General features: G+C 42.4%; 2 protein-coding genes across 5 annotated transcripts; one reads left to right on the forward strand and one right to left on the reverse strand.

Moving 5' to 3' along the window:
- Window positions 1-4,022: 4,022 nt before the first annotated feature.
- On the forward strand, window positions 4,023-18,447 carry PRKAB1 (protein kinase AMP-activated non-catalytic subunit beta 1). 4 transcript variants are annotated; one of them, XR_014229600.1, is made up of 10 exons: window positions 4,023-4,054; window positions 5,400-5,574; window positions 6,475-6,641; window positions 8,383-8,476; window positions 9,489-9,603; window positions 10,690-10,823; window positions 11,332-11,400; window positions 17,662-17,788; window positions 17,955-18,061; window positions 18,368-18,447. XR_014229600.1 is itself a non-coding variant. In XM_082325152.1 (8 exons), the coding sequence occupies exons 2-8, from the start codon at window positions 5,410-5,412 to the stop codon at window positions 11,558-11,560; spliced, it is 822 nt and encodes a 273-aa protein (XP_082181278.1). In that variant the 5' UTR covers window positions 4,023-4,054; window positions 5,400-5,409; the 3' UTR covers window positions 11,561-13,197. The 4 variants fall into 4 exon arrangements, 2 of the variants coding, with proteins under 2 accessions (XP_082181278.1, XP_082181279.1); XR_014229601.1 differs by having other exon boundaries at window positions 18,015-18,061; window positions 18,368-18,435; XM_082325152.1 differs by lacking the exons at window positions 17,662-17,788; window positions 17,955-18,061; window positions 18,368-18,447 and adding an exon at window positions 11,483-13,197.
- A 145-nt stretch (window positions 18,448-18,592) lies between these two features.
- Window positions 18,593-88,739, reverse strand: CIT (citron rho-interacting serine/threonine kinase). Its single transcript, XM_082325156.1, has 47 exons — window positions 88,621-88,739; window positions 88,000-88,125; window positions 87,097-87,238; window positions 85,666-85,841; window positions 84,221-84,322; window positions 83,864-84,006; window positions 82,824-82,917; window positions 81,555-81,758; window positions 80,195-80,348; window positions 72,575-72,755; window positions 65,279-65,384; window positions 64,264-64,407; window positions 62,800-62,919; window positions 59,081-59,251; window positions 58,742-58,801; window positions 58,137-58,190; window positions 56,823-56,963; window positions 56,367-56,492; window positions 53,401-53,496; window positions 51,527-51,643; window positions 50,993-51,102; window positions 47,899-48,073; window positions 46,282-46,479; window positions 44,057-44,110; window positions 36,000-36,197; window positions 35,319-35,512; window positions 34,676-34,811; window positions 34,151-34,255; window positions 32,697-32,837; window positions 32,424-32,531; window positions 31,568-31,730; window positions 31,157-31,321; window positions 29,767-29,904; window positions 29,310-29,490; window positions 29,010-29,101; window positions 28,612-28,716; window positions 27,565-27,734; window positions 26,525-26,605; window positions 26,185-26,320; window positions 24,792-24,931; window positions 23,821-23,913; window positions 22,094-22,202; window positions 21,819-21,947; window positions 21,020-21,100; window positions 20,353-20,431; window positions 20,055-20,237; window positions 18,593-19,172 (listed from the first exon to the last, which is right to left on the reverse strand). Exons 2-47 carry the CDS (start codon window positions 88,093-88,095, stop codon window positions 18,812-18,814), a joined length of 6,252 nt encoding a protein of 2,083 aa, XP_082181282.1. The 5' UTR covers window positions 88,096-88,125; window positions 88,621-88,739; the 3' UTR covers window positions 18,593-18,811.
- Between the last annotated feature and the right edge of the window lie 15,249 nt (window positions 88,740-103,988).

Raw genomic sequence — 103,988 nt, forward strand, 5'->3', positions numbered from 1 at the left:
ATGTGATTTATGGCATGTCTGAATTTGATCTACCAGCTCATGACTGAGGATGGCTCTTCTGTTTTTGTCGTATCTAGCTGTAGGGCTGAGTCAGCTTCCACTTCGCTTGCAATGACTTCTCTTTGGCTAAATAAGCTTGCATCATGTCAAGGAAAAAGAACTTTGCCAGATATCAGCGGATTCATCAGGACTTTAAACTGCACGGTCTGAGGCTTTAGGCCACTGCATTTCTGTTTCAACACATACTCTGGGGTAAGAGAAGGGGAAACTCCACTGAAATGAAGGGATGCAGACCAGAGCAGCTGTGTGGTAACGGTGAGCCACGGCAGCCTGCCGTGCGCGTATCTCAGCCAGTGTTCAGCGGGCGCTTAATTGCCTTTTGTTTTTAATGAACTCCAGGAGATAATCCAAAGAGTGACAATGAGATTCTGGCCTAGAGCACAAGTGGTTGGTGAGTGCCATCCCTTCCTTGGGGCTAGCACAAGAGTTTAGCTTCGACATTTTGTGCCTGAAAGGTTTGTAAGGCCATTCCTCACCCCAGTTAATCAGAGACATACATTTCCCTGACGCAGGTCTCTCCTGCCCTCAGATCTATCCTGTTTGGTCCTTACTTTCTTTAAAAATGAGTCAGCTGCTGAAGACAGGCGGTAAGTGATATCTCCAAGGGGGTAGAATGACTCAGTTGTAAGATGTCACTTCACTTGACCCCTCAGCCTGTGCAGCGCCAAAAGTGCTCTGTCATGCTTGTTAGAACTTCGACAGACTCTGCTGAGTCTCATGATCTGATGAGCCGAGAACCAAAATGCCTTAAAATTAACTTCTGAGTAAGGTGCTCTGTGTGAGTTTTAATAGTCAGGCCACGTCTAGTTCATGTTTATTAAAGAAGGTAGATGTAAGGGAAAAAGGAGCTGACCTTTGCTTGTGGCTGGAGACATGGTGAATAACACGGAGACTGTGGCTCTTCGTATCCTGCAGGTGTTTTACAAGCATCTCCTCCTAAAACCTCACATTGCCCCATGAGGTGGTGTAGCACAGTCGTGATACCTGATACAGCATTTAATCAAGTACTTTTATCTTGTCTTATGGGTTGTGGACAGCCTGAAAGTGGACTGTGCTTTTTTTTTTCCAAGGGAATTTCTATTTCAAAATTATTCAGTTACACTTTCCCCTGATCCTTTAACCCTCCAGCCTGCCATTTCTAATTCCAACTGTTGTTGTGATTCACCGTACAATTTCCATGATACCACTTCTTTTTCCTGAGCAGACAACCATAAATCCTAGGGCATTCACGTTGTTGGTGTGATGGCTAATACCAAAATTCTGTATTTGTATTTGTGATGTCTAAATTTAGCGTTTACTTAAGGTGAGTATTTGTTCCGTGGAAATATGGGTAGTGAACACAAGCAGGGTCCTGAATACACCAGAACAAAATAATCTGCAGTTCTGAATTTGTATTTAACTAAAAGATTTTGCAATATTCACCCAACCTAGCATCACCTTCCTTTGGCTGATGGAAAGCTAATAGCTAAAGGCAAAAGTGATTAAGAGTCTTCTTGCAGGTTATGCTGGCAGTTAGTGTCAGAGGCAAGAAGGAGATTTTTATCTAGTTCTTTTTCTCCTTCTCGCTGAAAATGCTTACGGTCACTATTCTTGGGCATCCTCCGAAATTGTAAGGCAACGTACACAGCTAAACAACGAAGGAACAAATTATTCTGGTACCAATGTCAGGAGTGCTTAGCGAGGGCTCGGCCTAAGCGGCCTGTTGCTGCGTGCCCCGCCTGAGAGAGACAGCAGTTCAGAAAACTAGAGAGAGTTGTCGTGACCAGTTATTTCAATGGCAAGTGACACCTCTGGCATTCTCACTAGGGAAGTTAACCGGCAACCTCATTTGTGACACATGGAAGTCTTGATGGAAGACTGTGAACCAGCTCCCCATCTGTTACATCCTCATCTGGCAGTAAGCAAAGGAAGGTTAAGACAGGTATGTAAAGGGGCAGGAGTAGAAAAGGTATTTTGTAGTCTTCCTTTGGAACGTGGAGGCTGGTCCTGGATGCAGCGGAAGAGGTGGAGGCTTTATGCCCTTATGTTGCAGAGCGTGGAAGGAGGCAAAAAGTCACAGATGCTGTTAAAGGGAGGAGCAAAGCTCCAGGGTTCCAGAAAATCGGGGGGTGGATGAGCTTGGCCAGGCCCTCGTGGCATGTCTTCGGCTGATCTCTCGCTTCCCACATCTGCGTCGGCAGGTGTTTCCATACAGCTGCATTAACAGCTGTAAGGGAACCGGGCTCCCACTCCAGCTGACAGGAGAAAACAGCACTCCAGCGCGCGAGGCCCCTGCGTACAGGCGTGCCCGTGAGGAGGCAGGGTGACGATTCGGCGGGCGGCAGCGGTAAGCCCCCCCCCGTAAGACTCGTTGTTCCTGGTGTAATGTCATCCAGCCCTCCCGATTCACGGGGACCAGGCACCTCACAAAAAGGGTTACAGGCTGATTGCTCTAGGGCTGTGCTACACAGTGAGGGAAGACAAGAATCGGGGTCGAAGAGGAAGCAGTCACGGGGAAAAGAGGGAGGAGAAGGCAGCAACAGCGAAGCCCAGCCACCAAGAGGCTGAGATGCCTGTGTCCATTGCCTCTGTCCTGTCCACAGGCCAGTAACTCCCAAAGGTTTTGGCATGTAGCACGTCATGGATGGGTGGTTCATCACTGTGGAGGGAGGAACCATCACATTTGAATACCAGAACTTTAAATTGAATGCTTGGACCTACCATAGATTAGTTACCGCAGCCTCGTGAGCTATTAGCAGTCCTTATCCTGCAGTTTATTACCTGTGGTTTTTAGAAGTAACAAAAACCATTGCAAAGAAGCGAGGATGGGCCCCATATGGAAGGTACCATTGCTCGCAGCGGGTCTGGCTGGCTGTTGTGCAGATGGTCACAGTGGTCCTGCTGGGCAAGTGCTGGACAAGACGTGGTAGCGTGCATCTCCAGCCTACGCTGCAGACAGTTCCGCAGGCAGAACCAGCACACGCAGAGGTACGTGCATTGGTGCTGGCCAAAAAAGAACTGGGGAGGACAAAACAATCGGGTTTGGAGACAATTTAGGAGTGCTAAGCTGTGTGAAATATCAAAATAACAACAGCTGCATTTTATAGCGGGGTGAGCGCTCTGCAGGGGCTGGGGAAGAGCTGCCCACAGGCATTCCCCTCGCTGGCCCGGGGTATCCTACCCGTGAGAGCAACTGGGAGCAGCTGTTCCTCAAAACATAGCGCGGGAGCCAGCCGTGCGCTGGCGGGTAGGCACGGTGAATCCGTCTATCCCGGCAGAATTCTTCCCACAACATAGCAGCATGCCACAAGGATACGCTTCCATGTGGTAGGAATCCTTCTGTCTGTTTGCAGGTTGCTTCGATTGGTTAAGGAAGAACCCAACAATCTCCTCGTAAAGAGAACTGCCGACCCAGGAGCCTGCGGCCCTCGCGACTTTCTGCCTGTTAGAAAAGTAGAAGAAAGACAGCGACAGCTGATGAAGAGCAAAGGGTAAAATGAGATAGCGTGATTGGAAATGCTTAGAGAAATATGTTAGAGAAATAGATGAGCGTAACTTAATTTGGGAAACGTTTATCAGTTAAGGACTTAAATTTCCATCTGTGCTTCCTCAGAGGACGGACAGCCGTGTGCTGGTGCTTTCAGAGCCTGCTTTGCCCGCCTAGGGTCAGCAGCCATGCAGCTGCCTCGCCTCCCCTCTCACGAAGAGGGGACACGCGTGTGCTGCCCGGTTGCAGCGTCCCAGCGCTCGCTCCTCTGCGGTTCTGAGCTCACCCAGCACCTCCCTGTGGTGGTGGTTTGGCGAAGGGCAGAGAGGCACCGTGCCTCGCTACTGGCCTCGTACCCGGGGCACCGGTTTGGCAGTCGCGTTCAGTCGGCGCAGGGCCTGGCGGGGGGGGGGGGGGGCGGGGGCGGGGGCGGCCTCGGAACCTACGCGCCGGGCTCGGGTTCCCCCGGGTTCCGGAACCGGGCGCTGCCGGGCGGAAGCGGAAGCGGCGGGGCAGCGGCGGCGGGAGGTGGGTACGGGAGCGGGGCAGAGGCGGGGGCCTGGCGGGTGCTGTGGTGCCCCTGGGCTTTGCCTCCGAGCCAGGAGCGAGTGGTCCGCCCGGTGCGCGGGGGTGCCGGGCGGCTGCAGCCCCGGCGGCCTCTGGAAGGCGCTGCCGGGGAGCCGTGCCGTCCGCCGGTGGGCCCGGCGGGGCTGCGGCTGCCCGCCTCGGGGCGCGGATCGGCTCGGCGGGCGCGGTGCGCGGCTGCGTTTGCTGCCGGGGCTTCGGCCGCTGCTCGGTTTCATTCCGGCCTTCCCAGAAGTCCGTCTCGCAGAGCCAGCGAGTCGCCCTTTAACGGGGAGACAGAACGCTCCAAGCTGTTGCAGTTTCACGTAGCCAGTTAACTTTTGCACGTACGCCTATTTTTTATCACGTCAGTTAAATTATTTATTTGTTTAGTTGTTTGTTTAGTGAAGTCACGCGTGCTGAGGCTGGTTTCAGGTTGTGACTGAGCCGCGATCTCTACAGTTGAAAGCTGGGCAATGTCCGTAACTTGAGTTTACAGGAAACAGGGCAACATCCCACAACTGTACTTGGACCCTGCTGGGCGCTCGGCACGGCCCTGTTTGTACGGCTCCTCGCGGCCCCCTCGGCCACCTCTAAGTCATCGCTCCTCACCTATAAGCAGTCTTTCAGATAAGATGCGACATGCGCGTCCAGTCTCATCCCTTCTGCCCGTGGATGTGGCCTCAAGGGCCGTGGAGCGGGAGGCAGCGTTGTGTTTCTTGCACAGCAGGCCCCTGCCTCTCCCAGAGGAAAGCGGAAGCTGGAGGAAGCCTCCAGTGGAGCATCAGCGGGGCTGGGCTGTTGCTGCCTTAGAGCCGCAGCTGCAAGGATCCCCGGCAGGTTGCCACCTGAGATAACCTTATATTCTAGCAAAGTTGTGTTTCTAGTAGGCTGGTTTTTGAAGCATTCTGATAGAAAGTTCTGCTGGTGTTTCAGCTGTTGCGGTAGAGTGTTATACGCACAGGTATTCAGAAGACAGAAGAACAAGCACTTAGCTTGGGAAGACAGAATACCAGTATGCTGCAGTGACGGGCACCTGCTTGGTTAACTTTTTGAGTAGCTGGCTCTTGTAGAGATGCTAGGATGTGGAACTGTAGCACGTTATTAAGAGTAGCTAAAAATTGTCATTTAGTATCGTTGTTCTGAGCACGATACAATTTTAGGATGCCAGCATTTTGGGGTAATCAACTGTCTTAGGCTCTTCAACTCAGAAACAGAGCCCAGGTCTACTGATGGGCGGGCTTTCCTGTCCGCTGGTGTTCTGCCTTCAAAAGTACACGTGCTAATCTGGCTTTTCCTGCTCTTTTAGGCCCTTAAAAATGGGGAACACAAGCAGTGAGCGAGCAGGACTGGAGCGTCATGGGCATAAGGCATCCCGAGGTGACAACTCAGGAGGAGCCATCAGTACGAAAGAGGGTGATAGACCAAAAATTTTAATGGACAGTCCTGAAGATGCAGACTTGTTCCATTCAGAGGAAATGAAGGTATTGCTGGGTTGCTTTTGTCTTCTAGCATTACTCGCTTGGGAATGCTGTCCAGTTGGGGTGCTGTTAGCAACCTGCAGTAATTCTGTCATTGAGTTTACACACAAAACTGACTGTCTCCCTTGCTTCTCACGCTAAGGAGAGATACCATATTGACATTCAAGCAGATATAATGAGTATAATGTTAGTGTTTACAGCAAGAATTAATTGTAAAAAAACTAAAATGTAACTGGTTCAAAGCTCTTCCCCAGTTCTAGGTACAGTGCTCCAGCTTCCTTCGGATCCTTAATGCTCTTGCTGTCACCAGTGATGTTTTACCTGTCTATTATTTTCCATATTAAAAGATCTGTTAACTGGATTTTTGCTCAGTATTAGATGGATTGTTAGAAACGTCTTGCTGCGTATCGTGTTTCAAAAGAATATCTAACAGAAAATTACGCTTAGATTTTGACTGTTGGACAGAGCTGTTTCCTACAGGCGACTCATAATCTTTCTGCCAACTACAGATTTTGTGCCTACAGTATTTGTATAATCTAAACGCTTCTTGAGTGCATTTCTTCTTAATTATTTTTCTTCCTCTTCTTACATCTGTGTATCTTGAAAACACTTGTGAGCTCAAGTCATTTCTTTTTAACCTAGTTTAGGCCAGGGGGAGGGGGATTGTTTTCCCTTCCAATCTTTCTGCAAATTTAGGAGGCTTCAACATCTCTGCAGAATTTGTGCAACTGAATTTGTGACAAGCATCTAGAAATGCAGTTTCTAATCTCCATCCGGCAAAAACTACTCGTAGACTTGTACCTTAGAGAATTGTGCCTGAGTGTAAAAATGCCTTCAGTAAAATACAGGTTTTCTAAGTCTGCTAGGAAAGAATTTGTTTTGATTAAGACGTTGTACTTGTAGGCTCCGTTGGAGAAAGAAGAATTCCTAGCTTGGCAACAAGATCTGGAAGTGAACGATAAAACTCCCACTCAAGCTCGACCAACAGTCTTTCGCTGGACTGGAGGAGGGAAAGAAGTTTATTTATCTGGGTCCTTCAACAACTGGAGTAAAATTCCTCTGACAAGGAGGTAATAAACTGCCGCTGCATCGGTGATGTTCCCCACGGACTGGGAATGCTAAGTGCAGTGAGAAAGGTGATCAGTTGATAGATTGGTACTGTGCTCGGATTTCCCGCTTTCCCGCTTCTCTTCTCAAACCCTTGATGAGAATCTGACTTTTTGATTCCTGGATCGCACAGGATGAAAGTTGATCTGTGTGTCAGTTTTGAAGGAGTGATTTGTTCACTAGGCATCATGCGTGAACAACCCAAAACGATCCTTGTTGCACAGTCTGCTATCTGGGATAAAGTTGGGGTGTATAAGGTGAAGCTGGTTTTAAGCACAGCGTCTCTGATGGCAGATGTACTTTCTTACCACATCATTGGTAAGCCGAAAGGGTCCAAATTCTGCTTAGGAAATTCTGAGCCTGGGTTACCTGCTGGGAAACTACACGAACGAGAGAGTAAATCTGTGTTCAGGTACCAAGTGCTTTTTCCTGCCACAGAGCTCTGAAGCTCTGCTTAATTCTGTACCTGAGTAAGTATTTAATTTAAACCAATGTTTTTTTCAAAAATTTAAAACTTAATGGGTGGTAGAGAGTCTGAATTTAACTGTTGATCTGAGCCCTGTTGTCTGTCAACGATGACACATCCATGCACGATTGGTCTCCTGCCAGTTTCTGGTGTTTCTCATCTCAGCGAGTGGCTACCTGCATTGTCGTTGTCGCAGAAGTGTCTGAATTGCTTAGGAAACTCGAGAGAGGAGCCTAGTGGCCTGATGAAATGGTGTGGGAGGATTGTTCTGTGTATGAACAATGTGAAATAAGCGATCAAGACAGGAGCTGGAAAAAAGGCCGGTGGAACATCAGTAGTATTGTTATTCTAAGTAGAAAGCCTGGGAGATGGGAAATGGTGAAATGAATCTGGAAGAAGGATGAAAATGTCTCTTTACAAAAAAAAAAAGGACAGGTTTATCTGTTGTCAGATTAGGTATTCTGGGAAAGGAGATATTTGCACCTCCTTAGAGGCTGGATAAAATCCTATTACTGAATCAAATATGCTCAAGTAGAAGAGTTCGTTATTCCAAACTGGAATTTCAAATCCAGCTCCGTGGGGGTATGCTTGCGGTCCTTACCTGAGAAGAAGTAAAGAGGGATACTGGCATTGTGTGGCCTGTTTGAACTGTTCACATAGCATCAGCTGTTTCTCAGCTTCTTTGAGATGCTGGTAAAGACTTCTGAAGAATCAGGAAGTTCATGGCCCGGGAGTATCAAAATTACCAAGCAGCAGCTCTTCAGACCCACAGTAACTCAGAAGTGTTGAGTTGCTGCTTTCATCTTCGAGTCATTGTTCATTTATTTCATAGGCATTTGTGAAATGCAATTTACGATGGCAAGTTCTGAAAGGCCAGGAAATATGAGTAAGCTGATTTTGTTCCATCAACAGGAGTCTCGCAGATAAAATGAGGTCTCGCATACTAACAAGTAACGTGAAGATGTGACTTTACAAAAGCTCAGTGCCAGTTCCTTGATGCCAGGAATGTGATACTAGATGTGTTGGGCTTGCTGTCACAGAAGGAATGATCGTTAACATTAACCTTAGTTTGATTCTTTACCTTTAGATTGTACGAGATTCTCTTAAATGTGGCACTGCCGTTTTAAGTTTTTGCATGTTAAGAAGGCTTGTATTCTGTGTTACGGTGTTTGTCACAGTTTATAGATTGATGTACTTTTCAGAATATTTCAGGGCTGATTGTTTGTCTTAAATTCCAGTCACAATAACTTTGTGGCAATCCTGGACCTGCCAGAAGGAGAGCACCAATACAAGTTCTTTGTGGATGGGCAGTGGACGCACGATCCTTCAGAGGTAATGTTTTCTTCGACTCGCTGTATGTATTCGTTGAGGTGTCCGAAGCTGAGAAACTGGCTGGTTTCTCTAGCCATAGCTGGCCTTTTCAGAGAGAACGTTAACAGCAGAAACTGACTTTGTAAGCTGGTGAGAGAGAGATTTCTGATCCCAGCTGGCCTAGGTGGTGGCATCGGACTGGCAGCCTGAAAGGACAGGAGGCTACAAAGGGGTGACAAGATCTCTTGGGTATTGGTTTATAAGAGGTCGTGAGCTTTTCTTGTCTGGTGCCAAACTGTCTCTTAAAGGACTGTAGCATTGCTGACAGCCCAAGTCCCTCTGTGCTGTACTTGCTGTCTGTGCCAGAACATTGCTATTGCTGCTCTAGATATTCTCATAGTCCAGTAATTGTGCCAAAATCTACCAGGCCTTTTCCTCCTCCTCGGCTATAAAACGACCTTTAACCCTAGCCGCCCAGCCGTCCCTACCTGCTTCAGAGCTAATCGTTCACAGTTGCTGGTTCCAGTCGTCTTGCCATCTCTGCAAACCTCGCAGAACCTCGCAGAATTTACCTTGCAGTAAATGTAGCTGTTAGAACTCTCTGCCCTAGATTTTCGTCTTAGCTTTAGTAGTAAAGCAGCAATACCAACCATGCTCGGTCCTACATGAGGCCGTGCAGATCTTAGCCTGGCTCTGAAAGGCCTGTAGAAGCTAAAAGTAAAGCTTGCCTCCTTGTGTCCTCACTGTTCACTTTAGCCCAAACCTGATCTTAGCCTTATCTATAGCCCAAGAATTTATCAAGTGCTGTGGACCTAGCAGGTCGAAGTGACATGCATCCCTCCCAGTCCTAAATCCTGCGCTTGCCCTTAACCTAACACTGGCTTGAGCAACGCTGAGCTCTTTTCATACCTGGTACTAGCATATTTTAAAAGCAATGTATCTCATTCTTGGTAATGCTGATTGTGTGGTTTTGAGAATCTGACAGGCCTGCAAGCTTTTTTTTTTATTCTGTTTCTTTATTGTCTCTTCCTAGCCAGTAGTAACCAGCCAGCTAGGTACCGTCAACAACATCATACAGGTGAAGAAAACTGACTTTGAAGTATTCGATGCTTTGATGGTGGACTCCCAAAAATGTTCAGACATGTCTGGTATGAGCATACTGATAATCTTATATCACGCTTTTTAGAGCTGTTAAAAATTCCATCTTCCTTTTTATCTGGAGTTAAAGCTCCAGTATAGATTAATCTCCACTTTTGTCAGGCCCTGTGGACGTGTGCAGGAATCACAAATGCACAAAGGAAGAATGTGGAACGCATAAAGCAGGAATCCTTTGACAGAGTGCAGGTGGAAATTAGGTGCATCTTAATAGTGCTGACACAGGCTCAGGAATATGTTATATCTTTGCAGTTTAGTGTAAATGATCTATATCTTAGAATAATATAGAAATGTGATTTTTGCCTTACGTTTCATGTTCCAGTGTAACGGGAGAGAGGTAAGATTTAGCTTGAGTCATCTCTGAGATTTGCCCCCTGTTCTTTATAGACCTTTGTAGGGATGGAGGCCACGATTGAAACAGTACCTTAAACCCTCCTTCAGAAGACCTGTCCTTTGAATCTGAGGCAGGAGGTGCATTTGGTTGAGTTTTGCTATATGCCGCTTTCCCCTCGAGAAAGCTTTTTTGGAGAAAGAGTGTGATTTGTGAGACTTGGACAGTGCAAGAAGCCAAGAGGAGATTCTAGTAGACGCCTTCCCCTCACGTGCTGTAACAGCCTTTCCTTATGTTGCTTTAGACTCTGAAGAGCTCTTTCTATTGCCCTGTCCCTGCACGGGAATAATACTGCCTTTTACGTGTGCGTCCCATGCTTTTAGCGCTCCCCTCGGGGGTAACGTTGTGGAGCAATGTTTACTGTTACGTGTCTGCTGGAGAAAGCTGGGCAGAGATGACAGTGAAGTTCTGGAGCGCAGTAGGGCCCTCAGAACGCCACCTCCCACGTCTTCACAGCGAGTCTCAAGTCAGACAGACTTTGGACACCTTAAATCACTTCTTGGGCGGTGACCGATCCTCTGGCACTGCATCAGCTGCTGCAATTCTTGTACTTACATCCCATTGATTTCTTTTGGCCGCATGTTCCTGGATGTGAAAATCAACTTGGAATACTGGTAAAAAGGTACCTATAAAGAGCATCTGTTCTTACAGACTAGTTAAGAATAAATACCTCACATCTCTCTGGCAGAGCTGTCAAGTTCACCCCCAGGACCGTACCACCAGGAGCCCTATGTTTGTAAGGCAGAGGAGCGCTTTAAATCACCGCCTATTCTTCCCCCCCATCTGCTGCAGGTCATCCTGAATAAGGACACTGGCATTTCTGTGAGTACCTGCGTTTGTTTTGCTGAATAAGGGCCTTGAGGGTGGGAACAGATGGGGAAAAATCTGGAGACAGCCAGGGGGCAGGCAAGGAAAAACCTTAGAATAGTTGTCATGTTGGTAAATTCCTTATTACGTACGTCCAGATAGATCTATCTGAAGTAAATTTATTTTTTCTACTTCACTCTCTTCAAAATTGAAAAGTAGATTGCTGTTTTACTCCCAGAAACCCTACTCTTCCCACTGCAACACTATTAAAATGTCAGAAGCACGTAAGAAATAATTGGGGGCTGTTTTACGATCGCAGTGAGGATGCAGAGGGTTTCACCCTGGACGGATCTTGGGTTGTTCTGAAACTTCGTCTACATTTGTTGATGGACTCAGCGTAAGAAGTAGTGTGATGTGTTTAAGGGTTTGGCTAATTACAGGCGGTGTTTATCACCCATCAGCTGTGATGAGTAAACTGTGAGTTCTGTTATTTTCACACTCTCTCACTTTCTCTTTTTCCCAGTGCGATCCCGCTCTACTCCCTGAACCCAACCATGTCATGCTGAACCACCTCTACGCGCTTTCTATCAAGGTGAGAGGCCAGGGCATGTTCTTCACGCTTGCAGCTTTTCGATAACCACGTAATACGCTCACTTGTTTTCCATCTCCTGTAGGATGGAGTGATGGTGCTTAGTGCTACGCATCGTTACAAGAAGAAATACGTGACTACTTTGCTGTACAAGCCAATATGAACATCGTAGTCGTTTGGACCAATTGTTCTGGGCCAGTGCAGTCTCAGAAACAAATTCTTCTCTTAACCAAATGTACTCCTGCTCTGTGCTGTAGCAAATGAACTCTGATTTCGTGTTGTTTCTGAGACTTCCAAGTTCTCCTATATTTGCCTTATTTTCCCAGTCCCACCTTGGAAGTTCTTGGAGATGGCAGCTTCGTGGCAACTAGATAGATGGCAAAGGTGTCAGTGCCCCTTATCAGCTCAGTTAAAAAACCACCAGTTTAATTAGGCTGAAAAACGTGAGGGCGGCAACAGATTCAAGACCGTGAGCAGTGAGGCAGACTGTAAGAAGTAAAAAAGCCAGCCCGAACTCTAGGAAGTTCAGGATTCTTGTGGAATCTTATTTGACCTCAACACTCAGCAAAAGCCCGTTACTGCTTTCGTAACTCATCAAACACGCAATTATTTCAGTAGCAAGTTCCAAACTCGCATGGCTGAAATAAGCGTGAACGTTGATGATCTTTTTGTAGCAGCCTTTCTGGGCAAAAATCCGTGACACAACCACCGACGAGCTCATTTTTATTTTATGGTAGACTGGAGTGCGCCGTTTCTGCCGTGAAGAGCTCTCTAGGTTTTCTCTTCATGAGAACTGAAATACAACTTTTCCCCTGTGGAATTTCTGGTAAAGACAATTGTTTTAATGGCTGGATTTTTCTGTAAATCGTCAATCTGTCTTGCAGTAATCTGCTTTTTGAAACCAGTTTCTCTTGCTGTCACTGATCAGGACTTCCTTAAGCTGGGATGGGTAGCTGTAAGGAAATCGACGTATTCAGTTTAGGGATTCGTTCTTCAGCAGCAGCCTGAAGGTGGCTGCAAGTCACCTGTGTCGCAGCGGCCCAACTTGCCCCGTGGCGTAAGCAGTCGCAGCATGCCGGGTGCAGCGGCGCTGCGCCCAGGGCTAGAGGTGGGCCTGCGCTCCAGGTTGCAGCCTTGACCCTGGCTATAAAATCCCTGCTGCTTCCGCAGCCGGGGCTGTGGGGATCTCTGCAACTTTTTATCCTATTTTCTAAGTGATTATAGTAACGCCAGGTTGCCTGTACGTGGTACTCGCAGCCTGTTTTATCCCAAAACAAATGCAACGTTAATGCAAAACTGCCCGCCAGCGTGCCTCGGGCCTGCCCTGGAGGAACCAGCTCCGGAGGTGACCCGCTGGGTCCTTCCCGCTGTTCGGTTTTTGGTGCCTGAGCGCGCCGGTGCCTGTGCCAACAATAACCAGCCCCCGCCCGGCCGCCGGGGAGAGCCCGCTGCGCAAATCGGTAAGGAGCTCGAGGGGGGATAAGAGCGGCAGCGTTGAGCGGAACCAGCCGCAGCGGGAGGGCGGCTTGCCCTCCTCGGATCTGTTCGCTAGCCTTGCTGCGTGTCCTGGGCGGCTCAGTAGATCTGGGTATAGTGCAATGGTTTTCTCTGAAAACGCTTTCTTCATTCTCTGCTATGGATAGTGTTTGGTATCCTGAAATATGGAATTGCTTTTGTTTTCAGCCTCTTTAGAAACAAATAAAACATTTTCAAGAAAAGTGGGTGACTTGCTTTGTTATTTTCCTTCCCACCTTTGGCAACCTCAGCTTCCTCGAGTTGTTATTTTTTCATAACCTGTGATTGCCGGATTGATTGCAGTTTTATGCCTTGGTGGGTTGTGCGATCTTTCTGTTCAGAGATGCAGTTTGAAACGCTTTGTCCGCTTGCAGTCGATCAGTGAAGAAGAGGAGGGAGGTGTTAGTTTGTATTGGTGATGTGATGCTTGCAGGAGGACAAGAGTCCCGTTACTTGGAAACTCCATCAGTCAGTTCCTGAGGGCTGAACACCTTGGGACTGGCCTCGAGCTTCCTGGCGGCTTCTCTGCTGCAGCCAGCCAGGCCTAAGCCTCTTCGCCCAAGCCTTTCTCCTCGACAGCGCGTGACTGCAGGTTGGGTAGGGTTTGTGCTGGCACGGGCAGGTGGCCGGCGCGGGATCGGGCTGTGCAGCGCGACGGCCTGCGTCCTCGGTCATTTGTATCAGCAGCAGAAAAGGCTGAGTTGTGAGGCGGTCGGGGAAGAGGCGGCGGGGTGCGGGGTCGGTGCGCGTACCTGCAGGGCAGCAGGGAGGCTCCTTTGGGCTCGAGCTGTGGTTGCGTCGGGGCAATAAAAAGAGATGCGTCAAAAGCAGAAAAAGGAGAGCAGGTTGGAACGTTTCCAGTTCAGTAATTTAACAGGATTGCCTTTTGTTGAAACGTAAGCTCAGTCAAAAACAGTTTGAATGCAGAAGCAGATGCTGGTAGATAAATGTGTGGCCGCAGCCGTTCTTTGTCAGTTCCCTGCCCCAGAGACGCCCGGTGACCGAGCAACGTTAAATAGCGGCGCGTGGCGCGCTGCAGGATGCCGGGGAAGCGGAGCGGGTCCGTGTGGCAGGGTGCGCGCCAGCAGCGGAGACGCGAGTGGTGGTGGAAGGAATTTTTCAGCTGTGTGTGACGAAAAGTAAAGGCGAGAATGTCTTGGCAGACAGAAGTCATGCCGTGAGGCCTCCTAAGGGCTTTTAGTGCCAGCAGGGAAATGATACCACAGGTTTCTTATTGGAATGACCTAGAATTCATTTTTTGCTAGAAGAAAAGAGGAACTTAGAGGTAGCTTAATAAGTTTGGTTTGTTATTTTTTTTTTTTTCCAGTTGCGAAACAAATTTTTCACAAGTCGAAGACTAAAGAAGCAGCAACTTCTTTGAGAAATGGAGAACGGAAAGGAAGGTGAAAGTACGCAAGGCTGACGGGCTTGGTCGCATTAGTTCTTGCTAAGCTTTGTGGTTTTTTTTTTCCAGTTACACATATGCATGACTCGCGCTGGGCTTTTCATCGGTGTCGGTGTGGTGGAACCACAGGACAGAACCAGTTTACAGAAAGGTTTTTGGGGTTTTTGTTTGTTAGTTTGTCTTCAATGTGACATAGCCCTGTTTTCAAGACATAGCCCTGTCTCAGATGGCGAAGAGCCCTTTGCACCCGGTGTGCAGCCAGCGCTGCGCCAGTGGCTTTTGCAGCCCAAGCAACGCTTGGTTGCTTTGCCTCAGAAACCAGGGTGCGGGGCCCCGGCGGGGAGCAGCAAGCGGCCCAGCAAAGCCCCCGGGGCTTGCCCCAGCCCGCAGTCGGTCACCGCTCCGCCCTTCCCCGCTTGTTGGGGTGAGCGAGGCCGGGGGGGGCCTCTCCCGGCGAGGGGCAGGGGACGGCGGTGCGGTGTTCCCCGGCACCCGGGGCCTTGCGGACGTCTCCCCGCCGCCCCAGCCTTCCCCAGGTGGGGGGCGGCTGCCCCTCAGCCCCCGCGTCCCTTCCGTCAGCGGGAGCCCCCCTGGGCGGGCGGGGGGCTGAGGGGGGCTGGTTGGGGGGGGGGGTGGGGTTGGTTTGGTTTGGTTTGGGTTTTTTGCTAGGTTGTTTTCTGCTTGACAGGTGACTGAAGTAGGTTACTCTGCGTTCCCTCACTGCAACGGGATGAATCAAATCCCTCCGAAGGCAAAAGCTGGATCAAGTGTTGGATTTATTAGCTCGCTTACGTTCCACACCCACATCCCACAGTCTGTGCTGTTAGGTTTATTCTCGGCTGTTGCTAGGAGAGCACATTTGGGTAAGGTAGCTGCAGAGCCTTTTGTCACAGTCGTCTGGGGACTCTGGAGTGAGCCCTGACGGCCCGTGTCGAGGAGCAACCCCCAGCGCTCCTGCCCTCCCCGCCCGCGGGTGTCAGCACGGCGCGCGGCGGGCGAGCCGACGGTGCCTTTGTGCAGGGTTCTTGGTAAGCAAAAGGCTCGATAAATAATTCTTTTTTTTTTTTTTTTTACTCCACCAGTTTCTGGATTATTTTAGTTTTGTTACAATTCTGATCATGCATCATAGGACTGCAACAATGAGCTTTGAGTAAGTATTCGTTGTGCACAGTAAAATAGAAAGGAACATTTAACAAGTTAGCATTTCATCATATACATCGGATGGTAGGCACAAGAGAGAAGTCAAGCAGCTCGGGTCGATGTAGAGCATTTTCATGAAGAATGTCACGTAGACCGCAATGTAAGAGGAGCTGTTAGTAACCCGCCCGCCCCCCCCTCCGCCAGGGCCGGTGCTGGGAGGAAGGGGGGTATGTGCACAAAACCCCAAACACTCAACAGTAGGAGGACAAATTAAGTTACTGTAGGCAGCAGTGTGAATATTAAAAACCTCTTCCTGTGAAAGAATACTTCAGACCCTGTAAAAACTGGTTCAGTTAAAAATAGATGTATTTACATTTAAGTCTGATCTAGCAAGTTTTCCCAGCAGGTGTAAGTTAAGATGTACAGTAACTCTGCAGGTTGTACTCCATCTGCCTTGGGTTGTGAATGTGTGGCGGTTTGTTTTTTTTTTTAAAGTTGCAGCTATTAGGCCTTAAAGCACCAGCATGTTACAGCGGTGGGATGAGTAACTTCTCTCCGTCCGCTTTGCTACCAGTACACTGCTGGGATAAATCCCAAACCTGTCCTTAGATCACACTGTTGTTAATTGAGATGGTTTACCAGGGCGAGATTGCTTTCCCAGACACGCGTGCGTGTCCCGCCTCTGCCCGCAGCACTGGTTAAGTACGCGAGGGCAGAGTTTAGCTGTAGGTGTTGGCAGCCGACTGCTGCTATAGTAAAATATTTGGCGAAATCCACCTGTTTTAGTTCATATGAACATGCTTTGTTTTTGTGAAGCCACTTATGGTACTGGTTCGGGGAATAACGACTATTAAAATGCTAAATCTTGTCAAGGTTAGCTCTTTGGTAAGCTCTGACGCCTATGGATTGCACAGCCTCTAATGCCGGGTGCAGCGGGAGGATGGCTCAGTGTCGCTCTGCGTAGAAGGAAGCGTTCAGGTCACCATGCCAGTCAAGATAGTTATTTGTTTTATTTGGTTATTGTTCAACAACAAAGTTCAATACTTTCCCGGTGGAGCGTTGAACTGTCCCGCTGGTTCCCTCCCTTGTCAATAAGAAAAAGGTAATGAAGAAAAATCCTGTACTTTTAGAGACCTAAAACCTCATTTATGCTAACAAGCTTCGATTGCAATTTAATGTTACAATATTTCTTCATGGGAGCGAGGAGGACTAAGGTGAGGCCCCTCCGGTGTCGGAAGATGGCTGTCCACAACCACCATTAAAACAAAAAGCTAGTGTTGAAAAACGCACAGTTTACAATAAAAAAGTAGAAACCAATTCAATTCCCTTTTGTTACGAATATAAAGTTTCTTGTAAATATGTACAGTCCTTTGAGCTATTTCTATAGCAGGAAGCATTTCACGAACAAGACACAAGATATACACTTCCAGGACTCAACAAGCCCCTTTCTGAGGCCTTGAAGATCTTCCATGAGATGCAAAGATTTAAAGACTGATCTCGGTGACCCTTCCAAATACTCAGACCAGGAGACACAAACTTTCAGCAAGTTTCCTGCCAAATCATCTGCTCTCAAATAACCCAACAGACAAGAGAACGGACTACAATATTCATGGAACTCGCCAAAGGACACGGACAAGGCATTTGAATTTTGATGGGTTTCTAGAACAGGTTAGCACAGGCTTGCAAGGGACTAGCAGAAGTTTAAGAGGGTGGCCAAGGGAAGATTGGATGCGGTTTTGCTCTTTCCAGTTGTAAAGAACATGGTGGTTCACTTTTAGAACCTTGCTATTGCAGATTGCGTGGTCAAAACCTGCTTTGAAAATCATTTGCTCTCTGCTTCGTGTTCACAGCAAAAGAGAATAGAAAGCAATAAATGGCTCGAGGTTAGATACGCGGAAGCAAAGGCGAAGGCGCGTTCAGTAACCGCTAAAGCTGTTCATTGTGAGTATCCTCTTGTGCCGTGACATTTGGGTCTTACTGTACGACAAGGTACGGATGACGGGACGAGCCAGCCCCGGGGGACGCGGGGCTGGCAGGACCGCGGGGCCATTTCTGAGGGGACCGTGGTCAATGCTGAGAGGAGGACACAAGCGTGACTGTAATTCTTGTCATAGAATAAGGCTTGTTAACTCTTCGTTGCCAAATTTCCAGAGTAATTACCGGTTATTTTGCAGCGTAATCTAAAGGTTTCGGTTAATTTACAGGTGAGGTACACTACACTACTCAGCAAAGCAACCTAAAAGGAGAGAGCAGCCAGTGATGGTGCAGCAGCATGCAGTGAACTGTCATGCAGAAGACCTGGATAAAGTCTTACACCCCAGTAGCTTACAGGTAATGCACTTTGTCTCGGGGCCGGGCACATGGGATCCTTTAAAGCAGGGTTCTTTCTTCCCTCCCCCTCAGAGCTGCTCCAGAGCAATTTTAGTGAGAACAAAATAACTTTCAGAAGTGGCAGGTGAACAGACTACTCAGAAGTAATTTGTCTTGCGTTCTGTAGAGAATATCCAATCACACCTTCTACCGAAAGGCTCACTCACCTCGGCCCTTCTGGTTCCAGGCCATCAGGAATTCCCAGCACGTCTCAGAACTACGATCAATTCTCTGGTAAGGGGTGCTAACCACATTAAAGACCTGGGGTGGGACTCTAGTCCCCTTTAATTTCCTTGATGAACTACTAGGGACTCAAGTGAATACAAAAAGTTCATTAACTGCTTGAAAGAGTAACAGTAGTACAAAGTGCAAAAACAGGAGTGCAGGAAAGTGCAGAGAAATTAACTGAGATGCGAACAATCTTCAGAAGCGTCACGTCTCCCGAGGCGGAGCTAGCTTGGGCCCAGGAATGGTTTTGGTAACTGGGCAGCAGACATATGGAGTGCATATGCTCAGTGTATTTCCTTTTTTTTCCTGCAGGTCACGATGAGTACCTTTGGCTGAGACTTACACTGAAGACTGGTCCCAGACCTGGCGGGGAAACAAAACGACAGTTACAGGTTGCCCGTACCTTTCTCGCATGCGCACATGGCCAGCAGCACCCAGCTACTGCTGCTGCCGCCGAGCGAGTGCTGTGTGCCTGCTCGCTTCTAGGCGGCAGAGTTGTGACTGACAGCGTCGCTCTGAACACCGCGGGCTCCCACGTTCCTTTCTCCAGACGTTGTTCCCCTTCAAGTCCTCAGTGACTTGATTTCTGCTGGTAAAGGCACCTCTGCTTTCAGAGCTGGAGGACTTTCGCCTGTTCCAGAGCCAAGCTGCTTCTGCAGTTACAGAAGTAGCGCAAGGGCCAGTGAGGTACCCCAGGTGTGCTCTGTTTCAATAGACGCTGAGGCGGGGGGGCGAGATTTGATTTGCTCTTGTACTTTACAGTACCACCAGCTCTTCTGCAGTACGGGCCTCTTCCCGAGGCTCCTGACTTACCTTATTGACTTGAGCAAGAGGAGTTCTGGCACCGCTCACAGGCATTCGGCCTCGGCTGCTCTCTTCGAACAGTCTCCCAGGGGACCTCTCTCTGCGGGTGCTCAGAAGCCGGCCTGGAGACTTCTCCCTCTCCAGCGGTCGCCCAGGTGACTTGTCCCTCCGCAGCTCCGTCCTTCCCTCGCGGTACCGGTGCGGTGTGCTTGGCTCTCGAGGGTGGCTTGGACCTTCTGGTGGTCCCGGGCTGGACGCTACCCGCTTGGTTATGTGCTCGTTGTATGTGGGCGGACCTCTCTTGTTAGGGCTACTGTCATTCAAAAATAATGGACGCGAACAGCTGAGCGACAAAAACCTCACGTTACATTTTCTTTTAGCCAAAATGTAACTTTCCCCAAACACCCAGCAGTGTTCAGGTGAGAAAGCATCAGACCTCCCCGAGCCAGGATGAAAAGCGCAACGATACTTTGATAGCCGAGCGTTCATCACATTAGCAGCGCCAGCGAAGGGCCTTAATGAATTGCCAATGTAAGTCACGGCTGTGTAACAGGCCAGAAAATGAGGCTTTTTCATTACTTCAGCAGTCTCCTTTTCCCTATAAAAGTACGCTGAAGTTTGATAGGTGCCTTTTCACACACAAAATTTTCAGTAGCCCCAGGATGTTCAGGCCAGGTCAGGATGAGCTACGCGCCTTGGCTTCCCAGCGCCCAGCGGCACTATCAACCCAGGATTTGTTCACCTGTCCGAAGTATCGCTGTTCGGAACAGAACAAGATCATATCACAGCTTCCCCACGCTGCCTCCCTACGGCACACCCATTGTTTAAGGGGCAGGGGCTCTTGCTTTAGAGATTGTTACGGTCAGGCGATGTTTTGTGTCGATGTAGCAATAGCATCTAAGCTCACCAAGCTTTGAAGTCACAGCTATACCATGACATCAAAGTAAACCAGCTGGAGATCACAAACCGTTTGTGGAGGAGATCACCCACGTATTTCTACAGAGTTAATGCTTCTTTGCCTTCTGGATTTTAAACCACCACTGACTCTGATCCTTGTTCCATTCCAGCGGGACAATAATGGGGTAACACCAGCCTCTCTCTCAGGGCACCCAACATTTTTGGGGAAAAAAAGCCACCCGGAGTGAAGTTTGCTTACGAGGCGCACAAGGACCATAACACACGGACTTCATCGTACCTGCGCGTAGCAGACGATCCTCTGTGGTGCTGCTCATTGTTGGTCTCCTTCACTAGGTTGCCCTTACAGCAAATCACCCTTAATTTGTCTTGGTAGGAGGAGGCCAAGTAGATAGCTCCAGATGAAATTGCAGGCCCTAGATACCGCGGGTTTGGTATCTCCAAGTGGGCTCGTGCAGGAGTTCTGGGTAAAATTGCAGGAAAAAGCCTTTACAATGACAACACCGTACCTGTTCCGGGGAAGCACCCAGAGCCTCGCAGCGCACGCTCTTCAACGTAACGGAAAGAGAACAGCTTACCCTAGAGAAGCTCGTGCCTGAATCTCGATCACTTCGAGGGAATTGAAGTGGGTGACAAACAGATAGGGCTCCCTGTAGGCTGAAGGAACATCACAGAGGGAGGAAAAACACAAAATAAAATTCTCTATTAAAAACTTCTAAAAAGCATCAGCGAGCACAACAGAGCCTCACAGCCCCCTGGGAAAACCAAGGGAACGCATTTCCTGCAATAAGACACAGACGCTATTACTAAAGAGGGAGGTGCAAGCTTAAAGAGCTGCTGCTTTGAAACCATCTGTAGCTCAAGCATTTTACTAACCAAAGCATCATGAAAAAGGCATTAACGACAGGCTGGGAACGGAACAAACTCCCATTAGGTAGCGCGAAAGGCCTGAGGGAACCACACTGGCATTTTATATTCTTGGCTATTTCAGAAACTTGCAAGCATCATTAAAAATTCCACCAGCCCGTTCAATCACTGCTTTAGTTTTCCTCAAATTGTTTATACTTCAGGAGGCTTGCTATTTGGATTTATAATGCTCTTAAATCAGGAAAATCTCCTTAGTTTCTCGGAGAATTGGGAGAGGGAAGAGGAAGCGGAAGCGCCGAGTGAAGAATACCTCTCCCACAAGGATGCTTCCCGGTTTCAATAATTTCCATAATCCCAGCGAACACCCTCAACACCTACCAAAAGCTAAGGGCAAGCGATTCCATTTCAGGTCATCTGTCCTACTGCGTCTTCCGTAGGAATCCACAAAGACCCCAAACTCTGCCAAGAAAAGTAGTGTCACATCACGAGCACGTGCCTGGATTTTATTCAGTTATTTTTGAAGGGACAAAGGCAACCGACCCCGGGCTTTCTAACACGAGCAGGGGGCTCGCTACCTTGCAAATCCTAGAGTGCCGGGAATTACGCTAATTGACATCGAACTGGCTCGATGTAGGAGTACTTTCAGTACCAAAAGGTACTGCGATTCTAGGTCTCTCTATACCAATAAGGTAAGGTGGTTATTTAATCTGCAATTGGGAAGGCTACGAGACCCAACATTACTGCTAGTGGGCTTTTGAAGAACTCCCGTGCATTGCCACGACATTATCCTAGAGCCAACAAAAGCAGCTACGCAAGAAAAACCAACACCCTCTTTTATTTCATCATAACAAGTCTCAGCTGTCTGTATGGAAACCAGACAAGAACGCCCAAGTTGGAAAACCCCTTAACACGTTATCGGGATAATCAAACGCCTGTTTGCACTTAGCATTGACTACAGGCAGAAGCAAGCTGACCAAAAGCGCCTCGGCAGGTGCTGCTTTAGCGCCGGTGCCCTGTGCACCTTTCCGTTTAAACCCCAAAGGCTCCCAGGCTGTTCGAGTCACAGTTGCCAACAAACGCTCATTACCAGGTACTAGAAAGTCACCTCTGCCCAGCTTTCCTTTGCAGCAGGACTTGGGTGCCTCCTGCCAGCGCGCGTACCACGCAGCACGCTTACCATGGAAACACAGCAGGTACTCCTCCCTCTGCCCCGCTGGGTTCACCTGGATGATACTGACGGGAAAGCTGTTGGTGGAAGCGGCGAACACAGCAGAGGCCAACGTGTGGTCGTTTTTATCCAGAAACTCTGCAAAAGGAACGGAGAAAAGCAGCCTGATCAGCACCAACCTTTTTTTTTTTTTTTTTTTTCTTTTCTTCCCTAAACCGCTTTAGAAAAGCTGCCCCACAGGAATGTGGAGCCACGTGGGGCGTTCCTCGGGAAGCGTCTCCTACCCTCCAGGGTGTACTGCTTCATCTCGATTTCATAGAACTTGTTGGTTCCTATGATGATGCTGTAAGTGGTCAAATGGATGCAGCTGCAAGGCTCAGAGGTTTCAATCTCCTGGAAAAGAGGAGGACAGTACGGACCAGTATTAGTTCCCTGTAACAGTTTACAGATTTTTCTTATTCTAGAAGATTATATATTGCCATATTTAATCATCTCTTTAAAAGGGAGAGACAGCAACCTCAAAGTCACTAACTGTCTCTCAAAAGCAAAGTATCTCTGCTGTTAACACTTACAAAATTCGCTTGATGGCTCCTTAAGCAAAAGGAAGACAAACACCCACAATCTGCCTCCCTTCCTTGCACCAGGTAACGCAGATCTGTTGCCCACCAAGATCTGCGTTGTGACTGAACGGCTGGGATAGCGCTGCAGGTCGGCCTGACACAACACACAGAGCCCCAGATCTTCTGAGGACAGGATTCCTTGCATAATTCCTAGTTTATCTGGAAATTTAGTCGGCAGAACAGAAGCGCATATTCTGGGCGTGCTGCCATCTAGTTAGGATCTAAATTCAGTTGTCTGGATTAGCGAAGATAAGGAAAACCTGCCTTCCGAAACACGCCTTTACGTTTTGCATGTAAGCCCTTGTCAAGGCACGTGGCACGGGGGAGGTGGACGGCGGCGCTAGCAGAGGACGGCGACTCTTCGTCTTCGGTGTTTCCTGCCGGCTGCTGCTCCGTTGTGAGCGAGAGTTGGTATCGGCTCCAATGCCTGTAGATGTTCCAGGCTTCCTGGCATCCACATTGTTTGTGCCGAGATCTTCTCCATCAGACTTGTCTTTACTTCCAAGGAGGCCAGCATCTGAGTAACCGTGCCGACTCTGCTTCCTTACAGCAGGGCCAGTGTCGCACTCAGTGGGGGTAAAACCCTCCGTCAAGCTGTAAATTGAGCCAGTGCCTTCAAAGTGACCTGCAGAAACTCAGGGATATGTCGTTTGACCTGAACATCCCTTAATTTGTAAACTGGAAAGGAGAGGAGTTTCTACTTTTCCCCTTTTAAGGCGGGCAGTGTTTAAACTCTCTGTTCTGAGGAGACATCCCTATTATTTTGGTTTTTTTCTGGATGTGTATGAGCATATAAAATTTATTCATTCATTGGACGTCGAGAGGAGTAGCAGGTAGATGCTCGGAGTATTCTCTGCCTGCAGCTGGCTGTCTGAAGCGTCGCCTTAGTTCTGCTTTTCCTGCCCGTGCACGGCAGAATGAAGCAGCAGCCGTGTATCAGGGCGAGCATGGGAAGCAGCTGCCTGTCCTGGGACGGAACCACACCAAATACAGTAAACAAATTCAGACACCCATTGCTTCCTTAACTGCAAAGAAGAGAGGTGTCATTTGTTATGGATTTCTCCAAAGACAACAGAGATGAGGGAAAACTGCTGGATAATTAAGAAGAAAGCCTTCTTTGGGTAAATAAGCGAGGGTATGATTACGGCCGAGTCCAGTATCTCAAAAAAAACCACAGTTCTGTTCTGCATCTCTCCAAAGATGCCAACTCTTATTAAAGGAAATTGCTGCCTACTCCAATTTTAGTCAGTGCCCGTTGCAATTTGCTACCGCTTTAGCTGACAAACAAATGTTCTTATGCGTGCAAAAAGGTTTAAGATGTTTGCTCCAAAGCAGAGTCTCAGCGCAATATGTGAATTCCCTTAGCTGCTGAAGGGAATTAGCGAGCTTACCTTTCTGATACAGAACTTGCTCAAGCTCTCGTTGTATCGCAGAACCACCACTTTACTGGGCATGGCTGCGCAGATACAAAGACCATTCTCGACCTGTAAGGGAGATGACGAGCGTGGTTCAGGATGGTAATCCAGAGCCCCACCTCAGGCTGAGCGCGTGGAACGGACCCGAGTACCTCTTGCCACAAAGAGACCTTTGCAGAGATAAGCAAGTACCTTTTTAAGAGGGTAGTTATTGTGAGTTAGTGAAATAATGAAAAGCCTCTTCACATTCGCAAAAGAGAACGTGAATTTGAACTGCTTCTATGGCTTCTTTTATACTTGAAAGCATTTAATTAAAAAATTCAAAGGCTTTCCACAGAAAAACGTTTTGTAAAAAGGGATAAGAAATTCACACAGGTTAGGTCTGAGTTTTAACCCCTGAAACTGTGATCTTAAACATCGCTTTGAAACGAATGATGTTCAGTTTGTTATCAAAGTAGGCTGTGGAAGTAATCGTTAATGAGGGGTTTTGCTGTGGCTAAATGTTCCGTACTACAACTGGGAATTAATGTAAATATCAAGCGTTAGCAAGTGACGCAAACACCTAAGTAAATTTGCTCGCCTGGAAACTGTTCCGTGCCACTCCAGAACAAACAGTGGATGGAATTCGCTAATTATAAAGGTCAAAATTGAAATCAGCTGTGAGAAGGGCAGTTACACGATGCTGCGCTGTATTTCTTATTACGTAGCCGTTTAGGCTATACCATCGCCTCCTCCTGACTGAACTTAGTCATATTAGGAGTAGGTCCTCCATACTGCCTCCAGCTCAGCCTCCCTTCGGCCCCTATACGCTGCTGCTTTGAAGAAAAAGATTTAGAAGAATATAGATCTTGGATTTGTTGCCAGTGAAATAAAGCTGCTGATTTCCTTCACACCAGAGTGGGTGCAGCCTAAGGGTGGTCTGGGGGCATGAGGGAGCCGCATCCTACCTTGCCGGCAGCAAAGAGGTGACATCCTTTGACAGCCTCAAAGACGTTCGGGGAGATATCGGGCTGGGCTGGGAGGTGAGACTGGGCGAGAGACTGCTTCACTTTCTTTACATCAACAAGACACAGAGCCCTTTCTTCTCCTGGAAACAAAAATGGTTACATTCTGTCAAGGGAAAACTCCCTATTCTCTACAAAAGTCTCCTCCGTTACCTAAGCAGCAGCTTATCCTTACAGGCTGTTACTGTGGTAACAGTCACAACGCACCACCTAGAATTCATTCCCTATGATTCCTATAAACGTGAAACAGAAAACTTACAAAAACCCAACACGCAACAGGCAGTAAATCCGCTGGGAGAACAACCATTCTCGGCGTGGATTATTAGTGTTGCGAAGGTCTAGTAAATCACAGTAACAGCGGCCTCGTTAGGACGCTACTCAAAATTAGCCAGGAAGTTTTATTTTACCCTTCAGAACTTCTTAACAGTAGAAGGTGCGTTAGCCTCCCTGTGCCGACAGAACTGGCAATGGATTTCCAAGCAGCGCCCCAACAAACTGCGTTACAGACCAAGCCCCGTCCTCTCAGAAGTCCAGCGACACAGTAACGTAGCCCTCTCCTAATTTTCTGCAAGATTTTCTTGTTTCCAATTGCTTTTTTCTCTACCACCCTGAAACAACTAAAGCATGGACGGCTGACATCTTTACAAGTGGAAAAATGCAGAACAAACAGAACAAGAGAGAGAATTTGGTTTTTGTTCCCTACAAATGTCTCATAAACACTTGATAGTTTGGGCTTTCAGAGGAAGACAACGCCCTCACGTTCAGCATGGCTACGTCAGCGTAGGAAGGATTAGCTCCGGAAAACCACAGGTGGAGAGATTAAAGCTGGTGTTCCTTTCGTAAGGGAATCTTAAACAAACCATGAAGGAAGTCCCAGTTTTGTTACATGGATAAGCGTTTAGAGCAAGAGAGGTTAAGTTGTTGGCCCTAGGCCACAGGGATCACATTGTGCTCCTCAAAGGTTATGTAGTGATTAGGAAGAGTTATCCTCACTGATCAGCTCAACGCTTTTAAAACTGAACTTAAAACGACAACTAACCCCTAAGCTGGAAATATTTTGTCTCTGGTTCCTCCCTCCCTCAGCTTCGGAAGCTGAGAAATCACTTTCTGGTGAAGGTTTAACTGAGCCTTCATTCACATTTGCATTTACAAGAAAGCCTCAGACAACGCTGCGTTAACCACAGTAATTGATTCCTGACAATATACTGATGAAAAAAGAAAAAAGCCTGGAAGGCAGCTGAAGGAAAGCCCGGCCCTTTGGCACGGCACTACTCCCACAGCACAAAGCGATTACCAGGCCTTTACTGCAGGCGCAATGGTAACACCTAGCCCCTACCTGCTATCATGAGTAGCTTCTCCAGATCCTTGATGAGGTGAATTTGGAAGACGGCACCCATTCCTGGGATGTGCGTTAAGGAATTCTTCAGGACATTCAGGGCATAGAGACCTTCTTCTGCACCCACCAGTACTACCTACAGTGACAACAGGAAAAAAAATAAAAGCAGCGCTACATGAGGAGAACAAGGAACGCGCCAAGAGCAAGCTTGGACGATACTGTTTACTGGTGAAGAGAAAATACAAACCAACGAGCAAGTATGTAATTACACATACTGCTCGTAAGGTACCATTTCCGTGGATGAAATACCCAGAAAGGCCCAACTGAACATTATCAGTACCTGGTCACTGAAGGGCATTGTGCAATTTATATCCAGACGGTCTTCACCCTCTAGCTTCAGCAGGGAGTTTCCGAGCAATTTCTGCAAATGACAACAAGATTTTTTTGTTCTGTTGAGTTAATCTTTATCGCTTTCTCTATTGGTATTTTAACAATGTAAGGTCATCATTTCAGACAGGCAAAAAGCTTGGCACAGATTTCTTTATCTCAGAAAGCCAAAAATTGCAGGGATACCGCCTACAGTAAACTTTGATCTACCTGAAACAGAGTCAGGCAAACCGACCAGAATTAACCTAAACTGCCCCTATCCTTTCCATTTCCCCCCGCCTCCTGCAATGGAGCAGTGAAATTTTCCTAGGGGAAGGAATAAAAAGAAGTCCAAATGTGGGTGGGAGCATGTATTTTCCTCAAGAGACAAAAGGAACGCTAGCATGAGAAGAGAGATGATTTCCTGCTAGTCAGATATTCCCTGCCTCCAGAGCAACGTTCTGATACGCAATGCCAAAGAATCAAATCTCCCTTTATCAGAAAATACAGGGTTATCAGTGCAACGGTGATGAAAAAGGCTATCGAAAACCAAAACAAATCCATTTAACCTCTTATTCTTATACGGAATAAAACTTAAACTAAAAACCACACTCCTCCCTCCCCCCAAGAAAGACAAAACCCTGACTCGGTAAGAACGGGAGAGGAGGGAGCTCTCTGCTTGTTCCTTTCTTTCAAGGTTTGCTCATTCGATGTGGTACATGATGAGACCGGTTCAAACCCCGTCCTAACTGCTCTTTCTTCCTTTGCTGGAATTACAGAGGTATAATTTTGGGATCCTCTTACTACACCCCCCAAGTCTAACGAAGGGTCTTGCGATACGAAGCACCAGTCTCACGACGAAGTGGTTCCCTGGTACTCGTGTGGTACCTCGTAAGGCAGAAGTAATAACTTACCTTCAGTTAAACCTCAGTATGTCAAACACCGAAAAATTATTTTTCAAAACTCTGCTCCCTCCCAGAATATTTTATTATTAAATGAAACTTTTATACTCACAGCATCAGCCTCAGCTTTTTCTCTGGAAACTCTCCCACCTGCCACTATTGATTCCAGTGCTGTGACCCAGCGCTGTTTGTCAGGGAAGCTGGGTGCTAACAGGTAGAGTGTTCTACCAGGCCAGCAAGTGGTGTGTGGATGAGACTCCAATTTTAGGATGTATGGCACATCTGAGATGTTATATAGATAGAATAAGACTTAGATTAGTTTTTGGAATATTGTCAGTGGACTCAAAATCAACACCTTTCAGCCTCATTGGAGAGAAGTTGTATTTATCACGACATGTTACCATGGCAATTTCTACATAGGCTTCTCCTTTACAGGTCCTGCACAGGCTAGCTACTTAAAGCTAATATTAGCTGGATGTATGCAATCCATACATACAATGCTGGCTCTACTAAATAGAAATAATTTCTTGCCTTTTATTCGAAAGGGAAAGAAATACCATTGTGAAAAAAAGTGCAAAACCAGCCACTTGACTAAAGTTTTCCCTGTACTGTTCAAGAAAAATCTGTAAAAATCGGTTATGGAAACCTTTGTTTTTAACAATCTGTATCCTTTAATGTTAAAGTCAAGACATACATAATCTTTTCATCAGTTCTATTCAATACATACAAATCGAAACATCGACATTTTTTCAGAATGAGAGACTGTATACACCCCACAGTGTTTCTAAGTTAATGACTTTCTGCTCAGAGCACAATGGTGGCATGAATTATCACACTTCACACTTGATAGAGAGCATTGAGAGAAGAAATTTAAATAGACCGAATGCTTTTAAGTATGTTACAAAACTCTTAAAATTTACTTCCATTTGGCTTGATGATTATATTATGCACAGTTCAACTACCATGACAGAAGCAGCCGCCCAGGTGTAACTAAATCTAGATGACTGACCTATTCACCTAATTCAGACAGAGGTCGCCTCAAAATTACACAGTTACAGAGTGACAGTTAAAGGGAGAAAATTCTGTTCAGCCAACCAGAATGCCAACTGATGGCAAGCCAGATGAAATCCATTTGACCTCATCTACATAAGATTCTCACCTGTCTTTGCTGTATTGGTAAGTTCAGTAGCTCCTACAGCTCCGTGAACGGTCACATCACCGTCAGGAAGGCAGAGCTCAAATTCCTCCAGAGGCCTCTGTCCGGCTGCAGGGAGAACGGGGAGAAAGAAGTAAGAACACCACACAAGTAAATAGCAAGAAAATAACTGTGACAGCAACATGAAGTGGATAGACACTGGATGTTCCACAGCTGGATTATTACGACATACCAGCTCGTAGGACTGTTAAGGGTCTAGAAAAACAACAAGGCTGCCTTATTACAGAAGATTTAGCTAAATTAGGTGTGGCCACAGCAAACAGTAACAATCTTTAAGCCTCTCAACTCACCAAACAATATCTGAAGTACAAAAAATGTTCTTCCTAGAAACGCTAAGTTACCTTCTCTTGCTTCTGCATCATAAATGAGCACTTTCGTTCCCTCCAGGACAATATACTTCCTGTCCCAGCCCTGCTGCCCACGTTTATTATTCCTGAGGAAAACAAGCACAAAGCCATGTTGGATTTTCTGCTTGGATTCTGAATAAAACAAGCATGCAACTCCTAGAAAGACAAATTTTGGGGCTAATCAGTAACTGAAACGGGCATGTACCAATTATCACATTGTAAGAGCCAGGATAATATAAGGAACCGTTCCAAATGTTTCAGCACCTGATATGGCACCAAGATCCATGTTTATACCTTGGCACTTTCATCCACCCTTCAAGACGCAGACTGCTGCTTGGCTCCTTCAGCTGCAGACCGGGAGAATTCATTTTATCCCGGCAGAACGCTTCAGAGAAGTGCGTGGCATATTCTGCTGGCAGTCCACAAGTCGCTGGCAAGCAAGTTGAGCATTTTGGGTGACACATCACCTGGCATTCTGACAAAAGGACAGAGAAAAACTTCTGTTCAATGACAAAAAAATCATGACACAGCTGCCTCAACTTCTAGTGCACAAACCCCAGCTTTTCCAAGAATCTCCTTCTACTCTAAACCATCCAACGTTTTCTAATGGAGAACGTTTGCACCAGCTAGCTTCGAAGTCTTCATCCTCGGTCCTTTCTTCAGCTTTCACTGCAAATCTGTTCTGGACGGCTGATGCTTTTTCATCCTACCGTCCAGTTACACTTTGTTTACGCACACGCTCTGCTCTTACCGAGACATTTAGATGCTTGCCGTCCAAAGTGCACAGTATCCAGACACACCGCACATTTTGTTGCTCTCATATTTAGCCCCACGTTAAACCGATGTGGGATATTATGATGCATTCGCTCTTTCAGGCGTCGGCTGTACTCTGGAAGGGACCACATTTATTATGAGGATGAAAACTGTGATAGGGATGAAAATTATAGCAGGTTTTGGCATTTTAAGGCCAAGGTAATATAAAGTGGCTACGTATCTCTATCAAAGCCCTGCTGAACTGTTTTCCTTTGCAATCTGCAAATCTTAAGCTACGTTACCACCTCAGTAATTACCTTATACAGATGCACAGAATGTGCCGCTTGAGAACAGACTGCAGAACTGAAATGGCTAATGTTTGGTGTAGCAAGATTATGTCAATCAAACCATCTGAATTTCAAGTCTGCACTCAGCTCCAATTCTTACCATGTGCTAAACTAATCTCTCCATTTTGCTTACAGCTAACAAACCCTTCAACACCTAGACTGTTGGAATCAATACACAGCAGGCCTTCTCCATACAGCCTTCACGCTAACCATCAGTGCCAGCGTATCTTAAAACTTACCTAAAATCCCTGTTAGCAGCTCTATACTGAGCAAGGTTTATCCTTCGAGGCATGGTCTTTGACTGATGAGCGTGATTCCCTTCCCTGCCCGTGCCCTGCCTCTGAGGACACCTGCCCGTGCCGCTGCCACCCATCACAGCACCCTGGGCCCCCCAGCCACCTCTGACGGTGCATCACTTGCTGGGTTTTTCCAGCTAAGGGCTGGAGGTTTTAGTGCAGAGTCTCTGGGTTCAACACTCACTCTGGAATTCTGATTAACTATAAGAATAAATGAGCAGAGCCCTCAATCCTTTTATTTTTTCTTAATTAATCCTCTCCCCTCCATTCCCGAGGATATGGAAGGGTATCCCCCTTTTCTAGTTAACAGGATATTAACATCGTCTTTGACCTGGTATCTTCCTTTTATGCCTAACCGAAGGCTTTTCCCTTTACCAAAAGTCTTGATAGAATCTTTCTGCTCAGCAGAACAAATCTGCAGTTTAGACAAGTAAAAGTGTTAACTGCTAAGGAAACGGCCATAAATCCTTTTCACCAATGCAGAGAGTAGTACAGAAACATACTCCTTTGACAAAAACATGCTCCTAGAACAATTCATGCTAATAATTACTTTATTGCTGACGTTTTCAGAAATAAATTATATAATCCACACAGAGAATTTTAAACAAAAAAACGAAAGCAAAACTTATCATCTAATATTCCTATCATGAAAAAAATCTGGTTTTGCAATTAAAAAAAAAAAAAGGAGATAGCATTGAAATGGTAGACAGAAAAACAGTAACAGAGAAGTTCAGCAAGAACCTACCCTCTGGCGTGGAAGATTCCTTCCTGCGACTGGAGGGCGGAGCGAGCAAACTGATCGGCGTAGGCTGATGCTCTGGTGAGCGGACTATGGCAGACATGATGATTTGCTGCCTGGCTGTGGCTGGAGTAGATGGATGAGGGTGGTCTGATATTTTCCGATGAGCAGCTATAGACGAGATAAATGCCGCTCATTAACATAACCAATACGAAACACTAGTTCATAGCAGTGGTTCTGCGTAACCATTCAGTGGTTACGACCCGCAGAAAAAAGCGTAGCCTTATGGCACCTTCACAGCAGCAGATAAGAATTAAACAACCTATGTTACTGCTATAGTGGCACACAATTAAAGGCACGTTTTCAGACCAAAACCGTGCGTCTCCTTCCAGATTCACCTTTTCTGTTAAACCCTACCTTCTTCACGAGCAGATCTGAGTTCAATGCGTGTTTTCTGTAGAGCCTCCTCCAGCTCAGCAGAACGAGCCTTCTCCTTCTCCAGTGCCACTTTCAGCTCATTGTATTGCAGGGGAACCTGTGTGGGTAAAGAAGGGTCCTCTTTCCGCCGACTAAACAGGCCCTAGCAACAGAAACACACAGACAACTCCTAACTCCTAGTAAGAGATGGCTTGAACTAGGCAAAGTGAAACTAGCTAGTGGCAGTCCGGCCAGAGGGCCTAATGGTAATTCTGATATGCGTAAGGATGGATTTTTAGTTCATATTGGCACTGGAGAGAAAAATGTTGAGATATGGATTAATTTAAAGAGGGACGTACATTACCTGTTAGCACTCACACCTTGAGTTTCCGAAAGCATCTAAACAGAGGATCTCAAAATATGTGGTTAAAATTAAATTACTTAATTCAAAATGACAGAACGGCTTATGACAAAGATGCGACACAGGTCACATCGCCTGACTAAGCAGTCCTATGCTGTAAGTGCAAGACAAGCACTCTAGATACACAATGTGTTCATACACACATATATACTTACCATTAAAAAAAAAAAAGCATGGTTAAAATTCTGTATTCCTACAGCCTCACTCAGGTGTAGCTACTGGGTTGTAACCTAGGTATTGCAGGAATAACAAAATACTGGAAAAGCCACAAAGAACACATTCTGCCTAGCAAAGTTTGCAAGTCAGAATGCTTTTAAATGAGGACACATTTGCATTACACAAAGAAAGATAAACCCGAATATTATAAATACACAGCACGTAACTAATCACAAAACCATCATTTAATTCCGTGCCTCTCAAACCTTTTTCACCCACCTTTTTCTTTTTCGCTGGTTGGTCCATCTTTGCCTGCAGGAAATCAATGAGTTTGGTTTGCTGAGAAATAGTGCCCTCCATTTTCACTTTTTCGTGGGAATAGAGAACCTGTGAACCACACACACGATAAGAAATTTCATCTTAGTAGAAGAAACAGATAATAACAGAACAGAGCTAAAAAATAGTACAAGGAAAGTGTCGCACAGAGACAGTGGATCACATCCTAAACCCCCCAGGGAGTGGGGAGTCCTGCCCACTGCTTCCCACCCTCACCTGAATGTTTTCCAGCTGATATTCCAGGTCACTTCTTTCAGTCTTCAGAAGATCTGCCCGATCTAGAGCCTCCTGCAGGCCTTGAGTGAGGCGGAAGATGTGATTCTTCTGTAGATCCATTTGCTGCTGCAGCTTTGCCTGCTGTTAACAGGAAAACAAAGGCCAGTGTTTTGGTTTTCTTGTTTGCTTGTGTTTAAATAAAAGCTATTAAATGTTATCATTCCTTGTAAAATACGCATCATTGCAGAACTTAAAAGTAAACAGACAATTCTTTAAAAGCTGGAAAATTACAATATTCTAGAAGTTTTCATTCTTTTCAGAATGCATTATGACTAAACAAGCATTTCTGTGCAGTGTATTTACGTTAATTTGTTATTTGCTTTTTTAAGCTTTTAAAATCTTGTAATGGTTAATAAGACTGCACATACATGAAGAATTTCTCGATGCCATTTTCCCAAGCTCTCTATACAATCACCAGAAGCCATCTCAGTACTTTGTAATAAAAAAAATAAAAAAGAAAAGAAAAGAAAAAATCTTTCCTATAAACCAGGATAAACTCCTTCCTCTATAGTCATACGAGATAAGGAAAATTTTGTCCAGTTGTTTACATCTTTGTCTCCAACTAACAACAGAAAAGGGCACATGATAAACTACTCCTAATTCTTTCAGGTTTTATACTTTCATCATGAGAAAGTCCCCGAGTATGAAAACCGTTAACGCTCATATGTTATGAAGCAAGCGCCAGAAATCTTTCCCTGCGATGCACGATGGAGTTCTGAACTCTAGGGTAACTTGTCAGCACCCCGAGCGCACCGAAAGCCTCTGACTGCCCTCTCGAATTGCCTGGAAGCACCCTTCCCCTGTAATCCTCCCCTGCAACCTCTTCCCAGCTCTGGCTGCCCGCATTCAGCATCTCAGTGATGTGCAGGTGTGTAACCTTGGATCAGACCTCCGTGAACCAAGCTAAATTATGAAAGAAGAGCCCGTGGCTCCACCCACGCACCCTCAGCAGACTGGCTCCAGAGCTGGTTTCAAGCTGTGGTCCTTGCACTTGGCCTGGGCAGAGCCGTGCTCTAAGAACGCTGTGCCCGGCACGGGCCTTGCCTTGCAGGCCTGACCTAGGACGTGCCTCATCACTACAGGCTTCTGTAATCATCGCTGGGCTGCTGGGAGAACCTGGTGACCTTCACCAAACCTGCGCTGCTGTTCAGGGACTGTGCCCACGGGCTGCAAGGTCCTGTCCTGGCCCGACTGGCTCCCCGCTCACCTTCCCTTGAGCAGCAGTTCACTTTTACTGCTCCCCGACACGGCCACACACTTTGCAAAGTTTTAAGTAAAAACAAACCCCCAACTCCATTAATCTCCCCAGTTATACAGAAGAAGGATGGGTGTATAACGCTGCTATTCACACAACTTCTCCCCCCTCAAGTTGTAACATGAATTTCCAAGGTTACCTCCTCCAGAAGTCTCTGCTTGAGCTCCCTTTCTGTCTCAAGCTTCTGTTGTAAACTGCGTGCATTCATCTCCAACATAGCATGCTTCTTCTCCAGGTCATTGAGCTAGGCAGGTGGGATAGATGGTCAGGATAAGATCGAACACTAATAAATACAGCGTTCCACAATTTTAAAATCCACCTTCACCAAGCACACACTAAAGAAAAATGATACAATTATCCTTTACTTACTATAAGGGGGAAAACCAACCAAACAACGTTTTGGTATGCCATTGCTGAAACGCAGAGATCAAGCTACTGAAAGACTTAGCTGTACACTCCAGGCATCGCAGGCTGCTTTCTGCTTTAGTCTTTCTCAAAAGGAAATCCGAGGTCTTTGGCTTGAAGATAGAATTCTATTCTACGACCTCCAGTCTTTTTAATTTGCTCTAACATCTTGAAAAAGCTGCTCAAGTATTTCTACAAGTAGTATCTCTAGAAAAGTATCTCATCTAATTATGGAAGTCTCGGGTTGAAAGTTACTTACCTTATCAGAAAGGCTCTCGGCTTTGAGCTTTTGTTCCTTTAGTGCTTGCTGGAGGGCTAGAATCTCTGCCTTGTGTTCTTTGACAGCTAGCTCTACCACCTGGCGAGATTCAGTAATACGCTGATCTGCTCTCACTCTGCATTAAAATGGAAAATAACGTTACCTAACTCCCTTCTGGGCTTGACCTCTTCCTAGCATGCAGTGGCATCAATAACTTTCAGGGGGTTGCCTCAAATTCAAGATGTTACTTTATAAAGCCAGCCTGTTTGCCGCAACGCTTTCACATTATATAACCCTGTTCCTGCCCTGCTAAACTACAGCCTGAAAATTTCAAGACCCCCCAGGAACAGTGAGGAGCAAAGACCATTATTCCATACAATAAAGCGGAAGATAATAAATCAAGACATTTTATAAATTACAATGATAAATACCACTCCCCATGAATCGCTCACTTGCAAAGAAACAAAAGGAACAATATCACTGGTGAATGACTATTAACTAATAAACCATTTTTAGCACTACCTCACAAGAATTTATATTTAGTTCCAACTCCCATATCCTATTCTAAATATAATTTCTGTACTAGCTTCTATAGAGCATTTTCATAAAAATTAATAAAAGGGGGAGGAGGGGGGGGAGAGACCTGCTCTGTTTCTCAGTATCCAGCATCCTCTGCAACTCTCTAACTCGACATTCAAACTGGGACTTCTCATCCCCTAGAACACTTCTCCATGCTTCCCACTGACGCTCTTTCTCCAAGAGTTCATCATTCAGGGCCTCCAAGTCCATTACTTGCTCTTCCAGCATTGTACATGTTGTCTTCAAGGCCTCCATAGTCTAAAAATAAATCCTCCTATCAATTCTCACATCCCACATCAAGCGTGCACTTTAAGCTTCAGCCTTACCATTTAAATTACAGTACATGCAAATTGGCAGCAAACATAAGCTGGTAAATCACAACCCATTTATTTCAAGGCTTCCATACATTCACTTGTGATTGCCGTTAATGTCAGTTCTACCTCATTATGAAAATTTTGAAATTTCCAGGGTCACTAAATTAAAACGAATAATTCTAAATTACAATATCTTCAGAGTGCAAAAATTTCTAAATAAAATTGCATAAAAATACAATGGGAAATACCAAAAATGTCCATTCACTCAACTGCTCTGGGAAGGAAGGCTTAAGCGATAAATGGTTTAAGCCATTGCCCCTGGAAGCGTATTCATTCCTTATAGGTTTCCAGATTTAGAAGAATTATTTTGCCTTTCAGATCATTAGCTAGCTATCACAAAGAGATTGTGATCCAGACTTATAAAGCCTTACTTGTTTCTGACTGGTAAGCTGCATCTCCCTCTCAGTGATCTCCCGACGGAGATGGTCAACTTCACTTCGCAACTGGACAACCTCATCATTGGCCCCTGAGGCCTCATCAAGTTGTTTGGAGAGGAAGAAATTCTGATTGTTCAGTTCTGCATTGTCTTCACTGAGCTGGTTCAGCTGCTCTTCCAAATCCGTAATCACCTGCAAAGAAAAAGAAATTAAATTACATGTCAGCGAGAACAGATTTTTGAAAAAGTATTCTCCTCTCACAGAACCATTTATTGCCAAGCAAGGAGACAACCCGACTTTCCCATTTTTTTCAAATTTAAACAAAAGCAATATTATCTGGTAGATTTTATGCACAGGAGTGTACTTCGATTAGGAATAGAGTTTTGCTTCTTAGAGAAAATAGCTTTTTTCTTTTTTTTTTTTTAGAGTATAAATATGCTGCAATGCAATTTATTATCGGAGAGAGAACTGTCACATCTAAAGCACTGGGTTGGGAGCCAGGAGTTCGGCTCGTATTCTCAGATCTGCTGCTGACTTACAGCGTGCCTTTGCCAAAGCACTTTACCTTCTTTTGCCTCAATTTCCCCTTAAGTGAAATGAGGGTAATACCCCTCAGAGAGGCTCTCGAAGCCTGATATTTAAGAAAACTGAACAAGGGGTGCAACGGAGGCAGCACAATCTGATGAATCTGCCTAGCAATCGTTTATATTACTATATGTAACACTCTATGTAACCAGGAAAAGCAGAAAAGTTTTAAGACATATATTCTATCAAAGTAACAGCGTTATGGATGGCAGCACGGGACATACGAAGAAAGAAAAAAGTGTGGCAGCACAACAGACTAACAGAAAATCAATGAAAAGCAAAAATTCAACAAGGACAATAGCCTTGCCTTTAATGAAGTGGAAGCATCCATTTCTTTAATCAGAATAGCGTTACACTACACGCCTTAAACCACATTCCCCTTCAATTTAAGGAAAAATATGAACACGGTGGGCCATTTTCACAGTCCCATTTGATTTTTATGAATGAAAGGCCATGAACACTGGACGGATGAATACCTGTACCTCCTCCTAACTCAAAAACAACGTCATCACAACAGAAGAGAAAGGAACCTCATCATAATCTTGAGATCAGCTTAATAAAAAGAATTTCAGAAACTGGAAAGCTCCATACAATTCACATTCAACTCTTACAAGTATGTTCTAGAGGCATTTTTGCCTAGATGTCAAAGAAAAGTGAATAAGATACTTCATTAAATGGGAAAAATTAAAATCCCAGAGCACAGTTGGCCACATATTCAAATTTAAATGTTCCAATTTCCTACACAAGCCAAGGACTTAAATATCTAAAGCAGCAGAGCACAGAGCATACAGCTCTTCTCAGCTATCTGGAAAGATGACAACCATTTCTTTTTGAAGAATCCGTAACGCATATATTGGCAGCCTTTTACCATGCCTCTCCTAGATCTAAATTAACAGTATTTGATTTCTAAACTGTCAACAGAAAAAGTCCAGCTGCCATTACTCCCTGCTGGGTGAAGGGGAGTTCCTGCTACCCATATGTTCAGGGTCAAATCAAAATGATTCATACTTTAAAACACAACATTTCGAATGAAAATCTGATGGGGTGGTTGTTTCTTGAGCCCTCGTACTGCCCTAGTCAAAGTATACATTTTATTCTGTATTGTATGCGTCGAGTTTTCAAAAGACACGGACCGTATCATAAGGATGTGTCAGTGTCTATATTGCTGTAGGGATAAGACCTTAGAAATGTATTTATACAAACAAAAAGGAACACAAGAACATTTGGTTTTACAGTGTTTTACCTACCATTCTTACAAATAACATCTGAGGTTTCTACTAACTGCCAGATAAGATAATCTCTCTTTTCTTCTACTTGTTTTTCTTTTTCTGTTTGACCACACCACATGTCTAGGCAGTTTTAAGATATATTTTATACATCCATGGTTTCTTCCACATATATTTTATATATTAATACAAATACTTTCTATAAAAATTATCAAACTAGTTTTGAAATACAAGAAAGCAGAGATGGGGGAAACACAAAATGGACAGATAAGGTGACGTGCAGAGTTAACGTGTCAAACTACTTAATTTTTTAAAACTGCCTGTATTTCAAGTTGATTTTATCCCTTAAGGGCTGGAAGTTAAGCTCCAATTCACCTTTATTCTATGTTCTGAGACTTTTACTTCTTTCCCTGAATATCACTAAAGTTAAACCAGACCATTTTATATTCCACTATTCTATTTTATCTAGGAGGATATTTCTGGAAAACTTAAGACAAATAACAAAGCAGATAGGAAAGAAGGGTTCCAGAACAAGTGACGTTATCGCCTTTCTTGAATAGTTTCCTAACGGTATATTTATTGACAATTCCAAAATGGCTTGGCTTAAATTCCAAACATGGTATAACCCATATAATGTAATCCATGTAGATTGAGAGATCTTAATTTTTTATTTTTTTTTTTTAAGAGAAAAAATTCGTTCTTCTCAGTACAATTTTTCTTTTTTTTCATGGGGAAAGAGGAAATTTGTTAACAAATCCAATTTTTGAAAGCTATCTGCAGCTATGTATAACTCAACAGGGTTACAGAGTTTATAAATACTATAAAGCCTAAATAGTACTGGGTAATACTGACACAGGAAAATGGGACATAGTGTGCTATAAAAGCCTGTCCTGGGAACCAAGAGGAAAGAACACACAGATCAGACCACCACATTTGATAGGAGATGTTGTCTTGGGCATACATACATACATACAGCCTACGCCAGAATCCTGCACCTGAAAAGAGTTAATAGCTTTAGGTATTTTTCTTTTCAGTTAAGGAAATCCCCAGGCAAAAAAACCCCCAAACAACCAAAAAACAACAAAACAAATCAACCACCCAACCAACACTGAGCTATTCTGGAGTTAAATTTGAAGTATAGTAAAGGAAAGTCTGTGAGAAACACTACTTTATCCTTTAGAAACCCGTAACATAATTACAAAAATCTTCAAATTTAAAGTTTATAAATCAACCCAACACTTGAAAGCTTGGAAAAGCAATTCCAGACAGCCTGGGCAGCCACTGTATCATCACTCACAGAGCAACTGAAATTTTCTCTTCAATCTATGCACATCTTCATCACAACTACTCCACAAAATAGAGATATAATCTAACTACACCACGCTAACCTTGGCAGATTGTTCACTACAGGCCACATCTAAGCGCACAGCTTGTCTTTATACTGATCCAGACGACTGTATCTCAGTTTTAGATATTAGAGAGCAACCCAAGCACAACAGCTCTTTGGCCAAAGTGACCACGTTCAGCACAGTTCCTCCCCGTTGCATAGTTTCAGAAAAGCAAAGTGTTTCTCTATTGTGAGGTTGCGCAGATTCGCAGCTATTATACCTGGCCCTACAAACTTCCCAGGCACGGACCGCAAATCAAACATCACAGCAACAAGCCGTTCGGGGCCATGATGATTAGGTTTGCATATCAGACACAATGTACAAAATTTAATCCATATGCTCTACCTATCAAAACCACAGGCAAAATAATGAGGGAAAGGAGAAAAGGAAGCCGCTTTAGAATACTGCTAACTGCAGCTTGCAAGCTTCTCCATAACCTTATTCCCTCACAAAGACTCCTCAGTTCTCAGATGCCACCAACAAAGACACAGGGAAATGCTAGGACACAGCAAGGTAAACTGTTTCAGGATGCTATCGGCAGTACGTTGTTTGGAGTTTAATGCAATTTTTCGTACAACCTTAATTCGGAACTTCCAGACTAATCCACAGTTTTACTCTCTCCATTTGCACTCCTCCCCATCCCCACTAATCTTTACTAGGAAGCTAGCTGTCAGAAGTGAATAGGAAAACAGAAAAAGCTATCTCAGCCCCAAATGATTGTGAGGACTCGCTTCGTCTTAACCTACTCACATTTGGGCCCGAGAAACAAAGCTTTTCTAGCAGAGAAATACCAAGCATCCTAACGGAGCAGAATACGAAGCCTCTTAACGAGCACCGCTGCAGCTAGCTACCAGTCTTGTGTCTCTACCTGTTTGATCGATACATACCAATGAACTCCTCGCTTTCTTCCCCTTTCCATAGTCAGACAACATCTGCGACTTGAAACATGCCTTACACGGAGATCTCGGTCTCCAAAAACTCATCATGGCTTCGCTTGAGGGACACTGCTCTGGTTAGGAGGTGCCGAGGAGCAGGACATTGCGCAGCCTGCACTCCTCTCCTTCCCACGCCAACCCATCACTAAAACATACAGTCTCCCGCACTCCTCCATCCTAGTTCCCACAGGATGAGCTGCCTCTGCCAACCACGAGCCTCAGCCCCAAACGACGACGATGGCATTGTCCACGGTGAAGGCCCCATTAGCCTCTCTCACAGTAACACCTCTTCAACGCCCTAGAAGTGTCTGACTTTTTGCCAGGCTACAAAAACTACAAAGCTCCATTTTTGCCTATAGCTGGCACCTGCCATCACGTTTTCTGTGAAATAAGAATCAGGGATAACCCCTCCCACCCCACAGCCTTTTTTTTTTTTTTCTTTTTTTACAAATTTAACAAAGCCATATAAAAGTTTTTGCCTGGGTATTAGCCTTGTTACAGTGGGCAAGATCCCTTTACTCTGAAACATAATTTAGCATCAAAGTATGTAACATCTTTAGACATAATTTTGGAAGTTCTCAAGAACACAGCTTATTCTTGTATGCCAAGTCATTGAGCCAATATGGAATGAGGATCTTAGACCGAAGTCAGCAGGACTTTATGCGTGACTAAAACGATACGTGTGCCTAAGGGGCTTGCAGATTTAATGCCTCAATATCCAATCTCATAGGCAAGTGCAGAATCAAGCCTGTTAATGCTTCAGATAGGAACACAAGATGATGACAAAAGAACCTCAAGGAGCGAAGATAAACCTTGTTTTATTGGAGAAATCTTGAATAAATGGAAATGCAATACCCAATTAGTATTACGAAACGCCACTCTCCTTGCTAGAGTAAAAGCAACAGCCCGTACCTGAAAAAACCGAGAAGATTCAGATGGTGGTTCGCTGGAATAGCAATAGTATTTCACTAAGCTGAGTGTAAATACTTTATAGGATTCTTTTCTTCTAAATATTTATAGACTTTACCCCCTGCTTACTGAATGGTTTCTTTTTCAAACAATTCTACTATTATTTAGATAACTTAGTTGTATCTTTAACTTCAAATGTGTTGATGATCCAACAACAAGCCATAATTAAGAGGCAGTTGGAAACAACTGACGAATACATACATTTTCCTATTTAAGAAAATGCCTGATTTCTAGATCTTTTTCTGATTGCCTGGAAAATACTTTTAACACTCAAATGGATCATATTTTTGATAGAATAATTCTTTAAATGTCGGGAACTAGTCCTTCTCCCTCAACAGATTTGCGGGATGAGCTATCATTGTGAGAAGATTATGATAAAATATTGCGCTTCGTGTTTGCCCACATGCATCTGTGTGTGTGTACAGCAGGTACTACAATTTACAATTTTTATTGTAATTATGTATCCTCTTCTTTCTTGCACAACCAAGAGACAGAGAAAGCAAATGCTAACATTTTCTTTTTGACCCCCAATAGTCAAAGAGAGACGTCACAAGATGAAACAACGCAGAGCTATCAGAGCAACAGAATATAAATTCACAAACAAGGCAGAAATTACGACCGACAACATAGCAATGGTCTCTGTATGCATCCCAAACCACAGCAAATTTAAAATGAACAAATAGGAGAACCTAAAAAATGTCTACGTGGTCAGAGACCTCAGCAAAAGGAAGAACAAGAGTGCAATGAGGGTACAAGGAAAGCAGACACACATTTGAGGTGTAAGCCTTCTCTACAATCAGAAGCTGTGACCTTTGTGAAGCCAGAGAAACAGAAGAAACACCAAAGAAAGCACATTAAGTATTTTTATTTATCTCTTGAACACTATGAAAGTACTGAAGTAATTCAACCTTTCAATTTTTTTCCCCTGTCTCATCTTATTTTCATAATTCTTACGCTGTTTTGGGCTTCTCAATAAGATTAAATGAAAAATAATTCCATACCAAAGTTTGCCAGACTAGTTCAAGGAGTTTGTTTCAGCTTAAAAAGGATATCTTTTGAAAACTTGCTAAAAGAATAAACCCACTCATTATCATGCTGCATAAGTAGCAGCGTATTACCATTATTCCCTTGAAGTGTTATCTTATTTTAAAAGGCGTATAAATTCCAATCACCTTCAAGTAGCATCACATGGTCAGCCAAAAGCAAAGCCTGCACCATACTGGTCACAATCAGATAAAAATGAGGTTGAAACATGTGGTGAAGGCACCATAATAAACGTTCCCCGATCCCTCACTGTCAACAGAAGATGGTCCTAGATTTTCTCTCGGTGCTCCTCAGCAGCCAGGATGGACAGCTAGAACTACTCATTACACAGAACAGGAAAGTTTCTATCCATGGTCAATTAAATTATACATGCATTCTCCTGGGCTGGAAAGAGAATGTATGATGAGCATGTATTATTCATTTAGGAACTATTTAATTAATTTCTTATTGATGAGGATGTCTGATCCCACTTATCCCACTGAAGGGCCTTACAATGCACAACACTGTTAGAGATCCTTTTATGCAGAACCTTTGAAGCTCTCGACATTCTTGAAATGTTACGGGTCCCTCTTCACTGCTGGAGATTGCTCACCACACTTACAGAGCCAAAGTGTTGCTAGATAACGAGTTACAACCTCCGAAAGGCAGCCTACCACGCAGTGAAAAGAAGCTACAGATTCTCCACAGCTGGTTTTTGCCTGCACAGGGATCACATAAGCATTTTCATAGAAAGCTGTCGCTCTGCATGAAGGGCAAGACAGAACAAAAGAAGATAGCTGTGGAAGTAAGATACATGATAGCACATATGGAGCTAGAGGATCAACCTACATAAACAAAGAAGGGAACAAAAAGTAAAGTTTCTTGTGCAGGATTTCTTTTAGATAGAGATTACCACACCTTGGTAAGCTCTACTTCCTCACTTCTTTACATCAGTGTTCTCTATGAACAGAATAGAAGAATCCCCTTGCTTAGTGCTAAAGAGCAACTGAGGAAAACAGAGTAACTCTCCTACTGAAAAGATATTTTTCAAAGATGAAAACTTGTACATTAGATACTTAGTCCTACAGCATGAAAAATTAAGTTTGGGGAAATCACTGGAAGCAGGGAAACAATCAAGATTAAAAAACCAGCAGTTAAGCCCTGCTTCCAGGGTGGGGTAAGCAGAAAAAGCCTAGAAAGATCGGCAATCGACGCTGATCCAGAGGACTGTGGTCCTTATTCACCACTTTTGTAATTCATGTCATTGGAGGACAGATGCTCTCCATCGACCATCATAAACAAGCTTGAAGACAGTGCTAATCTGCAAGAATCCCTATTGATAGACAAACCCTCGGACACCTCCTAGACTGATGAAACGAATCTAAACACCACGTCAAAAGATCTCAAATTAAGATCCTAGAGTCCCCTCTGCTCTTTGAGCAGATGACTACGTGTCAATGTATTATTCGGCACCATAACACTTCTTGCCTCTTCGAACAGTGTTAAAGTCCTCCTTAAAACCCAGAGTAGCATTAAGGCTCTTCCACTCTGGCCTAGATCTACAATGCAGCTCAGGATTTGGACAGGCAGATCTTTTCTTCTTGTGAGCAGAAAAGATCTTCGCCTACAATCATTTTTTGCAGCTGCTACACCATTCTTATTAGCTGCACTGCAATGAGATATTTTAATTTACTTTCTTCTCCAAAAAGAAGAATAGCATCAATTTCATGATCAGACAAAAACCTCAAAACTGAGGTTTACCTGAAACCTAAAGGAAATCAAATCCAATCCGCCTAGCTCCTGCGAACACCTTGAAGCCAGAAGTCCACATGAGGAACTAGTGTCATCAAGGATTAAATCAGTAAATTGTTTCTTTCTTTATCCTTAATTTCAAAATAATTCAATGATCTGTATTTAATACTCACTGTGCAGCTATTACGAAGGGCTTCAAATTTACGCTGGATTTCATCTCTATGTGCCTAAAGGAGGTAAGAAGTTAATCATCAATTTTTCATACATTAGAATTCGAATCCAACAGCTGTTGCTAAACAAACTGTAGAACAATCTACCAGCAAGCAAAGTTTGGAAGGCAGATGCTGCAGGCTATGAAAGCACTCTGTAGTGGCAAAGAACTGATTAGCAAAAGTCACATCCTACTTAATCAAAATGCACTTATGCTCCCAATTCTGAACTACTTTAGAAAAAATGTACAAACTTGAGAACTGACTTACGTAAAAGGTTCCATCTGAAATGGTCACCAGAAGACATGTCGATTCCGTGTTAAGTTTGTACATTCTTGACATTTAGATTTGAGTTGGTTTTACTTCCATATCCAGATTGGTATTTCATATAAAATAAATACTGCATACAATTTAACGCTTGCAAAGAAAAACTATAAGGAAGTAGTATGCAAGCTATCCCAAACAGCTCTGCCAATCTACCCGAGTCCTACCACAAAGTACCATTTAATCCTGAGCCTCTCTAAAAAGCAGTGATGAAACATAATAATCAATTCTTTGGAAGACAGCATCCAAAGTATGGAAAAGTGCAAACACGTATTTTAAAGAATGCAGTATTGCATGCACCATTTTACCTCCTAATTTACAAGCAAAGCATGACAAAGCAAAAGTTCTTGTTTCAGCCTCATGGCCTCTCTCAAAATTCAAACTGATTTAACAAGTGTCTAATGTCACATGCTATCTGAAAACTTAACAAATGAAAGGTTAGTGCACTCGCACATCCAGCCACCTTTCTTCGTTCAGAACATTTTCCTTGGAGCCAAGAGACTAAACAGGAAAAAAAACTGTTCAGCAGAAGTCAAATATGAGAGCTGAAAAGCTATCTTACCGCACCAGGCAATGTGAAAAATAAAAAAAGTATATTAAAAAATCCGTAACAGAAATACTCCCAAGCCCGCCGAACTGGACTATCTTACAACGGCTGGTCCAAAAGCACTACCATTTTGCCAAATTAACTGAAGCAATAACTGAGTGAACACAGGTCATAAATATTCATCTGGGGGTGTAGGGTAAAGATATCGAGCACATCGCCACGCCCTTGGCAGCGATATCCGTGGTTAAGCAAAGCTTTCAGCTGGGAGGGGACCGCCTCAGTTTTGAGCAAAAGTGATGCCATGTGCTATTCAGTTATGCTTAAGCCTCGATGTTGCTGCTGCACTTTCCCAGCGTGTACCCACATTAGAACAACTCTGAGTGAACGGTTCTGCCATTCATCTTCCCAAAGCATCACCAAAATACAAGCGCCTATCTCAGCTGAGCTCACCGTCCCTTCCGAAAAATAGCAATGGCAGAAATATTCGGAACGGTTCTTTGATCAAATGCCACTGGAGCAAGAGAATGCACATTTTCAACACTTCAAAATAACTGGATCTGAAGGTCATTTAAAACTGCTGCTCCATGGGGGTTAGCTGGTAGCAGGTCACTGCTACTTCTCCACTCGCTCCCCCCACAGCCCTGGGAATCTTTTATGAAGGAAATATTTCTTAGAATCAAGCAGTTTGAAAGCATCTTTTTGTACTCAAGAGACAGCAACCAGCAGCATATGATTTAGAATTCCATTTACTGGGGGGGGGTGGGGGAGGAACTGAACGCCTCACCAGAGACTGCAAGACACACATGACAATTTTTAATTAAATAAGCATTGGAATAAAATTCTGTGCTAACCACACTATTTTCCTAAGAATTTGGGTTCCCCCCCCCAAATACGTATCCTCAAAGCAGGGTAACTGACAGAAAAAAAAATCATCAAAAAACATTTATGATCATCAAGTATTTTCAAACTCATGAGATATTATTTAAATAAGTAAATCACAGAGTAAAACTCCCAAAAATAACAATTTTGTGTGCAACTTTCACTTCATCACAAAAGTAATAATGCTTTTACAAACAATCAATCAGTTTTGGCAGCAATGAACCACTACTTGGAAGCATTCATATGGTTAAAGATAGTGAGACAGACAAAATTTGACATTTTAGCCATTCCTGCCTCTATCAACACAAGGCACAAGTCATATCCTGTTCTGAAAATTAAAAATTAAATAGTATAAATTCATTTTAACTTCTTTATGAAACATGCACTTACATAATTCTAATTTGTATCTATAGTTCATAGTATGAATTTTAGGGCTCACCGTGAGAGCCTGAATCTCTTCCTCTGCCTCAGCTGTGGTCTCCTCTAGTTCAGTTTTGGCTTCGCGGAGCTGATTCTCCAGGGCTGTCCGTGCAGCCTGCAGCCCAGTAATTTGAGATTCCCGCTCCTGGAGCGTCAGCTGCAATTCTGTCAACTGCCTTTTGAGTTCCAGCTTTTGTTCTTCATGCTCTAGGCTAACCTGAAGAAAAAGTAGCATCCAAATCTAAGTTACTAACAAAGAAAACATAGCTAGTGTAATCTCATTTCAGACTTCACTTTAAGATGCCACTGCCACGTCTATCCCAAAAATCACATCTTGACAGATTGCTCAGGTCACTGACAAGTCCAGGACGCAACTTTGTCTACTACCGAAAAACTGCTGGTTTGCTTTGAAAAAGGTTAAAAGCAACCCGGCGTTTTGAAACAACAACAAGTGCCCAAGAGTAGTTCCAGCTGTGACTCCACTATCACATATCAAACGTTGATATAAAAAGCATAAAAGTTGAAGAAGTTTGTGATGAACTTTCTTCGCTGAAATTGAGAATCTTTAAGAATCTTTATATGAGAACTTAGGCATAAACATCAATACTAATCTTTACGTGTACGTAAACATACATTTTGCAATTGACTTTCATATTTCATTTTCCCTTCAGATTCTTTTTAAGGAAACCAACCAGATCATCTGGCTCCGGATTTATTCGAATGGCTTCTGCTGAAGGTTTTCTTGAGGCATACTCAGGGATAAACATGTCATTGCCAGACACGGATAAGATATGAACAAGCAGCAGAACAGATCTCAGTGCTCAAAATCAATTCCAAACCTTAGCACCTTCTTCAGGCTGCCTGCTATCCCAAGCGAATCTGTCTGTTGGCCGTAGATGCGCGACAAGCCTGCCAGCAATCTTACCCTGCTCCCAACCAACTTCTGGTCAAACAAGGACACGTGTTGGTCGTCCAGCCCTCGTAGCCTAAGGCAAGATTTCAGTCTTAGCTGAAAATTAGTGGAGTGAGACTGGAGAAGGTAAAAGAAGATCTGAAGTGGATCCAAACTAGTCGATAGAAAATTAAAAATGAAGCACAGCCCACAAATCTTTAAAAATGCAGATTTTCATATTACTGTAACGTTTGCTTTCCAGAAAACTTGCAAAAAATGTGCACAAAGCAACAGGTCTCCTGTTTCCGTACAGCAATTCTGTGGTGTCCTTTGCTTTCTATTCTGTAGACTCTGAGGCTATGGTTAAGCTGGTCACTGTACATCGCTACTCTAGCTGGAAAACGTCATAAGGATACAGTGTACAAAACCCATGATTCTGAGAAAGCAAGATGATACAAAAGCTCACATTCAGTGAGGCCTAAGAATGACAAATCCTTAATACTTACTTTTATCTCCTGCTAATGAGCAATTTTGATTTTTTTTTTTTTAGGGTTTGGGGTTTGTTTTTTTTTTCCTCCTAGGGGAAAAAAAGTACTGCTAGACCAAACTACATTAATACACCTTAAAATACTATTTTTTATGACACACAGAACTAAAACAACTTAGTTCTTATTCTCACTATAATACTCAAAATGGGGTATGTTCAAGTAAGTTTGTTTGGAGGGATTAAAGCCAAGTTTTCACCTCTCGCAGCCTCGTCTCTAGCTCCAGCAGGCGGTTCTTGTCAGTGTGATCTTGGTGACTCATCTTTTCCAATTGTTCTTCTAATTTTCGATTCTGGGCCTCTAACTTTCCAGCTTGTGTTTCCAAGTAGAACTTCTGTTGTCTGAGCTCTGAAATCATCTCCTCTTGGGCTTTCCTGAGAGGAGAAAGGCACAAGTGACAAACCCAAAACGTCCTTAACATATGTCCTTTCACCGGGGTGAAGTAAGGCATAATGTACTACAAGTTTCCTGTTAAGTACAATAGTTAAGTTCATAGCCTAAATTCTACATCCCAACCAAAAAAAAAAAAAGTCAACTCTTTATTCCTGTCTGCAGAAGATCCGCCTACTAGTGCATTCATCAACATATGCCCAGAGCACTAAAATTCCATGTTTGCAGGTTGCACAGAAAAATTAATCTTGTACATGGTAATCCACAACAATATTTAAGCTACAATTCATTCTTCCCATTTCACCAACTCCTTGTTACATCTTTTTCTATATGAGAAAAATAAATGCTAAGAATAGTCACTTCCACACAATGTATTTCCATGAGATAAGAGAAGCCCTATGGTTTAGGGTTTGGGGGGCCAGTCTGTTGTGGGTTTTTTTTTGTAAGTCGTAATGGACCTAGAACTTGACCTACATTGACACGAAGCTTTGTTGTCTCTGATCAAAGTCAATCTACAAAGTGAACAAAAATAATTACTTATGCTCATAAGAATTTTGAGAGCTGGCAACGATTAATTATTACCCTAAGAATTTGAAATGGATACCTCATAAAAAAAAAAAAAAAAAGAGGAAAAAAAGGTCTTTCTACATTATTTACAATTCCTGGAATCATTTTAGCATGCATTGGAAAATTCTGCGTCATAGTGCGCTTTCTACTTAGAAGTCTCACAAAGCTCTACATATATTAATGAATTAATATTTTAAGCAGTTCACTGTGAGATAAGCTGTTATTAATCCTATCCCAGAGAAATGATGTGGGTTGCCCAAGATCAAATAGGAAGACTTAACAAAACTAAAAATAGAACTTAAGTCTTCTGACTCACATTTCTGTGCATTGCACACAAACCCACCCTTTCACCCTTTCTCTTTTTTTTTTTTTTTTAATTTACCTCTACAGATTATTGCCAGCCAGAACTGTCAAACAGTGTTATTTGGCTTCCTCCTGTTTACTGGGCTATCTTCTCAGGAACCTGATAATCATTAGTTTCCTCAGACACTGATGGAACAAAAGCTAGTAGAGTTCCCCTCTCCTCTGAAGGGTTTAATCACTAGTTCTCCTCTTCAAACACGCTCAGATTAGCTGCAGCTTTTGTGGATTCGAAATACAGCCCAACAACAGATTTATACGTTTTCACAAAATAAGCACAAATTCATTAGCTACCTGCATGCATAATAAAGCAATCTTCTCTTAAAACGTTGTTAATTCTGTACTATCTTCTACGAATCCTGCAAAATTATGTTTCTTGCCAATATGTCTCTCAATAATCTACTCTAAGTCGTATGTTAAAACATTATTTTTTTTTTTTTTCTTATTTTCTATGGATCTCCAGTCAAGTGTCCTGCTCTCAGAGGATGCATCTAGCTCAGCTAAGCTCTTACACTCAGTCCAGCACCAATGACTGCCACATCAGACCTTACATATACTTCCCAGGTACACGGTGAGAAAATACTTCTGTTTTATTCAGACTGACGATAAGTCATGGCTTTTGCTGCCTCAACAAAGTTCCTGGGTGATTAACTGGAGGTCATCTGGAGCACAAGGCAGCACAATTAAATTTCTCAGTTATTTCTGTGAATAGTTTTGGTTGCTCAGGCTAACATAACTTGCCAGATATTTGAAATACAACAAAAATTGGAGCCATTACATATCTGGATGCATAATCGCCACTGAAAAGGAAAAAAACCAAAGCAATTCTTTGCCAAAATTCATCCTTGCTTGATTCTATTCAGTATTATAGGTGAATCTATCCAAGCGCTTCCCACAGAGACACTACCTGACATTGCATCCAGCACTTGACGGACACTGAAAACCTTTCTGCAGACAGCCAAAGCTGGTGAATCTCTTAACTCAGTAAGAGCACATACTACTTTAGGCCTACCTTGCAGGACATAACAAACAATCCGTGCTTTCTCCTACACATGAAGTAGAATGCCTTTGTCACTTACAAAGGAAAAACATCATTATAAGGACAAGGAATCTCAGCTAAAATCCAAAATAAAATAAAGTTCAGGCAGACAAAAAGATCTGACGCAGATTTCCTCTGTGATTAATAAATAAGAATTCACCACAAAAACAACTGCTGATTACACAGCGATTCAAGATGACATTAGACCTTGACCAGTAGGACACCCCAAAAACGCTGAACTATTTCACTGCTCATTGATGAGAACTAAAGAGAGGCTGAAGCCCAGAAGGCAACAGAGATATATGCAAGTGCTATCTGGGTTAGGAAGAAAACAAAATTAATTGAAGCAGCATTCTGAAGCTGGGCTATCTCCTACTTCACATTACTTCTGCCCATGTCAGTAACAAAATATCTCACTCTCGCAATCAGCAATTCAAAAACACGCAGGAAAAACTCTTGGCTTAAAAAAATCTAGTTTTCTTGTCTTCTCACCCATCAGGGCACGATGGAACGTTTGTGAAAGAAAAGTGTTTAATGTTTTCAATTTCAACATCATGTAACTGTCACAGGAATCAAGGAAAATATAAATGTTAGCAATATGTACGATCAAAAAAGGAATATATGCTTCTCCAGAGGTATTTCAGACATTAAAATTATTAGCATTCATTGGTTTGGTAAACCTGCACAAAGCACCAGCCTTAGGAAAGGCTCCAAAGTAAACATTGTAATACAAACCAATTTTCCTAGTCATGTTTGAGGAAACACAAAACAGGCAGTGAACCACAACTATTTGAAGAACAAGCGTATTTTGGCATCACTGAAAAACAAGCAGGGAGCACAGCAGGCCGGCGAAAAAGAACCACTTTTACATGAAGAGAACGGATCTCGCGGAGAACTGTTCAGTAGCGACCAGTACGATAGCAGTTGCTGTACTTACATGTTCCTCTGGGTAAAGAGGCTGCTATTTGCTGCCAGTTTATTGGCCTCAGACAATTCCACTATTCTCTGCTCCAGCGACCTAATCTTTGAATCCATTGCATTGATCATCTGAAAGAGAGCAATGTGCCTTTGAGACTGCACAATAGAAGTGATTATAAAAACAACGTTTAAAAAAAAAAAAGTCTGAACTTTTTCCAGAAACAAAAAAAAGTAAAAGAAAACTGATCAAATGGCCAAAAGAGCATCACAAATGCAACTACTGGAGCTCTTTACAACTGCTTTCTACTTCTTTAATATTAGGAGAAAGCAACCATTACATTATCAATGCACAAAACGATGGGTACGCAGCAAGCTACGTGGCTACTTTTAAGGAAATATTCTTGAAGATTAATTTAATTAGTATTAATTGGTGGATTTCCTCCAGAACAGCTCAGCAGCACTACAAAACCTCAGACATGATTATCTTGCTTGAGATCAGAGTCTCAGAAAGCTGCTCTTAAAATGCTTTGATTTCCAATTCAACTATACATACCGCCTTCTGTTCAGCCAGGACTTTACATTTCTCACGTGCTTCTTCTTCATGTCTTCTGAGCATAGTCTCAAGTGCTTCCTTATCTGCAAGATCTTTCTTCATCTGATTTTCCAACACCTAAATGAAGACATTTCTTTTGTCTAAATTATATCTGTTTCACTGGGTAAAGGGCAAGCAGAAAGAAAATCATCAAGAAAGGTAGAATTTTTTTGAAGCAACTGATCATATCTCAAGCAAAATTAAACCCAAGATGCAATGGCATGAAATCCATGGAGGAGCAAACTCCAAAAAAGAGCACTCCCTCCATTATCTCTGAAGACTGAATTTAATGATGAAATTTTATGAAGACATGGAAATACTGTAGATTTTTTTTAATTATTAAGTCATATAAACTGTGTTCAGGAAATATTCCAGACTAATGCAACAGAAACCAGAAAAACTCTATACCCCGCTATGTACGGTAGGGGAAGCAAGGAAGCGCACATCCTTTGGCTGCCCTACCAATATGGCTCACAGAAGTCATCTCTAAGTTCCCTAAGTACGCATGAGAAGGCAACTGAGACCCCGTGAATTCTTCAAGTCGGAGACACCAAATGAAACAGCTAAGGAAAAGATTTCTTTTTGTGGCACCAATACCTGTCATTAGGAACAGGACTAAAATAACTAATTGTTACGTTTTTTTTAAAATGCATGTTATGTATGTATGTCCGGAGCTTTAAATCAGTTGTTAAACTGAAGGTCATTTCCTTCAAAGACAAGTTTTCAAAGGCACAAAGTCTGGACATCACAGGGTATTTTTTATGGCTCCAGTTACGAACGTCCCATGTCCTCTTTCATCCCTTTGAACCTTTTTCACCTGGCTTCCTGATTCCTCCTACTAAACCCTGTATCATATGTCCCCGTAATACACTGGCTCTCTTTTTCGTTTAATTCTTTTTCCAATTCCTATCCTCTTTTCCAGTTTTTATGTCACCACTTCTCCTCTCCCAACATCTGCCTCTGATCTCCCTGCTTTCTATCGCTCTCCTCTCGTTACTGATTACCACATGCTCTGGGCTTCCAGGAAACCTTCTCACTTCTCTTCTTTTCCTTCCTATTTCTCCCATAGAAATTCCTTCTCTCCTCTTAAATACTACATCCTCTCACATTTAAGCTGAAATGTAGAATTAAAGCCCTAGGTAAACGTGCTAGATAAACATTGCTGAAAACAGATTATGCTTAGTAGAAACAAAGATGCTTACAAAATGCATTTACTGGCTGACGTACCGCAGGTTCTTTAGAAAAATCCTTAGCCAGTACACATACTCCTGTTTCCCAATTTGTTTTTCCTAATTTTAGATGGTGTCTATGATTCTATTTCTAACTGTTTGTTAAAGTCTTATGCTACCCTGGAAAAGACAAAAACAAAGTGGGTGGTTTCTGTGGCTTCTTGGCAGATGTTACAGCTCCAAGAAGATGGAATTTCGGAAATGCTCTAGTATTTGCCGAATTTAAAATTTGCAGGTAGGCTGTGTGAATACTCTTAGAAAATCACCAGTAGGAACTGAAAGCTTTTTCAGGATGTGAGATCCAATAGCATTAAGTAAGTATTATTTAGTCAGTAATAGTCAAACTACAATCAACAACTGCCTGCCTATAGTTCTGACTTCAAATGCCACCTCTTTTAGTGCAGTGCTAAGGACAGATAAGGTCCAATGGCACGGACGAGAAGAAAAACGTATTCAGATTCCACCAAGCTCTCTGAACATTTCAGTAGGGGTAAGCAAGAAGGCAACTCATAAGACAAAGCAATCAGAGCCTAAAGGCAACTGTTTTTCCCTGAACTCATTCTACCCACAAAAGCTTGTAGGAAGGTGATAAGAAGATATTTTTACTTTGAGTTTTTCCTCGTAGAATTGTTCCTTCTGTTTCAGCTGCAACTCCAGATGTTGTGCTGCGATCTGAGCCTCACGATGCTTTTCTTCCAGCTCCTAAAAGCAGAGATTCATATTCAGACACAAAAAATAGTAGGTGCTGTGTGTGTGTGTTACACAGGTATCAAACACTCATTCATTCTCTTTTGTAAGGCTTCACACTATAAAAATCCCAAGACCACGGCTGTCATAGTAAAAAAAAAAACATTATGAGAGCCGCGCAGTTTTAAGCTTTGCATATTGCTGCTGACCCAGCTACTGTAGAGCAGATACACTGCTAAAGACAAAGATTTCTACTTCCGTGGTAAGAATTTCCATTTCCCAGTAAATATTCCCAAAGATGGGCCAAGGATGGCTTGTGAAAACAAGCAGTTACAAACACTTCATAGCTGCAGTGGCATCACAGGAAGTGCAGATCTATTTTTAACAAGGTCTCTCACTTGTTTTCTCACAGAAGACCTCAATAACGGGGCACTGCTGTCTGTGCTTTTCATTCTACATTCATAGAGTGGGAATAGAATTTACTTTGCTATATTCCTCAGATGAATGTTGTCAGAATAACTATAAATTGCTTGGAAAATGTAAAGTGCAGGATGCAATATATATGGTAGAACATGCCAGAATATTTTTAACCTCCTTACTTCACATCAGATAGTTTGAGCCCTGCACAGTAAGGACTTAAATAATTTTGTAGCTCAGAAGTTAGCTATTTCTGCTGTCTGACTATATTCTCCAGGATATATCTATAATCGCCTTTCAACAGGACACCTCACAAGAGTTGAGCTTAGAACTTCATGCTCGTTCATTGTCCTATTTGCCATTCCAACAGTTTCCTTCGAACAAGAGGCAGATCCAGGTCTGTCGTTCACTACCACTGGACCGACTCTCGCACAGCCAGTTCAGGCTTTGGGATGCACGCAGGCCCACTCTCTGCCTTCGTTACTGCATAGCACAGGAGAATTTCCTGATATTTCTACTTTAGCTCTTTTCACATTCTCTTTTCAGATCTTCCTCATCTTGAAAACATATGAAGACTTTTTTGCTCCAGTAATTGCAGTAGACCTATTTTTCCAGAAGTGAGAATCAAAGAGGAGGTTCACCAAAAGTAGGTCATCTACAGTGCCTCGTACCCAACACTTCTGCAAGGAATGGAGATTGCTGCTTTTTGCAATTGAAATATGTCTCCCAGCAACAAGAGGGACAACTCACCTCCCCCAGAAGCCCACACGTTTCAGGTCCTGGCAGAGAATCAGACAATCAGATCAGCAGCAGCTTCAAAGCTACCAGCATCAGACTGCTCATATTGTAGCAGAAGCTTCACCAGTTTCTGCAGTGGCACTTAACAGCCAGTGTGGGCTTAAAAAGGTAATCTCTTACCATTCCAGTTCGCACTTACTGTTCTCTATGTAGCGCTAACTTTGTTATTAGCATCGTAGCAATGAGCTACACTTTCAAACAGTAATAAGCATCTTCTCTAATTTGTTTCTTACTTCTTATCCAGTTCTCTACAGGCAGATCAGGAGGTACTTCTCAGGTACTGCTGGATGAGTGTACATGAAACCAGCGCCTTTATTCAACAATTTCCACCTTATTCTATGCAATTCTGTATCTTCAGCTCCCTTCCTTCCTACCTTTCTATACCAGGAAAAGTCAAAAGTGTTTGAAGAGATCAACTTGAGGGAACAAACGGGGTAGAAATGGAGAAAAAAAGACAACGGTTACCCTGTGCTCCCAGATCAGAGCTGCAAGGGACTAGGAAAGGCTCTGTAGGATTATTTCTTCAATGCCTGCTTGACTTTTTTATAAAATACTTCTGTGCCTCTCCAACATTCTGTCAGAACTCCATGGAAACTATCTATAAGAAGAGCTAAACATATCCCATGGTGTAAAACAATTAGTCGATATTTCTGCATTCCCTTCCAGTTTTTCCTCCACAGAGAACGTAATCAGCACCAAGGAACAATCCCCAAATACACACACGAGGCTTATGAAACAATTCAAAGTTTTACACTATTTCTAAACATAAAGTTGGCTCTGGGCTCAGTAAAACCATAGTCTCCCACTCACCATGCACTCATGTTATCAAAACAATTTGAAAGAAACAGCACTACTAAAGAACTGATTCTACCTTTTCTTGAGAGCGCTCAGGCGTTCTGATGCTAAAGTCTACATGTGCAGCGATTACCCAGAACAAGTATGGGTCATCTGTTGACTCCAAATACGGTTATTTATACACTTCCATTTGGCCTTCCTCAGGGTTATCTATGCTCAGGATCGCTACCAATAACACGTAATCTTTATTTCCTTGTCATATTGGCAACACAGAAAGAGAACTCATGTGAAACACAAACCTCTGCTTGGTTCGCTGTAGACTGGCGTACCAACTCGCTACAAAGATTTAATACGTTGAACAAGGAGAGAAACAAGAAATTGCCAACAGAGAAGGTATGTGGGTGAAAATGGATTCCTGACAAATATTATCTTTGGAGACGAACAGTTTAGATGACTAATTTCTCTCTGCTTCAAAATGTAAGCATTTCAAGTAGATCTGACCTCTAAATTCCTTTGCAATTTAGTTTAAAAGCTAGGTATCAATGTTTTTGTTGTTGCAGTATCCTGTCCTGAGAAAGTTTTATTTCTGAAATAATCGTTAGGTAATGAATTTAAAGTTGACTTAAACGTGCTCCCAGTGAGACAACTAAAATTTTAAAATAGGATTACGGCTAAAGGTACAGGAGTGAGTTTGTAACTAAAGGTGCAAACAGAATTTGAGCGCTTAAGCTTTCTCCAGTATGACTGGTACCAGAAACAAATCCCTTTATTCAACAATTTCCACCTTATTCAGTTCAATTCTATGTCTTCTGTTCCTTTCCTACCCCTTTCTTACAAACTCTTACCCTTTATCTTTCATTTTCACCTCTGCTCACCAGAATTTTTTCTGCCATCTGTTGAATCTGTTGAGATTTAGTTTGAATATCTTCCTTTAGCCGGTTTTCTCTTCGTTCCACAGTCTCTAATCTCTTCACCTGATTCTCCAGAGAATGGCGCCGTTCCTGTAGAGCAATTATTAACTGCCATTTAGGCTAACCAACTCTGCATTATCACAAAGCAATGAGTACTTTCTAGAAAAAGTCAGCTGAAGCAGTCAATATGTGATTGTCTTTCATATTTGAAATCCTCATCATGCCTCAAATCCCGTATGCTAACCACATGTCCTTATTGACTCCTCATGGAAAATAAAAAGCCTCTCGGTTTTCTTCAAAGAAACACATGCTTTTTAATTAAAAATGGATTCATGTCTAACATCACTTTCCCATGAATAGTTACTAAACTGAGACACACCCCAATAACTAATTTCCTCTAGATAGACATTCTCCACTCACCTCCGCTTCAAGCAATTTCTTCTTCATGCTTTCATTAGAATCTTCCCGATTCTGCAGTTTCTCTAACTCCTTCTCAGCTCTCTCCTTTGCTTGACGGATATTCTGAAGAAGTTCAGTTGCCTCTGAGCTAGCTTTCACAGCCTAACGGTCCAAAGGGAAAAAAAAAAAGTAAAAAAAGGTATTATAAGAAAAAAACCACACACAAAAACTTGGTATGTGAAAAAGTTCATAACCTCGAGATGGGCAACATTCTGAACAAAATTGCTACAGAACTTTGGCCTAGCAGTGTCAAATTAAGACAACGTACAAACATGTGCAGGAACCCAAATTCTAAGTCCTATTACATAATTCTTTTCCGTTTCACAAAAAACTGAAAATCCAGGAGATCTACATGTTTGTCTTGCTGTACCGCGAGTTTCTAATTGTCTCTACGTACTGAAAGTAAAGTCTACCCCCAAATTCAGCTCAAGTTCTTGGAAAGAACTCACAAAATACTGTTACTAAAACACCAGGGCAATAACCTATTGGCCTACAGATAATTCCTTAGAATTAACAAAAGGAGAAAAGGGGAGGGAGGACTAAAACATGACTGTTTTGCAATATTAGAAGTACTATTTCTACATAGTTTTGGCCTCCTATTCATATTCTAGATCGCTAACCCTTGAAAAAGCCCTCTCTCAGCAGGTGCCAAGTTTGAAAAGCGGATTACGATGACAACCCCTTTCTTTTCTGCTGAAAGATCCCAATAAGAGAAGTTCCCCTGCTGTCCTTACAGTGCCTTCTTAAGTGACAGACTGACCACAACTGCAAACAGGAGATATTATGCGCTTCCTTCAGCTTACATTGCTAAGGTATTTTAATTCTGTTGTGAATCCTTATCATTCAACATTTTTACTGTGAATAACTGAACTAGAAAGTGATTTTGCAATTCAAACAGAGTATACTGGGAGACTAAACCAAGTCCAACATGTATTTTACTAGTGAGTTAAAAACATCTGAACCGTCTTCAGAAGCAAGGGACCAGTGCATTGCATACGGCCTACCCAAACTGGCCTTTTAATTAGAATTTCTCTACACTACTCCAGTTCTGACTCAGTTTCATTTGTAAAAATAAACACTGTTGACATGTCTCAAGAGCCAAAAGCATATTGAGAACACCAATGCTTTCAGATACCAGTTCCCTCCCCCTTTTCCTCATCCCCCATGCTATGACTAATTCTATTTTTGAGAATAAAACAAAGTGCATCCCTCCTCTGTGCTAAGGTTTCACTGAAAAATCTTGTGAAAGATTCACTTTCACCACCCAGACATTACCTTTGTCAGCTTTTCCTGCAGCTCCTGGATTTTGGCCTGCTGCTCTGTATTGATCTACAGTTAAATAAAAAGATGGGGGGAAAGAGTGTCATAAAACCAAAAAGGAAAAAATGCTCTCTACTTATGATACCACATTTATTTTAATTCACTTCCCAAAAATCTTTGTTTCTCTATACGAATTCCAATACACTAAAATGCTCCTTGGCAAATCTACTCCCATTTTACTAACGACTGGATGAGTTCATATTTGAGTCACCAAATAGATTGTTCAGTGTGAGAACATTCAGAGTTTTTTTATTTTTCATTTGCTATTCTTTATTCATAAATAAAACCCTTATGTATCACTAACCTAACTCCAAACTCAGATTACACATAATGGCCTGTCTTCGCCTAGCTTCTGAACACAATCCATTAACAGGATATCCAGACGATCAAATCAGAAAGAACAGTGAATTGCGCCAAGAAAAAGATTTAAAAAAATAAATAAATAAAATAGGGAGGGATGTGAGGCTGTGCGTGCCATTGACTAGCCACAGACACTCCTGGCTTCTGTGCATAACATGAAAGATTCAGGAAGCCAACTCCAGGACACTGAAGCAACATACCTTCTCCAATTTGGAATACAACTCTCCTGCTTCATTTTTTCCTTGATCTTTAACCTGTAACTTAAATATAAAATATATAAAAGTCTCAGGAAAAGTTGTAGTACACTGGTCTTCTATCCAGTCATCGACACATGTAATTTAAACACAAGAGCTACACAAGGTATAAATTACATTATTTCAAGCGCACAATTGAAAGCCATTTTGTATTAGTTGTACAAACCACGCTAATCTCTAGAGGACACACACACAACACAGAACTCCTGTGTGTGTGTGCGTGTGTAAAAGAGCACTAGAAATTCAAGCAAGCATCAGTCCCCTCTCCCGTGAAGCCTAAGCTACCTTTTGCAATTTGTTGTGACATTCAGTAGCTTTACGTTTGAATTCTTCAGCTGCCAGTCGGGACTCTCTCAACTCCGATTCATAAAGATCACTACGCCTGCGAGCTGAAATAAGATCCTCTTCTAATTGATTCATCATCAACCTCATTTCTTCTACTTGAGCTTGATATTCCTGTAGTTGTGGTGGAAGGGAAGGAAAAGGTATTATATTTTAGAGGCAACAGGGGAAATACTTGGAGCAGCAGATCCCAGAATACTGATTGCAGGCAAGAGGCGCATTTAAGAACATGTGGAAGAAAAGTAAAGTACAAAATAAAACATTAAGAGCTAAATAAAATAACATATCCATGGTGTTCTGGTTTGAGGCTTGCCATTTTCAAGTCAATACCTTATAAAAGACAACACATTGACTTTTTGAGAGTGGCTTCGCTGCAGAAACACATACATACATCTACATACAAATGATAAAAATTGCTTACGTTTCTAATTTCTGAAACAGAAATGTGCCTTTGAGTTGATGTCTCTACCAAATGCCCAGATGCTCCCTCAAGATATATTTTCTCAGGCTGATAACATGACAACTACCACAGATCTGCACAGCTTGGGTAAAAGGAAAGGAGGAGAAGCAGAGGGGTAGCATACTGTGGCTTCTAGCCATCAGTTATTTTCTCCTGACAGAGTTAAAAAGGATCATATTGCTCTGTATGGGAGACAACCTAAAATCAAATCTAAACTTAGAAAAAACTGTCTAAAAATCACATTGCCCATAAAAGATATTTGCCTATATCGGCAGAAATAATGATTCCCCATGCAGGACACTACAAGATAGGGCATTTGGAGGGGGAAGGTGGGAGAAGAAAAGAACATTTGAAGTGACTGTCTCAATGTGACTGGGTGCTCAAACTGAGACTAGCTCGTGAGATTGCTTCCCGTATCTTTACTGGAAGAAAAAGAATTTGATAATGTTTATTTAGCATTTACTAAGTCCTGTAAGTATACGTTTTATAAAATTACTCTAAACAAAAAAAACCCAAAACCAAAGTATTTTTTATGAAGCTGAGAAGAAGTAGAAAACATGCACATCAAGAGCTAGGAAAAAAGATTATGAAGGACTGACAGTGGGGGAGTCTATCTTTCTTTCCATTTTAATATCTTACAATACACCTGACTACCCCCATATTCAAGAGAGTAACTGTCTCATGACAAAATCAGGTTTGTCATCACTCCTTCCAGACAGCCAGCTGTCTTTAGTTAGACGAGTGATTGCATGAACACTGACCCTCCTGCCAGCCTGTGATTCTCTAGCAACATGGAGAGCTCACGCAGATACTTAAAGAAGCTGGGCCTTTAACAGATTGCTTTACTCTCCGTTACGGGGAGCATGGCAGAATGGCCCCTTGGTTTGTAATCCCCAAATGGGTTCTCCAGTTTGTGAGGCAGACGGGGACCTGCTCTTTCCGGTTAGTCTCTCTACGGATGATCTTATTTTCTTGCTGGAAAGAATTAGAGCCTTTTTATAAGTGAGCATACATTAACTCAAATATTCGTTTCATACAAACATATTTGTGAATAAGAAAAGGCAGAATGGCTTGAAGGAGTACATGTTCTGCTCAGAAACCATATTTGTTAAGCCTTCCTAAAATACTCAGCTTTCATATCAGCAAACACTTGAACGAAGAATTACAGGTATCGCTACAGCTGCCACTGTGAAAATGAGTGTTTGGGAAGGGGGGAGAACGGGGAGGGAGAAAAGAAGGAAGAAGAGATAATTAGTAATGTTTCAGTTTTTCTTGTTTCTGGACGTTTGCAAGACTATCTTTGAATAAATCTGATGGTCAGGTCAGAGGAACAGGCCGCATCACTCAAGGCGACACAGAACGATGCCTCTTGCATATGCATTGGTCATAGGTTTAAAACTATCAAGATGTACTTAAGCGCTTATTAACGGACAGGCAAAGCTCCGGGCATATACCTGAAGCAAACCACATCAGGGTAGCTGCATACAAATGAGTGGGCGTTTCAAAAAAAATATAGATTCTGATTTGCTACAAGTTCATCCATTCATGTGGGCCTTCATCAAGTAACGACCAGAACACAGGTTTGGTTAAAACAAAACAGAACAAAAAACCCCAAACAACAAAACAAAAAGCAAACACACAGCCCAAACAAAAAACCCAAACCAAACACAAACCCGCCATGTTCTTCTAGTCAAGTACCGGGGGTTAAGTTGAACCTACAGTCTTGCCCTGAAAACACCAAATACCTAATTATTGGGTTTTGAAGATTCTGATTCACTGTTAATTTTACTTGTTCTCTCTCAAGCTTCAGGTTTTCAACAGCAAAACTCTAAGGGCCTCCTCCATCTCACCTCCCAGTTCCCTCTGACTTAAAAATAATGATCCAAGCCTGTAATGGCTAAGATCCACCTGCTGGTGTGAGTCAGCAAAAACATCTCTGCACATTCTGTTGCCGTGCTCTTGCACATGAGTTTCAGACAGCTCAGAAGACCACCCCAGACATGAAAGTCAGCGGGATATTACAAATTCATTTGTTGACCTAAGCAGCATTTTTATGTCATTGCGAATCTTCACAAGCCAGATTAAAATATTCTGGGACAAAATATTTGATTAAAAACTATCTGCATTATTTCTCCTCTGTTACTAAGAATCTATTGATATTTATCGTCACCAAAAACGTTCCACATTTCAATATCTAAAAGCAACTTTGCTAACAAAGCACCAGAACACAGAGCAATGAGCTTTAGAGCCCTTCTATTACATAAAACCACCACCCAGAAGAATGCTGTAGAAGCCTACGGAGGCCTGCTACATCCACAGGGCTGGTTTTGCATTTCATTACTTTTTACATAAGAGCTGCTCATGTCTGGAGGATTATTACCAAGGTTTCTGGGCTTCCTTGTCTCAAACACTATGAAATTAGTCAGTTAATGTTTGTAAAGTGCTTTGAAGATGAAAAAAAACAGATAACTGCAAAGAATTGTTTGAACGCCACAGCAAATTTCCATTTCTTTTTCTCAATACAATATGTTGCTATTGATTAATAAAACTGAATGGGTTCTATCTTGTAGACCGTTTTAAATCCTAAAAATGTCCACATTTGTCACCATATTTTCATTTCATTTTGACCTTCTTTTTCCTTATGAACAACCATATAGATTAAGGAATTTTCAACATTCTACTGGTGGAAAAAAATTATGAATATCTACTTTGCAAATAGATTAAATTAGGAGAAGAACAGTTAGGCAACACAGATTCTATTTTGAAAGACTACTAAGCATTTTAAATGGCCAGATAAGAAAAAAAAACCAACGCAAAACTAAGGCTAGCTCAGTTTTCTCCCAGGTGAAGATTCATGAACTTGTGAAATTTGTATAGCTTGGCCATTTAAAATGGACAGTTCATTTCTAATGCAGCATATTACTAAAGCATTGCAACCTTCTCCTAAGCTGGTTTTATAGACAAAGTACTTTCAGGACTAGGAAAAGAAAAACTTGAACTTTGGAGTTTGTGCTTACTTGCAATGTAGACAAAAGCGTGATTTTGTTGCTTCCCATTTTGTTTAAGAAACCATGTGAAAACACACAGATTGGGAGTCATCACAGCCTACCAACATAAAACGTAATCCTGGCAACAGAGCTAGAATATGCCAAGAACGCCTATTTGTGGATAGCCACTCTGCTCCCCGAAGAAGCAGGTATACCTGTTCTTTGATCTCTTGCAGTTTTCGGCTTTGCTCTCTGATATCATGAAGTAGCTGTAGTGCCTTATCATCTTCCTGAGACACCTCCATCCGTGCCTGCTCCAGGCTTCGCTTTAAGCTCTGCAGAAAGCAAAGTGTTCAATACATAGTCTTTGGGTTTTCAGATGGCTGTATAATACAGATCTTTAGCTACACAAATGCCTGCTTGACTGCAGCGAGGCATCAAAAAGAATCGAGGCACCCATGATGGAACCCTAAAGAAATTCATGGCCAGTGCTGCTTCCATCTGGATAGAAGCAGCCCATTTCACAAATACCATTTCCTACACTGAAATCTTAGTTCAAATCTCTACTTCCTCACGTCAGGTTTAGGACAAAAACCAAACAGAGATCACAAAAGGCATCCATTATTGACAGCATTTATCTATATTTCATCTAGCACTATTAATTCACAACCTAGATACAATCCTTCAACTTCACGTTACTAACAAGCCTATTCATTTTTCTTGTTGCTGTTAAGGAAGTTAAATCCTTTAATCATCGTTAACCTTCTACAAAGACCAGAAGAGCTGCTTCTGTATCTCACCACATACCTTACCTGCAAATCTGGGCAGACCAGTGGTCCTCCTATCAACTACATACTATTCTTCAACAGAAAGGTACAAACTTCATTTTATTTATTTACCTAGTAGCATCTGGTATAGGAAAATCACTCAGCCCCGTTTTAAGATATGCTTCCCAACAAACAAACCATCAGAAATGCTTTTCAATTCTCTGAAACAGAGTATTATCTGGATTTTTGTTCTTGGTACAAGAGAGGAAATAGAATATTATATCCAACTGAAAATACAGAGACTATTAACTAGAATGAAAATATCCTCACTGGAATCCTGCCAGGACAACTGGGAAGACATTCCAGCTCCCATGAAAAATGCCAAATGATCTTTGAAGACACAGTTTTAAGGCCTGATTTTTATATTCTGTCTGAAAAGTAGCACCTCTCCTAGCATCATCCCGGACATTACAGCGGGGAACTGGATCAGCCTGAACTCGGACTACCACAGATGGAGGCAACACCATTGTTTCCTACTCCTCGTATTTGTCCTTGAAGATTTCTGTCTAGGTACTGATTAGGCCCCATCCTCTTCTGGCTAAGAAACCTGCAAGAAGTCAAGACCCAAGCATGTTCTAGCACAGCCAGTGAGACAAACATCACAAATAGTTTCAGCAAGACCAGGACAGTAGTTATTCCTGTATGTTGTAAGCACATGACCATGAAACAAAGTTTGAATAAAACTATCAAGCAAGCCTCTGCACACAATTCAGGGCTCCGTATTCAACAGATATCCTCTCACATATTATTTTCTCTCCATCAACTACCCCGCTGAAACCATGATGGAAGAGAAAGGCAAAGACCACCAGATTTCAGGCCTTCAGAGCTGAAAGGACTGGTGTAAGGGCTCACACTGCATTCTGTGATATAGGTGGCCAGGTCCTGCTCCAGGAGGGATCGCTGTGTCTCAGAGGCTTTCAGTTCCACCTCCTTTTGGCTAAGTACAGCCTCCACCTCTGACACTCTCCGGTGCAACCGCGTCATTTCCTGCTCCATCTGCAATAAATATCAAGAGGTTATAAAGGGGGCTTCAGAAGCTTTGTTAACTGCTACTTTCAGAGCTCTCTTTGTAAGGAATTTGTCTCCAAGAGACTTCTAGCTATGTTTCTCCAAATGGTGTTTAAATTCCGATACCATTGTCTCTGCTCCAGGAATGCACAGTTCTTCTTAAGGACAAGTAGTAAGTCTAAGTCACCCCATTCATTCAAGCTGCTTGTTCATATTCAGTCATTCTTCGAACCCCAGTTAGCAAAGCAGACACAATCATTTTTCACCTGACTTGCAGAGATGGGTCACTTTAACCTTATCCCAAATCCATGCTGGACCAGAAGATGGTTTCCCCCCATCTCCTTGTCAGGAGCAAATGGTCAAATCCAGAACAGAGAAGGGAGAAAAGTAATCGAGCTCTCATAAAAGTCTCAAACAAGGAGTAAGTTTGAAAAGACTCCACTGGGTTCCCTTTATTGGAGCACAGCAACTGTTATAAGATGTTCACCATAACCAGTGACGTGACAAGAGTTATGTAAGTAGAAGCTGATGAGTTAGGAAGAGAACCTCAGAACAGTACTGCTGTAATTGTGCGTACGATGAAGAGGCACGGCCTGCAGGAAGCAGCAGTCGTCTGTGTCACGCTGAGAAAAGGACTGTTTAAAATCCAGAGCCGCTTCTTGTTAAGATAAAAGTATCTAGAGCAAAAGCATGGCCTAAATTCATCTCCCTTCGCACTGGACAGGAAGCCACCTCACTGAAGGAAAAGCACTTTGCCCACCACGAGTCTGGATGATCAGCAGCATCTGACAGATCCCTGGACATACAGTGGTTGCAGATTCCTGGAGCAATGGAGATGGCCAATCGCATAAATAAATACCTTGTGACACTTGTCCTGGGCGTCTTGGAGTTCTTTGCTCTTGAGAAGAAGTTTCTTTTCCATGGAGCTGACTTTGGCTGGAGAATCCACACTTGAAAAAACAGATCTAAAAGAGCAAAGCCAAACAGCACATGAATATAGGCAAAAGGTACAGAAATCTGCATTTATGCAGCCTTGGTAAAGTCATTGGGTACTTACTTATACCAGGATAAAAGAAAGGAGCAGCAATCACAGTCTAACAGCCATCCTTTCAGACCAAACATACCATAAAACCTGATGACAGTATATCATTATTAAATAATCCATGTGTACTTCTAGTTACAATATTAAGATTTTCCATGAGTGCCTTTTATGTCAGAGTGCAAAACAATGAATCACGGCAACATTTTTGCATAACTTGCACAGATTTATAAGTGTAACAAAAACAAAGCATAAAGTCAATGTAACCACTTGGAAAGATAACAAATTTTCAGAGAATGGCTTTTTATTTTGTACTTTATTTTTAAACAGGTTTTAAAATTACCATCAAAGTACAAAAGCCCTAAAAACTTTAACATGTCATAATCTGCACCACAGGAGGAAGAATTTAATATCCTTAGTTACCTTCTGCGCATCAAAATTGAAGTGAAAAACTTTCCTAACCCAATTCATACGATCCCTACGAACTCAATCAATACCAATATGATTAGTCACACTGCAGAACTTCAGAGTTCCACTTGTAAGTAATTTTTTTCATGAGACACAACTTAAGTGTACTATTCAAAACAATCTGACTCCAGAAACCTGGGGAAAATATTTACATCTTCTTCTTCATGTTTTCTGTCTAATTGGGGCTCAACATTCAAGAAGTTTACCATTTCTGTTAGTCTAAATTCTTTCTAGAAAAGGACAGGAAGCCACTCAATGGTTTGGAGCATATTTTTAGTGCTTTGCAGTCTTAAATATGTAACTTGCAACCAAAAAATTAAGTACACGCATCAAAACATAATTTTAAAAATCACATTCTCCCTCGCATAAAATGATTCAAACTAGATATTTAAGCAGATAATGATGGAACCAGTGTTAACTGATAGATGGAAACGCAGAAGTACAATGAAGGTGCTAATAAAAGATCATACAGTCTGCCCACACATTGCTTTCTGCTTCTCCTGGCCACCGTTTGGTATGCAGCCAGTTATCCCCATGGAGAGAAATGAGCTTTGAGCAGCTCTCTGCATATAGCCATACACCCACACACAGCAGCGCAGTCTCTTCTTAACACCAGGGAAAGTTTGATTCCATCACCACCATTTTCTGAGAAAAATCTACTCCTTAATCCAAAGAGATATGCAGGATAGTCACAGAAAGAGACACACGGATTTTCACGAAAATGCTGCAGCAACATGTCCGTATCAAAATAGATCTTCAGTACCACCACCTGAAGCAGTCATTAGGAAATGCTCTTTTGATATCAGCAAACAAACATAGCAAAATCCACCAATTCTGCCTTGAAAGGTTAAATATTAATGTGTCTTCAGAAACCTGATGTGGAAAAACTTAGAATGAATGCTTTTGGAAAGCATTCCTTTAGTCTTGGTCCAATCAATCCGATCCATCAGATTATCATATTTAAAAATCAATTTATAAAGCATGTCTATACTCCTACAGAGAAAAGGCAGCCATCTGAGAAAGATGCATATTAAATCCCATAACAGCTGGGTGTACAAACAAGGCTAAAAATGAATAGTTGAGAAAAGCAGTCTAAAAATACAAATTAAAGCTCACATTAACTAAAAAAGACACTAAGGAATCTGCTTTAAAATGTTAATCGAATATATGTAAATAACTGCAAATGTGTACTGAGACAAGTCTGAAAATCTTTTTATAATAAAAATTTAGCTTTACAGGTCTGAACTGTACTGGCTAAAGCTTTTATTTTTTTTTTTTTAGTTCTAGTTTCAACATTAGCCATCACCTTTTTACTTTTAGTCTTTTCAAATCTGAGACATTACCTAAGAAAACTCTAGCCAGTTCTCACAGACCTGGTTTTATTTGCTGCTTCTATTTCACCTCCCTAAAGGGACTAGTTTTATTTGTTATTTTTACTTATTTATTTTATTTGCTATTAAAGGAATCAGAGCCTAATATTACAGGCACCATTTTGCATTTCAGAAATTGCCCCTTGCAAGCCAGCTTAAAGCATCCATGTGCACTGCAGCAGAGGAATTAACAGGACAGATTCAGGCAAGACGATGCCGCGCTCCGCAAAGCCACGCTCTTCAGCCAGGAGGGACGGGATGGGACAGGGCACAGGAGACTGGCACTGACCAAAGTTTGAATTTCCTTACGTGACTGTAGAGGGAGCTGCTCCTCAGGGTTGGTGTCAGTTTTGTAAGGGAAGAGAAGGCTACAAACTATAGAACTACAATCTTTCTTCCTCATCCCTGTCCAACGGGAGGAAGAAATTCCTTAAAAATATACGTCCTGATGATACAATGATTCTCCTGCCATGGAAACGGCACATCTTCTCCCCAAGCGAAGCCGATTTCAGTTAGCACTGGACACAGAGTTTTTAAGAGACAGCCTTTCCCAGTAATTCCTTCCTGTGTACAAATTGTATTAGAACAACTTCATGAACATCCATACAACCTTCAAAGTATCAGAAAGGGGGCAGACAGAGGAAATCAAGAGAAATGGAATACTGACTAATCTAATAAGCCTTGTCATGGTGATATAAGCTCTCAGCGCGGCATGACAAGGTGGAAAATGCCCACGTTGCTGGGGCACTTATATTCTTCCTCAGTCAGCATCATCTCAGAAATTAAACACATACAATCCAACATCAAAAACCATGATGCGAAGCTGTCATTCGGGTTGGTACCATCTCAGATTATTTCATGTAATTAACTGCTAAATCTGGATCAATTCTCTTAGCACAACAGAGCAGTTTCTGCTGTTTCCTCTCAAGTGTGAAAATAGATTAACAAAAGGTAACCAGCATACATCAACAAGAAAATTGCAATAAAAGATTAAAAAAAACCCCAAAGTCGAGTCTGTAGCACCAAGCGCTGATAGCACTAGCTGTGCCAATTTACTTTCAAAAGAAGCACTGCCTGCATGACTAAAAAACAAGTTAACTTACAGCTGACTATCTAGTGATTTCACAGCTAGATCAGCAACAGCCTCAACCCGCAGAACTATCAGAAATGGTGCTAGTTGTGTAAAAGCTCCTCCGGTCTTAACGTGGCTGAGATGAAGAAGAAAAAAAAGTGTTAATATAGGAAAAGCCATAGGATGATTCGGAGGTATCGAACTCGTATCCGAACGTCTCTTGCGCATCATACCTCGTACCTTCCTTTGGCCTTTTATGCCGCTCTCAAACCCCCAACTCACCTGTGCTGCTTTCTTCTCACAACGCTTGACACCATCTGTCCTAACCCTGGCCCCCACACAACATGCCTATAATCTCATCCCCCGTCCCTCATGCTCTATTCTTTTTAGCATTATACTCATCTGTACCTTCCGCCCCCTCGTAAATGCTTGCTCAGGCCTAAAAAAAACCAACCAAAAACAAACAGTGATACCATCAATCTGTGAATAGAGCTAGCTGAAGCAAAGCATATTTTTGGTATGCTCATCCTCTGCTTCCTCTTTAATCTATCTTTGGTGAAAGAGTTTACCAGAACCCGACAAACTGTTGGAAGAAATCAGTAGCCCTTCCTTTTGGAAGAACGACCCATTTTAACTCTCAGCATTTTATAATGACAATCGCTAATCTAAAATACGTTTTAGAATTTAAAAAAAAAAAAAAATCTTGAGAAATATCACTTCTTAGGAACCTACAGAAAAAGATTTGGACCATCTACCAAAGCTTCACAGACCACAGTTCAAGAATTACTGGGATTACACTTATTATATTCTGTAAGACAATTAAAAAAAAAAAAAAAAACCAACATATATCAGCAACAGAATTAGGTATAGTCCCACTGTCAGCCTTGCCTGTGAATATCTCTAGGTTCTGGTTTAGCAAGTATTTTGTACTAACCTAAGTTTTGTATCATAAGTAGTCCGGCCCCTTTAGCTCCTTACTCCAGTCTAGAAAAGGACAGAGAGGCAAGCAAAAATGTATATCATAAGCTATTTTTTAATTAGGTATCTCTTTTTTTAATTAGGTATTTTGGTATATTTGGTTAGCCCTGGATTTATACTGTATTTATCTTATGCCTTAGGGCTTCTGCTAGTCACCTGCAAAGGCCAAGAACGATTTTCTTTCACCACTTGATGCATATTTCTGGCATCTGAGGGCTTTTCTCCCTTGTGCTAAGCACTGGAGATCAGCCACAGTTAGGGACAGGGAGTAAGGTGGGGCTGGCTTTTAATGGAATTAAACTCTCAGTTGCCTGTTATCTTGTCACAGTCACACACTCGCAGCCAGACCAGCAGCCAAATTTGCAGTCAGACAGGCATTTCTCCCCTAAATCAAGAATTCAGAGGCCATGATGGGAGAAGGAGTTAGCTGGTCCTTCTCTGCAGCCGGATCCCCGTTCTTAGAATCCTATAGGAGATTTATTTAACAAACACTTTGCTAACACAGGAACCTATGACATAAGCAATGCCCTTGATTTCTCCTGATGGCTTCCTATGACACATTATTGCCATAGCTTTTGCTCTTTTGTTAGATCTTACATTCGTTATAGGGTCACAAATTCTTCCCGAAACTCGTGGTATGGGACAACGTACAGAACATTTTCATTCAGTGGACCCTTCTAAACTACACACCGACTATGTAAGTTCTGGTAACAGGTCTAAGTGACTTAGGTGAACGCTTCTTACCGTAAGTGGTTGGGAGAAAGAGGAGAATGGAAGAGAGCTCCTTTTATCCTTCTTCTGTCCAGTTTTTTTGAACCATCCTTTCTCTGAAGTATTCGAAATTCCTAGCTCAGCTATGGCTTCTTACTCTCCAGTGAAGAAGGGCAAGAGTATAACCCTACACTTCATAGCTGAACAGCCCTCAAATTAAAAGCGATGAAAGTTCCAAGGACCTTGGTAATGGCACTCTGCAGCTGCCGGGCCTGACTGTGAGCAGCACTAGAGGCATTAGAGCTATCATGCTGCAGACAGGAAAACAGGTCTGCATCACTTAGCAACCAGAAGGGTGAGACTTTCGGAGGAAAGATTTTCAGAAGAAAAATTCTGGACTGATAAACTTGATGACTTAGGACCTTCCAGAGAAAACAGCCCAAGGTTCCCAACAGATAAGCCTACCCCCCTGTTTACTGTTCCCTTCCCCATCTAGAATTTGATATTCAAAGCTAGTGTGGACAGAAACAGTACTTTATTTCCTCAAGTAAAACATACACAACACAATATTTTGTAAGTAAGAAGTTATCTTCATGACACAGTGTTGCAGTGATATCGACAATAAACTAGTCACTGCATTATTTAAATACAGATATTTTCAAGTCTCCGTACACTCTGTGCCATATTTAAATCACCTTCTTAGAACAAAATGCACATATTTACCGCTAAAATCAAAGTGCCTTTATCGAGATCTCATTCAAAAAAAAGAAACCAGTAAGATCTACTTATCTTAAAATTATTTGGGGGAAAATTAAGCACATGATGTCTTTCTGTTCCAGCTCAGGAAAAAAAAACAGGCCACATGAAGCAGAAATTTTACTTCAGTCAAAATTTCTCCAGAGCACATTAATCTCTATATTCTTTTGCTCTATCCCTTCTCATCTATTACCAAAATTGAAATATAACTTCAATACGCATCTTCGGTACTAGCTCCACAAAGAAAGCATATCAATCAATCTGCTATATCTATATTACTTTTCAGCCTTCAACCTCCAGCACAGTTACACCACTGTTTCTGAGACTTTACCTCATGCTCCTCCTCAGTTCTAGTCCTGAGCCCCGATTACATATATATTTTTACCATACATCTACGGTCACTGTTGAGTCTCTTCTGGCTGTCATGAATGGTCATGTAGCCTTGATAGATGGATTGCAGTTCCCCAGGCAGAAAAGATAACACTGTAAGTTATGTCACTCCTAAATCAAGATAGATTTTAACCCCAGGTATCTACAGACATAACATTCCGTTTATTCTAATTCTGCTGACTATTAGGTCGTTTCACCAAAAGAATACTTTTTTGGTTGTTATGTCCTCTCCCGTCCTTCCTCTTTTGTCATAAAAGCAACTCTGCTAAGGAGGCACAATCAAAGATTCCCTTTTTATTACTGGCATAACCATCATATAACCTTGATTCACAATGTGGGCAAGATCAAAGATGTCAACAGTATCACCAGATTTGGGTACACACTTACCGCAGAGCAACTATCATAACCAGTATGACAAAAAAATGAAAACTTAATTAAGACAGATTGACAACGAAGTCCCTTAAGGGAACTAACTAGCAGCAATGAACGATGGTTGACACAAAAACACAGCGTCTTAGTGCATTGAGTCACTAACCCAGCTAAAGCCATCGCATTCCTGAGAGGCCTCATGACACTGAGGTAAGGACTTCGCAACTTAACGTACTTTTTCAATAGCTCTGTCATCAGGAACTAACCACCCACCACACCAAATGGTTTATACCATACTATTTATATTCTTCTTTTTCTCTGACTCCGTTCTCTCGGCAAGCATGTTTCTTTCAATTGAAACCCATTTTTTCTAGACCTTTACCTCACAAACACATACCCTGCATACTTCATCTGAATCTCCAGTCTCTTAACACACAATACAGCAGTCTTCATATTTAACTTGACCCCACAGCGCACAGTCAGCTGCTGTGAAGCTCCTTCTCTTGTTCACTGACCCATCACTGCACATTCCCAGATTCGTGGAGCTCCATTTCTGTGGATCACTGATTCAGCCTTACACATCCCCAGCACTTGGTGCCCACTCTCTGACCCAATAAAACAACAACCCCCCTTTTCCATCTCTGAACTCCTCAGTATTCTCCTTCTTTCAGGGATCTGCAATACCAGAAATGCAATCGCCTACTGCTCCCTGGTTAACAGCAACAACTAATTCAAAGTATTTGAACAACAATTCTAACAATAACTGTTTTAGAATCAATCTTTCCATTCCCTTCCCTCCCCCTCATCCCAGAAATAATCACAGAACAGTAGGACATGCACAAGCCACAGCAGCAACAGATAAAGCCAGAATCTGGCAGCTTCCCTAAAGCAGAGTACAGGCCAGTTAAAGCAGCTTTTCGCCACACACACACCATCCTCACTGTAACAAACCTTCGCGTTTTTCCAATAGCCCTATCCACCTAAGATATAATTCCTACTTACTCTGATCTGAGGGTCCCTAATGTCTTGATGAATGAAAACCCCACAAACGGCAAATCTTCACCCGAGAAGCCTGCTGGGTTCAACTGGCGCGTAGAGGATAAAACCCGCGAATTCTTCTCTGGTTCATCAAAATTTGAGGTGTCATCATCAGACTTGAGAGTAGGAACGAAGGGGGGAGGAGCTGGTGAAAAAAGCAAGAAGAAAAGACAAAATTCAGCTACAGTTCACTCTGCAACAGCCCCACTCATTCAGTGCTTGCAATGGCACTGCAGCTCCTGCTTTTAATCTTGCTAACACAAGCAGACTGAGCTGCTGCTCTCAAATCGTATTACAGCAACAAGAGATTAACCCTTAAGCTACCAACATGGCTACCACTCTGCAGGCAGAACGTCTCCCACACTGATTAAACTGAGTTTTAGGTTGGGGATTTGGGATTGTTGGGTTTGGGGCTTTTTTTTTTTTCAGGTTGGGGGTATTTTAAACACATACATTGAATCAAATCAAAGCACCAGGCTAAGAAAATCATTACTGTAATATAGCTAAAAAGTAATTCAATTCTGATTCATCTAGAAAAAGAAAATGTCTCCAACCTATCCGGTTAGTGACACTACATGAGAATGTAGCCTGATCCTTCGCTAGTCAGCGAAGGGGTGTATCTACCCTTTAATACTACTAAGAATCTTCCCAGCACGGGCTTCTAATCAACAGCAAACCGGTTTCTTTCTCCCGGAAGATTCTATAGTTTATTAAGTATAGCTACTAGAAGCTCATTGGTCTTTAAAAAGAGAAGAAATATCAGTAAGATTTTATTTCTCTAGAAGAGCTTGCTAAAGGTCTGGAACTCTTGGTGGGACACCACTGCAGTCTGGCTCCGATACAATCAGCTCTGAAGAGAGGTATAAATAGCAGGCATTACAATGTATTTCTTACTATAATTTCTAAATTGGTACCACTTAACTTGTCAAGCAGTTGTTTAATTTCCGCTGATTTTCTCGTGTTTGCTTCAGTTTCATTAACCAACAGAACAAAAGAACAAGTTCTTCTCAGTGATGTGCAGCACCCAAGCTACCTGCTGGCTTGGCTGCGTGTGTGGAAGGAATGAATGCAAAAGCCTGCTGTGCAATTTCTACCTCATTAAATCACGTTTTCTAAGATTTTTTTTTAAATTTATTTATTTATTTCATCACTCAGGTGCAAGTCTACTGATCTCTTTTTTGCTCTATAAAGGAGACAGCTCTTCAGTCAGCAACTAGAACACAGCCCATTGTCACAAGCTGATGGAAGCGTAGTGTGCTAAAACCGTTACCATGGATCCAGTATAGATCTCCTGTAGCTGAAGGGCTGATGAGAATTGAAGAACCGGGAACAAACATTACAACCCCTGCAGTGCAGGCTCCCTGCTCCTCACTCCTGCCTGCGCGGCGGTTAACCCTACCTGCCTGCAGTCGTGGCAGATGCTGATGCTTATCTGACTGCCACGGGGAGTGAGTCAGGGCTGGAGCCTGCGAGCTCCCTCTAGGTTGCCAAAGCCTTTCACAGCCCGCTTTTTAACTCTTAATTCTCTAGACAAACGTACGCTTAAACTACCCACCAGACCAGTATTAACAGCCAAAAAAAAAAAACCAAACCACACCAATCTGTCTGTATAAACTCTCAAATCACAACCACACCGGCAGGCTTTGTTAGCAGCTCCCCCAGGAGCCATTCTGACGCCGCTCCCAAGCCGGGAAGCGAGAAGAAATTCCATGAAGCGGATAGGATGCTGCTCACGTACAGTACTTCCAAGTGCATTAGAATAAATGGGGAAAATATACAAATTAAATCGGTTCTGTAGCAAGCAGTTTTACTTACTGGCTCCAGAACATTTAAGTTTTCTGTCAATATCATGAATTTATTAATTTCTGCTATTTTATTGGTTATAATATAAATTTAGATCCAATACAATGCTGACATTTACGTACTGTAAACATAATTTTGGAATACAGATTGTTGATTAGGATCTGTATTTTTTTTAAAATTCACTTAATGTCAGGATAATGCCCAGCTACTCTTTCCTATGCTTTTAATGATTAAAAACAGAGAAGCAACAGAAAACAGTAAGTGTATCATCTTTTATGCAAACATAAGCCCAAAGTTGCAGTTAATTCATAGCAGAGGAGGATGAGTTCAGGAATTAGTATTTTTTAGTTTAGGACCTCTGCCGAAAGAACTTTGCAGGTCTCGTACGGGAGGGGGTTGCTGTGGGGTTTTTAACAGCGACTCTGAAGACAGGTACCGTCTGTGACGGAGAAAACAGCAAACTGGTCACCTCGCCTGGGGAAGTCTAGAATCTTTCTTAAAGAGGCAGCAAACCCCAATACAGCTGCCTTTTTATAAGGGTATAACAACGCTGTCAGGAACTCCTCAGAGTTTAACAAATAACTTCATCTTTGAAAGAGAGATCTAGTGCCTGACTGCTCACCAGAAACTAGCTAAGATCTTAAGAATCATCTTCAAGCCTTTGCAATTAAAAAGCAAGTCTTTCCTCCTACCCACAATAAGAATTCCTAGTCAAACCACATGCATAAAGGAAAATACAATTTAAACGTGCCTAAGATCAGCATGCACATAAAAAGATGAAAAGCACTCAATAGGGGAACAGTGGATGCAAAAAGATAAAACTGAATGTGAGACAGAGCAAACCTTTGGGGCTGGTGGGAAACTAGCTTCAAGAGCACAATGTTTTACACTACAGCTTCCTATAATGTTTAATAAAAGATGTGAACGACGAAGAGAAATTGTGAACACTACATTAAAAAATAATGAAAAAGTCATTTGCCCTCTGTTTTGCATTCCCTGAAAATCCATGACTACCAGCCCAAAAACCCTGCAACGCTGCAGTACAACCTTGTTACAATACTTGCATCAAGAGATAGTAGCAACTGAAAAAAAACTTAGAAAGAAGAGCCATTCAATAAAAACACCTCTAGAGGTTAAGCAGTTCTGAACTGTCAACGGTGACTGAAAATGAGAAGCAGAACTTCTGAAGAAGTTTCAGGACACTGGAGGAAAACTCACTTAGGAGTAAGAGGGAATAGCTCTAAGAAAAAAAAAAAAGCTAGACACACTCTGTTTGATTTTGTTAATTAATTGGTAGCTTCTTCGTAGTCTTTTATTCCTAAAACTAAGGAATCCTCTGTCTAATGTCCAAAATATCTACAGAATGAACGGAGCAGTCTTGTAAAAACAAGCTAAAACAGACGAGCCATTTTGTTCTCGAGCGTGGGTCACATGATGACATAATCTCCAGTTAAATTATTATTTCTGGCTTAAAATCAGAGGACTGTCACACAACTATAGTATTTTCAGAAGAAGATTGGTGAATGCAAATACATTGATATGCTTATCAGTTGCTTCTTTAAAGGGAAAAATCCTTTAGTAGAGGTGAAGATAAGCCTCTGAGAACTAAATGTTAAAACCATGCCATTGCATCTGACAAGGTGAAAAATCTGCACTTTTTTCAGGCTCACCTAAAAGGGAGGCAAAACTATTACTCAAAAAGACAGTAAACCCGATGCTTCTACTTGTACAAACTGCTATAAAGACCTCTTTTTGTCTCCGATATGTTACACACGAACGTACATGTTCTGTTTACCATTTAAAGTATCTGGTAGAGAACTGCATGTTTTAAAAAAGCAAATTGCTTGCCTAGATACCTCCCCACTTGTGGAAGGATGTAGCCCTCTTCCATCTGTTCCAAAGAATGACTTTCAGAGGAAAAGGGGGTGTTGTAGGTTGCTAAGTTTAAAAAAAAAAAAAAAAAAGAAAAAAGAAAAAAAGCAAAAACCAAAACCACCACACATACACTGCAGTCCTTTAACCAGTTTATCATGAAGATTAGATAAATGTCTCTTATGGAAAGAAGCTTTTTTTTTTTTAAACTCTGCACTAGTGTGTGTCTTTCTGAGTAGTTGAAGGAACATTGCCTTAATCGGGTCTTTCCATCCTTTCAAAATATTTTCAGGCAAATTCAGAAAAGAGATACTGCATTTCCCCTGGGACACCGAAAGACTTAACTGAAATAGGAAATTTAAAGGAAATACAGAACATTTCTTAAGAATAAAAACGTGCCTTCTCTTGATCTACAAGGTGATCTATATATGCGTTCTGAGGAAAAGCATCCACACGGCCTTTTTAAGTAGGTTAGGCATTACTCTTCCTCAGGCTTTAAGAGGCCTATTTGAGTAAAGTGGTGTGGAAGAAAAATAGAAAATAGAAAATAGAAAGTCCAAGTGATGTAATTTAAGGATGTTTTCTCTAAGACCACTTAAAAAAATAGGCATTATACTAGTTCTAACCAATCTATACAACATTACCTTAACATCTTCTCTGTTCTGTCAAGACAATGATCCAACACATACGTTTCTGTCAATAAAAGCGATCTTCAAGCTGACATGAAAGTGATCCCCACTTAGAGAAACAAGTCAACACATTTTTCTGAAGGCAAGCGTTTAAATGAAACATCACAACGTTTACCTGTTAACGGACTGAACGACAAACTCTGGGTTCATAAGAAAGAGTCTTGGACTTATGAACAACGAGATTTGGGTTCCTGCCTGTGTAATAGCAGAAGACAGCCTAAAAAATCAGTCTTCAACACTTTCTCGAGTTCTTCTGTTTGCACAAGACATTAAGTCTTTTCTTCTCACATATATCGTTTCCTCATGCAAGTCCAAACATGCCATTCCATTTTCAAGACTTCTTGGACTGCAGTTACAAAACCATTCTTAAAATGAAAGGTACTGCATGCTATACATGTATATCGCTTAGATGCAATAAAAGTCTTCTGACCATCTCTCAGCTAGCCTTCAGCAGGCAGATTTTTGATTCCAAATTAAACAACTGATGTAATTTACGGATTTCAAATAACAAAAGGTGATTAACAAAATTCCCAAATTATATAGAATGCAGCCTTGCTGCCAATAACTCAAGTGTGTCATCCCCCATTCTCTACCCCTGATTTTAGGTACTTATCAAGTACTCAAATTGTTCTGTTATCAACTTTCTAGTTAAAATCCTGATTGTTTAGCTGAAACACAGATAGAAATATGTTTATTCTAGGTAAATAAATTCCAAACTATTTGCAAAAAATTCTGTCAAGTAAATCAACACATTCCTTCAAAAGTTTTGTTTTCTTTTGTTTGGCGGGGGGGATGTGATAGTGTCTGGTTCTGAGATTATTTTTTTTTATTTTAGAAGCTTTAGAAGTCATTAAATAGCAGAAATCAACAAATACAGAGAGCAAAATCTATACATATGTTTCAGTACAATACTCCAAGGAAGGGGAAAATTACCTGCTGAGACAGATTCAGTTAAACCCGACCTTAGGTTTAGTGGTTGGATTCTGTTTCTGTAACTGAAGAGCTGCTTCTACAGACACATACCACTTGAGCCCAAGGAAGTTGGGAGCTTTTTTAGAGGCGACTGCCTTTTGGGAAGGGGTTTCATAGGTTGAAAAGTGAAGTGGTTCATAGGTTACCATAACAACAAAATGTAACACTGAAAAACCCCATAATGACACATTCTTAACCAAAATCAGTGCATGAAGAATGATTATTCTGGAGCTCCCAGCATGATAATTTTAATACCTGCAAGGCAATGGTACCAATTTTTTCCCTACCTTTCTCAGTCTGAAATAGAAATAACATCATTGCTTTGATAGACTAGAAGAAAGTCTGACTGCACTGACACAGAATTTAGTTAACAATCATAGAATCATTTAGGTTGGAAAAGACCTTTCAGATCATCGAGTCCAACGTTCCACACCCCCAAAATCTTTGACCAGATTAACTTGAGGGAGTGAGATACTTTAATCTAAATCTAAATCCTGTGACCTCTTCCAGCACTCTCTATTTCCTAATTTTCTCAGGCTGCCATTGCTCCAGTTAAACACCCCTGTCAGCAGAGGCCAAGATAAGAAAGAAACTTTTAGCTTTTAGATAGCCCAGGTCAAACCCGACAAGGGTTTTGAACAGAATGACAGCGACACTGCCCTGAATAAATCAGCAAAAGGAGAACCACTGCCGAGAGCAAAGCAATAGGTGATACGTTGAATCTGCTACTAAAAGCAAGACGACTGCTGTGTTTTGTGCTAGTTACAGGGGGGGGTTAGGAAGTATGAGACATAACAACGAAGTCAGGGGTCAAAACTGCATGAATCTTCACAGTAGGTAGGTCCGGATATTACAGGGAATGATGCAATCCACTGGCCAGCTGCAGACAGAAATGGGATTTTTAAAATCCCGAATGATTACTTCAATGTTATAATGATGCTGCCTACCAGCCTCTCCATCAGCATCACCGTTGTCACACGAAATGGCAAAACACTCAATTAACTGGTGCGGTTGTGTGAATGCTGGACAGACAATTGCCAAGGAAACACCAGAACTTACGCTCACATGCCATTTTTTTCCAGATCTGAGGTAACAGGATACAAATGCAATACAAAAATTTCAGAAACAGAAACTGGTGGCTTAGGCAGGGTTCTGGGGAAAGAAGGCAGAGTGAGCTGAAGTCTGGGAAACGTACGCCGAGAATGACGAAAAAGACTCAAGGCTCAATGGCTCTCAAAGGGCAGAAACAATGGAATTTAACAGAACAGCAGCTCCACAAGTTCAAAATTAATGAATCAACAGAAAAGCGAGTAAACATTCTGTGGAGCTGACAGCTGAAGTGCTGAGATAGTCATCAAAAGTAGCAGCACTGGCTTAGCAATTTATCATGGAAAATGGAGCACAATTGTTTCTCTTACAGCATATTTGATAAAGAATATAAGGCAGACATCTTCCTTCCCCAGATAATCTTACAGTCCAAATAATTTAAAATACTATCCAACACAAGTCAGGCACTCATACATAGATCATTGATGGTCTGTGAAATATTTGCTTTTGCCATGGAGCTGATGCCTCAGTACTTCCAAATACTAAATTCCATCGCTTCCGTAGTATTATAAACAATTTTCTGCATAGAAAATTATCTGTTTCGCTGATTTTATTTCATTCCTAGTGGAATGAACAGATTTTTGGACAAAAAATTAATCATATATTAGCCACATTAACTTTGAAGAAAAACTCCAGTGCCCCTATGACCACTGACATTTTATCACCTACAGGAGCTAAAAAAACAAACAAACAAACTTAAATGAAGCTGATCACAAGCAATGGTAGAGAGAAATCTGAAGATACAACAAAAAATAATAAGATTAAGCCAAAATTAAGCAAACTGAGGTGGAGAAGGCCTGAAAGAACATCCTGATGCATTTTAATCTGAGGAAAGACATGGAAAGGACCATTTTGATTTTCCAGTCTAGTGCCTGCAATAATACAGTAATTGCATCAGAAATTCATATAGAACTGTATCAAGCTTCATCTTACTTTACAATTTTCACCTGAGCGATGTTAACATATCCTATCCAAAAGCCAAAATGAATTGTTTTGTTAAAAACACCTGCTCCAGGACACAATCCTGTCTCATTATGAATAATTATTCAGATCAAACACAATTAAATACTCGCATTGTACAAACTTCCATGTTGCCCAAAGAAATGGAAATTGTTTATAAATGCAGTATTATTCTACTTACAGTTACGGATATTATTCCAGTCGATTTTAGAAAAAAATGGATGGCAGCAGAGTCCCTCATAACCCAGCCTTTCCTTCTGCCCACAAAGCAGGCTCTGGATCAGATCAAGAAATTCACTACTAACTTTCACATCCTCTGGGAACTTCAGAAATCTCTGCATTAGAAAGAAAAGGATTTCTGCTCAGTAGGAAAGCAGTCCCAGAACAGTAAGATTAAGGTTCATTATTCTGAGATATGTAAGGCACGAAGGATAAATATTTACAGCGTACAAATAAAAGTATTGTGCCTTTTTCCCAAACAGGCTTTGATATGCATTTGCTGCAGTAAAGATAAAAACACAGGAACAACCATAGCCAATCAGACAAATGGCAGACCCAGATCACCATCTTATGCTGAACAATGGCCAATGGTGTCCACAAATGGAAGAGTAAAACAAGACACTTCCCCAGAAAACTCTCCCAAACACCCAAGGATTTGTGGCTTAGGATTTTCTGAACCGTGGATGATGTCTTTGTATTTGCCCGATCTCCATGGATTCTTCTAGTCACTCCTTGAAGCCATATAAACATCCAGTAGCTGCAGACTTACAGCAAAGAGCTCCCCAGCATGAGAACGGGCTATATGAAGTATCCGGTTTTGTTTGTAACGCAGTTACTGCTGGCTACTTTCATGGGATGCTCCTAATTCCCATAGTAGAAGAGATAACAGGCAACCATTCTTTGTTCACTTCCTCCCAGCTACACATGATTTTTTTTTTTCCTTTCCTACTACCTCCTACCATTCTATCAGCTGCTTTTTGGACTGTTACTAAGAACTAAACTAACATTCGCATAGATTATAACATCGAGATACTGTTCTTGAGCCTACCACTGGGTAAAATTGGGATACTTTTCCCTTCATATGCATTAGTTTAAATCTATTTACGCTGAATTTCACATGATGTTTTAATCATGCAGACGCGCAATATCCTCAAGCCCTTCTGCAGCCCTTCATAGCTAGCCCTTGTCTTTACTATCCAGAAACACTTAGTAAGGTTCAGGAACTTTATCAATCCACAATTCATCCTTTCAATCCCTTTACGAGATTATTTTGGAGATGCTGCAATTATAGTTGCCTAAGATGGACAGCTAAATCTTTTTTAATTCAGGCATTGCAGACGGTTATTTTTAAACACCTGTTACAAAAAATAACTCGATATCTACAATACAGAGACATATAAAACCAACATAAAGCATACATGCTAAGTATTTTACGAACATGACAAAGTAAGAGACAGCCATAAGCTGCTTTTTTCGACTGTAACAACATGATCTTCAGATACAGCCTTTTCACCCAAGAACATGGAAGGAGTTCTCTCTACCTGGAAGTTCATGATGTTATTGAAAGTTTTTGCTGAAGTCCCCTCAGCGAACGGAGACCTTCCATAAATCATTTCATACGCAATGACTCCTAGGGACCACCAGTCACATTCTGGACCATAAGAAGCTTTGCCATCCCCGTTCAAGCCCGTCAGCATTTCTGGTGCCATGTAGTCAGGTGTGCCAACAGGGAGCTTAGCGTTTACCTAGAAGCGAAGATATACCAAGTGAAATTACAGCACTTTCTGTTCATTGTGACCTTGGTAATAAAACATATCTCTTTTTTTTTTCTGTCTAAATTTCAAAACTAGTCAAATTTAGCCATAAATATTCCCTGCCCTCATTGCATTGTGTCATCCCTACTTTTTTTACTTTGTGTTCATGATCAGCAGAGTACTAGTATTTGAATTTCAGGAGTGCTTAGAAAGAGTAATTCAGGAGCCAAAACTGCAATCATTTTTGCACCGAGTGGCATAAAGAATGAAACAAAACAGCAGGCAGACTAACACAAAAACCTGAAGATGACTGAAAAGATAACGCGAAGAAAAAATTTAAAAGAAAAACGCAATGCAGAGAAGCACGGAAAAGGGAAGAACGGGGAAAACGGAATATTAAGACTCACAATACTAAGAAAATGCTATGAAAAAATCAAAATTGTAAAACAAGACAGGAATCTGGTACAGAACTTCATATTCTCGCTCAGATATATTTTAATTCCAAATTATCACTTGAAATTGTATGCAGTTACCTAAATTTACAAGCAACTTATAAAAATACCTCAACCGATTCACAGCTTTCAATATAGTGCTTTCTGGTGAGTAAAGACCAGAACACTGGAACGGGACTCATTACAATCAAGAGCTCCCCGGTCTTCAAAACTGTGCCACCTCGGTCACAACACACACAATTTTCAGCCCAATTATGAACAATCATAAATCCATGTCCTTCTTTAAACACAGCATTGAACAGTTGTAAGAATCTCTAGAAGTTTGATTTTGTATTGCAGTACAGCACCACGAGAAAGTAGACTTGCCTTTACCTTTCTCGTGTATTAAAATTTTAATAAGCAAATACACATCTACTGAGAGCTGCAAAAGCTACTCGAGCTCCTATTTGAAAAGCCATTCATAAATAGAAAAATATCACTGCGAATAGATTCCATATTGGACAAGAAAGGCAGAACAAAGGAGTAATGAAGGAACAGATATAAAGTCACTTTTCCCTTTTTGACTGGACTATCCAAACTAGTCATTTTAAATCCACGTTATTACCGTTTTGTTCACTGTCATTTTGGCAGCTGACCCAAAGTCCACCAGTTTAATGTGTCCTGTTCGGTCAATAAGAACATTCTCTGGTTTGATATCTCTGTAAGGAACAAGAAAGCAATCGGCACCTTTCCACACCATTCCCCACTGTCATATCTCGATAACAGGCTATCCCTTTTCAGCCACGCTCAACTGTGTGCTCAGTTGCATAAAACCTTAACAAGTGGGAGTCTTTTCCAACTGTCGTTCTGTTTCCAAGCAAATAGGAAAGTAGTAAAGTTCCCCTTATTCCATGCAAAGTTAATAAGTATTGACAGAAGAGGGAAAGAGAAGGTGCTTTCACACCTTGACTACCCTGTAACTGAGTTACAGTGAAGTATTACGTAGCTTTCTTCCCAAATTTCCTCACAGCTCGTTCTGCACATCTTTCAAACCCAGGCAGCGACCTTGCATTAGAAAGCCACAGCCAATGCTCTAAGTGCAGCCACTACAGCTGCTTGGAACATAAAACACTTCCTAACATTTCCAAAGCCTCAGAACGGACTACGCTTATTAAACACCAACATGATTTGAAGATGCATACAGTAACAGCCTTCAAGCCTTGATAGGATCTTTAGAAAGCTCTCTGATATTTAACTACTCCAACATCCTATACTGCCCTGTTCACCAATCAGCACGCAACAAGTTTTAACAATTACGCTAATTTCCCACACTACCTGGTGCTAAAAGCAACAATCTCTGGAAAAGATTTTAATTATTTACAGTGCAACATTAAGGCTTCTTTTTACTAAGCCTCCAGAAAATATATGTAACAATCCTTTCTTGATATTAGTTTGAACTTTACATCAAAGTTAATGCCTTTAGCTACAATTATAGTTGGAGTCTGATTAATTTTCCAATTTTCCCTTCTGATACAGCATGTGAAATACTGTCCTGAAAGAGGACAAAATACAAAAAAAAAAATCAGGAATGTATCATTCCAGAACACTTTTTCTGGAATGATACTGATCAAATATTCTGTGCCATGCAAAGCAATCTTTACCTACCGGTGTACGTAACCCATCTGATGGACACTGTGAATGGCTAAAACCAACTCTGCAAGGTAAAACTGCACCATATTCTCATCTAGTTGGTCCTCATAGCGGTTTAAGAGCGACAGTAAGTCCCCTCCAGGCTGATACTCCATCACCTACATAAAATTTTAAAGGAACAGATATAGTCCATATATACAACGCACATTCCATTCCACTCCTCCATAAGACACCGGACACATATCAAACAGTTGCACGTAACGCAGGAAAATTTACAGAAGATGAGCACATTTCAACCATCACACTGTTCTTCAGCGTAACAATGGCAATAGTGTTCAACAGAGGAGAAAAGAAACAAAGACAAGGCATTACCAAGTAGAGATTTTTCCTGTCTTGAAATGCATATTGTAACTGCGGAATCCATGGACTGGTGCTCTGAGATAATACACTGCGTTCTTCCTCAAAAAATGACACCTACGAAAAAAGGAAGTGTTCGGTTATATCATGATGAAAATGTGTTAGAATACATTAGAATCCCCTAGCTTTAGAACGATTTGAGTCTGTGCCAAAGGCACACGACACAAAAAAATGACACAGAAAATATTAAATGCTATTTCCTTGTGACGTGCACATTTAGAAAAGTAATTTTACTCCTTTGCATTTTCCATTCCCCTCCCACCTTCTGTTGTCTAGCTTGCTTTCAACTGAATAGTCGCTGCAGCAAAGGCCTGCTCCCCTTTCAAGCTGGTGAAGCATCTACCAGTCTGGAGTGCAATCTTGGTTGACCTCATTTGGACTGGCCCTAATAAAATAAAACTAATCTCAAAAGAATCAGACAGGCAAAAAAGAAGCTAGAACAATTATGGGGTAGCATCTTACAGCTAATTCAGTAATAAATTCATTGTAAGGTATTAAACTACAAGGCTTTCTTGAAATCATCCTCTAGCGACTATTTAATTACTTAGATGCGCAGCCAGACAACGAGGAATTAATTTTATTACAGAGATACTGCCAGTTCATTTAGATCACCATTCCCTACTTTCACTGACCCACACGCAACAAGACTGAGCAAGTATCATATCGAGGGTAGGATCGTACCTTGCTTTCTTGTCAACCTGTACCACAGCAAGAGTAATTTCAGTTTATCTTCATTTCTGACAGCCACAAACAATGCTAAGGGATCCCAGGAGCAACCTGACTGCACCAAATATTGGGAACAACTGATGGAGGTATCGCTGTATAAATTCACAAGGTCTTTCATGGAGTATCTCTGTCCTACTTGTCATCTCATGTCAGTGAAAGATTAACTTCTGTTTCTCACCAAACGATGATAACAACCTCCATTATCCCTTTTTTAAGTTTCAAGTAACACATTTCTCAAGCTAGTGAGAGGCTCTCCATAAAAATCCAGTCACCACAGTTTGCCTTCACACCCACTCTTGACATTCTATGTCGCTCTTTAAAATAAAAAAAACCTTAATGACTAGATTGCCTGAAAATTCAAGCCATCATCAAGCTGATCAATAGTGATCCAGTATTTTCTTAATCTGTTTTTAGCTGTCTTGCAATTAGGTGGTAAGCTCTTTGAGACAAGGGCCATTTTTTGGTTTGGATGGCACCTCACCCAACAGATTCATGGTCTATGACAATGGCTTTTAAACACAGCAAAACTACACACAAATATATTACTTCACTGAAACGTAGGATGATCCTTCTCGAGATATGTTTTTATCTTAATTCTATAGTAGTGACAAAAGGGAAATGTTTGATAAATTGTAATTTATCGTTCTACTGTCATAACGGAGAAATATACGTACATGCTCCTGCGCCAACAAGGACTCCTTGCTCATCACCTTCATGGCATATACATCACCGGTAACTTTCTCTCTTACTACTTTTACATCTGCAAAGTGACCACAGCCAACCACACTCTTTACTTCAAAATCCTTCAGGCTGGGTTGCAGTTCCCTTAATTCAGCTATAGTCTCTGCATCTATAAAAATAAAACACTTATTTTTACATTAGCCAACTGGCATTTCATAACGAACACAACATCATAAATGGGGAATAAAACAAAAAAAACATTTAGTTCCAGACTCTCAAGAAATGTTAAATCATTCCAGAATATGCTTCTTAAAAAAAACAGTATGCATAAGAACTAGAAAAAGACTGTGTTAATGCATAGTTAAGACTGAAATATGGTACCTACAAAGGAATCAGGAAATGTTAAGACGGTTCCCATAGCAACCATAATTCTGTCCCATTCATAACATCAGAGCCTGATAGCCTCTTTTGTTTCTAATTTCTTTCCAACCATCCTATACCAATACAAAGCGCATCCTCTAAATACGAGGGCTTTACCCAGCCGAGTTCTACAAGTCAAGTGGCAGGGTTTCCTCCTCTACCTGTGGGAGGCACCAGTCTATTGTCTAACAAATAACCGTAGGCCTGACATTTCAGATGTTCCGTTCAAGTTTTCCATTGACTAGTTTCAACCAGCACGCACTGTGATAATCAATTGTTCTCTGCACATTGTTCTAAAAATTCTTCAGACGAGCAGAAAATGACTCTCTGCTAATAATATCCAGAAACCGTTGGGTGGAACTATCATAGGGGGCATGAGAAGTTACTTTTAACCAAACGTCTTTCTAGTATATCTTAACAGAAAAAATCATGAACCCTTTTTTCCCCCCACAAAGAATCTGAGCACATCATCAGTAAAATACTTACTCTGTCAGAAATCATATTTCTGAAGCACAGAATTACTATTTACAAGTTACACATGCAAAATTTGGATAGCACGTGGAATCCAAAAGATTTCTTCAAGCTGGAAGAGCCAAGTATTACCAAGTTCCTTTCTAGATTTTTTTTTTCCCCCTCATAGTTACTGTCCTGCTCTCAACTTCTGACATCCTATTGTGCGGACTTGGAGCTTTGCTATATGCAGTACTCAGGCACTTTTAAAGTGCCTCCTCAACTATAAATATAGTACAGGCTAAGAAGGTGCACATCCGAGTCACAGCACTTCAAAAGCCTTTGCATTTGACCTTTTTGGACCTGAACAAAGCCCCACTAAGATTGCCAAGGTCCCCTTTGCAATGCTGAGTCTGTCCACAAAAAGTCTGATGCTCAAAGTCCTGGCTTACAATCATTACTGAATCAAAGCAACTAAAGCATTATTTAAACATTCAGATCCTTAAGCACTACCTTATAAAACAAAACCTGAAAATTAGTCTCAACAAACTTACACTTCTTGACAAAGTTGCCAACGTGTTTAATTTTCATTAAAGCGGGGTTTCTGCATTCTTCAAAAAGAACGAATAAAGAATCAAGGATGCCTTCCCGGGAGAGAGGAGACATCTGCTGTTGAGTCACAAAGAGTGGCTTCCCCTGGAAAAAAAAAAAAGCAACAGCAGATGGAGTCTCAGACAACAATGAAAACCCTCAAATCAATAACATATGTATAGAGCAGATTATATATTATCCATTTAAAAATCACTACTTCAGAAATTAGACAAACGATGCAGAGGTGTGAGGTAAATATATCAACTCATTATATCTATCTGTAATAGTTGTTACAGGTATTTTACTTTTCGACAAAGCAATCTTTTAAGGATTGTTAAAGTTCAAATCACAGCTTTCTTGAAACTATCTACATCCTACTGATGACTCTGATCTGACTAGCTTTTTTCTTGACATTGTACCATGTGGGTTTTTTCATGGTACAAATAGTTTAAGCAATCAGTACCAATATTAGTTCTAGGAGGAAAAGCTGCTGAACCTCAGATAAGCAAACAGCAGCTGGTTAGGTAAATCCATCCCATGGCACACCCCCAGCTACATCACCCATGAAAAAACTGCAGATTACAGGACACTGAATGCAACATTCCTTCTTTATGTGGGAAAATCCACTCCGGCTAAAACATTAACAGATGCACATAAACGTAAGACCAGCTACTATCCGCTGGACTTTGTGCAAACTAGATTCCCGCTTTGAACTTCAACAACTTATCCCCTTCTACCCCTTCCTCCAAGGAACCACACAAGCACGCTTTGCGTGTCCACACGAACAAGCAAAACTGCATTTTGATACGCCGGGTATGGACACAGACAAACCCGAGATCGGTAATCCCATGCCAGATGCTCTTTACCTGAAAGAGCAGATTTAGCCGAGAAATTCGGCTGGTGATGGGCTCCATCGGTCCTGCCTCTACCGGATTTCGGGCGCCGCATTTAAACTTCAACATCTTTACAGATTATTTTGTAGAAAAGATCACCTGAAAAAGAGAACCAGGACTTTCAAGCAGAGGCAATAAAAAAGGGGGGAGAAGGGGGTATAATTTAAGCAACGTTTCTATGTCTTTGGAGACAAAAGTTATTAAAGCTAGCAGGTTTGAGCGCATCCGGAGCCTAACAGCAACGACTGTGTTTTCTGGGCAAGGCGGGGAGAGGGAAAGGCACAGACGGGAAACAAACCCCGACGGCGCGGAGCCCTCAGACGGCGGCGTCTGCGCCCCGCGGGGCCGCTGCCCGCGACGCAGGAGCCCGCGCTCCCGCCGCCGCTCCGGCCCCCAGCCACCCCCCGGCCCACAGCCACCCCACGGCCACCCCACGGCCCACGGCCACCCCCCGGCCACCCCACGGCCCCCAGCCACCCCCCGGCCCACAGCCACCCCACGGCCACCCCACGGCCCACGGCCACCCCCCGGCCCCCAGCCACCCCACGGCCCCCGGCCCCCGCGCCGCCCCCCCCACCTGCCGCCCCGCTTTACCGCCATCCAGGTTTGAACGGAGCCCGCGGCGTATCCCGGCGACCATCGCTTCCGATGACGCGCGGCAGGCGCCCCCGGCTCGGCCAATCCCGAGGGCGGGCTGGCGGAAGAGCAGTCGTGACGAGGCGCGGCCTCCCTAGAGGCGCGGCTGAGGCCCCTGGGGACGTCAGCTGTGCGTCGCTCCCCCGGGCGGGGCGGGCCGTTAACGGTTTTAACCGTCGAGTCGGCGGCCCGCCCGGCCTGCCCGCCGCGGAGGGGGCCGGGGCCGCAGCAGGGCCGGGCCGGGCCGGGGGGGGCCGTCCTCGCTCGGCCGGGGCCCCCGCGGCCCCAGCGGGGCTTGAGCTGCGCCAGGCCGCGGCTGCCGGGGGCCGCCACTCGGGGGCCGCCACTCGGGGGCCGCCACTCGGGGGCCGCCACTCGGGGGCCGCCACTCGGGGGCCGCCACTCGGGGGCCGCTCTGCTCTCACGGTTTGGTTCCCGTAAAGTGTACGCCACTTGTCCGGTATTTTACCTCTTCTTTTTTTTTTTTTTTTCCCCCTTCTCTTTGCCAGATCTTGAAAGGCAAAAATGACTCATTCGTAATAGTTCTGACTGGAGCGGGTTCAACCGTAGACTGGACGTCATGGTTGGCAGCAGCTGCCTGCCGGGTAGGACAGCCAGAGGGGAAACAAAAATGTTTGCAGAAGCTTTTAATTTTCCTCTCTAAAATGCTTATTTGACCTTTATGTTGTCGTGTCCCCCTTCCTTTTTTGGTGATCTGTGTGGCCATTTTATTCCTACATAGGATAATTAGCTTTCAAGTGAAGCATTGGTGAAAACGTTCCAGCTCGGCATCCCCTCCGAAGTGCCGACATGCCATCCATCAAAATGCTGAGTGGAATGCAGCATGACCTTGTTTAACAATGGATCAGTGCAGTGATGTCGGCGGCGGCGATCAGCATGAAGCGGTGATGCTATCTGCAAACATCCCAGGCTCTGCAAAACACAGGATGCTATTGCAAAGTGGAGTTCATTGCTACACAGTGTCTTGGCAGGATTTAAGCTGGCAACAGAAGTCTAGGTGATGGGGTTCCTTAAAAATAATCATGTTGCTGTGTAGTGACATAAAACAAGATGTTTTGCTATCCAGCAATCCTTTTAATTATGCTAATACGGGCTTGGCATCTAGCTGATAAAGTAATGCACTGATGGATTTATTATATCATGACTTTATACAAATCATTTTACAGATTTGTGCTTCCTTCCACCTCTTCCAGTCCACCCCTGGAACACTGACATATTTTCGGTGTATTTCTTGTCTCAAACTTAGGTATCTGGGTTCATTTCAAGTTATTAAACCTGAAAGAATTTTTAAAGTCTAATTTATTGTCTACCACCTGCACTGCCAATTTGCCTTTTGGATTCCATTCAGGACACTGTCATTGTCTATGTCTCATCCGCAACTGCATTGCACAGGAGACCTCAGCTCTTAAAAAGAAGTGCGATAAAGAGCTTCCTTTTCGTAAACCGGTCAGTTTTCATGCGGGTGCATTTTAATAAAATACCACATCCTGCCTTGATAGCTGGAACCTACCATGTCTAAGGGTACTCTCTGCTGGAGTCTGGACAAGTCTCGTTGTCTGCCATCCAAGCTAAGAGGGGAACTTCAGGCTGCCCTGCCCTTCCCCTTCTCCTGCACAAATGCCATTAGCCCCCTCTCCCTTACCTGCCAAAATTACTGTTAAATATCCACGCTGTTTCTAATGCCACTTGAGAAATGACCATGTCTGTACATTAGTTTAGATTTAGAAAGCGGAGGAAGCAAAAGAGCTGGGTTCTCTTTCTGATAGCTCCTTTCCATATTGTGTCCAAGTAACAAGGTGCAGCTGATTCTCCTTCCATCTTTTCTGCAGGATGGTGTAGAACAGCTGATCCACAAACTGGACGAGGAGATGGGTCATTAAAGGTTTCACCTCAGCCGCATTAGGTTACTCTTTCCCTTCTACAGCACGAACACTACTTCTGGGTCTCCCACGCCATAGCCCGAATCGGCTTCACCGGCCGGGTGCGTTGCACAGCCCTCCTTGGCGAGCAAGTCTGCCTCGGGTAACTGGCCTCTCAACCGCCCAGCAGCTTCAACTACAGTATAAGTTCAGTTGCTACGATTTTCATGGTTATAACTTAATTTTCCCAAATAAGGATTTCCTTGTTTGTGTACTGTTGAGTGCTTGCAAGCAAAGAAGCTGGCTGTTAAAAGCATTCTTTGGGGCAGATTCGGTTTTCCTCAGAATTTAAGTGAGGGCTCAGTTTAGATTCGTTCCCTTCAAGAAGGCCCTTAAGCACCTCTTTTGCTAGAAGCAACCATGTGGTAGACGATCACTTACTGTTTTTTCTTTGCTGTGTAAAAGACTCACATAAACAAGAACATCTACTAGCAAAATGAAATAGTAGCAAAATAAAGTAGTAGCAAAATGAAATAGTAGCAAAAAAGTACAGCTGCACCAGAACTGTTATCAAACATTAAGAAAAGAAGTTGAAGCGGTAGATGGAGGGAGGAGAGGAGAGAGAGAAAAGCTGTGCAGTTTCAGCGATAAAACCTCAGTACCCATTTCTGATGTCTCAGGTAAAAAATAAATACCTTTTCCGAAGAACACGTATTTCGTTTTTCTTTAAATTGGTGATCTGAAGTCTTCAGAGTGAAAGTGGTGATTCCTTTCTACTTTTGATATTTTTATCGAGAGCAATCTTGATACTACTTCTTTGTCTTTATAACAGTCAAATTACACATCGCTTCTTTATCTTGGCAGCTGCTCCTGCGGATCAACTCACGTAACTGGAAGGATCAGCAGCAGACCTGCAATTGTACAAAACAAGGGTTTATTCCCTACTATTAAATTAATAGGTCATTCAAAAGCCTAACGGAATAAATAGCTCTATGATTTTCCCTAAACAGGGCCCAATGTGGCGCTCGACGTGTTTTGACATTTCACCATGCACTGAAGTGGTTACCATCTGTTTGGCTTTTTTTTATTGTAAGAGTAGGGGTTTCCTTTTATTTCCTTGGCCAAAATTCTCCCTCGCGCTGCGGCATAGTGCGCCAAGGTGACCGCGTTCCAAAGACTGCGTGTCACCGTGACACCCTTCAGGCTTGCTCGGGGTCTAAGCCACCAAGTAAACGTAAAAGTAAAAGATCAGGCATGGAGGTACGTCAGCTTTTTGCCAAGAACCTGGCACTCAGGTTCTCATCCAAACTAACAGCGCCGTATTTTAATGGGCAGAGCGATGCCAACCCCCCAACACCATCGGGCTGTCAACTTCTGTATTTACAGCAGCATCGCTTTTCAATACCTTCATCTTTGGAGCAGCAAGACACTACTGCTCCCAGGAAGCTAACTTCCTGAGATTTACGTGCGGCTAGAAGGTAATAAAAAAGGCTTCTGCTATCACAATTCTAAGAGCCGAGCGTGACCAAAACCCTCCTATTTTTTGTCCTACCTTGGAAAGCTCTTCAGCTCTGTCGTTTTAATGCTAATCCATTCGTGCAGACTGGTAGCGGTTTGCAACGTAGGCTTCCAGAGCATGGGGACTCCAGAAATAAATCGTGTTTGTCAGTGATTCTTTTGTTGAATGTTACGGCTGGCCTTCACCGTAGCTAATCTATATGCATATAAAAACAAAAAATCAATTCTCCCTTAGCAGCTCTATTCCTTTCTCTAACTCGCCAGTATTTAAAAGGTCTTGTAATAATCCAAGCTCTTCCATCTTTTTTTCCTAGCCCTAACCCTGATCGTAGCTGGGTTATCACCTTCTGCATCAAAATAAAGGGTTAAACTTGGCTGACTCGAATACTGTCATAAACCCTTGCTAATGGCAGCTCTCACCATTGTTGAATAGGGCTAAATAATCCCTAGATCCTAGGCACATTTTTTCCCACTTTGTTTTCCCAAGCTATCACAAAATATCCACCCTCGATGCCAGAGCCTTGCACACTACAGGGGATATAAATATTTGCACAATACATCTTCAGGAATGACAGTTACGGAAGAGGTAAGTAAATTCCGTTTCAGAGAAGATATGAAGGCAAAGAGAAATAATCGCCAGGAAAACAATTATATTGTCTTCCCTTCTGCAGTATTTTTCATTTCCTCCTTAGAATTTTTGGGAAAAGAACACTCTGCAATCCTTCTCCTAGGATAAGCAGAGAGGAAATGAAACTGCAAAAGACCTAAATGGCTGTTAGGTGTTTCTTCCATAGACTTCCACTAGAAGTTAGGTGCAGAGCTACATCTGATCGTATTCTTCAAGGTCATTTTGATTGAAATATTGAAGGCCTTTTTTGTTTGTCTTAGCAATATGCTAATAATACTATTTTATAAGTGCTAATGTTCACTGGGGGGCTATACATTGTTTTTATTTTATATTTGAAGTAAAATCCATTAAAAGTGTTTTAAATACACATGGTAGCCTTCCTATTGGATACACAGCCATCATCTATCTGTTATTTATTTCTAAAAATGCAGACAGACACATGTGCTGCTCTTCAGGCCTCATCCCAGCTCCGAGGCCTCCTCATGCAGCACACGCCGTTCGGTGAGCACCCGTGGTCTCTCCCCAGGCTCTCCCACCATACAGCCCTGCGCTGAATTGCTCTTTAAGGCCCAACATAATCACGCTGAATTTCTGGTGTGACCAAAATGGAATGGTAACTGAATTGGGCCACTAACAATCCTTTTTATATGCAAACTGAGCATTTAGCCACATGAAAATGAGGGGGTTTTAATCCTAATTGTCCTCCACGTTATTTTTTTTTAATACTTATCCTAATACAAATACTTCATTACTTACTGGCAAAATAATTTATTAATTTTTAGATGCGGTGAAAAGCAAATGATCTTTTACTTATCTCAGCTTCAGGCTGCCTTTGTGCTATCACAGGAACACCCCTGATTCCACAAAAATTGTTTTATAGAAAGCGATTTATTAAACCTCACGATCTGTCAAGACACATGAATATTGATGTGTTCACATTAACATCTCCTGGAGCAGCTGAAAACTAAATTTGTCATGACTTGATGGGAATTATATGTTGCAGAGCAACAAGTGATGGGGCCTAATTAAAGCAAAACTGACAAAGTATCTGAGCAACTATAATAAACGTTTTGTTTTATATGTAGCTAAAGAACTACCTGCATGTTTTCATTGATGTGGAAAGGAAGGCGATGTTGAACTCTGTTTTAGAAGATAAAGCCTAGAATGGGACAGGCGCGGTTTATCATCTGGAAATTGCATATAACAAAATACTCGATTACTCTGGAATTTAGATATGGTAATCACGTAAAAGATGGCCATATCCAAGTATATTTTACCTAGATTGCAGGAGAAGATACGAACTGAGATACCTTTATAGTGAAGATACCAAATTCTTTTGTGAGCACGATTAAAACTTATTATTAGAATTTAATCTTACATTGGTCCTGAGACAAATGAATTCTAGATGTTCACAGGAGGACTCTTCCATGCCTTCAGTCAACAAACAATAATTTGCTGGCTTGTGGGATGGTCATCGGCACTTCGTTGCCACGTGTTGGAATTCCATTTAGAAGCCTGGCATTCCCCACCCTCCTGTGGGCTGCGGAACATTGTGTATCCTGATTTGTGGTGAGACAATTTCTGACTCAATCCAGTCCGTGCGCTATATTCGGAAACTGGAAATCTGGCCGTCATCAAGGGAAAGAGCCCAAAAAGATTCATTCTCTCTTAATGTAAGTAGTAGGCTCTTAGTGGATCTCTGTCCCTGAGACCGGCCAGAAGCAGAGGTGTGCCAGACAGACATCTCCCTATCCGATACTGATGAGCAGCAGAGCCATGCATACCCATAAATCTCTTTGGCTGACTTCCAGGAAGGTGTAAGCATGTGAATTCATTTAGGAGTTAGCTAGATGGCGTTGAAAGACATTCATATGTCGCTATAGCATTGTGATTTGGGGGAGAACAGGTCTAGTTATTGTTTGGAGTTTTCTAGAATAAATAAGGTTAGATTGATGTTGAGACTAGACTATATAACAAAATGGCAGGCAGCCATCTGGGGAGGGAAGCATTGCTACATCAGTTTTCCACCGGAGTGGAAAGCATCCCCCTTTTTGAAACAGGGATGTTTGGTAGTTTGGTTTTTTAAAAATAGGTCAGTTCAGTGCCAGTTACAAACTACAGTGTAGTGGGGAAGAGCCCGCTCCTATCAAATCCACACACCGAGGCAGTTGCTCCAGTCGTCCCTGCCGCAGAAGTCATTGGGAAGTATAAGGTGCTTTCCTGCAGCCCAGTGGTGGCTGGCAGACGTAGCCACAACGTGGAGTTCCAAGATTTGTTATGTAAAAGCAAAATAAAACCCCTTGCCCTTACCTACAGTTTAGTAAAACAAATACCGTCAGACTGAAGCATCAAAATTAAGTATTAAAATAGATTAAACAAAATATGTCTGTTAAAATTATCTAAGCTCTTTTTAAAGAAACAAACACCTTTTCACTAACTCTGATGAATGAAGATACAGAGGTAGACTTGGCTTCTTCATATAACTGAACTTGAAAGAAATTCTATCTTTTTTCTTTTGAAGATTTATTCAAAAAATTCTAGTAAACAATGATCTGTGCACTGCAGCCTTATAGGCATGGCGGCAAGAATGAACAGGGTAGAAAAGAACAACAGTAGCACTTTGTTCAGAGTATAAATAAAAGCATCAGATGAGGCAATGACAGCTTGAATGTAGAAGGACTCTTCCAGGTAAGACTAAAAGAGATTTAGATATGATTGCCTGTCTATTTTTTAATTTGGAATCACGATTTTGGTACTTTACAGATTTAAGATGTTCTTGCTCTGAGTGGGTGTGTTCATTCCTGTCTTGAAGAACTCAGCAATGACAGCCTACATGTTACTTTATTTAATTCTTCTAGAATTAGTTCTATACTGTTTGCTTGGAGGCCAAGAAATACTTTACAGTGACTATTGTGGGATTCTGATTTTTAAACAGCTTTTCCATGTTAAGAATTGTGATGAATAAGTGATTAAGAGAGAACACTGACAAAGAGTGAAGTAACTTAATGTTCATGTAGGGACTGAATGACAATTTCTGGCTGCTCTGGAGGTCCCTGCATGGGCAAGTCGCTCTTTTTGGAGCACTGCTCGCCATTCCTGACGTGCTAGTGGCCTGCCTCACATTGTTTGCTTGCACTTTGAAATTTCCTTTACTACCTGGAAGGAAAAGGCTACAAAACCAGTATATTCTTCCTCAAACAGAAAAAAAAAAAAAACCAACAACATGGTGGGAGGTTGTTGCAGTGTTCATGGTCTGCCAAGGAATTGCATTTAGCCATTTTTAGCCAAAGGCTGGCTACTAAAATACAAGTCTTGAAAGAGGAACGGAAACTCCATGCAAAGGAGTTTCTGTGGAATAAACATTTCCTGCAAAAAAAGGTTAAGGCTACTTTTCTTTCTTCCTTTGTTTTTAAAGTACTGCAGATGGACTTAAAGTTTTAAAAATCACTTTTCAATAAAAGGCGGGTTTATGCTACTGTCTCAAATTCCTCTATAATTGAATGAATTACCTAAGTACTACGGTAGAATATTTTCTACTTTCTGCTCTTCCCATCACTCGGCTATCCAGTTTTCCTTAGAGCAATGAGTCTTGAGCATTGAGTCTCTGAAATATTGAAATGGCTCAGATGCTGCATTTATGAATTGTGCCAGTGGATGAAAACAGCAAACAGCAATTACTTTCTTGGAAACTAAGGGAGAGGTGCAAACTTGTTGGGGCATAGTAAATATTACAATTCTCAAACCTTTTAAACATGAAGCAGAAAGTAGTCAGCTTTTCATATCAAACAATTATCAGAAAAAGCCTAACAGCCAGCCTCAAAATGACAAAAACCAAACACAAAAATCTATTCTAAGTAATTGTTATTTGCTAACAACCTTTCTAAAGCACCAGCTACCACTTAAAATCCTCCAGAAGACAGCAGTAAAAGCAGCGAAGGAGGCTGGGTTCTGCATCAACTCAATCCACCATGAACAGCTATTAGGAAATAAAGATTGTACATTTTAGAATGCAGGATGCTGGAATAAAAGAGTATTTGCACACAGGCTGCGTAGTTTGTTGCACCTCTGTCCTCTCTATATTCTCCTGGGTTTCGCTCTGATGCCTTTCAGTACCCCAGCATCAAAAGATGATACATCATCTAGTTCCTGTGAATAAGAACAGCTCTTTTTCTCTTGGAAAGGGCTCTTTAAACCCTACTGGTTTTCTGTTTTGCCAAGCTGGGATTCTTCAGCACCACACTGAGCCAGAGGCACAGACAGGCAGTGCTGGCAGCGGTGTTCAACAGCTGTGCAGAGCCTGCTAAGGGATGGCTATTCCAGAGCCAGCCTTCCCACCTTATATGTAGCCTCCTGGGGCAAAAATGCCACCTAGGCATCCAAAAAGAGGCAATAAAGAGGCCGATACAAGGTAATTGTAAATGAGGAAGGTGCAGGAAGAAGCCCGTCTCACCACCCTGCTGTCAACTGCCCAGCTGCGGTATGAGCAGGAGGGCACGCAACTCCCGCGGCGTGAATCGGCAGCACCGACACAGCAGAAAATGGCAACTGCTAACTAACATTTTCCTTTCCATCCCTGTCAAGTCTTTTGTAAGGGGCCATTTCTGCCCAAGCTGCATATAAATTGTACGTTGTTAGTAGATTGATGCTCTCTTGCTTCATCTGCACAGCGCTTCATGCCAAATCCTGCAGGACTTCAATCGTAAAGAAAGAAATAATCAATAAGCCTGGGCAGCTTGTGACGCTTAGTGACAGATTTTCACTGCCTGTATGGCTGTATTTTAATTTAGACAAAAATAGTTAACACCGCACTTGCATGCAAAAAGAAGTCATCTGCTTCTTATCTAATGTGTAATTCAATAATTCCTATAATTGATCTTCATTGACAGTTTATGCAAGCTCACTCACCCACACTGCACATATTGTGCTTCCTGACATAAATCCCAACATAGACTATGATATTTCAACAGAGGAAGCTTGTTAAATCAGGTCAAACAAAATAAAGAATCAGAATCTGCTGCAAGTCCTTGCAGCTGTCTGTCTTTTCACCCTCTCCCCCCCCCCCCCCCAAAAAAAAAAAAAAAAAAAGAAACCCAACTACTGGTATTTTTGTAATGGGCTAAAAATACAAAAACCAGTTTTGTTAAATGTTGATAGGCTTCAGAATTAAAATGCATCATCATTTTTTCCCTAGATGCTGGACTATTACTGTTGATCAGACATAACTGCCAGTCTTTATTGTTTCCACGTGGTTTGATTTTCCCTGGAAGTGCCATATATATTCTAATGATCTGCTGAATTAAAAGAATGCTAAATCGGTTCCCAATTGATGAGATGCTATTTCTGAGATAGACCAATAAAGGACATTTTCTCTCATAGACAAAGCAACACAAAAAACATGGAGGTGATAATGGGTCTTCAGGTGTCTGAAAGAGTGATATGTAATTTCAGAGAAACACAAACAATAGATGCATTTTCCATTTACAATAATTGTAAACAAAGAGGAACGTAACATTTCTGTTCTATAAACTCAATCACTTGCCTAGCCAGCATTCTCCAACTATTTCAAATGACTCTTATTCTCCAAAGAAATGAGATATACGAAGAGTTTAACAGACTAACGACTAATAGATACAATTAATGGTAGCAGAAAGCCAGACAAAGTTAAATAGAAGCATGCTGAAATACCAGACACAAAGATCATTTCCAGAGCATATGCTGGCACAGGGGAACCCCTGGCTTAATTTTCTGCAAATACAAAGAAAACTCCAGCTTTTTAAACACAGCATTATTTGTAGCTCAGAGCAAGGCGCTTTTCCAGAGATGTGGATTCCTTTATTACAGATTCTCTTTCCAACTGCAAGACCTAATTCTATCGCAGCTGAGCAAATGATTCCCATAAATAACCTCCTTCACCCACAAGCCTGTTCCCCCATCGGCCGGGGTAGGCTCTTAGGCTAACTACCGACTGTGCTGCTGAATCATTTTCCAATTTCTGATGGCTACAGCACTTCAGGTTAGTTATGCTACACCTTATTGAGCTAGTAAGTCATCAGGAGAAAAAGGGAAGCAGCCAAGGGTGACACATGTGGAGACGCAATAAAAGTCACAGTAGCCTGCTCTTACCCTTCATGCCCACAGCAAGCTCCTAGGGAGGCTTCTGCACAGGAGGGGGATGTTGGTGTGCTCCGAAGAGTAAGACAATATTTCACGAGCTCTGCAGACGTATCATTTCATGCGGAAGCATCTTCTTTCTCCCCGCAGAGTAACTTCTGAAACACTAAACAAGCAAAAACACTTGAAGGACAAACTCATAAATATTTCCGTTATTTGTATACGGGTTACTCTTTTGGAGTTAAACATAAATCTGGGGAAGCAATATTCATCTATTTATGCAACGTCCTTGAATCAAAACAGTGAGGGAAAATATAAAAATTAATTAAATTCTTCACATAAGGCTACATCTGACACTACCATAAAAGAGGATGATTAAAATAGGCAAAAAATATATTCATTTAAACTAAGATTTTTGTTTTTAATAGTAAAGTTTCTGAAAGAAACCAGATACCCAGATATGTGGGAGATAAATGCAAGCTGGCCCACAGGACTGAAATAACGCACGTAAGAAGACTTTTGGTGACTCTTCTCTTCCTGCCCAACAAGGCTGATTTCATGGGGTTCAAAAGATCTTGTCAGGCAAGGGTCTGGAAGCTTTGTAAAACAACCTGATGTCCAAGAGAGAGGAGGATCACAGTCCAAAGCCCAACAGGTATGAACGGGCCATCAGCCAAAGCGAGCTCTGCTGGAGAGCCCAGAGTCCTGCCGAGTTTTATCATAGTCTCTGCATCTGAGATGAAAGGCCGTCAAGTAAGCAAAATATGCACACGATCTCTATATCCTTTTACAACAGCACGGCAAAGTATTCCTCAATCCCCATGAATAACATTTGGCTTCATGTTTGTCACACCTCTCGTTTGTCAGGTTGCAGGTCGCGCTGCTTTCCCACACCCCGTGGGAGGAGCTGACTGTGAACGCAGACCGAGGCCGCGCTAAATGTTCATAACCGTCGTTTCCGATGAGACTGAGCTTGCCTAGCCTCCGCAGGCACGGAATGCTATCAAGCAAAATTTAAAGATGAGAAACAAGAATGGAAGATATGTTATTAAGGTAATGTTCATATCTGAATTTCACCCCCATATAGCTCATGCGTGGGTGAAATTAGATTTAAGCAGTTAACTGAATGCTGAATATGTTAGTGACAAATACGGTCTATGCACTTCCTAAAATGTCTAGAAGTGTGCAAAGCAATAATACGGGAAAGACAAGACAGAAAGACAAAGGAAACTTTTAATCTTAAGGTTTATTTTTAGGTCATGTATTGAATGAAGGTTTGGCTTTTCCATAGAACGCCCACGCCCATGCAGCAGAGCGAAGAATCTGATGAATGTGATACCCAGACTATCACAACTTTCTCCATGGTTGTTTTTTCCATATAATGTAGTTAGTTAATTAGATCTCCTCTGATCAATCATTGAATTACCGCTTCAAAAGGCATTGTGATATGATGAGAGTGCCTCGCAGCAGTTAAACACTTTGATTTTTCTGTCCCAACACATTTACAGCCAATGTGAACTAGGTCCTCCCAGCAGGAATAAAGAAATACTTTTTCTTTTTTAAATTACAAACACAATTTATCTTGCAATATAAAAACTGACCAGTAAAATTATTGTAATATGGATTCGTTCCCTCCCCTTCTCCTTTCTGGTATTTAAGACTAAGCGCTTTCCTGTTTTCCATGTGTCTTATGTTCTGATCTCAAGCTCTTTGGAGCTGCGATCGTCTCTCTCGCTCACGGTCTATTCAGCTCTTTTAATACCATCGCCGTTGCACATCTGTGACTTCAGCTGCGTCATAGTGTCTCCTTCCTCGATCCTCGGGGGTCTGTCTCAAAAACCAAAGTGCAGTCATTACAGGAAGATACTAACGGGATCTCTTTTGTTTTCCTCTTGCGACTTGGCTCTTGAAGAGAAATTGTGTTCTAAGGGCTAAGACTGGAAGTCACAACTTCAGCGTGAGATCTGTGCGTGACCTGGCACTGGGACTGTTGGCCAGTTACTGCCTTGGCTTCTCTTCATCCCTCTGGGAAAGGGGAACAGTGATTACAGGACAGTGCTGCCCCAAGACCTGCCTCATTATAGTTCCTAGGAAGAGCTTTGGACTCTTTGGAAAGCAGGCAGTACGGGAAGAGATGGTGTGTAGTTTTTGGCGAAGTCTGGTTTTGCTGCCTCTCCAAAGGCAGATGACCTTGCATGTGTAACATTCAGGGGTATTTGCATAGTGCTGTACAGAGGAGTTCCTCTGCTAGCAGTAAAGCAGACAAATAAAAAAGCTTTCAAAGTCGTGCTTCTGCTAGTGATACAAGTCCCCAAATGGGGAGAAAAGATGCATTATTTTTTTGAGCATATAAATGGTGGAAAATAATTTACTTTTTAATCCTAAAGAAAGACATTTGCCAGATGAAGGAGAGCTGAAGTATAGGAAGTTCTGCGGTTGCCTTTCCAGCAGGATAGTGCAGTCTGCAGGTAATTAAACACCACAAACCAATACCCATAATTCAACAGTATGTCTTAGCTATTGCTTGGCAATTCTTTTTCTCTTGAAAACTCTTATACATAAATATGAGCTTAAAATGGAAATGACTTATAACAAGTTTTATTTCATTGTGAATTGTTCTCATACAGCAACATGCAGCCACATTGGTAAAAAACCCCAAATCTCTCTTGCTGCCAGCTGCAGCTGACCTGCACTCCACAAAGCCTGCTGTTTTGAATTTGAATGTGCTACCTGTTGTGTGGGCAGCAGGCCCCGGAGAGATGATACACCAGTCTGGCAGCTCTCCATTCTGTGAAGCGGGGAGGTGCTGACAAACTGAAGGGGATTTGGAAACTAGCAACTAGAATGAGAAGACACGGGATTTTCATTTTTCTGGAGAGATTTTTTCTGGAGGTATTTTTATAGCAAGGTTGATTACCACCTCCAAATCGAACCCCACTGCTCAGACAAGGAAACAAATTATCCTCTGGAAGCTCTTTTCCTAGTACTTGCAGTGTTCCCCATGGCCAGAGGAAAGACAGATTTCCAGGTGCCCTCCAGATCCAAGAGGAGGAGAGGCTCCTGCTCCGGACCACCCTGCAGAGCCACTCTTCCCGGGGCCCAGGGAGGCCGATGTCCCTGGGCGGCCCCTGCCCTGCGGTGTTCACAGACACTACCTCACTTTCTGAAAGCTGCTTCAGGAGGAATGGGCATTTTGAATAGAAGACACTTGGACTTCTCAGACTTAAATACTAAGAAGTTCTGTTACTTCTTTCATTCCTTTTTTAGTGTTGGTTTCTTTCCGAACACCTGTTTCAACCCAGAGAACTCTGTTTCTCATGAGCTAGTATTTAGTAAATACTACAAAGCAATTTAGTATTTAGTCAATATTAAGAAGCAATACCTGGCTTTTCCAGCTTGAACTGATATGGGCAAGGTGAAAACCAAGAATGCTTCCAAGTACGATCCTGTTACCAGAACGCACGCTGACAGACACCTCACCCTGCCTGCCCCTGCATCCGGATGCCGAGAAGCTCAGGCATTTCACTTCAGGCTTAAGATGAACACGTATAAGGTAACAATGCTCTTTTTAGTAGCCGAACTGTTTAAAAGAAACAGAAGCAAAGAAACCACAGTTTGAAAGCATGAAAAAGGAGAAGGATGCTGGGGAAGAGCACTGACTAACTCACGCTAATGCAGGGTCCCTCAGCCATGCAGAATGAGCTTCAGCTAACCAGGAGCAACTTAATTACTTCTGTTCCGTGGTTTTCCACCTACATGTTTATCATAGTTCACGCTCTTGAAAAGCGCTGAAGAAACAGCTCTGGGGATGAAAGGCTGCTCCTCTCACAGGTAATGGGTGCTGTAAAAACTCTTTCTGAAAGCTTCTGTGCTGCACGTATCCAGGATGCCTCCATCTGGGCAGGATTTTCTGGCTCCTAATGATGTGACAGTTCAGGCTCTGTGATTTTTTTTTTTTTCCAGTGCTTGGGATTAGTAACCAAGGGGATCCCTTCACACCAGTTGAAAAGGTAGGTTTTGTTTGGACAAAATACCCCAAACCAAAAACCCCTCAAGGCTGCCCATTCCTTTCTCCTAAGGCAAGAAACTAGCAGTAGATGGGAAGGAAACTGCTGCACACACAGCCTCTCGGAAATGTTTAACTGATTGAACAGGAGCAAGAGGTTCTTGCATCAATCTCTTGCAGTGTCCGGTCCCCCATAAATCTTGGTATCAAAGACAAAAGGACGCATCCTTCCTGCCACAGCCACATGCAGCATCGGCCACCGCACAGCCAGGGCAAGGCTCACGGGCCCTGCGGGTGGAACACGGAAACGTCCTCCAAATCCGGCCAGGTTGGCAGGGGGTCCCCTAAACATAGGCGGGAACAAGCTCATCTTCAGCTGCACGTATCCGCTGGTCACACATTCTCTAATGAGGGACAACAACTGACAAGATCCTGCGCAGAGTGAAGGTGCTGGTATTTGCATCAAATAGTTAATAGGCCCTAAGGATTAGTAATGACACAAATAAATATGTAGTGAATTAAAAAACTGTTATCCTGTACTTTTTACTTTCAAACTTCTTGTTCCCAAGAAGTGAATCAGGCCTCTCATCAGATAATTTATAGAATACCAGTTTCCATAACAACATAATTGCTCAATGAAGCAAAAATACCTGGCAGAGTTGCCATTATCACGAAATAATTGACCACAACAGTGAGTGAAGGAGGCTGCATTAAAACCAAGATTGCTTCATGTCAACATGGCCAATTACAATCCAATAACGCTAGATCAAAGAACATCGTTCCCAACGTGAGTCGCTGCGAATTGCGGCATGTACATAAGAAGCAGAGCAAGATGGTAGCGAACAAATATTTTTCCCCACAACAAAGCACAAAGTCACGTCTAATCATTTAATGGTTGCAGAACTCCATGGGCAACACTATGACAGGTAATTTTAGGACCTAATGGTTTCCTGTAAAGAAACACAAGCAAGAACATCTCACTCAGTTTGTGTCGTCATATAAGCAAAGGCACAGGCTACTTTTTCTTTTTTAATAGGAGTGTTTGTTCCGCAAAGACTTGTCAAACGTTGTCATGTTGTAAGATTCCAGAGGGAGTAGCTCACACCCGCTGCTGAGAACACCTACTTCATTAAAAAAACCCCAGACCTAGTCTAGATGTAGATCTACACCTACCCATGGAGCC

The sequence above is a fragment of the Platalea leucorodia genome (genome assembly GCF_965183815.1).
Source record: "Platalea leucorodia genome assembly, chromosome: 12".
Lineage (NCBI taxonomy): Eukaryota > Metazoa > Chordata > Aves > Pelecaniformes > Threskiornithidae > Platalea > Platalea leucorodia.

Bases quoted from the DNA above. Each gene is read 5' to 3' on its own strand.
- PRKAB1 (XM_082325152.1), top strand. From the start codon at position 5,410: ATGGGGAACACAAGCAGTGAGCGAGCAGGACTGGAGCGTCATGGGCAT. The intron at 8,477-9,488 runs GTAATGTTTTCT...GTCTCTTCCTAG, and splicing joins GGACGCACGATCCTTCAGAG to CCAGTAGTAACCAGCCAGCT. The intron at 9,604-10,689 runs GTATGAGCATAC...TCTCTCTGGCAG, and splicing joins AAAATGTTCAGACATGTCTG to AGCTGTCAAGTTCACCCCCA.
- CIT (XM_082325156.1), bottom strand. From the start codon at position 88,095: ATGTTGAAGTTTAAATGCGGCGCCCGAAATCCGGTAGAGGCAGGACCG. The intron at 29,905-31,156 runs GTAGGTTCTTGC...GGTCCCTTCCAG, and splicing joins GGAATCTTCCACGCCAGAGG to AGTACAGCCGACGCCTGAAA. The intron at 29,102-29,309 runs GTATAAACATGG...TGTTTTCCTCAG, and splicing joins GGGTGGATGAAAGTGCCAAG to GAATAATAAACGTGGGCAGC.